Source organism: Carettochelys insculpta, chromosome 30 (genome assembly GCF_033958435.1).
Source record: "Carettochelys insculpta isolate YL-2023 chromosome 30, ASM3395843v1, whole genome shotgun sequence".
NCBI lineage: Eukaryota > Metazoa > Chordata > Testudines > Carettochelyidae > Carettochelys > Carettochelys insculpta.
The window spans coordinates 2,832,404-2,973,069 of record NC_134166.1 but is presented as its reverse complement, the minus strand read 5'-3'; the positions used below and the strand labels follow the sequence as shown (position 1 = coordinate 2,973,069).

The following is a 140,666-nucleotide window of genomic DNA, read 5'->3' as shown; positions in this document are numbered from 1 at the left end:
CTCCCAGCAGATGGCAGTCACACCCACTTGCCTCCAGCAGGGTGCGCGCGCGCGTGCACACACATGCACACACACACACGCACGTACGCTTGCACAGGCAGAGATGTCCCCGCTCCCAGCCGCCCACCCCTCACCTGAGCTGGCCCACGTTGTAGAAGCGGCTGGCCCCATCGGTGGAGCGCACCACCTTGAGCGTGAACTGGGGCTGCAGCTGGCGCAGCTCCAGCAGCACCACGGCCAGGTAGTGGACGAAGAGCAGCGCGTCCACCAGGGAGACGGCGTACTGCACCACGCCCTGGTAGTTGCGGTCCCGCGAGTCCAGGATGCGCACGCCGTAGAAGAGCCAGTAGGAGACGACGAGGAGGAAGACGAGCACCATGAGCAGGGCCCGGAAGACGAAGACGCGGGGGAAGAAGGCCTTGGGGTGGCGGAAGAAGAGGGCCCAGCTGCCCAGCAGGAGGATAAGGAGTTTGAAGGCCACCGAGATGAAGAGCCCCTCGCAGGGCGTGCCGCAGGGCTCCAGCTCCTCCCGCCACAGCAGCTGGGGCAGCAGCAGGAAGGCCAGCGGTGTGAGGAAGGAGAGCAGCGCCAGGGCCCCGCCCAGCGAGACACCCACGTGGCGGGAGCAGTCCAGCCGGGCGCTGTCCTCCATGTCCTTGGTGATGCGTGTGATGTCATCGTGAGAGATGCTGTGCTCCGAGGTGCCCGTCACGACTGTGGTGGTCTCTCCCCAGTTGTCATCCTGGAGGGGTGGGGAGGAAAGGGTTACGCATGGGGGCTGGCAGGAGAGCGGGGGCAGATTCTCCCAGCCTGCCTGACCCCCCGCCCCACGGTCGGAGAGAGACTGTTCTCAGCGGTGACCGATGACAAACGGAGGAGCAATGGTCTCACGTTAGAGGGGGAGGAGTAGACAAAACTGTCTCCCCAGGAGTAACAGTGAGAGCTGTGCTAGTCTATATACTATCAAAGCAAACAGCAGTCCAGTAGCACTTCAAAGACTAACAAAATAACTTCCTAGGTGATGAGTTTCCGTGGGACGGACCAATCTGAAGAAGTGGGTCTGTCCCACAAAAGCTCACCACCTAATACATTATTTTGTTGGTCTTAACAGTGCTACTGGACTCCTGTTTTGCTCCCTGAGGAGGGTGGTGAAGCGCTGGAATGCGTCACCTAGGGACGTGGTGGAATCTCCATCCCTAGAGGTTGGTAAGTCGCAGCATGGCAAAGCCCTGACTGGGATGGTTTAGTTGAACTGGTCCTGCTTTGGGCAGGGGGTCGGACTCGATGACCTCCTGAGGTCTCTTCCAGCCCCAGGGTTGTATGATCAGACCCTCCTCCAGCTGGTGGATGCTACAGTCAACTGGAGCGTGGGGCCCTGACAGCGTGTGGCCCAACACAACTGTTTTGCTCACCCTGTCCTTAGGCCAGGCCTATCAGGACCTCCCTAGAAATTTTCACACACCTCAGGCCCTTCCAGAGGCTGACTCAGGGGCTGGCGAGTGGGAGCTGCAGGATTTCACCACTAAGGCCCGGTTGGCAGTGGTTCTCCTCTGGCTGCTTTGGCCAGGCATGGCCCTGTTGCTAGAGGTGACCATGGGCTGTGCAGCCTGAGTTCAGAGGGGTGGACTGGAAAAGGGACAGCATGATGCAAAATGTTTGGCCTGTCCATGCACCGTCCATGGTTAGAGGACATGGAGGTCCCAAGCTGGTTTGCCCTGGGAAGACAGGCTCTGCCTGGCCAGCTTGAGGTACTAGGGTGCAACCAGCACAGATCTGCTGGGAACGAGGCTCCCTATGTACCAGAGCCGAGGGGCCCTGAGAGTTGCACTGAACTCTCATGACAACGTGTGCCCTCCGGAGCCCAACACCAGGCAGCTGCAAAGGGGCTGCGCAGAGGCTGCCCCCCACTCCTTTGATGCCCAGCCTGAGAGAATGTGGGGACCCAGTGCAGGACCCCCCTTGCACTTTCCAGCCCCCCGGCGCCAGCCTGGGGCTGCTCCAGCATAGCAGGGCCGAGGCAGCACCCTCCCCACAGAAGCGACGGGCATGTCACCCCAAGGTTCTTCCCTCCCTCCATTATCCCCATCCCAGAGCAGAGGGAGGGGGCAAAACAGACCCCACCTCCAGCCCCACAGCAGCTAACCAGCCCTGCCCCCTCAGTCTAGTGCTCCCCCCTCACCCGCTCATCCCCTCTGGTCGACTCATTATCCAGCAGGGGCTCCCCCGGGGCTTGGATAGTCACCGACTTGTCTCCCCGGCTCCCGTCCCGGCTTTTGGAGCGGTGCCGGTCCCGCCGGTCTCTGGAAGAGGGGAGAGAGAGAGAGAGAGACGTTGGGGATCAGTGTGGGAGATGCGGGGCAGGCAGAGGGGGAGGGAATGTGGCACGCGGGGAGGGGGGAATCCTCCCAGACCCCACTCAAGGGAGAGGGGTCTCCCTCTCCCCCAGGCACCACCCTGAAGAAAGACAGCAGGGGGATTAGGACACACGTAAGGGGAGCCATGTCCCAGACACTTCCAAGGCTGCGTAAGGATATCTTGACCCCACCTTGGCAAGTGCGGCGGGGCTTCCCCTGCCATAAAGTCAGGGGGCACTTTCCTCCTCCCCCCAGGCAGAGGTACATGGGGAGGGGGGCTGCACACAGGGAGTAGGGCGTTCTCCTGTCCCCTCCCCAAGCCTGAGGACAGATCCCCGTTAGCCCTCATAAACCAAGTCAAGTTGGCCCCACGCCCCCACCTCCACTACCCAGGCCTAGGTCCGGGGCTCCCCGCAATCCCCACTGCCCAGGCCCAGGCCTAGACGTTGGGCTTCCCCCCCACTCACCTGTGCTTGCGGGAGCTGCGCGAGTGCCCCGACTTGTAGGAGTACCCCGAGTACTGCGACTCGTTGTCCATGTTGTCGGAGCGCCGGGCCATGTAGTGCTCCACGTTGACAGACTTGGCTCTCCCGGCGGGGACGGCAGCCAGGGCGGCCGCAGCCTCCTTCAGCGCGGGCTTCTTCAGGCCAAGGGGCACCTTCAGGAAGTCGACCGTCACCTTGAGGGACTCTATTTTGATCAGCTGGCCGGGCTCGTCTCAGAAGAAAATGACGCCCTACCGGGAAGGGAGGGAGAGAATCAGACTCCTGGGGGGATCCTCATAAGGTACCAGACTAGCTCCAGAAATCACAGCACATGGAGCTGGGGGAAGTCGATTAGCTGGGCCCACTCGAGAGAGATCTTGGCGTCAAAGTGGACAGTTCTCTGAAAACATCCCCTCAATGTGCAGCAGCCAAAAAAGCAGTGTTAGGATCATTCAGAAAGGGACACTGAATAAGACAAAGAGCGTGTGTCTACACTTACATTCCTCTTTCGAAAGGGCTATGCAAATAAGGTAAATCGAAAATGCAAATGAGGTGTAAATTTGCATATCCAGCACCTCATTTGCATATTCTAATTTCAAAAGCGCTTTTGAAAGAAGAAAGCCAGTGTAGAGGCTGCTCTTTCGAAGATGGGGTTTACTTTTGAAACAGCAGCATCTACACTGGCTTTCTTCTTTCAAAAGAAGCTCTTTCAAAATTGGAACATGCAAACGAGGTGCTGAATATGCAAATTTGTGTCTCATTTCAGTTTTGCTTTACCTCATTTGCATACCTCTTTTGAAAGAGGAATGCAAGTGCAGACACACCCAGACTCTGATTGCCTCCATATAAATCCATGGCACATCAGCCGTGGGCGCTCTGCTAATTAGCCGGGTGGCACCTGAATCTCTCCTTTGCCCAGCTTATAGGGAAGACAGGTGTTCAGTCATTAGGCAGGTGGGAGTCCACGCTGCGTTACCCCTCTCATCGTAGGACGCTTCAGCACACGGCACGACCAGGCATCTAGGAGGGCGTCAAAAGAATTAGTGGTGTTACAGAACTGCCCGGAGGAGGTGATGGAGGGGGATAACAGAACGGTTGGCCCGTTAAACGCTTCTGCACTCTGAGTTCCCCTTCCCGTGCAGGTGGGCAACTAACAGGGTTGGGTCCCCATCTGTCCCCTTCCAAATAGCTCAGGGAGCTTCCTGCAGGAAGCACCCTGTGTGGGTTAATTCACAGTGGTCTTGAAGCAGCCCGTTACTACAGCAACGTGCACCCCTTAGTGCCCGTGGCCTAGCAGCAGGGAGAGGAAAGGTATCAGCTCCCTCTTCCTCGTTTGTGCTTCCTTCTGCTCCTCTGCCACAAGGGCTAATTCATCTTTTTGATCTCCCCTGGCAGCTCCAATCCACCAAGCAGGCCCTGGTCTTCCAAACGAGGCCCGCTCTCGAGCAGCTCATCCGCACAGCAGTGACCCCAGGGCTGGATCTGTGCCGTCGCCTGTCACAGGCCCCAGCAAGCCAGGCACTGCGCAGACACAGCACAAGACGAAGCTCTCGTCCTCTGAACAACCAAGACAAAGGGCGCACGCGAGGGAAACAGAGCTAGTGATCTCTCCAGCGCCGGGTCTCCTGGTTACCAGCACACTAGCCAATCACTTACAGTTGCCTCCAAACCTACCACAGGTTGATCCTCTCTGGTCTGGTGACATCCCTTGTCTGGCAGGACCACGAACACTGCTGGATCAGAGGGTGCCTGGACCCGCGAGCCCCAGCAGCAGAGGTTGCTGGCCGGCCGGCAATGTTGCCTGAAGGCTCAGAGCTTGGGCAGGAGAGACTCAGGTGCTGCCCAGCAGATTAGCAGAGCCAGGACCCCAAGAGTCAGATAAGCCAGGACTCCTGGGTTCCATTCCTGGCTCTCAGAGGGCAACATTATCTGCTGCTTACCCTGTTCCCAACTCTCAACCACATTCTGCTCTCAGAGCTAAGAAAACAAGCCAGAAGCAGCGTTCCCCATAAGCTGAGCACTTGGGCAGACACCCAGGAGAGATTCAGTTGCTGCCCAGCTGATAGGCAGAGGCACCACAGCTGCCCACAACTGGCAGCATGCGTTTCTACTGGTGGTGCACAGCTGCTCAGGCCTCGGTGCAAATAAAAGTTATTCTGCACATGGCTGTTAAAAATGAGAGGGAACCCTGGTGCCCTGTTCTCCTCCTTAAACCCTTTCTGACCTTCTTCCTGCTCCCCAGAAGCCAGGCCTGGAACCCTGGAGTCCTGGCTCACATGGACTTGGATCTGTGTGCAAAAGTGACAGAACCCCAACAGCCTGCAGAAGAGGAGGTGTTCTCAGAGGTTTTCTGGTACATTACCTTGAAATCCAGGAGTAAGACCTCTGCTCATGCTTAAGTTTGTGGTGAAATCAGCCAGGTAAGTGGCCTCAGTGCATGTGGAAACAGTGGATGTGGGGGGAACTCAGCTTGCCTGTGTTCATATCCGTGCATTTTAATGGGACACAGAGGGTGGCATGGGGGATGGAAGGCAGAACCAGCAAGTGGATCTCCATTCTGGAAGGTCTGGGGAGGCACAGCTGGGACAGGCCAGCCCCCAGCAAAGGGGTGTTTGAGACAGGACCCTGGTCCAAAGCTTGTCGCAAAATCCAGCCCAGTAACTCCTCACACATCCTCCCCAGAGATGTGCACTCAGGACCATACAGAATGCAGCCTGGGTGAGGTGGCTGACAAGCCTGCTCATCTCTCAAGGGGCTGCTCATGCCAGCAAGCGCTGCTGGACGGAGAGCCCACACATACTTGATTCAAGCAAGGAGAAGGTGTCAGGGCAGATTGCAGACCCTACATCCAACTCAGACGTACTCCTGCAGGGTAATCAGCCCCCTTCACCCCAAGGCACTAACTCGCCAATATTCAGAGCCCAGCTTCATCCACTCCCAAACCCATGTAAATTCGGGGGGAGGGGGTGCAATTCTCTGCCATGGCTTCCCCCCAGACCAGTTCTCCTCCTCACTCTGTGCAGGACCCGCTGGAGGACAGCTCAGCGCTGGGGGCAGGGAGAGGCAGGTTACCTAGGAAATGCCATTTTGGCCAAATAAAACCCAAAATGTCTTTTGGCTTTTCCCAAGGCCCCTCTGCTTTTGGGGGTGGGGGAGCACCTTTTGTCCCAGACGCTGGATTCTCTCACATTTATCACTATGGAAACAAAAGCCCCCCAGCCTGGTTGTCTAGGAGATGGCATGGAGGCTGGGGAGCTTGCATCCCAGCGTCCCAAGCGACCAGTGAGGGAAGGAGGGGGCAAAACCAGAAAGAGGGAGACCCTGCTCCCAGCCCCTTTTGAGGTTTGATTTGAAAGAAGAGATCAGATTTCTGCAGGGAACAATAGGGGTACAGGGCCGAGGCTGGTGGAAGAGCTGCCCTCCCTGAGCAGAGGCTGCCTGCGTCACAGCCCTATTGACTAGCACGAGTAGATTTATGCCAGGGCCATGTTCCCTGCAGTCTGCTCCCAATGCCTGGCCAGGGCAAGGCAATGCCAGCAGGGCCTGCTGGAAGACAGTGACCCACAGCCCCCTGGCATGCACCCATCCTTGCTCTGAAGAGCCACACGTGTGTGGAAGGGCATATGTGAATGCACCCTTTCACAAGTGCGCCTCCCTCACCAGACCTGCACCCATCCTGCCGTGCCTCAGCACCCACACTTGCTCATCAGACCCTTGGCCTGAATCTCACTGCTCCACCAGCATGCCCAGCCCTTCCATGCACACTGCATACGTGCACATGGATTCACACTTGCCAACACACTCATTTGCACAACTGCTCTTAAATCCCCCTTTGCACGCCCATACACATCTGCACCTCGGTACATGGACACACGGTCCGACACTCATTCACCCTGCCCCCTAGACTTTCCACCCTGACACACCTGTGTAAATTGAGCCTGGTCCCCCTCACCTTGGCTCCCAGCTGACAAGTCACTGTGGAAATCTGTGACTTCTCCCCCAGCTGTGAATTAAGGACAAATCCTCAATTGCAGCTCCCGTTAAAGAAGGAGCCAACGAGATGTGCAGAGCCAAGGGAGGGGCAGGTCCACACAGCACCCATAGTCTGAACCCAGGAGTCCTGTCCATCTGCAGGGAGGGAACTCACCAACTCAGTGGCGCAGCAGGAAGGGGCTGGGGGCAGGATACAGTGACAGAAGGGTCCTGGCCCCCGTCTGATCAGTCACCGAGACTCCTGTACATCCTGAGCCCGCAAAGGAAACCAGCAGCCAAATCCCAATCCTGCTTGGTCCGGCTGGCTGCGGGACACCACATCTGGGGCAGGTCAGGCACTGGGCTTCTGCTCTGCAGTCTCGCCAGGAAGCTACAGGAAAGCCAGAGAGAAAAGGAAGTCAGCAGTGGAAGGCACTTATTGGGCCAGGACACCCAGAGCCCAAGCATTCTGCTCCAGAACTTCCCCCGTGATACACACACTGATCTAGCCCTGCCTGGCTCTGAAGTCCCTTAGAATCTGAGCTGAGACTCAGCAAACTCATTACATGCAAGCCACCAAACCACCAGCTGACAGGAAGTTATTTGGGGAACAGAGGCAAATGGCTCCACTGATGCTCCAGTACCAACTCTGTGATTCCTTCAGCTCTTGTCCTCTGCATCCAGCCAAAGCAGCCACCCAAATGCATTCTCATGAACAAGGAGCCGGATAAACACCCTGCCGGATGCCAGGCAGAGAGATGAACCTGGGTCTACAGCAAGCAAGGGCAGGTCTTGCTCACGGCACAGACCAGCGGCTCTGGATCACAGCCAGGCTGTTCCAGGCAGGCCACGTGAATGCTCCAGCAGATCAGCACTGGAATTAAGAGGCTTGGCTGCCTGTTGTGGCTGGGAATTTGCAGCCACTCTCACGCTCCAGCGGCCCATGCCTCGGCCACACGCAACACTTCTCCTGGCCAGTGCTTCCTCTAATCCAGGCCAGCAATGTGCAGATTTTCTCGGTCCAGGCGCAGAATAAATTTTACATGCACCAAAGCGCATGCACATGTGCACCACCAGTAGAAATAAAAAACCCAGCCGTGGGCGCTCTGCTAATCAGCAGTGTGGACCAGAATCTCTCCTGAGTGGCTGCGCAAGCGCCCAGCTTACCAGAAACACTGCTCCTGAGACTTTGGACCAGGCCGAGCAATCAGGGTTCCCTCTAAGCTGAGTACTTAGGTGGTGGCCCAGGAGAGATCCAAATGCTGCCCAGCTGATTTGCACAGTGCCCACAGCTGGCAGCTGGTGTTTCTATTGGTGGTGCATGTCTGCACTTCAAATTTATTCTGCACGTGGATGAAAAACATTAGAGGAAACACTGCTAGTGACCGCAGGAAACCTGGCTGGCGGTTTGTAGCATACCACAGGGGAAGCAGGCCAGCGGATCTGCCCTAGGGTGAGAGAGGAGAACCCCTCCACCTCTCCCCTGTCATGTCTCCCCGCCTGCACGCAGCTCATGATCCAAAGGCTGAGCCCTGATAGTTGAGACGTGAGCCACTAATGGGAGCGTGTGTGAAAGAGAGAGAGGAAAAGGGAAGTGAGTGAGGATCCCCTTTGCTTCCTGGTCCTTCTTTGCATTTCGAGGGGGGGTCAATACTAGGGCTGCTGGGACACACTCACATCAAGTTCTCTTTGAACTGTCAAGGTCAATTCAGCTGTAAGAGATGTTCACGTGATGCCCCCTAGACAGTGTCCGCTGGCACGGCCCTGCTAGAACCGCCTGTGCTAGCACCGTGCATCCTCACCGCAAGAGGCAGGACGGACAACAAGGCACTGCACTCTGGGTCGCATCCCAGCTCCCAGCTGGTCCCCCAAATGTAGTGTCAAAAGACCAGACTGGCTGGACAGAAGATGACGCTCCTGCCCCATGATGGATGCTCACCCCATGAAGCAGAGCCCCTGCATGCTAATTATTAAGCCCCCTTAGCTCTGCTAGAAGCAAGCGGGAGTCTTACGCTGCCCACAGAGTACTGGAGTCGCAGCCGACAGAACCCAGCTCCCCACTCGGGCCCAATCTAATGATTGCTCCAGGCTGCAGACTGGTAACTAGAACAGCGCTGGCGGCACTGGTGTGTGCTCATATTTGCATTTTACACTGTATGGATTGAACTTCTCATCCGGCACCCTCGGGACCTGACCAATGCTGGACAAGAGCATTTGCCAGACCACGGGAGGTCAATACCCCCACTTCCACTGCTCACTGGGCTCTTCGAAGACATTTAGGGGTAAATTACAGCGAATTAACAGCACAGAACACTGAGAGCCAGGACTGGTGGCTGGAAACAAATTTTATGGGACCGTGGGGAACTTGGCCTCACCCATGATAAGTGGTCATCAGAGTACCTACAATCACGGCAGATTATGGATGTTGCCGGACATGAGACTCAGATGAGAAAGGTCTGACCTGCAGACTCTTCAATGAGCCTCCTGGCTTTGAAATCTAGTAAGCACTTAAAGCTCTTATTGAGGCCCATGAGACCAGCATACAGGAGAATGATTTAGGAGTCAAGGGCAGTCCACCTGAAGAAATTATTATGCTGATAAGAAGCATGTGGGATTTTTTAGGGCAGAACACAACATATCGTACTCCTCTATGCTGGACTCACGAACCACAATAAGAGCTTCGGTGCTTAATGGATTTCAAAGCCAGGAGGCTCATTGAGAAGTCTACGTCTAGAATAAGAGGCGGGATTTTCCCAAAGCACCAAAGCAGCTGTGGTGCAAAAGCCGTAATGAAAGTCCGCAGGGCTTGTGCTTCCCCATCACAGGGGTGAGGCCACCCTTCAGCGTCTGACCCTTGGTTCCTCTTGAAAATCTTGGTGCCAGGGTCATCGACATTACGGCATGTCTATACTGCAAAGAAAACTCAGGGCAGCAACCCTCACCTGGGTCTGGCTCCCACTAGAAGGCTAAAAACAGCAGAGCACATGTTTCAGTCTCCAAGTGCTGTCACATCACTGGTCTCCAAGCCCAGGGTCCAGCTCCGATCCAAACATCCGTACCAGGGCTCCCAAAATGTTTTGTTTTTTGCAGACCACTTGAAAACTGCTGAGAGTCCTGGCAGGCCACTTTGTGGCGTTTCCAAATGTCGTTTGTGCTGTTAACTAATGACTGTAAAGTGCTTTGGATAAAGTGCTATATTAAACAAACCTGGTCTGGACAATGGATTTCCATTGAGTTTTAGCAGTAGTTTGGGGAGAGTTGTCTCTTCCCCTCTGCTGTAGCTACTAAGTTCTGGCTGGGAAGGAGGGCTGTCTCTCCCCAGCAGCCACAGCTCTGGAGCTAGGGAAAGTTGCCTCTTTCTCTGGCCACCACAATCCTGCACGCTTCAAATCCTTATCTTTTTCCCTTCCATGGGTGGAATAAATTGTGTTATGTGTACTGAGATGTGCAGATGTGCATCACGCATAGAAACACACGCTGCCCACTGAGGGTGGCGGTAGATGCTCTGCTAATCAGCTGGGCAGCCCCTGAATCTATCCTGGGTGGCCGCCCAAGTGCTCAGCTTACAGGGAAACACTGCCTCTCACCCCCCACTTCCTCTTGCGGCCTAACCCCTCTTCCCAACAGACACACCACTTCACCTTGCACACACTTCTGCTCCAGGATCCAGGCACCTATTTAGCGGAGTCACACCTGGGGGGCACCACTGATTAATTGGGCAGCCCTTCCTTATCTTAGAGGAAGCTATCTGCAAACCACAGTTTAAGAACCTCTGATCTACACTCTGCTTTCTTGCCCCACAGCCTGGGCCCCAGTCTCAGCACCACAGAGTTTTGTTCACAGTGTAGATGTACCCTTAGTTATAACAGCTGTAAGGCAGCTCAGGAAGTAAGGAGATTTCCCAAGGGACAGCAACAGTCAAGGAACCAAGAAGTTCGGATGAGAGCAAGTGATGGACTCTGTCCCCAGATACCGACACAGGGAAACAAGCCAGCAGATAAACGGAAACAAGACCCAGTCCCACATCTGGACCCTCCAGTGGAATCTTTCAAACAAGAGTCAAGTCACGAACATTAACCAGGAGGGAATTAGCCATGGGAACAGGCTTTTCAATCTTTAAATCCAGATGGAAGCTCTTTCTAAGGGCTACGTGTGTCTGACGAAGTGGGTCTTTGCCCACCCAAGCTCATGCTGCAATAAATTTGTCTATAAGGTGCCACAGGACTTCTCGTTTTTGTGGACTAACACGGCTGCCCCTCTGATACTTTCTAAGGGAGACGTGCGGCCCTACTGCAGATCCAGGCAGTATCCCGGACAAAGCCTGATGGACTAAGTTGATGTGTCTTATGAGTTTGTGATATTACGTATTATTGTGCGATTGTGCACAACCTCTCTGGGGTAGACATGACCAAGGTAAATCCCGGCAAGTGGTACAAGTGGCAAAGGACTCTTTGAAGCTATGTGCCAGACTAGAGTGAACTTCTGATCCAGGGAATTTCCTACAAGGTAAATGCAGATGTACCCTTCCCTCTCCGGCTGTGCATAACCCCAGCCTCGTGAAGCTAAGCCCTGAGCAGAGCCTGGTTGTCTATGGATCCCCTGCTCCTGGAATCCCTAGATCAAACAGCCCAGTGGGATGAAAGCCAGACTGATGTATTCACAGAGCCAAAGGTGTAATGAACTAGATGGGCAGGAATGGCATCTCTCGCCTGTTTGTCAGAAGCTGAGAATGGGCAACAGGGGAGAGATCAGCTGATGATTTCTTCTCCTGTTTATTCCTCCAGGGCAGCTGGCATTGGCCACAGTCAGAAGACAACACTGAGCTAGATGGACCTTTGGTCTGACCAGTGTGGCCATTCTTATGCAACTGCAGAAAACCCCAGGTGAGGATTGAAGGACTGACCTCTCCCAGAGTCCTTGCTGGAACTGGGGAGATCTCTATGAAGTTTATTGGCAGGTGAGTGGGTTCTTTTACTGTGTGCACAATGTTTTTTCCTTAAAAATAAATGTACATGCCTAGGAAAGGGGCAGGCACCTGTCCCCTGTGCCACTGACACTAAGGAGAAAACAAATCGAGCTAGCGGAGCAGGCTGGCTTCCTGGGAAGCTCACAGTGCAGGCAGGGAGCTTTGGAGCCTGGATCCGTGTGAGGGAACAGCACAACAGAGAGGGGACAGCTGAGGACTCAGGAGTCTAGAAGCAGGTGTCTTTGCTGAGCAGAGGGAGAGGGAAATACAAGTGTCACTGCCTTGCGCTGTGACACATACACTACTCCAGACAGCAGTTATGGGCTTGCGGGAAACACCATGTGGGTTCTCTGGTCTGGGCAATGCAGGTCAGACTAGAGGATCACAATGATCCCCTTGTGCCTTAATCAATAGCTGGAACAGTCAAGGGCCCCGTCTCTAGCAGCATTGGAGCAGGGGACTAGCGAGACCAGGCCCAGGTGTGTCTGGAGAAGGTACCAACACAAAGAAGAGAGGCAGCAGAGACCCACTACTGCCACTAAGCCCACAGGGATAAAACCTGCTCTGAAGAGGGGGACCCAAGCCAGATGGGCTGGGAGCGGCGGGGGTGGAAATCCATCCATCACTTTTGCAAGAGCTGTTTGTAAATAAAGCAGCCAGCTGGCAGTTCCCTGCTGGTCGCCTGTCTTTCCACCCCTGCACCTGCCTACTCCCTGGCTGCCATCCACCTCCACCCCGCCCCAGACACAGACACACTGGGCATTGCACCATGTCACCGGGTAATAGCACCGAACGAAGGAGATGCGTGGAAGGGCACCGCCGAGCACCCCCTGGCTTTATGGATTGGATCTAATCATTCACGCTCTGCCCACCCCGCCCACTGCATTTATAAAAGTTAAAAGCCTTCTCCCTCTCCCTGCCACTCGAATCCAGAACCGCAGTCCACAGCACCAGCACAAAGCTGAATATGGCAGAAGCAGGTACAGTTTGCAGCATTTATGGCACAAATGCTTGGCACGTGGGGGAAGGACTCCATTAGCTAGCAAACGGAGGTGCAGCAAGAATGATAGCTGAAAGGTCTCTCTCTCTCTCTCTCTCTCTCTCTCGATGGCCTCACCTCTCGACCCGTCCGGAAGAGATGTTCCATCAAATACAAGTGACTGGGCCCAGTACAGGCATAAATGAGTGAAACTCTCCAGTCTACAATGTACTGGGGGTCAGGCTACGATGATCTCATGTTCCAGCAAAGGCCCCAAATTGTAAAGGTATGGTGCCAAAGGGATTTAGGAGCCGGGGGGGGTTATTTGTCAAAGGGGTTTAGGCGCTTATGGCTATTGGCCAAAATCCCATTGATTTCTTGGTGTTTAAATCCATGTAGAAAGTGACTTTAAGCTCCTAACTCAGCTAGGCAGGGCGAAGGCTGAGCAGCACTAAAGCACATTACAAATCAGGGTTGGAAGAAGAGTGTAAAAAAAGAAGACTCAACATTTGACCAAAAATATTTCCTGATTTTCCTCCTAGAAGACCCTCTGCTTCTGGCCCAGCTTCAGGTAGAGTCCAGAAGAGGAATCTGCCCAGCACCCAGGAAGGCAGGTCGCCAGGCTAGGAATAACAAAAGTGGAGTTCCATGCAGGTGCTGCCATGGACACATGTGCAAGTCACTGCCTCACTCTGTGACTCAGTTTCCCCTCCCAACCTTTGTCTATTCAAAGGGCAACTTCTTTGGCGCAGGGACTGTCTCTCACCATGGGTCTGTGCCACAGCTGCCACCATGGGGCACTGATCTAATCCGGGACCTTTTAGATGTTGATGTGATATTAAAAAAAATGACCAGTAAGAGAGAAGCCATGTCTGCCCCGGGATGCCAGCCTCCTGGGCCCCCTCCACCCTCAAAGTAGGATCAAAACAAGTTAAGTGCTTGCAACTAGCAGCGACATCACTGTTCCAGGATTCAAAGATCTGAAACCACAAGGCCGCACTGCCTCCTCCAGTCTAACCACCTGCTCAGACGATGCCAGACAAGCCTCTCCCCAAGTCCTGCATGGAGCCAAGCAAGCCAGGCTGGAGAGACAGAGAAGTCACCACCTCCCTCAGCACACTCTTCCCCCTTCCCAGGGAGGTGCCTGGAGGGGCGATGTGGCAGCTGAACTGTGGTTTATTCCTGCCTTTATTAACAGGGGCAAGAAGCCGCCACACCCAGGATTTTACCCTAGGTCAGTGGTGGGCAGCCTGCGGCCCATGAGCCACATGCGGCCCTGCCCATTGGGGGTCTAGGGGTGGCCTGTGAGACACTTTGTTTCCTGCTGACCCCATGCAGGAATGCCGGACTGCGCTGGTTTCTGGCCACATCGTTTTCTCCTACAGGTGTCACTAACGTAGTGAGCTTTGGAGCAGAGCAGCACAAGAACCACTTGACATTGAAATCAAGAGCAGAAAGTGGGGATGGCCAAGCCGCACTCTCAGACAACCACCATCCAGCAGAGTCTGGGAAGTTCTCACGTGTAACCCGCAAGGGAAACGCAGAAGAGGAAGACCTTGGACAATGTGGAGAAGATCAGCTGAGACTGAAGGACATCAATGGGCGTCCTCCTGGGGTCAGCTAGAAGTTTTGTCCTGAGACAGAGTGAAGTGGAGGAGATTGTGGATGACCTGTGCTCCAGCCACAGGACAAGGCTTTAAGCCAAGTTACTAATGTGACACGCACGTAAAGCCAGGGCCCGTGAAGTGTGGCGTGTGCTTACTGCACACAACACAGAGAGCCATGAAGGCGCTGCTACAGTTCAGTCAGCTACCTTCGGGTACTTCTGCTCTGCAATTTTAGAGCCCTGCAGCCTGAGCCAGCTGACAGGTACCCGCCACAGGTGTAGACAAACCCTTCAGTATGTCCATGCCCCTCAGGGCTACAACAGCTGAGTCCCACCACAATGTGCCTGGTGTCTACCCTTACAACAGCCTCCTCAGGCAGAACAGGGCTATTATGCCCATTGCAGAATGGGAAAAACTGAGGCATGGGGAGACAGCAAGGCCCGCGGATTGACTCTAGACTGCCCAAGTCATAGGCACCTCTAACCTCTGGGCCATCCTCCCTCTCACCTAGAACTTGGTTACTAGCTGCTGTCTAGCAGAAGACAGGAGAGGGCCGAGCAGCCTGGCTGGACTGTCATTATAAATGCTAAGCAAGGGCTGGAAGTCTCTGCACCAGGAGCTGGGGGAGGAGGGACTGCTATTCCAAAGTGAAAGAAAGCAAATAATTTCAATGACCATTGTGATCACCCAGCGTAACCTTCCAGCTCTGTGTTTGTACAGCTCCGAGCACTGCAGGGTCCTGGCCAACAACCGGGGTGCCAGGCGCTACCATAACACACCTGATAAATATTAAGAACCACACTCACAACAGAGGACAGCAAACTTCTCCTATATGCCACAGTGTCCCTAGGAGCTGGGGCACCCCACTGAAGTTCAGTTTAAAGACTCCGAACCACAGACAATAAATGAGCCAATGCTCCAAATTAGGACCCCAACCGTTCCCTCCTCCCTCCACCAGACTCGGGGACCGGAGACAATGCCTGGCTGCGTTCCAAGCATGAGTTGTTTGCCCATTTGATACAATCGGACAGCTTTGCCCTGCCTTCACTGCCACCTCCACTCCCTGCTGGGTCTGTGCAGCTGTAGCCATGGGGCAGCTGGCTAAGGGGGGGGCAGGGAGCAGGCGTGGGCAGAAGAGGCAGGAACTCACACGTGCACTGGACGTTACGGGAGGCTGTGGATACTGCCAGCTCTAATCAGACACCCGCAGACTGCAGGGCACGAGTCAGACATCAACCCTGCCATGCTGAGATGCTCCAGGTGCCCTGGCCACTGGCTTAGGTTCCACATCCACCCCAGCAGGGAGGGTGCAACAGGAGGCTGTTCCATTTGGGCAGATAAACTCCAGCCCTTGCCAGGTAAAAGCATGAGAACTAGGTCACCCAGAACCTCTTCACGCTGTCTGCGGCAAGCTGCAGCTATTCATAGCCCAGAAGGCTGCTGCACGTCCTCAGCTGAGAAGCTGGAAAGAGGCCACCAAAGAAAGGTACTTAACTCTCCGTTGCTTGCATGCTCCTGCCTAGAAGCGCAAATGAGGAAAAAACTTTCTTCCTCACCTCATAGGCAGAGCCTGCATGGATACAGGGTTGATATCCGCAGCTGCAAAAATCATCTGCAGATATCTGACTCCACATCCACAAATTAGGAGGGTTCTTAGTGAGGCATGTGCAGAGTGGGGGGGTGGGCCCCCTGAAGGGGTGTGAAATTTCGTAAGGGGGGGCACAGTGTGATCAGCTCATCCATCTCACAAAGAGAAGATTGAGGGGGGACATGATAGCAGATTTCAGGTATCTAAAAGGGTGTCATAAGGCAGAGGGAGGGAACTTGTTCTTCCTTGCCTCTGAGGCTAGAACAAGAGGCAATGGACTGAAATTGCAGCAGGGGAGGTTCAGGTTGGACATTAGGAAAAAGTTCCTAACTGTCAGGGTGATCAAACACTGGAACGAATTGCCAAGGGAGGTGGTAGAATCTCCGTCACTGGAGCTATTTAAGAAGAGGTTAGATAGATGGCTTTCAGGGATGGTCTAGAAAGTGCTTGGTCCTGCCATGAGGGCAGGGGGCTGGACTCGATGGCCTCTCGAGGTCCCTTCCAGTCCTACTCTTCTATGATTCTATGATCTCACAAAAATGTTGGCATATGTCACTGATTTTATGTGGGTGTATTCACATTTATGTACCGGCTAATATTACAGACTTATTTTCTGACACATGCTGAAAGGGTTTTTTTTCCCATATGAACATAAGAGAAATTCTTGTTGGCTTGGACGACATTAGACAGACCGGGGGGAGGAGGAAGGCTGCTAATTGCAGAGATGAAAAGTGGGGCCCCAAGTACAAAGTTTGCTCACCTGCATTTGAAATTGGCGTTCCCGCTAACACTTTCTATCCAGGGGCAGAACAAACATTATGTACACAGAGCATGTGCGGATGTGCACCGCCCACAGAAACACAGGCTGCCAGCTGTGGGTGCTCTGCTAGTCAGCTGGGCAGCACCCGAACCTCTCCTGGGCGGCCGCCTAAGTGCTCAGCTGACAGAGAACAATAGTGTAGATACAAATTTTGTATCTGCAGCCACACAGATGAACTGCAGACAGATACCCACAGATACTTGCAGGTTTGCAGGGCTCTACCCATGGGTCTCCTCCAGCCCGCAGCCCTTCCCCCACATAACCAACTGAGCTTAGAAAGACTTCAGGCATTTCACTGCTGAGTTCTGGTACATGCCCCGGGCCTCTCCTGCCATCACAAAAACAGGCAGCTGTCCCCACTTGCTTTCATGGTGAAATCTGGCTTTCCACAGCCAGCTCTCCCTGCCCCAACTCCATTCACACAGGTGGAACCAGAGGCTTCATGAGCCTGGTACAATCCAAGCGCTGGCAGTTCTAGTGATTTTATTGCAAATCTCGTGATATTTGGTGGACTAGAGGAACTGCCAGACTGGCCTGGACTCCAGGTCCATTTAGCCCAGTATGGCAGCCCTGAGAGTGGCCATAACCAGCTGCTGAAGAGGAAGGTGTGAGGACCTTCTAGTAGTCAGAAGTGAGATAATCTGCCCCTTGTCTCCTGTGATTGGCGGTCTCCCACGAGTCTGCAGAACCCAGTCAGAGAACCGCTGCCTAGTCTTTGATCACTGCCAATGTTTTATTTCTGCAAGCCACAACTCCCAGATGCATGTGATTACTGGACTCAGTCCCGCTAAGATCGAGTATGCCAAAATCTTGAGTCGGGCCCCAAATGTGTGAGATCTGTGATTTTTTTAAGGCAGGTTTTTGGTTTTTTTTGTTAAGTTATACACTTTGAGGGTTTTTTATTTGCCTGCTAGATTTTCAGCCATTACATTGTATTCTGGACATATTTTCAAGCTTTTCTCTGCAACCAAAAAGCCAGAAACTTACTTGAAACAATGAAAGCAAGGATTCCCACACCAGAATTCACATACAGTCCCATGATTTCAAGCACAGGGGTTTTAAGAAAGCCATCCAACATTAGGAGACATGAGATAAAATTGCAGGACTTGCAAATACATTTCTAGTCCTCCTCATTTAGCAGGGGGGTGGGGGCAGGAAGGAAACAGGCAGAAACAAGAACTCCAGATTCACTATTCTCCCTTCCCCAAACCTCATGATTTCAAGCCATTCTCAGGGTTTGATTGGGGTGGGGGGCAGGAAGCTGATCCACATATGGATTTGCACCAATTTAACTAAATGAATTTAAAAGTGACTGAATTGCATTGGTACAACTTTCTGCACAGAGACAAGGCCTCTGGACTACAAAACTGGCTTCGATTCCCAGGAACAGCATCTGTCCTGTGAACTTGGCCACCAGTGCACCGGCACCACTGGAAACCCTCCGGGAGCAATTCTCTAACACCTTGCACTTAGTGCCCTCCTTTACACCCGTGCAAACTGTCTGTAAAAGGTGACCATATCAGAACGCTTTCACAGCCGTTTCGCCCTCCCTTTGCAGGCTGTTAGGCCCGTGAGGCATGATTTCACCCAAGCGCAGCTCACTCCTGTGCGCAAACAAATGGTGCTGTCCAAATGGGCCTGGTTTGGACCCAGGCTGGGGGGCTCACACAGGCAGCTTTGGGGCAGAGACCCAGAGCAGCTTGGTGCTGGGCTATATGTTGCTTCACTTCCCTAGCTCAGTCCTCTAACAGCCCCCAGTTCATTCTGGCAGCAAGAATCTGGCTGGGGCCCTGTGCAACTCACACGCAGGAGTTCTGCAGAGAGGCTGGCCCCAAAGCATCCTCCTGGCCCAGCTCTCCAAGGCTCACTACACTACAATAAGGAGCAGCTGGGCAATGGCCAGTGGGCTTCTAAACCCAGCGCAGACAGGCCCTTGGGAGATGCAGGGGCATTTCCATTGGCAGGGGCAGGGAAACCTGACCTCCTGGACAACCCTGTCTCCCCACCCCCTGTAACATCAGTTCCTAAACTCACAGTCAGTTGGCAAAGGCGTGGTACCCCACCCCCTGCCCTCACGCACTCACTCCCAGCCCAACATCACGCCCCTTGACCTGCAGGTTCCAGACCTTCATGGCTAGTGTTCGCTGTAAGCTGAGCACTTGGCAGCCACCCGGGAGAGATTCAGATGCTGCCCAGCAGATTAGCAGAGCGGCCACAGTGGGCAGCGTGTGTATCTACTGGTGGTGCACATCCACACATGCCTCGGTGCACTTAACAACATGTATTCCCCACGTGGCTGGAAAAATGAGAGGGAACATCGCTTGTCTCCCCTTCTTCCCTGGCTCCTTCCCCACCTCCGCCACCCAGCCACCCTCCTTTGCAGATCAAAAGATTGACGCAAAGATCGTCAAAGCCACCTTGTTTGCCCCAGACAACTGAAGCAGGGAAATGAGCAATCACAGGGCTCCACCTGCACCCAAGCACTGGGCTGCTCTGGGTCTCTCAGCCAACGGTGCCTACGTGAGTCCCCCAGGCTCATTTTGACAGCATCATTCATTTTCAAACCGTAAACTGCACTTGTGCAAAATCACGATGCAGGGGTGCAACAGCCATGCCAAGGAAAAGAAAAAGTGGCTCTGATATGGTCAACCCAAGGGAACAGCAGAGGCTCGGACTCTAGAGGCCAGCTGCTCCCACTGGAGTCACTTTAACCTCAGCACCCACCCCACCCAACTCCCAGTCCGATCCGGACCCAGCCAGTGCAGAAATTCTGCTCATTTACAGGGAAGTGAACCTGTGGAGTGATGCTGTAGAAAAGTCACACATAATTGGGCAGCCACGTCATGTCTGATTTCCCCTGTCCTAAGCGATACCCATTGACGTGCTGTCATTAGGTACTTACCTGGTGCCCATTGCTCTACCATCTGAACACCTCACTGTCTGATGCACTTACACTCCAAACAGCTGGTGTGGCAGGACAGGGCTAGCGCCCCATTATACAGATGGGAAACTGAGGCAAGCTGCAACTACACCTGGAGTCACGTAGGAAGTCCGTGGCAAGGGAGAGTCTTGAACCCAAGCCTGCATGGGTAGGCAGCCATTTGCTAGATCACCAGGGTCGGTGAAGTCATTCATGTTTGAAAAGTGCTGCTGGATTCCTGAAGGGAAGCTCTCACACATTTTAGAGATTTGCATTCTGAAGCAAAGCTGCCTGGGGGTGGGGTGGGGGATATTTTGTTTCTTTACATTCTCCTGTTACTCATATTTATATTTTGGCAGTCCTCAGCGGCCCCAGCCAAGATGGCGCTAGGAGCTGTACAAATCTAGCAAACAATGGTCCCTGTTCCAAATTTACATCACCCAACAAATCAAGCCCAGTCAACCTGCCAGACTCCTAATCCCAGAATCTCTGAGTGCCAGAGTAACTCCCCATGCTCCTGGAGTCAGGCTGGAGTTATCCTCAGCTCCCCGAGGGGGAGGCAGACTCACCAAGAAGTGAAGTAACTTGCCTTCCAGCAGCCCAGCTGGGAATGACACTCGGAGGTGTTCTGCTTCCTTAGAGAGGGAAGAGGACCCAGCAGCGTCAACTCCTCCTCCTTCCTCTAGAGTCTAACCACTGGACCACACTGCCTCCTCTCCACCCACTGAGACACTCACAGCTGAAGGAGCAGGCACCAGCTGTTCAGCCGCTCACACAAAGGCTCCAGGTGCTTTTAGGGTGGGAATGTTAGGGTGTCACAATTACAGCTCCCACCCCTCCCCAGCCTCACCTACCACCATGCTCAGGGGGAGGGGAGACCACACGTGAGTCAGGTGAGCTCCCTCTAAGGGGCCACACAGAAACTACCTTCCAAGAAGCAAAATCGCGAGAGGCCAGAGGCTGTTTAGGCTGGTGCAGGCCCAGCGCCAGGTTGCAGGCTTTGCTCTGGCTTGATCACTGTGCAGCTACAAACAGAATCCGGCCAGGGGTCTGCCCAGTCAATGCAATGGGGCAGATCCTCTGCTAAGCTGGAGTCGTGGGCAGCAGCGCACAGTGACTGCAGAGCGCTACCCCGTCACAAGAGCCAAGTGCTCCCTTTGCAATGGTGAGTCAAGCCCCCTATCACCCCAGTCCTGCATGGACGCCATCTCTGGGGTGCCAAGAGGGGCGGGGTTGACCTCCCACGGAAGGTCTGGCCCTAAATAATCAGCACAGCAGCCTCCAAGATCTCCCAGCAGGTTTAAACGTGCGGGTGGCCTACCTGCCCTCCTCCTGCTCCAGTGACTGGCACAGCCCTCCGAAGATCACCCCACGAGCCTGGGGGCAACCAGTTTACCCTGCTAAAGCCCTCACAGCTGTCCAGTCGGCTTTTGCTTCATGTCCCCATGCAAGGAGCCTTTCTGCACCCTGGCGCTGGGTGCTGCAGATGCACACAGCAAGAGGCATCCCCTGCCCCGAGGAGCAGACATTCAAAAGAGGCAAGCCCGGTAAAGGGCAGGAAGGGAAACTGAGGCACTGACTGGGGCAGAGACTTGCACAAGATCTCCAAGCAGGCAGGGTTAGGAACCAAACCCAGGTCTCCTGAGCAGCGTTCCCTGTAAGCTGAGGGCTTGGGCGGCCGCCCAAGAGAGAGTCAGGTGCCGCTCAGCTGATCAGCAGAGCGCCCACGGCCGGCAGCGTGTGATTCTATGGGTGGTGCACATCTGCAGAGGCCTCAGTGCACAGAACAAAATGTATTCTGCATACGGATGGGAAAGATTAGATGGAACTTTGCTCCTGAGTCCCAGTCCCGCGCTCTACCTACTAGACCATGGAGCTGCTCAGGGAAGACTCCCCATTACTCTCCTCTGGCGCGCACACTTTCCTGCCCTGCCCCCGTAGGTGCCCTTGGGTGTACTTCTGCGCACTTGGTAGGACCCTTGCTGACCCACGGTCACCCTCAGCTTTGGGACACCAAAGCTCCCCATCTTGGCAGGTTCTTCACCTTCCCAAGGCTTTGTGTCTGAGTTCAACAAGAGCCGGAGGGCCCTGGAACAACCGGGAGAGTGGAGGTGCCCAGAGCCATTGAACCCTGCCTATGGTGGAAACCACTTCAAACCGGGGAGCTGGCAGCAGGCCCCCCTCTCCTGGTTCCCTAATTCCAGCACCACATGAATGTGCACCAAAGCTCAGCGTTAACCCAGCCCTTTAGGACACAGCTACATATTCACTAACACTTCACTCGCACAGAAAGGATCACAAGTGCAAAGCGGTTGTGGCATCGCCGATCCACAGCAAGATCGCCCCAGAAAATAAATTCAGCCCCACACTGGTAGGGTTAATATCAGAGTCAGGGCTCTGCCAGGGTTAGATCAACTGATCAGACACACCCCTGGCACTCTTGAAATCTATGAACTAAAGTGAAGTTGTTTTGCTGGAAGACTCTCTGACTCCCTTGGGCCCTTGATTATCTTCCTGCACCCCCAGCCACCAGGCTCCCCTGAGCCTCCCAGCCAGAGACAGAGCCATCTCCTCATTGAAATGAAGTCATCGGCTAATTAAATCAGAGGGATTCAGTGCACTGAGCAGCAATAACTCCAGGGGAGTCATGCCTGTGGTAAGCAAGATCAGGATCAGCCTCCGCCTCCGTCTGCCTCCGAGCCCAGATGGGTCCCAGCACAATCCAAAACTGCTGTGATTAACCAATCACTGGTCCCAGGAGCGCTCGAAAGCTACTTTGTATTTAACCTCCTCTTCAGTTATTACATCAAGGCCCGAAGGGGAAACTGACTCTCACCCCCTTCCATGATGAGAAAAGCTTCCCAATCCAGGCAGAGACCTGAGGTGGGATTCTGGTCTCACACCTGGGAGAAACCAGAAGTAATCCCAGGGTAGCTGGCTTCAGTGGAGCAAAGTACAACTGGGGTAAATGAGCTCAGAAGCCAGCCACCGGCTCTCTCAGAGCCAGGCTAGCCATGTTGGCAGCAGAAACGTGACAGGCAGCTCCCAGTGCACCTGATGAGCAGGACCTCTGCCCCCACACCAATTAAAACTGCCTCCAAGAACTGCCGATTGCCCCAGGTGAGAAAAAACTAGGGTGGACAGGAAGTTCCCTGGCCTACCCAAGGCTGCCATCTTTCACTTGCACAACTTGTGCTATGGCAGGAAAGGGTATTAGGATTCCCCTGCTGCCCTCGCCATGAATGTGCACCAGCGCTGAGAAATTCCCTCTCCCCCCAAAGGGGCATTCAGGTCTTGTCTAGACGGGGGCGGGGGGGGGGGGGGGGGCTTTTTGCACTGACGTAGTTACACAAGTGCAAATCTATGTTGTAGACACATTAGTGCTGTTGCAAAAAACCACAATTTGCTCCAGCGCTGGCTCACCCTGCTTTCTCCTGGATGGGGGCCCACCACCATTTACACCAGCGTGTGCCACTTTTTGCACAGAGGTTTGCACTGGTGCATCTATAGTCACGCACAGAGGAGCCCTTCACAGCCTGGCTCACAAGCACATTAAAACATACCCAGCTTTTCTGCATGGGAAGGAGGGTCTTAAACCCCTCCTTGCTTTTCCCACCTGGCAGGCATTTAAATTCACACCATGACTTTCCCATTTTTTTCCTAGGGCAAATCATTTTAAAAGCAAAGGCATCACAAAGAAAAGTGTTTGAATACAGGCCACATACCTACTCTTCTGCCCTGTGCCCCCACTCTGATCCCAGCCCCTCCAGCTGTGGTAGCTACTCCACCCTCCAAAAAGCCCCAGGTAAGGGCAGTTTTGATCACCCCGACAGCCCCTCTCTAGACAATACTCCATCTGCAAGGACCAGGGAGGGAAGAAATGATGCGTGTAGAATTGCGGCCCCCCCAGTAAAATTACACAGATTCACGCAGAGATAAGAGGTGGGAAATAAACATCAGAGCCCCCGTCCCCCCCGCCCCTTCCTTTGATCAGGATCGGCCCTTTCAAGAGCAAAATCTTCCCCTCTTTCTCCACCCCACCAGCCCGCATTCCACACCTGGCCGCAGCCCCAGGAAAGTCCCGGGCTTCTCGGGCCTTTCTGTGGCGAGGAGGGGAATCAGAAAGCAGCCCCCAAGCAACAGCGCGCACCAGGCCCGGGACACCGACACCCCCCCGCCCCCCGTGAACGAAAAATCTGAATGGGATCAGTCGCCTCCTGTGCCCGCCCCCGCCCCCCACTCCCAGCCTGCCCCTCCTGCACGGGACTCCCCGCACAATGGGCAGCCAGGCAGTTGCTGTTTGTTTCTTTGTTGGGCGGGTGCAAACTTGGCTCCCACGTTGAAGCGGGCGGCAAACGTTATATTCCCCCACCCCCCCAGCGGGCGATCTTTCCACTCACCGTTGCCGTATCCGGCGAGCCGCGCCGAAATGGGGTTAAAAAGCAGGCGCCTGGATGCAGCTTCTCGTTCGTACCGTCCTTCGCCTTTCGTGAGGCTTTGCTGTGCACCCCAAACCGCATGGAAGTGCAGTGCAACTGGGGGGTCCCCCCGAGACACACACACACACACACTTTCGTCCTTGCAACCCCCCCTCCCCGCGAAAATAAAAGACAATGCAAAAGCAAAAGGCGCCGTTCCCAGCTCCCAGGTAAATGCCCCCCGTCTACCAGGCCGCTGCAGCAAAAGGTAAAACAGGAAGAAAAAAAAAAAAACCCCACCCGGCTGGGAAGCCAGCGCTTGTAAACGGCACCTCCCTCCTGCCAGCCCGTGTGCGCGCGTGTGTGTGTGTGTGAACGCGAGTCTTCCTCGAACCGTGTGAACCCCCTCCCCGCCTCGGCTGTTCTAGGAACCGGCTCCCTCTCCCTCCCGCTCGCCCATTGTCTCCGAGATGAAGTTCCCAGAGAGTCCCCTCCCCCCCCTTTCATTTTGTGTTAGTGTGACTTGGTGCTAAAGGGAGCAGGCCGGAGGGGAGGGGAGAAGGAGCATTGTTGTCTGGCAGTTTGCCTCTTCTTTTTTTTTTTTTTTTGGAAGATTGCTGCCAACGGGGGCCAGCCACCCCACCCAGATCTGAGCTGAAATCAATGCACGCCACTTTCCTGTGATTTTCCAGCAGCGGGGGGTATGGGGGGAGGGACTAGTGGGATTCTCAGCCTAGCCCAATCCTTGGGCATTTGTTTATTTGACCTGCTTCCTCCGGTTAAGTCCCTTGAAGGTTGGAAGAGAAGGGAGAAGATGCGGATAAAGCCACAGCCAGACACCCACAGACGCGCCCCCGCAGGCTGAAACTAATGACCGATGCTGGCACATAAGGGCCCCCACGCTGCAGCTACTTGCTTGGTCCATCACTCGGGAATTCCATGGAGTGGGTTTTGTTTCTTCTTCGTTATAACTCTTCCCCTTAGCTGGGGGTTCACCAAAAAGGGCTCTGATCAGGCTGGTTTCCAATCACAGGGTCTTCTAGTTTTCAACCCCTAAGCCTTGATTTAGCTGTGCCAAACCACAATTTCTCCTTTTTGTCTCTTTTCTACAAGGCTTAGGAAGAAGCAACCCTATTGCAGGTCTCAGAGGGGTCACCAGGTTTCTCTGTTTCAGCACAAACAAGGATTCCAGTAACACTTTAAAGACTAACATATTAGGGTGTTATGGCATGTATCTTAGGAAAGCTTATACCCTGACACCCTAATAAATTTGCTAGTCTTTAAAATGTCACCAGTCTCCTTGTTTTTAATCCTGTTCCAGGTTCATCCTATTTTTCTGGTTCACGGTGGTTCAGTCTCTTTCTGCATTCACTCTGTGATGTCAATGGTGAGGACTGGACTTGATTTGGTGATTCTGTCTTTTTTCTGTTTGGTTTTCAGAGAAGAAATGCCATTCCAGGTGCATTCTGTTTTCCTGACACAACCAACCCCTGTGTTGCTTTCAGTAGTGATAAGCGGAAGCTGTGTAAGAACATAAGAACATAAGAATGGCCATACTGGGTCAGACCAAAGGTCCATCCAGCCCAGCATCCCATCTGCCGACGGTGGCCAATGCCAGGTGCCCCAGAGAAGGAGAACAGAAGACAATGATCAAGTGATTTATCTCCTGCCATCCATCTCTTGCCCTTGTTCTGAAGGCTAGGGGCACCATACTTTATCCCTGGCTAATAGCCATTTATGGACCTAACCTGCAAAAATTTATCAAGCTCTTTTTTAAACCCTAATAGAGTCCTGGCCTTCACAGCCTCCTCGGGCAAGGAGTTCCACAGGTTGACTGTGCGCTGTGTGAAGAAAAATTTCCTTTTATTAGTTTTGAACCTACTACCCATCAATTTCATTTGGTGTCCCCTAGTTCTTGTATTATGGGAAAAAGTAAATAATTTTTCTATATTCACTTTCTCCACACCATTCATGATTTTATATACCTCTATCATATCGCCCCTCAATCGCCTCTTTTCCAAACTGAGTTTGGTGGTCCTAGCTGTTACCATTTAGGAAGAATTCCTGATCAAACAGACAGACAAGTTGTCTAAAATATATACGGGTTGAACCTCTCTAATCGGATGATCTTGTCTGACAACAGCCATAATCTGGCATGATTTTAGTTAGCTGGACGACCACTTAAATGGGTGTGAACAAGCTTTCCAGGATCCCATAAAGTTTGTTTCAAGCCACCAGTCCTGGCTCTCAGTGTTGTGTGCTGTTATTTAGCTATAACTTACCCTGAAATGTTTTCTAAGACCCAAGCAAGCAATGGAAATGTTGGTAATGCTGCTGGACAATATTGACGTACCATCATCTGGCAAATTCTTTTGTTTGGCACAGGTCAGGTCCCCAGGGTGCTGGACTAGAGAGGTTCAACCTGTAGTTGGCTGGGTGACTTCAGTGGGCTCCATCCTACAAAGAGACCCATACAGACTGAATAGTGGGGTTCTGGGCCAGTTTGTAACGGTGCCACATATCTCTGATTTGCAGGGCCAAGCCCTTCCCCTGGGAACCACCTTGGCCCAAGCATCTACTTCCACTATTTTGGGGTCTGATGCACCCATCCCTTCCCCTGACCATCTTTTGGAGCAGGGAGGACCAAGAGGGTGTCATGCACCCCAAGATAAGCCTCTGTGCAGTGGTGTGAATGGCTGGGCCAAAAGATAGGGCAGCTGTGAATCCTGTGCTGACAAATAGGCCAGATTTACACGTGCTACTCAGCATCCTGCAGCTCCGGTAGTTCTCAATGGAGGGCAATGGCTATCTTTCTCAATGGGAGGATTCTCCATTGTTCTCAATGGGGAATGGCAATGGCCACAGATCTCAATGGGGGTGATGATCTTGTTTTCAATGGGAGGATTCTCCACAGTGCTCAATGGGGGGTGGCAATGGCTTTTGACCTCAGTGGGGGTTTCTCCATAGTTCTCAATGAGGAGTGATCATCATGTTCTCAAAAGGAGGATTTGCCAGTGGGTTCTTTTGGGGTGAAGGAGATTTTTTTAGGGGTTTTCCTCCATTCTTACTGGAACTGCCCCCACTGGTGTGGTTGGTGGATTTTGGGGGGTGGATTTGTTTTCAATGAAAACCCAAAATCTGGAAATTGTGCAGCTTGCTAAAACAAGCCAATTTTAACACACACACCCCAAATTTTTGATCAATGGCTCTTGTATGATACACCTGATCTCGGTGGAGGTTTCGTGCTGCTGCTGTGCTACTTACTGCAATAATAAATAAACCAGTTATGCTGGGCTTGCTCACTGCCGACATGTTCATTTGGTAACTCCACACCGGGAACCAGGAGGGACAGTGCTTGCTGTCTTTCTTAGGCCTTCCCAATGGTGGCTTTTGCACCCATGGCACTGTCTGTAGCGAATATCAAGTGGGCGCAAAAAAACCCTGTCTCAGAGGGGATGCCTTCCCCAGCCGCGTTGTACAGATATTAATGAGGCTGATAACACTTAGCACTTACCTGTGGGAGCTCCTACGGCACTGTACACAGGAGAGCTGTAATGCTGTCTCTGATTTACAGGTGAGGAAGCTGAGGCATGGATGGATGTGAAGCAACTTGCTTAAGGTTCCCAGTCAGCCAATGGAAGAGAATTCAGCTTTCCTGAGCTCCAGAGCTGTGCTTTCACCACTAGGCATCATCACCTCCTATACATATACTGCTGCCCAGCCAAGTGGAGATGCCATGGGACTGGTATATCTGCATGTTTCCCCCTCCACCTTTCACACATGTACCATTAATTTTAGAGAGACGAAAATGACGCTTGGTCTGAGATCCCATTAAGTCACAGCTTGCAGACTGTCCAACTACAGCCTATTGTGAACCACTCCAAGGCCTCATTACCTACCTTTAAACCCTACATACACTTTTCTCCCACACGGCTCACGCGGACTGACAAATTGCAGTGAGCCTTAAGCAGGGTTTCTTGTAAGTCTCAGGCTCACCCATCTCATTAAAAATGTTGAAATATGTGACCGGTTTTATGTCTGTGTATTCACATTTACAGACCAAGTAACAAAGTTTTTAAAATTCTATATATGTATTTTCTCATAAGTGCCAACAGAGTTTTTGTTTCCTATGAACATAATAACTGAAATTTCTCTCAGTTTGGATTCCATTAGACAGGTTGGGGGGCCCTGCTAATTGGAGGGACAAAAAGTGGGGCCCGACATAAAGAGTTTTCTCACCCCTGGGTTAGAGGAGTAGATAGGGGTGTTCAGGTGACTGACAGGAAGAAATACAGAGTGTAACGTTAGGATCTGGAAAAGCAACAAGGGGTCCTGTGGCACCTTATAGACTAACAGAAATGTATGAGTGTAAGCTTTCGTGGCAAAGACCCACTTCATCAGATGCAGGTAGTGGAAATTTAGTTAGGATCTGGAGTGGTGGACACACTGTGTGTGTGGAAGCTTTTACATATGCCCCACAGAGTTCCCCCTACTCCTCCCATCTCTCCTGCCACCCGGATGTTAAAAGAGGTGGGGGTGGAGAACATGGGAGCCACATAAAATTTATTCTGCACATGGGTAGAAAAATTAGAGAGCCCATTGTTGGGGAGACCAGGCAATACAAAGAACTTGTCCAGCCCTTCACCCCATCCATCCATCAGCCTCAGTCAGAACCTCTCCCCTCCCCTTTTATTACCTGGACAGGCCTGTAGAGGGGTGGAGCTTATCACTACCCCACCACCAACCCCCAAATGAGCCTGGCTCAGCCCTGTGCCATTGGTGGGATTTAAAGGGATTAGTTCCTCTCAAAGGGGAAGAGGTGGAGATGGAGAGGGGAAGGGGAAGAGCAGAAGGGTGGGGGCAGAGGAAGGTAAGGCAGACAGGTGGGGTATGGCTGGAAGGGGCAGATAGTGGCAGCAGACCAGTCCCCCCCCCATATAAAGGGAGTATGGTGGAGAGGGACTTCTCAGCCTGGGAACAGAGTCACGGCCCATGGGTCTGGTGTGGCAAATGAGGAGGTGCCAAAATTCCCCCACAGTCACAAGATGCTGCCTGTCCAACCCCATCATCTCTATTGTTCTGTGTCATTTGTATCAGACAGCCCTTGGTATAGAGAGCATGCAACAGATAAGGCAGGTTCGCTAGCCCCAGCCTACAGGCCTGGAGAAACTGAGGCACAGAGAGACTCCAAGATGGAGCCAGAGCTGCAAGAAAGCTCAGCATTCTGAGCAAGCCTTGGAGGATCAGGTTCTTGCTACCCAACCGCCCCTTAGGGACTGTTTGGGGAGCCGTCTGTGGCTTCTCACTTTCACCCGCACTCAGCTGCCCCATGCCATCTGCTTGCTTGGGTATTGGAGGTGATTAATGAGCCTGTCAGGCGAACTCCCAGCCAGCTGGGACCCTCAGAAATGTTTCTGCTGTCTTGGGAGGGGCTTGTTGTTCTGCCCTGTGGTTTACAGGGATCCCCCTGCAATCTCCTGGAGGTATGGAGCCCTCAGGATCAGGGGTGCTCCCGGAGATAGCTGGGCCTAATTCTATCCCCAAAGCATAGGCAGGGGTAAGACACAAGCAGCTGGGCAGGGACACAGGGGGTGGGGGTATATTTTTTGTGCTATCCCTCCCTCACCCAGGAACAGAACACCAAGAGCAACATCCTGCCTTTTCTTGTTCCTGGGCCCTTGGTCTGTGTCTCTCAGGACCAGTGAGTTACTTTCCCCAAATTCATTGCAAGTATGATCATGATGCTGTAGCACCTCAGCGTTCTGAACACCTGGAAATGGAGGCAGTTAGCGGTCCTGAAATGTTTGTAACTGAACCAAGTGTCACAGTCGTTCTTTCAAATGTTTTCCATGGAGCATTGACTTAATACAGCTTAGAAACTTAACCGTGCAGAAGAAAAAGGCTGATTTTAACCATCATAATATAAATGAAACAATTAGAGAGTTTTCTTACCTTGTCAAATCTATTATTTTTAATTTTTCCTTTTTTATTTAATGGTTCACATGTCATACAGTACTGTACAGGGCTGGCTGTTTGTTTGGTTTGGTCTCTGCTGCCTGATTGTGTACTTCCCATTCCATATACTATCCAATCAGTTTATAACTCTGAGGGTCTCCCATAGTTTCCTTCAGTTTCCATTGCCTCCAGAGACTTGTCATCTCTCATTCCCACTTTGAGTCAACCCAACTGGCTAACAAGGAGGTTGGGTGTCTTTAGTCCCATTTTACAGTTAGGAAAACTGAGGCACAAAGTGGGGGACATGACTTGCCCCGGGTGATTCAACAGGCCAATGATACTGCTGGGATTAGAACCTACATCTCCTGAGCCCTTGTTCTACACACTAGGCAACACTGCTTCCCAAAACAAGATACAGTGGCCTTTGCCATGTGAAACAGCTGGTGGCTCCAGCCTGGCTCTAGGGTCTCAGCAGGAATGGGGCAAACCTTGAATGAGCCCCAGAGACTGAGGCCTGGACCCTCACAAGTATTTAGGCCCATGGATCTGAGGGCTTTAGGAGCTTTGAGAGGCTAAGTAACTAAGAGGCGGGGTCTCTCCAGGGCTAGGTGGGAGTATGGTCAGAGGCCTGTGCTGCCCCTGTTTTGCAGTTAGAGCCTGGACTTCAGCTCCCATGGCAGATGCCCTTGAAATATCCAGCTGGCTCTCAGGCAGCAGAGTCAGTGGGGCATGTAAGGTTGGGTTGGTCGTGCTGCATCAGAAAGAGGGGGGCTGGGAGCCCTGTAGGGAAAGCCACAACAAGGTCAGTCCCAGGGTAACAGTGCAGGTTAGAGACAGACACAATTATTCTCCTTGGCCTCTGAAAGTAAGACAAGAAGCAATGGGCTTAAATTTCAGTAAAGGAGGTTTAGGTTGGACATTAGGAAAAATTTCCTAACTCTCAGGGTAGTTAAACACTGGAATAAATTGCCTGGGGGGTTGTAAAATCTCCATCACTGGAGAAATTTAAGAGCAAGTTAGATAGACAGTTGTCAGGGATGGTCAGATGCTTCTTGTCCTGCTATGAGGGCAGGGGACTGGACTTAATGATCTCTTGAGGTCCCTTCCAGTTCTAGTGTTCTACAACAGTATGAGTCCACTGCAGAGACCAGGCAGCGAGGGAAGGCTCATAGGACTGGTGACATGGTCCCTCCTGTGGCTGAGCTGGAGAATTGCTAGTAGGGGAGATGCAAAGGCACAGTGTAATTTACCCAGGCCAGCCAGAATCCGCCACTTCCGCCTGGCTCCGAGCAGTTCTTTAACACTGCTCCCTGATTTCCCAGAAGAGATCTGGATTCTGTTCTTAGCTCTGCTGGAGACACCCCTGTGAATCCTTTCATGTCGCTTTGCATCTCTTCTCTGTCTCAAAAACTGAGAACAACAAGAAGTCTTGTGGCACCTTATAGACTAACAGATATTTTGGAGCATAAGCTTTTGTGGGCAAAGACCTGCTTCATCAGATACATGACTCATGTATCTGATGAAGCAGGTCTTTGCCCACGAAAGCTTATGCTCCAAAACGTCTGTTAGTCTATAAGGTGCCACAGGAATTCTTGTTGTTCTTGAAGATACAGACTAACACGGCTCCTCTCTGATACTTGTCAAAAACTGAGATCACTCTACCTCGTTTTGTCTAATTGTGTAAGTTCCTTGGGGCAGAGCCTGCCTCTTGTAACGGGTCTGTGCAGCACCCAGCACAACAGGGCCTTGGTCTGTACTGTACTCTGTATTCTGTGCACTGGCCTGCCATAAATAATCATCATTTTAAATGATGCGTCACTGAAGGAACTTTCAGCAGGCAAAGGGCAGTCAGGGCTCTGAGCTGCAATGAGGAACACCGGTGCAGAGCGGTGTTCCCTGGAAGCTCAGTGCCTGGGCGGCCAACCAGAAGACACTCAGGCACTGCCCAGCTGATGAGCAGAGTGCCCACAGCCAGCGGCGTGTGTTTCTATTGGTGGTGCAAGTCTGCATGTGCCTTGGTGCACAGAACAAAATCTATTCCACCCAGGGGTGGAAAGAATGAGAGGGACCTGAATTTAAAGGTGACCTCCCACCACAGCACTGACAGTCAAAAGATCAGGAACAGAGCTGGTGGGGAACTTTTTGACAAACTGCTTTTTTTTTTTTGGCCCCACCATGCCAGCTTGTCAGCCCCAAACTCTCTGCACAACAGGGTCTGTGTGGCGGCATCTCCTGCCTGCGAGTTTTGGGTGTGGGGGGAAGTTCAGAGGCTCTTGAAAGGTCCTGGTTTGCCACGGTCAGAATGAAAAGCTTTGGCTGTGGAGTCAAAACAACTTTCTGTTTTGAAACATTCGTACATCGAGACTGAAAACAAGAGAAAGGTTGTTGCTGGGCTCATTTGAAATGGTCTAAATGAGACATTCCAGGGGGATTTTGGGTTTGTTAGCTGGGGAAAATTAAGGATTTTGTGGATTTTGTCCTGATTGGGGTTGGCGAAAAATTCTGAAATCTCAGAACTTGAACGTGCTGGGAAACTGTTTCCTGCCCAGCCCTGGTCAGGAAGTTGGCATCTATAGCAAAGATGAACTAAGTTCAAGTCTACCTCCAGGCAATGGTACATCATTTCGGCTGACCCGTAATTCCTGCCGTGGTGGGATAATTACTCCTCACTGGGTATGTGATGCTGTAGAGCCCAGAAGTTTGTGGCTGACCAAATGTGGTACTATTTAGACCAGGGGTTCACCACGAAGGATGGAGGGCATGTTTCTGTGAGTCCCGATCACCCCACATAGCAGCACAGAGAGAAGAGGGGCTGGGGGCTTATTTTGCTTTCTGCCCCCTCCTCCAACCTCACATGCATGCCAGAAGCCAAAACAGAAATCCTGGCTGGAGCTAAGCACCTGTGCATACCTGGGATGGGGTCACAGTTGCAAACCCCAACCCTTTGGAAAGACATTCAGGCTCAGTTTAAAGTCTCTACCATATCCCTGGGGGAGCTGATCCGAGGGTTACTTACCCTGTGGTGTGTCTCAGGGTCCCTTTTCCCATGTGCTCCCCATGTGGGCTGTAACCACCTGCTGGCTGTGATCCTGTTGTAAGTTCCTTGAAGCAGAGCCCATCTCTTCACAGTATATTTGTCCAGCCCCCAGCACAGTGCTCTACGAGTTATCAGTGAGGAAAGGACGGGGGCAGTGGTCCCTGGAAGCGGAGTGCTTGGGTGGTGACCCAGGAGAGATCCAGGTGCTGTCCAGCTGAGTAGCAGAGTGCCCACAGCCAGCAGCGTGTATTTCTATGGGTCCTGCACATAAAAAACTCCGTGCAGCCATGGATTGCAAAGGTTAGCAGGAGGGCTGAAGGGAAGGCTCAGGCCTCCTGGGTTCTGTTCCCACTCTGCTGCTGCCCTGCTGTGTGATCCTGGGCTAGTCTCCCACCCTAGGGAAATGCTTTGAGATCTGCTGAGCAGCGGTGTAGTCACCAGCAGGCACTGAATAATGAGAGAGACCAGCAGAGGGCATTGCAGGCTCAGAGCAGAGAGCCGTCCGCTCTGGGGAATTCTAGCCTCTCCTGCTCACCAAGGACACTGGAGAAGTCCATAAGGATCTAGGGGAGATGCTGAGACTCAAGCTATGTCTATCAGAGACAAAGGAGATGGTGGGGGAGTCTGCTCTGGGCCCCCTGGAGGAAGGGTCTCTGTCCTCCCCAAAAAGCAAATAACTGAGATAAAGCCAGACCTGCCCTAACGTACACCCCATTGGCGTCTGCTTGTTGGGGGGAGGGTGGCAAACTTACCTTTTTTTTGCAAAATCCTTTAGGGGCAGGCAGGGAAGAAAATGCCGCAAATCCCACTTTGCATTGCCAAACTCACAACCAGCTCCAGACGGGAGGGGCCGGGGGGGGGGGGGGGGGGGGGCTGGCTCACCCCTCCCCCATTCCCCAGCCACACTGAGCACAGTCCTTGTCACAAGGGAGCCCAGCCCAGCTCCTGCTGAGCACGCGAGGGGGACATACCAAAGCTAAGATGGCAAGAGGCACTTTTCCTGCCTTCCCGGCATCTCCTAATTTAGCACAGACAAATCTGCTCCCTGTCAGCCTCAGATCCTGGGCACAGTCCCTGGTTGCAGGGAAACTGAGGTAAAGGGCCAGGAGCATGCCCCTCCCCCACTGTTGCCTGCCGTAAGCCCTAGGGAGGTCATTCATATAGGAGATGTTCTTGGAAGCAGCCTGCAAAATCCAACCCCCCCCGCACAGGAGACAGCCCACTGCACCCAGAGTCAAGGCCATGGGGGTGAGGGGATTCCTCTCTGAGCTCCTATCGTATGTCCCCAGTCCCATCTGTGCTGGGTGGGAACCTGGTCAACAAGCACCTTTCATTCTTGGCTGGGGCCGGGGCAGCAGGTAATGTAGCCAAGGGAAGGCATTGCCTCCCCAAAGCTGCCCACGCCCTCCAGCCACCCGGGAAAGGCAGGGGCCGTGGTATGGCTGCCCGGCAAGGGCTAGGGCTGGGTCCTGTGCCAGGGAGGTCCAGAACGTGGCTTGTCCAGCTGCCCTAGGAGGGCTGAGGGTGGGGCCGTTTGGTCCTCCATCCACCAGGCGCTGTGGCCAGCTGAGAAAATTGGCCAGGGGACTAAGGGGTCAGGCACTGGGGGCAGCAACCTGTGTTGGGATGTGGAGGTGGCAGAAGGGGCGGAGCCTGAGGTGGACGGGTAGGGCTGGGACCTGTCTTCCCAGATGGGCCTTTGCCCATTGATAGGTCCAGATGGCAGCAGCACCACAACTCCAGCTGGGTGGATGAAGTCTGCAAACAGTCCTGTGTGTGGCCAGCTTCTCCTGGGAGGCTGCATGTTCCCTCCCTGATGCCCTGATCCCCTGCATGATGAGATCCCCTTCCAGCTGCCACCCAGTGACTCAGAGGCTGAGAGAGGAGGCTGTTCCCTTGTCTCAGGCTGACACCCTACCAGTGCAGACATACCCCAGTGGGGCACACGGCAGTGCACATGCAGACCATCGTGCAAGCATGCACCAGAGACCTGCCAGCGTGCCCACACGTGCCTCAGAGTGCACGAGGACCAGTGCGGAGCAGGGATTTTGCCAGCAGAGAGAGATGCTTTGTCAAACCCGGGACTTGTCACCAGAAAGTGCCACTTTGGGCTCTCCTTTGTGGAATTTCTGGTCTGAATGAGAGAAACCCCGCCCTTGCCCAATTCCTATTCAACCAGGAGCTTAGGGGTCAGGGCCCAAAACTGGGCTATAAGCAACATCAGTTCAAGTCTCCACTCTGGCTACTAGGACTCTCCTGTTGCAGGTTGTCTTACCACCACTTACCTGGTCTGGGTTCAAATGAGCTGCTGTGCCTCAGTTTCCCTTTCTTGGGCTCACGAGTAACTTCACTACAGGCATTCACCAGTTAAGTCTCAGCCCTTCTTGGAGGCTGGGTTTATTAACAAAGCTCACAAGGAAACACCAGGCCTTCCTCCAGCCGACAGCTGCACCCCCAGCCTCATGCCGGGGGGAGTCTCTCTGTACAGAGCAGCAGCTCATGCTCCGCTGAGTCTCTGCCTGTTTGCTGTCCAGCCACAATTCCCAAGGCAACTTTCCTTGCTCTCCACAGGCTCCTGTTTGATCTGCACCCCAGAGGCCTGATCCTAGCTCTGTGCCTGGCTTGTTCTCAGAATTTGCTCATTGTCTTTGCTTGCGGAGGTGAGTGCAGCAGTTCGCAGGCAATGCTATCTCTAATTTCTTCCATCCATGTGCAGAATTAATTTTGTTATGTGCACCGAAGTCTGTGTGGATGTGCACCACCCATAGAAACACATGCTTAGTGGGTGCTGTGCTAAACAGTGGGGTGTGGGGGCATTTGAATCTCTCCTGGGCAGCTGCCCAAATCCCAAATGCTCAGCTTCCAGGGAACACTGCTTATGCATGGGGCTGGTCTCCTTTCCCGTTAGCAGGTCAGTCACCCTGGGCCAGAGCTATTCCTCTTTGTGCAAATAATCACAGAATCCTAGAACTGGAAGGGACCTTGAGACATCACCTAGTCCAGTCACCTGGCCTCATGGCAGGCCCAAGCACCATCGAGATCAATGTTTCTTAAACCAGACGCAGTGTTCCTTCTTCATTGCTATGATACCTGATTAAACTACTTCATTTTGGTTTTGCTGAATATGTGGCTGTTTATTTTTTTTGGCCTGACAACAATTTTTTTAAGAAAATGTTCATAGGTGTTCTGCAGTAAAAATCTTATAGAATGGTGTTCCATGGTCCCCAAAAAGTTAAGAAACACTGCTACAGATAACTTATGATCTCTCTCTCTCTCTCTCTCTCTCTCTCACACACACACACACACACACACACACACGCACATGCACACTACTGGTGTGAGGGGAGGGAAGGGGATGGGGTGATAGACTGACATACTATCTAGGGGAAGAAGGAGAGGGATGGAGACAAGCTGGGGATGGAGACAGACAAATTATAATAGATAATAACCTTGCAGGTTAGCTACTTACATACCTAATTTCTTTAGAATTAGATAGATTGATAGATAGATAGATAGATAGATAGATAGATAGATAGAAGGGTGGATGGAAAAAGATGGGTTGATAGACAGAGAAGGTGGCTGGAGATAGAGACAGACAGACAGACAGACAGAGAGACACAGTCAGATATTGGTCTTAGACAGCCAGCTAGCCACTACTCTTACGAAGACAGATAGGTGGGCGGATACCCAGAAGACAGTCGAGCAAGAGAAACTGACATGAGGCCAGTGCAAAACTTTCTAAGAAAACTACACTAAAAAGTAAACCAGTAGCAAAATTGTCTCTCCACCCTTGGAAGAGGAGCATGAAGAGCGAGGGCCAGAGCCCCAATCTGTCAGAGGCGACATCAAGGCCAGAGCGAGTGCCTAAATTAGCATGAAGTGTTTCCTTTGTGTGCTGCACAATAGGGCCCATATGTCAGGGACTTGGCTGGCAGGGCGGGTAACAATGGGCACGGCAGCCGGGTGGGAAATAGTGACAGAATGTTCACACTTTCTTAATGTGATTAATCTGTTCTTCCCTCTCCGGCTGCCCCCGGAAAGGGCCTACTCTCCCAGTTCAGGCTAGGAGCAGAGACAGCGTCCGCTGCCCTGCGCACCAGTTCAGGGAGGGCCCCTGGCATGGAGAAGCAGAGTTAAGGGGAGGGGCAGACCCCAGGGCAAGGCTGGAGGTGGAGTGAAGGGCCCAGCGAGAGGCCGTACCCAGATGAGAGCTGGACCTGAAGGTGAGGGATGCTCGGTGTCAGGAAGGGGAAGGGACGCACCCCAGGTCCTGTGCAGGCAGAGCTGGGAACAGAGCTTCCATTTGACTCCTCTCTCTTAGAACAGACCTGATGCCAAGCTCTCTGCTCTAACCGTTAGACCCCACCCCTCCCACCCAGGAGTCCCGACACCAACCCACTCCCTTCCTGCTCTAACCACTGGACCCCATTTCCCTCCCAGGACCAGGAATGGAACCCAGGAGTCCTGCTGCCAAGCGCCTCCACCTGCTCTAACCATTGGGCCCCATTTCCCTCCCAGGACCAGGAAAGGAGTGCTGACACCAATCGATCCCTGCGTGGGCTGGAGCTGATGCTGCTGAAGGACAAGGCAGAGCTTGGCCCTGCGGTTGTGCCCTCCCTGCAGCGGGCAGAGTCTCCCAGCCTGGCCTGCAGACTGCTGGTAGCGGGCTTGTGAGAGCGCACTGAGCAGAGCGCTGGGGCTACTGCGGCACGGCCGGTGGCTTGGACTAGTCGCTGCGTTTGACCCCTCCTCATGCTGTGCCTCCCAGCCGGGGTGGCCATCCTGAACCTTTGTGGCACCGCAGCAGACACATGGCTGTTCAACGGGCTAGTGCAGAACCTGCTTACCCACTGACAGGGGAAGCTGGCTCCCAGCTGCCACATAGCCACACCCTGAGAGTCTGCAAGGACCCAGGCTACTAAGGGCCTTCTTTGCCTTCACTGAAGCATGGCCCAGCTTGGCCTGCATGACCTCTTCGCCCGTAGGGACCAGCGGTAACCCTGGGGTAATTGCAGGCTTACGAGGAGGTCAGAGAGCTCTTGCCAGGACAGCACCATCACTGCCCCTATATGAATCATAGAATCCTAGGGCTCGAAGAGACCTCAGGAGGTCATCAAGTCCAACCCCCTGCTCAAAGCAGGACAAACCCAAACCCAACTAAATCATCCCACCCAAGACTTTGTCAAGCCGGGACTTAAAAACCTCTAGGGATGGAGAATCAACCACCTCCCTAGGTAACACATTCCAGTGCGTCACCACCCTCCTAGTGACATAGTTTTTCCTAATATACTACCTAGACCTTCCCACCCTGTTACTTGAGATCATTGCTCCTTGTTCTGCCGTCCGTCATTGCTGAGAACAGCCTCTCTCCTTCCTCTTCACAGCCCCCCTGCAGGAAGTTGAAGGCTGCTGTCAAATCGCCTCTCGCTCTTTTCTTCTGCAAACTAAATAACCCCAGATCCCTCAGCCTCTCCTCATAGGTCATGTGCTCTAGCTCTCTAATCATTTTTGTTGCCCTCTGTTGGGCCCTGTACAATGCATCCACGTCCTTGCTACGCTAGGTGCCAATATCTGCACACAGTTCTCCAGTGTTTTATAAAGGGAAATAATCACTCCTCTAGATCTGCTGGAAATGCTCCTCCTAATGCACCCCAATACGCCATTAGCTTTCTTGGCTACAAGGGCAGACTGTTAACTCATATCCACCCTCTCATCCGCTGTGATCCCCAGGTCTTTTATATGCTTCCCTTCCCCCCTCCCCAGTTTTATTTCTCCTTTCACGCATCCTCAGAACCGAGGCCAATCGATTATGAAAGAAATTTGGAGGAAGGCAATGAACAGCTGCAACCTGCCCCGAGGGGACCCGCCCATCAGAGGACAGGATGTTGGATGAGGAGCAGCCACCTTCCTTCCCTGCTCCAACCTGAGGTGACAAGGGGCTGAGAGGGACAGAGGTGGGTGGGTGTGACCCTGGGATCCCCCTGACTGGAGCTAACAGAGGACCTGTACATTGTAACACCTCTCAGACCTGAAATCCTCATTGCACCCAACACTCAGCTCCCACAACACGTACTTAAAAAGCGTCAGGTAAGGTGTCATAGGCAAACAGCTGCTGTGCTGGTCGTGAAAGTGGCTGCTCTGTGTGTGCAAGGGTGGCACACCCAGTGGTAGAGATGTCTGCTGGGAACGTTTTTAAAAGTGTGTGTGAGCAGTGCACAAACCCAGCCAGCGTAGACAAGGGAATGTGTATTCACCTGCCTGATCTGCTTGATCACAGGCAGGGGGCAAGGAAAGCACATTTCTATGTAAGGTGAACAAAGCCATCAAGCAGCGAGGACTTGGTCACAGTCGGGGGCTGGAATCTGAACTGCAGGGAGACTTCCCAGCTCCTGTGGCAGAGACTCTGAGTAATACAAGGGGAGCAAAAAGACCTTAAGAGACAGAGGGTCCAGCTGCCTCTGAGCATCCCCTCGACTGGAGGGTGTTGTGAGGCAGTTGCACGTGATTTGAGGGCTCTTAGATGCCCCTCCCCTCATGTTGCTTCCATTCCTGCAGCTGTCCCAGTAACCCCAGACTGGGAGAAGATCTTTCATTGCTGCAGAGCAGGTCTGAGCCAGGGATGGGGTACAGACAGGCTGATCCACAGGGCTTTGTGTCAGTGCTCCAGTCAGCTGAGTGCTTGAGCAGCCACCCAGGAAAGAGTCAGGTGCCGCCCAGCTGATTAGCAGAGTGCCCACAGCAGGTGGCGTGTTTCTTCTGTTGGTGCACGTCCGCACATGCCTTGGTGTACAGAGCAAAATTTATTCTGCCCATGGATGGAAAATGTTAGTGCGCACCCTGATCTCTGTCCCTTTGCCCTTCCTCATCTCTCTTCTGTTCCCAAAGTAGCTGGTCCCAGCTCCGAGCATGTAATGTACCATGACTGGTGGGAGGGTGGCAGGATATAAGAGATCATGGGAGTGGTCCATACCATGCCTTATCTCACCGCTATGGAGGGGTGAGTTTCCCCCTTTCCTCTCCCCCTTGCTGGATCTTTCACGCACGTCTCTTTCAACAAGCTCTTTCAAAGCCTAGAGCTCAATGGGGTTGCCTGGGGCAGTTTGTTTTGTGTGTATCTGTCCCTGTGCTGCACTCCCTGCTCTGAGTTCAGGGTCACCCTGGTCCTGAAGTGCCATCCCTGCCTTGTGACCTATGGGGAAGAGTGAGCCAGGAGATGAGAGTGGATTGGTTTGGTGATGCCCACCCCACCTTCCGAGCCCCCACCAGTGCTCTAGGGCCTGGCACTGAGACATCGCCCCTTTGCCTCCCACTTTGAGGGAGGTGATTTTGTCATGTAGGCCGGGATTTAGAGTTTGCTGGACCCAATCAGACCCTCAGTCCAGCAAGTCACCTACTCATGGCACCCACCTAATATACTACCTAGACCACTTCCCAACGGTAGGAATGGTGTCCCTGGCCTCTGTTTGTCAGAGTCTGGAGATGGATGACAGGAGAGGAGTCACGTGATCATTGTCTTCAGTCCACCCCCTCTGGGGCACCTGGCACTGGCCACTGGCGGCAGACAGGATGCTGGACTGGATGGACCTTTGGTCTGGCCCAGTTATGGCCATTCTTATGTTTTTATGTTCTTATGGCAGGACCCAACACAGAAGAGAAGAATGGCCCAGTGGTTAGGGGCTTACCTTAGGCTTGGGAGACCTGGGTTCAGTTCCCTGATGGGCTACAGGCTCCCTGGGTGACTGTGCACCAGTCACTTAGCATCTCTGTGCCTCACTTTCCCTATCTGTAAAATGCCCAGATGCTATTGAGCTGAGGGAAGAGATCTTGAACACATGATGCAGTTTGTGTGCTGAAATCCCTGCAACTGTAGCTGAGAGAGGTCTGCAACAGAACCCCAGAAAGCCTCTGGGAGCTTTCCAGTTCAGCTGTGGGTTCAAGATGTGGGCCTATCCCAATTCATGATGCCCCTGAGGTCCACTCAGGGTCTTGCCACTTGGGCACAACACCCTCCGCAAGCTGTGTGTGGCTGAAGAGAAATCCATGATCCCCACTGTGATCATTTCATGTGCTGGAGCATGAGATTTGATTACCCACCTGCCTTAACAGGCATAGCTGCAACCTCCCTTACTGCTTGCCCAATGACCCAGCCACAAGGGGAAAGACAGGAATGAGATACAAAAAGAAAGATGGAGGAAAGCGTCTCTGTTCCAAATCTGAAATCTCTCTTTTTTCCGGCACAGTTTAATTCCATTCCCACCTTCCCAACGTTCTTATGCAATCACAAATAGTAAAATCCTCTGACATGCTAAACAGCCAAGACACACACACAAGAGCATGTTAGATACTAGTGAGCTTTTTTCTCTCCACAGTAGCTTTTCATTTGTTTTTTCCTTTTTTTTAAAAAAAGTGCACAATCCCACAAATAAATAGCAACATCTATCAATAAATTAACGCAATAAATATCCTTGTGGCACAGAAATGTGGCTGAGGAGTGAAGAAGGCAGCAGGTCATCCCACCCCCACCCCCACCCCCACCCCCAGCTCTCGGCTTGCCCTGCTGAGTTTCCTGTGGTTGGGAACGCTGTCTCTCTCTTCACTGCTCATAACACCTGACATCCCGGGATCTCAACGCGCGTGGTGGACATTCGCTGACGAGTCTGCATGTAGCCGAGGTAGGTATCATTCTCCCTGTTTATACAGAGGAGGGAAACTGAGGCAGGGGGTGGGAATAGCCTTCCCCAGTGAATCAGTGGCAGAACTGTGAAGGGAGCCCAGCAGGGCTAACTAGAACTGCTTGTTGAGAGGAAAACATCTTCTTTTCATTAGTTTTATTCAATTAATTTCATCCGAACCCCAAATGAAAGTGGAAAGGTTCTGCTGGGATTAAATTCCTAGTGAGAGAGACAGACAGAAGATAGACACAGGGAGGGTGTGGGGTTATGTGCATACAAGGATTATGTACTGTGATAGATAGATACTGATCTGGGTAATCTAATGCAGTGGGGACAGAGAGACAGATGGAAGTATATGGCGATAGCATGACAGATAGGGGGGTATATAGACAGACAGATAGATACCAGTCAGGCGTGCTCTAGTGCAGCGAGATAGACAGATAGATGGAGGTGTAAGGGGACAGACAGGCAGGTAAATAGATAGATGAGTATGCGGACACAGTATAGGTAGAGGTTCTCTCACCCTGTAGACTCTTAGCCCCATGAATGACACCACTAAAGCCAACAGATAGGTGGATCTTTGCAGGTCCGAACCCGTAAAGCTCATGCTTGTTTACGTGCCTGCGCCAGTTCATTTCTGATTGGCTGCAGGCCCTGTGTTTTGTTTACAGTTCGCTCATGCAATGATCTGATTGGCCAGAAACCATTTCTCTTTGGTTCCGTCTGCCAGTCAGAATCTCTTTCTCTGATGATAACCAAGGCTTGGCTTTGCTATCGGAAAGTGGGGACAGATTTGCTGAGCTGGGATTTGGGGTCTCAGGGAAGTGCAGAGCATTGCGTGAACTTGAGTTGGGGCCAGGACTCCAGGGAAGGGACTAGAGAGATACTGCTCTAGTAGAACATTCACTGGGGGCAGGAGGGCTGGTAACCTACACTGTCTGTGGATGCCTTCACTGGGGGCTGTTGCGCCTGCTTCTCTGCTCCTGATTTACACCATGGAGTGAGAGAGGACACACAGCCCTATAGGTTGCCCGCCAGGGTTGAGCTCGCTACAGCTGCCTGTGGGGTTTGGTCACCCACTTCCCATTCATTGTAGCCCTGCGGACACACACCAATAGAAACTGGCTGCCCAGACCTCACCAGTAACATCTAAGGTGCAGCTGCCCCAGTGCAAACCTATCGCAGACCATAGTTTACACCAGGTTGGCACTGAGAAACTATACTGGTGCAAACTGGGATCTGCTGGGGTAAATTGCATCCCACTCGGGGTTAAAACTGGTGAGCAGAATCCCAGTAGCAGGTGAGGCCTGACACCTGCTTTACCTGGGGCTTCATGGCAACACGAGGTGTGTGGCAAAGGAGAGTTGAGGCCTGGAGCAATGACTTCCATTCATTACAATATGGTGTTAACTTTGTAGGCTAATGATGGTAGCATAGAGTTTCAGCCTTACCTATACCCTGTGCACTGACCATTACAGCAGACAGATCCAGCCATCTGATTGTCAGTGGAGTCTGGGTTTGTGTCTAGAGCTAGAATAGTCACCACATTTCCCTCACTTTGACCCCTCTTACCAGGAGGCATCTGTTTGGGGCTCACAGGAGTTGGTTCTGTGTTGTCCACATTGTGCAGTCACTTCTACAGGAGCAAAGTGGATGCAAAACTCTGCTCATGGGTACTGTCCACACCGCGCCCCTACCAACAGGAGCAGAACGATGGCATTTGGAGCCTCTTAACTGCAACGGACATGAGCTTTGGGATGCTGAAGTGGGCATTTGGGAGACGGAGCTCCAGCCTCGGTGGCTGTCCTCACTCAGCAGGTCACAGAAATTCCTCCTGGGGACAGACTCACAGCCAGCTTTCCCCTGCCCTTACTGGGGCAGGGATGGGCTCATGACAGGCGACAAGACCTAGGCTTTCTGGAGTGGATCAAAGCAAGGGAATGTCTTCTTTCGTGTCTGTCAGTGGGAACCTTTCACCCTTTGTCAGGTTCCAGACCCTGCAGGAAAAGTTGCTGCTTTCTCGTTTTTGTGGGGCTGGGGTGGCAGGTAGTCCTATGTCTTCCATTTGCCTTCGGGGAACACAGAGTATGGTGCAACTGAAAGGGATGCAGCTGTCAGACAAAAGGCCTGAAATGTCCATGCTGTTGGCACTTCACTCATCCAAGCAGTGGCTCAGGCAGAAGAAGGAGCAGAGAGACACATGGGTGAGAACCAGGACTGTTAGTGCTGCTGTGGGTCAGATGTCCCACTTGGGGTTCAAGTACGAGATGGAGCAGACAGATGGACAGAGAGGTGGACTGATTTGGTTTTGGTGGCAGAAGATGTCCAGCATGTGATTCAGAAAGACAGATAGATGTAAACTTGGTGGCTCAGATGTTCAGAAGCTGAAACATGGACAGATGGACATAGGCTTCATGGCTCAGACTCCAGCAAGTAGTCAGTTAAAATATATTCATAGATGCATGGACAGCCAGACAGATGGAGATGGGCTTGGTGGTTTAATCATCCAGCAGGATATGGAGGAGATATATGGACAGACAGATGGACACTTTGTGGCTCAGACATCCAGCACATGGTTTGGGGAGGATATATAGCAGTCAGATGGACAGACAGAGGTGGGCCTGGTGGATCAGACATCCAGCATGTGACTCAGGTAGGAGAGGTAGCAGACAGATGGACAGACAGATGAGGGCTCAGTAGCTTAGATGTTCAGCATATGATGTGAATAGGAGACATAGCAGACAAATGGATGGACGGATGTGGGCTCAGTGGCTCTGACCTCAAGCATGTAGTTCAGAAAGAGATTTAATGGACAGATGGACATGGGCTTGTTGGCTCAGATGCCCAGCACATGGTTTTGGTAGGAGATGTAGCAGACAGATGGGCAGACAGACATGGGCTCAGTGGCTCAAATGTCCAGCATGTTGTTCAGATGAGAGACATAGAGGACAGGTAGACGCGGTGTCCGTGGCTCAGACATCCAGCACATGGTTCAGGTAGGAGATGTAGCAGATGGCCAGTCTGAGGATCTCGATCTTGGAGAGCTTCTTGTCGGGGGGCAAGGTGGGAAGCAGCTTGCGCAGCTCAGCGAAGGCCATGTTGAAAGCCTCAACACGGATGCGCTCCCGTGTGGCGTGGGCTGTTCGGTACTTGGCCGTGGCACGCCGTCTCCGCCGTCGCTCCTCCCGGCTCAGGTGTTGCAGGTCCTTTTTCAGAGCCTCGCCTGGCTCAGCTAGCCGGGACTGGGCACACAGACCCACGCTGCTGGCCTCCTCCACTCCAGCCCCACGGCCCCCGCCCCCATCACTAAAGACAGACTCTGTCTCTGAGTGAGACAGGGGCACGTCAATTTCCGTCTGGTCAGAATTGAGCATCATATTTCAAAGGATGGATGGATAGATAGATGGATGGGTGTTAATGGAGATAGATAGATAGATAGATTAAAATTGCTCTGCTTATAATATTTTGTTTTCTGTTTCACATAATCATCCTCCTCCTCTTCATGATAAAACCAAAATCCTTCCAAGGAAATTTCAAGGCTGATCTCTCTCTCCAGGGAATAGTCACACAATCTTCCAAATAAATAATTTAAATAATTTTTTCAATAAATATATAAATTAAATAAATAAATATCTCTTTTGTGAGTGCACTTGGCTGGCAAAGATCTGTCTTCGGCACGCTGGACGAGGTGGTTTTCTTTTTTCAGTGGTCAGCCTCTGCAAATGCCTCCAAGGGGCTCTAGAAAAGAGAAATGGAGGGATTCGCATTAACTTTCTGCTTCTACTGAAAGAAAGAAAGTTTGATTCATCTGTTCCTTTAGAACAAGCAAACAGTTCCAGCAAAGCAGGCTGGCCCAATGCAGAGAATGGATGGAGCTTAACACATGCATGGCTCTAGTGATGAGGGCAGGAACTCAGGGCTGCACGGAAGGGGCCAGAGAAGGGAGCCGGTGCAGTGGATGGAAGCCATTTCTCTTGGCTCTCTGGAGAGAAGACAGGTGGTGGATTGGCGTGAGGGGGAAGACAGACTGCAGGGATGCGGGGAGGGCTTATTGTATATTAAATGAGCCCGTATGTCATGGATTCTGGCACCCCAGACATATGGAACCCAACACAGCTGCTTCGCCTGACGTGTCCAAGTGGAAGTTGGCTCCCTGTTCCCCCCGGGAGTCTGCATGCAGGCCAGGAATACTGGCTCCCCTCTCCCCTCCCTCCTCTGCCTTCACAGCCTGCTCCCTGGAGCCCAAGTCCCATGCAGATGCCTCCCAAGCTGGGACCATGGGTCTGGGGAAGGCCTGGCCTGACCCTCCCGCTTGCTGCTGGGCTGGGACAGAACTGGGCAAGGGGCAGAGCCAGAGCGCGAATGGGAGCAAAGGCTGGGATTAAGGGAAGAGTTGGAAAGAAAGATCGAAAGTCGAAAGGGCTGTCACTGCTTCGGGCCATGTCTCCACTAGCCCCTTCCTTTTGGAAGGGCCATGGTAATGAGTGAGGTGGGAAGATGCTAATGAGGCGCTGCATATTTATCTCACAAGGGGCTAGTGTAGATGGTAGCTAGTGACATCATAAGGGTGGGGGGGTAGAGAGACGGTAAGGGGATGGATGAATAGTTAGCTAGTATGGGGATAGGTAGCTAGCTAGATGGGTGGATGGGGGTAGACAGACAGACAGGCAGGCAGGCAGGCAGGCAGGCGGTGAATTGGAAGAGATATAGAATATCCTTACAGAACACCCTGTGCCCATGGCAGGAGGCAGTGGGGTCTAACAAGCCGTGTGCCTGTGAGCACTGAGCGGAGTGGGTGTATAAACAGAAGCAATGACTGTATGTGCAAGGAACACGCCGAGTTGGACTTTCACAGCCTGACGTGGCAGGCGCAGTCCTGGGAATCTGCTGAAGCGCAGCCTGCGGACACCCACAAACACAGGCAGGGAAACTCACAGGCAGGTGCACGGAAATTCACACACAAACATATCCTCTGAAATTCACACACACGGAAACCAACACGCAAAATCCCATAGGCCCAGGCAGACTCATTCAGCCACACACTCACGCCCCCCCAGTCCCACCCATGACAACAGGGGCACACAGATCACACACCAGACACACAAAGCCGAGCTCACAAACACAGACCCACGGACACACACAAGAGCTGGTGGGCACCCAGCCCAGCCACACAGGGGCACAGCCCAGCTCACACCACGGCACGCAGAGACACACACAGCCTGGGAAGACGCTGCCTAGGAATCTTGTACCCAGCAGCAGAAACCGCCCTTGAGCAAACGGCCAACCGCAAGGGGCGGCGCATTTCAGGGGAAAAACTTTGCACGTTCTCCTCGCCACGCGTCCGGGAGCAACAGGCGGAGCTGGTTTGCGGGCGCTGCGCGTACCTGGGGCCACCACCCCATTCCCCCTCCAAGAAGGGGTCAGAAGTGGGGTGGGGGAGCGGGGCGGGGGAGGAGGTGGACGCCCCTGCGGTGGGGGGAGGGGGAATAGGGATCACACAGACACGCCCCAGGGCAGGCCCTGCAGTAAGGAGGGCTGCCGGGGGACTCCCGAGAGCTTGGGGGGTCGGGCCGGGGGATGCAGCCAGCCCCTGGGGTGCGCCGCGAGCTGGGCTGCAGGCGTTCCAAAGTGCGCGCCCCGCTCCGAACTTCCCCGGCGTGTGGCAAGGGCCGGAGGCCCCTGCTCGGCCCCGATCCAGCACAGGCACGTGTTTCAGTTCCCTCGCGCGCTGCAGCCGTCGGATCCAGCCGCTTCTCCCCCGTCTCCTTCGCTCCCCTCTGCTGCTCTCTCGCCCAGCCGGGGTCCCCGTCGCCCACTCCTCAGCCCGCGCGGGGAGAGCGGCCCCGAGGGCGAAGAGCCGGCCGGGAGCGGCCGTCCTCTCCCCGCCCTCCTGGCTCGGGGGCGGTGTCTCCGGGGCCCGCCGGCGCAGCTTGTGCGCAGACACCTGCACACCCGCAGCGGGACACTGTCCCCGCCCCGAGGCGCGCCCAGCCTGGGCCTGGCCGCGCTGCAGCCGCACCAGCGGGCAGGAGCTCGGAGGACGCCCTGGGCGCAGCGCTGCTCTGCGGGGTTCCTTGTGGGCCGGTCTCCAGGGCCCCCGAGCTCCGCACCCCGCCTCGGGGGACTCACTGGCTTTGCACCTGCAACGCGGGTCAGTCAACCCTTGCCTGCCACGGGCCTCCCGCCCAGGCCCCTCTCACGCCCGTGTCCCGGCGCTGGCCAGGACGGGCTCCGTGCAAAGCGAAGGGCCCAGTGCTCGCCCTGTGCCGCTGCAAGGGGCCGAGCGAGGCGCACGGGGCGGAGGGGCACCGTCCGCCCCCCAGCACCCACGAGCACGGTGAGGACACAGGTAGGGACCGGGGGCGTTGGGCTTTGCCCCTTCCCAGACCTTCCATCGCTCTAGCTGCGCCGCTGTTTCAGCCCCTGCCCCGCACGCCGGCTGCGCGGGGTGTGATATCACAGCACACAACATTCCACCTGGTAACACAACTCGCTCCCCGGGCGCGGAGCTGCCCTTCGCTGTGGCAGTGAGACGGGGCAGCTCCCGGGCCCTGAGGCCAGCGGCGGCTGCTGAGCGGGGACTGAACTGCCTCTTTCCCCGCTGCCGGCCTGAGCTACCCGCCAGGGCCTGGCTCCTCCCGGGAGAGGCCAGCCCGGTCCCAGCCGCAGGCGCACGGCGCCGGCCGCTGCCAAAGCCCGGCTCGCGGGCCACTTCCAACCCCTCTGCGCCCCGTCCTGCTCGGTGCGTCGGGCTTCAGCGCCCGCTGCTCGCAGCCCGGCACGGGGCGTTCGGAGCCCTCGTTTGTCCTTCAGCGCGGCCACAGCACCGGCGGGACCGAGAAGGGAGCCCGTGTGTGGCCGAGCTTCCTCCAGCGGCCGGGTGGAGAAATGCCCTGGCCTGAGTACAGGGCCCTCCTGCGTCTTGAGGGCGTCTGCCGGTCTGTCCCCCCACGACCTGTCTGTCTGTCTGTCTGTCTGTCCGTCCCCATTCAGCTCTTCTATCCATCTGTCCGTCTGTCTGTCGCTGGGTGGGATCGCAGCTCCACTGCCCCTCACCCGGCCCCAGCGCTCGGCCTTACCCCTAACCGGACGACATCCCCAGCCGCTGAAGTTCCTCGGCTGCTCTCGGCTCGCAGGACGGAGCCCGCAGAATCCCAGCCCCGAGGGTCTGGTTGGCCGCCTCGTTCATTGACGCTCAGGCTCCCGCTCTGAGGGCCGGGCCCGGGGCGGGGAGCGGGGCCCAGACGTGCCGAGGTGCCCAGGGGCTTCTCCACATTGTGTGGACACACCTGGAAGCGGGCGGCCCATACACTATATATACCTGCAGCCCGACTCGCGCGCTGCCTCCCACCCCAGGCTTCCCATTGGCCGCTCCGTGCTCCCCTCGGACGCGTTAAAGACAGCAGAGGGGATCCCATTGGCTGGGAGGGAAGTTGGGGCCCCCGGGAGGGGAGGGGCGGGGCGGGGGGGTGGATGTGGCCCTGCAGGGGAAGGGGGTGGGGAGGGAGGTGACATCTGTTCCCCATGAATATTTCATAGGGGAGAAATCCAGAGACCGGGGGCGCGGGGGGAGCCTGGCGGAGGGAGAGAGAAACCAAGAGAGACCTCCCCCTGCGCGGGGACGGGCCAGAGGGGCCCGCGCTCGGAACAGCCACTGCATGGGCAATGCCGCGCTCGCAGCCCGGCCCGAGGAGTCCCTCCGACAGCTGGTGCGACGCACTGTGTGCATGGTTTGTGTGTGTGCGTATGTGTGTGCTTGTGTGCACGAGTTTGTCCGCGCGTCTGTGTGCGCGCTCGTGTGCACAAGTTTGTGTGTCTGCTTGTGTGCGTCTGCGTGTGCGCGCTCGTGTGCACAAGTTTGTGTCTGCTTGTGTGCGTGTCTGCGTGTGCGCGCTCGTGTGCACAAGTTTGTGTGTCTGCTTGTGTGCGTGCCTGCGTGTGCGCGCTCGTGTGCACAAGTTTGTGTGTCTGCTTGCATGTCTGTGTGCGCAAGTTTGTGTGTCTGCTTGTGTGCGTGTCTGCGTGTGCGCAAGTGTGTGTGTGTGTGTGTGCGCGCGCGCGCGCGAGGGGCCGGCAAGTGCTGGCAGCGAAGTGTGGGACACAGCGCAAGGGACGCCGGGCGCCTCCTCTCCGCCTCCGCCGAACGTCCCTTCCGCGGGCCGGTGTCTGCGCGTGGCGGCGGCTGCAGGAGCCAGCCCGGCCCGCCCCCGGCCCGCAGACACCGGGCTCGTTACCCACGCGGCACACGCGTGGCGGGGAGGGGGAGCTGCGGGCACCTCGCGGGGCGGCAAGTCCCCCCCGCCGCCGGACAGAGCCTCTGGCAGCCCGCGGGCTCCACCCTCCCCGGCTGCTCGGCCCCGCCCCGCCCTGCTCACTTGTAACTCCGCCGCGCCGTGGCCGGGCCGATCCCGCCTATCCCCGGCTCCCCTCCTCTCCCCGCATCGGGCCCCCGGGGCTCCTCCGGCACCGCTCGGCACAGCCCAGGGCCAGCGCTGCAGGGGCGCCCAGGTGACGGGCACACGCACCTGGGCGAGCTCCAGCGCCGGCCCGTCTCAGCAGATGGTCCCGGGGTGTGCAGGGGGAGGCGGGCGCAGGTGGCAGAGAGGCGTTTGCATCACCGTTGCTGTGGCGCTGATTAAAACAATATCGGCCTAATGAGCTCGTGGCGATAGCAGCATCCACCCCGAAAGGACCCCCCGAGGGGTGCTCAGCACCCCCAGAACCACCCCCTGAACGCCACGGACACCGCAAGTACCAGCCACCCTGCACGCCACGCCCGCCACTCACACTGCCTGCTCTCACCCGGAGCCCGGCCCCTCTGGGATCGCTGCATCAGTGTGAACACACACACACACACACACACACACACAGCCTGCTGCTGTCCGCATCAGTGTGAAAACACACACACGCAGCCTGCTGCTGTCCGCGTCAGTGTACACACACACACACACACACACACACACAGCCTGCTGCTGTCCGCATCAGTGTGAACACACACACACACAGAGCCTCCTGCTGTCCGCGTCAGTGTACACACACACACACGCACAGAGCCTGCTGCTGTCCGCATCAGTGTACATACACACACACACACACACACAGCCTGCTGCTGTCCGCGTCAGTGTGAACACACACACACACACACAGAGCCTCCTGCTGTCCGCGTCAGTGTGAACACACGAACACACACACACACACACACACACACACACACACACACACAGAGCCTGCTGCTGTCCGCGTCAGTGTGAACCCACGAACACACACACACACACACACACACACACACACACACACAGAGCCGGCTCCTGTCCGCACTCCGCTCCCCGGGGTGACTGGTGGGCCACGTACATATTCATTCATTTCTCCGGCTGCGCTCTCGGCCCGCCCGTGCGTGTCCCTCCTACAGCCCGGGGCCAGCCGGGCCGGGCCCGACCCATCGCGGGAGCTGCGGGCGGGTTGCTCTCCGCGCAGCCCGTCCGACTCCCGGCAGCAGCGGGGCAGGCAGCCGGCCCCGGGGCTCACCCCGGCTCTGGGCTTCGCGTATTGTCGTCGCAGCCCCACGGCCAGTGCCCGGCGCTCTGCTGCGGGTTCTCCTCCAGGTCCCTGTGCAGCCGAGCCCCAGCGCCCGAGTTCTCCCCGCCCAGCCCGCGGCCGCGCTTGGCTTGTCCCCGAAATTCAGCCAGGCTGGTACCCGGGGGGGTCAGACACTGGCAGGGGAGGGAGAGGTCTTCGCCGGAGCTCCCCGAGCCTGCTCTGCTCACAGGCGCCAGACTGCGCTGAGACCAGGGAGCCGGGCAGTTTGGCGCCGCAGTTTGAGGCAGGCACCTGGCAGAACTCGGTTCGTCCCTGCTGGGCCAGCCCCAGCCAGGCCCAGGCAGCCAGTGACAGGAGCTGGGCTGCCTTTGGTGCTCTGTGGCCAGGGAGGGGTGCGTGGGAAGCCACAGTAGCCCCCCCCCGCCCCCCGCAGCAAGGGGCCAGGTGCCCAAGGACACAGCCCTGACCTGGGGGAGCAAAGCTGGCAGGAACTGGGAAGCAGCCAGAGGCCAGGAGCTGACACTGGGAAGCTGGGACTGGGTTAAAAGACCCTGGCCTCTTCCTCTACTGGCTTCAGTTAAATAAAGCTCCTTGCAAGAGATGAAGTTTAATAAGGACAAATGCAAAGTGCTCCACTTGGGAAGGAACAATCAGTGTCACACATACAGAATGGGGAGAGACTGTCTAGGAATGACTAGAGCAGAAAGGGATCTAGGGGTTATAGTGGACCACAAGCTAAATATGAGTCAACAGTGTGATGCTGTTGCAAAAAAAGCAAACCTGATTCTGGGATGTATTAACAGGTGTGCTGTGAACAAGACACAAGAAGTCATTCTTCCGCTCTACTCTGCGCTGGTTAGGCCTCAGCTGGAGTATTGTGTCCAGTTCTGGGCACCACAGTTCAAGAAATATGTGGAGAAATTAGAGAGGGTCCAGAAAAGAGCGACAAGAATGATTAAAGGTCTGGAGCACGTGACCTATGAAGAAAGGCTGAAAGAACTGAGCTTGTTTAGTTTGGAAAAGAGAAGATTGAGGGGCGACATGATAGCAGTTTTCAGGTATCTAAAAGGGTATCACAAGGAGGAGGGAGAAAACTTGTTCTTTTTGGCCTCTGAGGATAGAACAAGAGGCAATGGACTTAAACTGCAGTAAGGAAGGTTTAGGTTGCACATTAGGAATTAGCTCCTAACTGTCAGGGTGGTCAAACAGTGGAATAAATTGCCAAGGGAGGTTGTGGAATCTCCATTGCTGGAGATATTTAAGAACAGGTTAGATAGATGTCTATCAGGGGTGGTTTAGACAGTACTTGGTCCTGCCATTAGGGCAGGGGGCTGGACTCGATGGCCTCTCGAGGTCCCTTCCAGTCCTAGCAGTCTATGATTCTATGACTGAGTGTATTCTGGAGCTGGGGTCATGCTCTGTGATGAGCTTCAAACAGTGGCCCAGGACTCCAGAGAGCCACGTTCAGCCCTGAGCTCTGCCACTGACTCCTGTGGGACTGGGACTAAGCCACTGCCTCCTCCCCTGCCTCAGTGTCCCCACCACTGGAAAGGATAAGAATGCATCCTATGTGTGCCTTGCCTATGGATTGTATGCGCGTCAGGGTATAGACTGTCTATCCAGCTGCACCACACCTAAAGCAACTGGTGCAGGGTTGGTAGACCCTATGATAACACAAAGAGCCATTGTTTTCCAAGATTAAGATGTCCTCTAGACAAGGTCCTTAGTCCAAGAAGAACTCGACTGACAGAGTCGAGGCTGAGTGCTCCAAACCCAGAGGCCCTAGCTGGGACAGGGGCAATGATCAGATTGGGGCACAGGTAAGATGGGAGGGAGGTGCTTGAAAGGGAAAGTTAGGGCTTGTTTCTAGGGGTATGCTTACACTTACGAGAAGATCAACTGGTTGGTGGTTGATTTCAGTGGTGGATTAACTTAAGGGCAAAAGGGGCAGATGCCCCAGAGCCCCCAGGCTTGAGGAGCCCCAAAGCTCCCTAACTCCATTGTGTTTTAAAATATTCACTGTAATGGAACAAAGGCAGCATGGCCTGTCATTCTGGTTTTAAAATTAATTCCTGTCATTTTATTCTGCATCACCAGTAATAATTTTAAAGCATAAATAATGACATTACATTAATATTTAAACATATCGGGGGCGAGGGCTGGTGACTCTTGTCCCAGGTCCCCCGCTGTTCTTTATCCACCCAGGTCGATCTGCCAGGGGTTGATTTAGGCTACGTCTGCCTGACCAGATAAATTCAATTTTGTAACTCTGGGGTTTATAAATTTGATTTGGAGTACCCTCACTTCCCACAAAGTCCACATAAAGTCGAGTTACTGCTGCCACATTAGAGTGGCCAAACATTGACTGTTGCAGCAGTGCATTGTGGGAACCTATCCCACAGTTCCCCCAGCCCTGCATGCCTGGTGGGGATGCTCTAAATTGAATTGTCATGGCACTGCTGTGGACCCCAGTAGTCCTGGCGGTCTGGAGGAGCAAGGGAAGTTGATGGGAAAGTTTCTGTCATTGACACCCTGATGTGGGGGCAGCAGCAAGGATCAATTTTAGACCCACCGACTCCGGCGACACAATTCTCATGGTTGGAGTTGCGTACCTAGGATGGATTTTACCTCCCAGTGTAGACCCGGCCTTAGACAGGTAAGTACTGGAGTCAGTTCAGAAGAGGTCGGACACACCCTGGTCTCAACCTGCAGGGAAGATGGTCTCTGGAGGTTCTTCTGGCCCAGTGTTGCTAGGATCTGACTGAGCAGCAGTGCTGGGCCCAGCTTGCGAGGAACAGTGTAGGCTGCCCCATGGGCCTGTGCTCAGGTGGGATTCGAAAGGAACAACAGAAGAAGGGGAAAGAGAAAGGGCCCAGCCTCCCATTGCCCTTCAGACCAGGCGTGGCTTCCTGGTGGCTGCAGATCTATGGGTCCCCTATGCTTAAGTCTGCTTTTGCTTCATGGGCAATGTTACCGGGACCCTCAGAGATCCACCCATCTCGACTGGTGAAAAAGAGGGCTGGGGATCAGCTGCAAATAAGAAGCTGCTGAGGTTGACTCTGGTCCCAGGAGCTGAGCGTGCTGCTCTGGATGCCCCTGGGGCTGTGTGTGTGTGTGTGTGTGAGAGAGAGAGAGAGAGAGGGGGTGACACAGGGAGGTAGGGAAGAGACTAGAAGAGGCAGCATTTGGCAGGAGAGGAGGTGACATATTGTACAAAGCCACTGGGGACCCCAACTGGCCCGTGCTTGTCAGGGAGAGCAGAAGGCTTTAACCCTTGAGGGACTGGAGTGGATGCAAGCCTGGAAACCTAAATGATTGCCTAGAGGCTTGAACTGAGATCAGGGCTCCTGCTGGGCAGTACAGTGGACATGGTAAGAAGCAGATCCTACCCTAGAGTGACCAAGAACTCACTGTGCTGGATGCTTCAAAGATATGGAGTAAGAGACAGTCCTTGTCACAAAGAGCTAAAATTCTATACAGGCAAGGCAGATGGTGGGGATAGGCAGGAGGATTATCCCCATTTTATGGAAGGGGAAACTGAGGCACAGAGTGATGCAGTGACTTGGCCAAGGTTTCCCAGCAGTAGAACAACTACTTTCTAATCTGTTGCTTTAAACACTAGCCCTCTCTCCCTTTCTGGAGGCCCTTGCTTTGGTTTCCTGGTGTTTATGGCACAGGCAAGTTAGCTGCTGTTGGTGGAGTTGTGGGGACCCCTTATCCTGTAGCATCCGGGGCACTGGATGATGGGGATGATGGTACCTGGCTAGCCCAGTGAGGAATGCATGGCAGGGATGTGGTGCTTGCTTCTCACATCTCCTTACTCTGGGTGAGTCCTCTCCTGCCTGGTGACTCTGCCACCCGCCCTGTGCTCAGGTGCCTGCCAAGCGCTGGGGCAGTGTGGTATTCCCAGCACACTGGTCCCACGGTGCTTAGCGTGAGCTGAAGGGGCTCCTGGGAAATTTCCAGCTGTTGTGTGCTGGAGTTTTCTGTGGAAGAGTGGGGTTTAGTTTGCTACAGCCAGCCCTGAGCTGAACATCTTGTCCCTCTAACTGTTCCATCCATTGGGTAGAATAAATTTTGTTACATGCACTGTGGCACGTGGATGTGCACCACCCATAAAAACACAGGCTGCTGGCTGTGGGCACACTGCCAATCAGCTGGGTGGCACCTGAATCTCTCCAGGGCAGGCACCCAAGAATTCAGCTTACAGGGAACACTGATCTGGTCCCAGGGGTTGCAAGCAACTGGGAGGGACTTTAGGGCTAGTGCAAGGGGCTGTACAGGCCTTGCTAGCAAAACTGCAATGATCAGCCTGCAGTGATCAGGCTTGTGGCATGAGGGTTGCTAGATCCAACCTTGGCTCCTACGAGCACCCAACCACTCAGGCAGCCGGCAATGGAAAAGCAACATGCATGGTTGGGAATCCCCCTGCTCCCCTGCCTGGGGCTGGAGTCACACCCATGAGACCATTCCAAGATCCATGCAGTTACAGCAGGAGTGGTCAATGTTCTACTTTTTCCCATCCACGGGGAGAGTGAAGTTTGTGATGTGCACCGAGGCACGTGCGGCTGTGCACCACCAATAGAAACACCCCCTGCTGGCTGTGGACGCTCTGCTCATCTGCCAGGCAGCACCTGGATCTCTCCTGGGGGGCCGCCCAAGGGTTCAGCTTCCAGGGACCACTGGAGGTGGGTTTGCTTTGGCCCATCATCTTCCCATCCCCCTGGCTGCTGCTCCCTGCGTTACCTGACCTTAGTGGCCTTACACCAGCAGAGCTGATCAGAATCCAATTCCTCCGGTCACTGATGCCGGAGGCTAACCGCTGCTTTCTTCCAATGCACGGCTGGGGGTGGGACTGGGTGGTTAGTGCCCAAGGGCCAAGTGCGAGAACCCCTTTCTCTTTGCCTCTCCCTACCCGCTGCAGATATGTCTGTTAGCCTCTGTGAGCACTTAATGGGAGCCCATGTCTTAGTGCGTCCAGGTGTGTCAGTCTTTGTGTGTTTGCATAGGCACATTTGTGCACCAGTGGTCTGGTGGGCTTGTGCAATTGCACGTGTGTGCCTGTATGTGTATGGCACACTAATGGGGGTTGCGCATAGGGGTGTGAGCATGTCCAGGTTGGGTGTGTTTCCATGTGTGAGCACAGCTCCTGCCAGAAGGCCTCTGCTCTGCGTGCTCTCTCTGTGCCCAGGGCACACTCGCCTGGCTGGTGACAGAAGGTCTCGGCTCCCATCACCCCTCTCCCCTCCTTGCCTTTGTCTGCCTGGCTTTTATGGAGTGCAGGTTTTGTGAGCGGACGGTGACAGACGGCCCTGGGACTCGATAACCAGACAATCTGTCACTGCCACCGCTGACAGCTTTCCCAAGAACTCTCCTTTCATCCGCCCTGCTCCTCTTGTCCCTGTGTGTCCCTTTCCCCGGGTGCTCCCTGACTTTGTCCCCCCGCCCCCTCAAAATGGCAAATAGCGACAGAAGCTCCTGATCATAATATTGCTCTAATCGAGTCTGTCATAATCTGATCCAATCTAATTACGTTCGGATCCCTCTCTTCTCCTGACTCTCTATTGCCCGTCCATCTGTCCCCCTCTCCCATTCCAGTCTTTGTGTCCATGCATCTGTTATCAGCAGGCCTTTCTCCCTCCCCGCCGGGCCCTTGCACTGCAGCCCCCGTCACAGCACGGCTGCCCAGGGCTCTTCCTCCAGCAGGTCCCTCTCCAATCCATCTCGCTCCGAGGCCTCTCCATCAATCCACTTAGCAGCAGTGCCCTGCCTCGCTTTGCCCATCTGCTTCTCCCTGTCTGCCGGCGCGGCTGTTTTGTTTGCGAGTCTATCTTGATTAGCCCCGGCAACCTCGCTGGTTGAACACAGTGCTGGCAGGGATGGGAGAGATCACCTGTGTGGCACAGAGCCCCGCGCCATATGCAGCAACCTGCCCCTGCTGCCCTGTGTCTTGACTGATCAGTGACAAGGGTGCGCAGGGGGTGGGACATGCCACTGTTGGCACCGGGCGGCACCTTGCATCCATCTCATGCAGGGGTGAATACCTGCAGGAGGCAGGGGAGAAGTGGCCCATGGAGATGGCAGGGGGCAGAGGAGGTGCAGTTGGAACCAGTAAATGGCAGGGAGTGTCAACCTGTCCCATCTTCCTAAAACTGGATGGGGAAAATAAGAGTCTGGTGCTGTTTATGGACAGGCAGAAGGGCGTGGACGGAAACAGACTGAATAGAAGGGTACATATTGGAAGAGAGAGGAGCGAATGGGGATTGCGTGTTGCACAACTGAGAACCAGAAGGGAGTGTGTAGGGACAGGGTGCATAAAGCGACACCCAGCTTTGTGAGCTGCAGCTTGCTCTGCCCCACCCCCACTTTGCACAGCTGTGGCTGATGATCAGTGTTCCCTGCTGTAAACTGGGCGCTTGGGTGGCCACCCCGGAGAGGTTCAGGTGTGGCCCAGCTCATTAGAACAGTGCCCACAGCCAGCAGCCCAGATTTCTAAAGATGACACTATACTCAGCCTTGCAATGCCTAACTGGTTTAGGAACCTCACTGTCATTCTCTAAAGGGAGTTAGGCACTTCACTGTTCAAACCCTATTGACAATAGATGGGATTAGACCAGTGGGCCATCTAATTTTTTCCCTCTGTGGGCAGACTGAATTTTGTTACGTGCACCAAGGCACTTGTTGATGTGCACCACCCACATGCTGCCAGCTGTGGGCACTCTGCTAAGGAGCTGGGAGGCACCTGAGTCTCTCCTGGGTACAAGTGCTCATCTCACAAGGAACCGCAGATTCGACTCCTGAATCGTTAGATTGATTTTGAACATGAGATCTGCTAGGTTTTGCGACATTGAGAACAGCAACCTGGAAATCTCTTCAGAAGCTGAGCCTAGTGTGCCAGCAATGAATGGGCCCAGGGGTTAGAACATGGGGACGGGAGTCAGGACTCTTGGGTTGTGTGATCACATCTGCCAAGGGCCCCTTGCAGGACCTGAGCTGGCCAGTTACTCCATGCTTCAGTTTCCCTCAGCTGTAAAATGGGGACAACACCACCTCCCTCACCCTCTCAGCTTGGTTTCCTTGTCAGCATAGTATCTGCACAACACACAGGGGACGCGGCAGGGCAGGCAGTGGTGAATTACCTTCAGCCCGTACCTGTGAAGTGCTTGGAGAGTCCCACACTGAAGGTGTGAGGGATGGGCAAACTACTCATCGGTACAGTAAAGAGCAAATGAGGTCAAGTTTGTAGTTTTCTGGCTCTTTTCTCTTGCCTTCTGCACATCTCCCCATTCCAGATTTATTTACGGCCCCTGAACAGTTCTCTACCCACCACTAGCTCCTACAGCCATAGCACGACTGCAATGCAGGGCTCCATTGCACAAGGCGCCGCATATACGCACAGGGGGGCCAGTCTCCGCCCCACACACCTTACTACTGAAATAGACCCAGGCAGGGTTATTAGCCAGTGGGTACAGAAATGGAATCAGGAATTAGGCAGACCTTGGCCCAGATCCTCAAAGGTATTTATGTGCTTAAGTGACTTATCCAGAGCCACACAGGAAGTCAGTAGCAGAACCCCATCTCCACGTTTAACCCCCGGACAAGCCTCCCTTATCAGAAGGAAGCCCAGGGATGTGGGACAGCCTCCACAAGTCCATCTATGGGGGATCAGACTCAGGCTCCCTGCAATTGCTGTTTGCCAAATGGCAGATGTTGGAGTCCAGTATTAAAGCTACCAGGTGGCACCATCCTGGCAGTCCAGAGCCACATGGCAGGAACACCTGGGGGCCAATATATGCTGCTAGTAGCAGACATTTGGGATGCAGAGCAGGAGAAACTGGAACTATTACAAAGCCTTGCCATGTGGCAACACTGTCGCCTGCACCAGGCTCCAGTCCTGGCTTGAGCGCTACCCTGGTAGCTGGTAAATATGTCATCCTCAGCTCATGCTAGCGGATTTTCCAGTTTTCTGTCAAAAGGCCAGGAGGACAATGAGTGGGAGGGCTGGCAGGTGACGTCATTTCATGCCTATGGAGTGCGTGCAAATGGGTGATGTTCTTGTCACTGCTTGCTAAGCCGGTGGCCTGAGCTGGGGCAGTTGCACTGAGTCAAGTAAACACAGGTAGTCGCACATGGGCTGTACTCGACCTTGCTGCCATGGCACAATCAGCCCATTACAAAGCCGCTATTGGCTTCATGGCACTGAAAAGCTGCTGTGCTGCACCCCAGAGGCAGCCGCATTAAACAGGGAAGCTTGACACTGGAGAGGAACAATCAGATTCACACATACAGAATGGGAAGCGACTGCCTAGGAAGGAGTATGGCTGAAAGGGATCTAGGGGTTATAGTGGACCACAAGCTAAATAGGAGTCAGCAGTATGATGCTGTTGCAAAAAAAGCAAACCTGATTCTGGGATGCATTAACAGGTGTGTTGTGAGCAAGACATGAGAAGTCATTCAAGTAATGAGAAGTTCAGCTGATTTCAAAATGTAATAAGCTAGTAATTTAGAGGCATCACTTCTGATTCTCCCCACCCCCATCTGTGCTGCTTTCTCCAAGCAGCAGAAAGAGGCATGGCTTTGTTCTGGGCATTCATTAACTTCCCCAGCTCTTTATATTCCTGGAGCCAGAAGTTGGAGAAGCCAGGAGGCCAGGCAGCCCGGAAGAGGCACATTTCCTATTTGATTGCATTCTCCTTTGATTGACTCTCTGCAATCCACCCACCCCCTTGCCCCGCCCCAGGGCAGCTGTATTCCCTCCTCTCCAGGCTCAGCCCCCCCCTTCTGCCTCCTGGGCCGTAACTGAGGTCAGAGGCCAAGACAGTCAGTGGCATCTTTTTGTCCTGAGCCCCTTCGCAGACTGAGAAGGGAAAAGGAAATGACAATGTGTGGCAGGGGAAGGAAGGAGCAGCCGGGGGTCCCCCTTGTGGGATCAGACATGGCTAGAGCCAGACTTTGGAAGCAGCAAATGCCAGTTGTCTGCTTAGCTGCCTTTCTCCCAGGCCACACCCCAACACTGGCAATAGGGCGGTTACGGGAAAGGCATAGCCTCCGGAGAGTTGCACCAGGCAGCTGCTCACCAAGCAGGGAGCACCATCAAAGCAGCAGACAGCAGGAAATAGAGCATGCCAGGGAGTGAGGCTCTTGCGACAGCTTGGGGTGGCTGCTGAGTGGTCCCTTGAACCAAGCTCTCACCAGAGGCAATGCAACCCTCTTGTTCCCATGGTGCACCCTTTCAGAGACTCATGCAGTGGAACTGGGTAGCAGTGCTTCCTGTAAGCTGAGCGCCTGGGCAGCTGCCCAGGAGAGATTCAGGAGCCGCCCAGCTGATCAGCTTGTGCTTCTACTAGCGGTGCACATCTGCACATGCCTTGGTGCAAGTAACAATGTTTATTACACACATGGATGGAGAAAATTACCGGAACACTGCTCAGCGTGCGGAACGCGCCCGGGGCAGCAGAGCAGCAGGAAGCACAACCAAGTAGCAAAAACACAGTGGGTAGGGGGCTGGGGTGCCTAGATACTGTCCCCAAGCACCAGGTGGAGGGAGGGAAAGGGACTCAAAGTGGGGCTGCTTCCTAGCAGGTCAGAGCGACGTACAGCAGCTAATGGAGCAGTCACAGCACTACTGCCCTGCCCGGGCCTAAGGAGAATTCAGTTCACGGTCCACTCAGGCCTTGCCTTGCTGCTCCGCTTGCCCCAGAGTAGGGATGTAATAGAGTGTCTAGTTACCAGTCTGATAAGCAGATGCTTATCCGTCAGTGCTACTGCTTACTCGCAGCCCTTCCCCCAAGGAAACAGGGAGTGGCTGGCTCAGCCTCTGACCCCGCTTGCCCCCGGCAGCAGCATGTGTTTCTACTGGTGGTGCACATCTACACAGGCCTCTGTGCACGGAACAAAATGTATGCTGCACACAGGTTTAAAGCATTAGTGGGAACACTGGCTGGGATCGGGCAGTGCCCACAGCTGCCCCTCTATGTTTAATGGCTGAACTGGCGTACAGGCTGGCTCAGCTTCCGGCCCCACTCCTGCCTCTGCATTTAAATTTTAAACGGAGAGCAGAAAAGGAGGGGAGGTTGGGAGCAGGGGACAGAAGAGCCCAATCCCCATGGCAGGGACAGAAGCTGAGCCAGCCTGGGTGCCAGCTCAGCCTTTTAACAGCAGAGTGGAAAGCAGAGGGCAGTTAATTGAGTAACTGATAGAAATTTTGGCTGTTATTCGATTACCAGATTACTTGCTCTTTAACATCCTTATCCCAGAGAGGGAAACCCCCATGGGAGTCACACAACTCCAACCCTTACACAATTGGGACCTACACTGTGAAAGAAATCAGACCCCATTCTGGCCTTCAACCTGCCCCAAACTCCACATCAGAAGCAAGCTCCCTTCATGGCAGGACCCACCCACCCACAGCAGCACCAGACCCTGCCAGAACCACAGATGCAAACTCTGCATATGTATCTCCACTGCTGCCATCTCCCTGCCAATGTCACCTTTCAAGCTCCACGGGTCCTACCCACGCCTCTTGCAACATGCGGGATACCTCAACCAGTGCACTAAACACCCAGATAACTACACGACTGAAACCACACAGACACTCACTAGATTCTCTAATGAACTCACACAAGAAAATGCTAAAGGACAAACACACCCTGTGCCCCGCGGCAAAAGCTTCACGAAGCGAACGCGCCACGTCTTACTTGCCAGTCTTCAGCCACCAAGGAAACCTGCACAACGCTTTCAAAGGATAAGCTAGGGAGCTTAAATTGGTAACTGGCAGATACTGACAAGGGAACCGACAGCCAAGCCGGGCACTTGGGCAAGGTGTGGGTGGTTGCAGGGGCAGGGCTTTGGGTAGAAGGGGTGGGACTGAGGAAGCAGCCACCCTACCCCACCCCCCACAGCCTTTAGAGATGCACAGAGCATGTTGCATTCTCCGTAGCTGGCAATTTAAAGAGCCCAGGCCTGGGGCACCACCACTGGCACAGTAGTAGCAGCTGAAGCCCTGGGCCCTTCAAGAGCACCCATCCTTGGGGCCACTGCCCCCTTTGTCCCCCGTTGGCGGGCCTGGACACTCAAAATCATGGACTGCACAGAGAGACACTGGCTTATTTATAGCTTATTACAACCATCTCTTCTTGCCCAATGACTGCAGCAGCGTGAAGAGGTATTCTGCACTGACACTCTCTCCTGTCTGTGCTAACCTTGCCTTGTGCTGCCATACTGGGAGGACCTTCCCCATCCCAGCAGAAGGGCTCTGTGCAGCTCAAAAGCGTGTCTCTCCCCTCCCCCTACAGTCGGCCCAACAAGATATATGACCTCCCCCACCCCCTAATGTCTTGGGAAGACAGGGCTACAGCCACCTTGCATAGTGACACCTGTGCTGACCCTGCTGCACAGAGACCCACCCACTCATTGCATGGTGGAGTAATGGACACATGGGGAGCAGCATACATTGAAGGAGCAGCTGAGCTACTGCCGGAGGGCAGGGATTGGCCCCGCCCCTTGTACCCTTCAGCTTAGTTCTTACCAGAGGCACATGAAACCTTAACTGTCCCCTCTTGCCTCTGAGGCAGGGCAGGGGCTAGGAGCCTGCCTTCCACCAGTTTGGCCTATCTCCTTTCCAGGGCTCTTAAGACAGTGTCTAGCAGGGAGTGGCAGGTCAGCCCTCACCCTCCGCCTGAGATTGCTTCCAAAACAGCAGCTCTGTGCACAGACAACCTTCCACCCTGGGGAGCAGCTGCTCCAATGCCCACAGGCGTCAGCCGCCTATTTACATTAAGTCGCACCTCAGCAACACTTGCTGAAAGTTGCATCACTGTTATGGTCCCCAGCAAAGCGCGATAAGAGGGGATTGAAATCAAACCCAGAACCTAACCTTGCCTTCTTTTCCTCACCTGGGTGTCGTATTACCCCTGGAGTGTGATGTAGAATCAGAAGGTCCTTATGATGCTCAGTTTGGTGGTGTAAGGTAAAGAATTGATGGAAAAGCTTTTGCACTCCGTGGAAAGTTAGCCTGTGACATGCAGGGTCACAACACACAGGGCAAACCCAGATCCTAGGTAGACTTCAAAAGGGGACTCGACATTTTTATGATTAACATGCAGTGCTCAATCGACATTGTTTTTAAACCCTTGCTAAGAGCTGGGAGAAGGAGCGAATCCTTCAAGCTTCTGGCCATGAACGAACTTCAGGGACAGTAATGGGGTCAGCTTATCTGGAGGCAGCTTCTCTCGGCATTGTGGGGTTTTTGCTCCTTTGGCTGAGGGAACTGACGCAAGCCCCTGTCCGAAACAGGATCCTGGACAAAGTGGACCCAGTGTTCTGAACCAGCAAGCAAACCCTCTGTTCCTGCAGATGGACCAGTGTTTGGGGGTGGTGGTGGGCTCAGCAAACCACACTTCAATTCTCTGATCTGCCACAGACTCTGCATGTGAGCTTGGGTGAATCTCTTGCTCTATGTTTCACAATGAGGATAAAAACCCTGCCTGGTCTCACAGGAGGTCGTGAAGATAAATATATTAACAATTGAGAAACGCCCAGATGCCACACTTATGGTGTCATAGAAACACCGGATAGGGAGATGCTCAAAGGGACAAACGAGCATTCCTAACACAGATGGATTATGCCCCACTCCCAGACAACACAGTCACACCTACACTTTGTGCCTCACTCAGACAGGAAAAGGCACAGCTGGGGAACTAAACTGTGACCAGACAGAAAACGCAGCCACTTCAGATGAGGCGAGACATGGCCACAGCGCCCGCTGCAGAGAAGTTATTTACTTTCCATGTGCTTTGCATAATTTCCCTCGCCGCCTTGCCTAATTATCAAAGCAAACTGGCTAGGAACAAGGGAATTCTCCAGCACGCTGTGTCTTCCTGCAGAGAAGGCCAGGCTGGCTTGGTAGTGCCAGCTAAAGCGAGCACAGCCAGCTGCAGCGCACGATCAAGCAGAAATAGAAGCTGAACCATCTTTTGCAAAGATTGAAACAAAAAGTAATTTCAAGGGCAAGGAACAGTAGGAAGTGGTGTGATCCCACTGTGAAAGCACAGGACTAGGGGTTTCACTTCCCTGCTCTGTGCCTCAGTTTCCCCAACAGGAAATTTGGGAGAGTGCAGTGCCCACCTGATGCCTTTCACTGTGTAGTTAGCCTGTAAACTTTTTTGGGGGAGAAACATTGTATGCACACACCCACAATGTCCAGCAAAGCATAGACTGTGCTACCCCAATGCCTTCACCCCCTCCTGCACTCCAATCCCACTCCTGTCTGCAGCCCCCTTCCATATCCTGAATCCTCAGCTCCAGTGTGGACCCCCTCCCTTCATCCCCAACTCCCTCTTCCCTCCCCCGACCCCAGAGCCTGTTCCCCCTCCCTGCCAGAGCCCTCACACTCCCACCCCCCAACCTTCTGCCCTAGCCCCTGACCCTCTCCAGAAGCCCTTGGCCCAGTCCCACCCCATGAATTTTGTTATGTGCACCAAGATGAAGGTCATGTATCACACGTCACCTGCATACCAGGACACAGAACCAAGTTCATTCCACTCAGGGGTGGGAAAAAGTAAAGGGATCACCAGTTTTTCTTCTGATACACATCTCCTAGAACTGGAAGGGACTTCAGGAGGTCATCCACCCCAGTCCCCTGCCCTCTTGGCAGGGCCCTGGCAAAGACTAAGTAGAAATCAAAGTCAATGGCAAAAAAACCTCAATTTCTTTTTCATCCCTGTATAGAATGAGCATGACGGGCAGGTAGGGGGGAGGGCATTTATTCACCATTGCATATTAGCATTAGGAACGCTCTAATTAATGTGTCTAATCGCAGGACTGATGGAGAAAGTGTATCAGGGGAGTTATAAACTTCTCCATTCGTGCAGCTGAGGACCGTGGCAGCTAAAGCAGGATGGGCAACAGGAGCCAGAGCCCCTACCACGATGCAGCCCTGACAACAGAGCAGCTGTTTATAAAAGCAGCTAGCAGAGCAAGCGGGGGAACTAAAGGGACCCAACGACGTTAGTTTCAAAGTGTGGACTCTGCCTCCTCTGGAGGGGTTTGAAATCTAAATGAAGACAGGGAGGGGATGGCTGGGGAATAGCAGAGCCTTTCCAGGGCTAGGTCACAGCTCTGAATCCACACTGGGCTCCTAACAGCTGAAAGCTCCTGGGTAGCTGCCTGAGAGTGGGCTCAGGCTGCTCCCAGGAGATGAGTGTTTGTCTCAAACCCAAACAGTCACAAAGTCCTTAGTATTCAAGTCAGGAATGGATGAGGCATGAAAACAACTTCATTTCCCTTCCACACAATGAGCAAGGTGGGGTGCAGGAGAGAGATGGGGATCTGCCCCATGGTGGCTGCAGGTAAAGAGAGGATTGCTTTGTTCACAGTTGACAAGCCAGCACCTTTCATCACTGGTAGTTTGACATTACAAATACTTGCCTCTCCAGTACTGCCCAGGCAAGGATCGCAAAGCAGTTTCTAAATGGAAAGAATCAATCAATTCTCATCCCACTCCTATGCAACAAGAGTGTCCCTGCCTGGGGATGGGAATCTGAGGCAGGGAGGAGTAGGGGGGGTGGTTAACTCACTCAGGAACCAGGAGCTGCTGCCTTAAGTCCTGCAACCCACTAGCTCTCCCTACCATCCCAAAGCTGGGCGCAAACGCCAAAGTCCCAGCTCTTCACTCTGGTGACACTTGAGAAGAGACACACACAGCTGAACACCTGAGTGCCTTGAGTCATTCGCTGACAAGACCAGGACAGGGAGGAACCATCAGAGAACTTCTCCTTGTTCTCATCCTCTTGATTGGGGAAGCTGCTGGCACTGAGGGATATTGAAAGACTCAAAAAATCCCCAACCCAGAACAAATTTTGGGCTGTCAGTCAAGCAACTTTTGGTGGTTTCCAACCTTGGCAGCAGCATGGAAAATGTGTCTCTGCTGCTCTGCTCTCCAGCCTGGCCCCTCGCTTCTCCTTTCCCTTTGTCAGCTCCTGATAGGAGCACTGCTTATTGCTCCGTCCACAGGGAGACCTGTTGGCTGTCCACGGAGTGGTGCAGGCACAGACAGAGGCAGCTGTTTGTTAGCCTCGCCAGCAATCAGCTTCAGAACAAAAAGCTTGGAGTGGAGAAGGAGGGCGGGGGGAGGCTTATTTCTCTCTTCATGGAGAAATAAATATGGAGGGGGGGCGGGAAAGATCAGTCAAGCAGCCTTCTGACAACAGCATGAGCATTAAATCTGCATGCAGAAGAAAAACAAAACGAAGAACACTTAAAAACATGGCTCAAGCCCTGATGATGGCAACGTGATTTTTGATTAAATGCAACAATAATTCCATCCTGACTGTATGCAGAACCACTCACCCCCAGATCTTACAGCGTTTTAACAGAGGACAAATATCATTTACTAAACAACCCAAAGTGCTCCGTGAGGGAACTGTGAACTCACAGATTTGAGTTCCCCAATCATCTGAACAGCTTGGGACAGGTGAGAAGTTTGGAAGGTGAAGGGAATCAAAATCTATTACAACACAAGAGGGGTTTTTCAGCCTCAGCTGAGACAAATTTTTTTCTTCACCATCACTAGGAACAACAAGAAGATAGTGAGCAAAGAAACAGTTCGAGTCTCAGGAATGGTGCCCTTGCAATGAGACGCATTGGTAAATGGATCGGTTCCCTTACAGGAAGCAGTGGAATTCCAGAGCACCTATCGCTTCCAGCATCCACTGGAGAACAAACAGAATAAGTAACCCTTAAAAGGAGGCTGACAAGGTCTGGGTGTTGGAGCTGACCAGCTCAAGCAGCTCACTTGGGACAGCAACATCCTTTTCTCATCCCTAAATTAAAGGACGGGGAAGAATGTGAGGAATTTGACACAAAGATAACCTAGAGCTGCTGGAGTGGCTGCTTCCCCTACCCTAGCAATGAGCCTTAGTTGCCATCAATAAATGGTAAGGTGCTGCTGTCAGAGGGAGTGGAGAGTGCTCATTATTAACTAGGTTTATTTTGTGATAGTGTCGAGAGGCTAATCAAGACTGGGGGCCCACTGCTCCTGTAAACAGAATAGAGAGTGGCTGACCAAAACAGACAAGGGTAACAACCACCAGCTCCAGCTCCAAACATAGCTCTCTCTCTTTCAGCTTACAGGCTGAACCTCTCTCATCCAACGCTGAAGTTGCCAGGTCACGGGAGGTCAGTATTGTCTAGCAGCATAACCAATACTTCCATGGCTGACTGGGCTTTTAGAAGACGTTTAGAGGTAAATTTCAGTTAAATAACAGCACTGAACTCTAAGAGCCCGGACTGGTAGCTGTAAACAAACTTTATGGGAAACTTGGCCACACTCATGATAAATGGTTATCTGGCTAACTAAACTCATGCCGGTTCATGGACGTTGCTGGACGAGAGACTTCCAGATTAGAGAGGTTCAACCTGTATTATAAAAAGGAGAGAGAAGCTTTGTCATGAGCAACAATATCCAACAAGTTCCAATTCTCCCAAGACTTGGCACCACCAGTGGACTACATTACCCAGTTCCTTGGTCCTACTGTAAGAAGCAGTGACGGAGAAAGGCAGTAGGAACAAAGCGTTAGTTTGTAAGTAGCAGTTTTTTCTCTTTTTTTTAATTAAACCAAGCTATTTATATATGTACAACCCTGCTCTCCTCCCCAATATTATTGCACTACTGAAGGAAAAAAAAGCTCTTACATCTAAACATCAGTTCAATACACCTTCCCTTGCCCACATTGTAGTTTACACTGATCCACAGCAGCTGTCAGACAATTCTTCAGCTAATCCAGATAAGCAGACAATTGGGGCTCTGACAGAGCAAAGAAATCTGCTGTCCATGTGTGTCTGGGAGAGGTCTTTCCTTCATGAGCTTCACACCCATCCCAACCCTGGAACCATAACCATGGAAGCTGAGTGCTGGTAGCATCCAGTACTGACCCTCTTTAGAGATGCCCAAAAGGAAGGACAAAGATTCAAGGGCCTTGTAAACTTCTAAGCAACCTGATTTCTTTAGGACTTGGTCAACACAGTTTTCCAGGTAAGTTTCTTCTGTTTCAGGGCTCGGTTCTTGGAAATCACAGAGTGAGCCTTAAGCCTCTATCAAGGCAGAGGCATGTTCCAGTGGTTGCAGAGCAGTATGTGTCAGAACAGTTGTAATCCAAGTGCTGGGGTTCACAAACCCACTGGAAGCACTCAGTAAGCCACATCCCCAGAGTCCCCAGGGCTGCTGAAAAGCACGTGTGCTTTGGCATTGATGAAGTAAGTGGCGAGGAGAGAGAGGATCAGAATGGTGATGCCAACGACCAGTGTGATTATCTAGGTGGGGACATGAAAAGAAACACATGTAATGGTGTGGTTATGAATCACAGAATCACCGTGCCGGAAGGGACGTCAGGAGGTCATCTAGCCCAGCCCCCTGCTTCAAGTAGGATCAACCCCCACTAAGTCATACCAGCCAGGGACAAATCCAGAGTAACACACTCAGCTGGCCTGCTATACAGCAGAGACTCAATACTGCATTGTGGTACTAGTTCCTAGAGGCCTCCATCAAAGATCTGAAGCTTACTGTGCCATGTGCTGTAGACTCAGTAAAAGACATTGTTTCTGCCTATGTTACTTATTGTCAATGGCTATGTCTACATTAGAAGCATCTGTCTACAGAAGCTACTGTCAGAAGAGATGCTCTGACAAAATTTCTGTTGACAGATTGTCTATGCGTAAGAACAGACCTATCTTTTGATCTGCTCTGTGAACAAAAGGGCCCTCCGGAGCATCTACATGGCTTTTTTGTTGGCAGTTTGTTGACAAAACACATTTTGTGTGCAGATGCTCCACAAGTTTTATCAACCAAACTCTCTAGCGTGGACGTAGCCTAAAAATCAGAGGAACAAAGGAATTGCAGACTGGACCTAATGCATGTTCCTTCCAGTCCTTTGCATCCTGACCAACAGTGGCCAGCACTGTTTGTGAAAAAGGTCCAACAGACTTTTCATTATGGAGATATGCGACACACTGCTCCACACCCGAGCTTTTCTTGACATACCTAAGAGCTAGATTAGTTTAAGCGTCGAGCATGAAGTTTCATAGCTCTTCCAAAACGTATGTTTGAATTAACCATCATCCACAGACACGTCACTCCCCATTTGAATCTTACTAAGTTTTTTGCCTCAACAGCATCCACTGGCAGAGCTTTCATAGACTCACAGGGCTGGAAGGGACCTCAGGAGGACATCTAGTCCAGCCCCCTGCTTCATGCAGGATCAACTCCCCCCCACTAAGCTTTCCACAGTCTAAGTTTTGTGTGAAAAAAATGTCCTTTTGTTTATTTTGAATCCAACGCATTTCATGTCACTGACTGTCTCCTTATTCTTGTACCATAAGACATGGTGAGGAGAAGTTTCCTATCCACCTTCTCCTTATGTTATTTATATACTTCTATCATCTTCTCTCTTATCTGATGCCTTTTTAACAAAGCAGAAATGTTAAGGGGTCAGTTTATTAGTTCTTCGTTTCAACAGATACATACATACTACTGAGCGTCATGTCTTGTGCTAGAGGTTTAAAGACAGACATGGCAAGCAAGGAGTTATACTTTCCTAGGGTGGAGTTTAGCGAGACGGTGCTGAGACAGTAACCACCCACTGAGTGAGCAACAACCCAAGAAGTCCAGCAATTGCCCTGGACATGCACGCACAGCCCCTGGGTGACTTACTGCTGTAACACACACGTTGGAGTGTCAGATTGCGCATTCTCATGTGGTTAGAAATGGGTATGACATCACCAATAGCCAACGAGAGCTCTACAAGCTAGACCCACAGTTCTAAGGCCATCTCACAATTAACCTTTATTTGGCTGGTACCTCACAGCAACATAACCACTGCAAGTTTGCTGAAAAACTTCTGCCAACCTTACTAAAAACCTGAAACAACTGTAGAAAAATTGAGACAAGTTGTGGCTTCTCACCTTTTAAATGAAACATTTGATAACCTTCTGATTTGCCTTTGCTCCCTACATTTTTTATTATTGTTAAATAAAGGCACCTGACCCATGGTGGGCTACCGTACTGGGAAAAATCCATTTTAAAAATACACCAAACAAATTAAGATTGCAAAACAAGCACTCAAAAGACAGGTTGAATTCTGGCCTTTCCTTCTTTCTGCATACATAATACAGCCTTTAGTTATATTGTCAAGTTATTAAGAGGGAGTTAATGGTGACGTTTAACTTGTCACTATCAGGACTCAATGTTAACACCACACTAACATCTCTCAGGGTCCATCGCCCCCAGGCTGTCTGGGGATCCAAGAGATGACATTTCATTTTCATTTGCTTCGCTCTTCAAATGCTTTCCTTCCCCACAAGGGCTACAATGTGGGTTTTTAAAATGAAGAGGAGCTCGGTTATCACAATTCCAAAAGGACAAAAGCACTGAGAGCCATGATAAAGCACATTTTGGTGAGGCTAATGTTAATGCAGAAATTGCTCTTAAATTTATACAGGACCTTATCAGCCCAGAGGATCCCTGATCATTTTATATACATAATTTGAGCACCTTCCCCCCCATATGGCACTCCCTTTCAGTTTAAGCTGGAAGGAAGCACTTCAGAAGAATGTGGCCTAATCATACAGCTGCTTGAGGAGAAACTGAAGATTAATATTGTGGCCTAGCTAACTTACAAAGAGATCTTTGGGGAACTGAATAGCATTACCCTTGCTGGAATTTTCCCAGACTATTGTTAAAGCTTCAATCTTGCAAAGTGTCCAAGTTTCTTTATTCACCAAAATAGGTCAAAACCCTGTATTAGGCTTTTGGTTCAGAAACGAATGAAGAAGGTGAGAAGAGGGGAGGATGCACCTACTGCATCACTGATGCTACTTTCCGTGGCATCCTGGATTTTTGTAGAGGGTTTCCCCGAGAGCTGACCATGCCCAACCCTGGTTAGCTGATAATACTGGATAGAGAGGCTAGCATAAGGCAGCTTTGGGCAACCAGTGGCTTGCGGTCCCACATGCAATCTGTTTGTGGCCCAAGAGACATTTTACTGATGCTCACAGACAGGGTTGCCAGATTCTGACGGTTTTCAGCAGCACAGTTTCTCTCCCTTACCGGCATTAGTAAAGTGACACATGTAAAGCCAGGGCCCGTGAAGTGAGGTGCATGCTGACCGCACACAATACTGACCCTGAGAGCCGTTTGCTCCCTCTGCATCCAATCAAAGCATAGCTACAGTTCAAATCCTGCAAATTCTAGGTACGCAAGTGCAGTTAGCGAAACTACCCTATCTCGGGAAATCATCTTATGACCGTCTTATGGCCCACAGAGACGAAGGAGGGGAACTCATGCAGCCCATTTGCTAGCCTAGGTTACACATCGCTGGCATAAGGGGTTATGAAACCTGGGCACAGCACATTTCAGAGCTTACCAGGAGACACTGCTGGGTGCCACGATGCCCTTAATCTATTCTTAGCATCTTCTTTGGGTGTTTAGCAATGCACCAACTCACCTCTAACTCCTTGCTCGCAACAAGAAATATGCGGGCACGGATATCCTTCCACCGGCTCTCGGTCCACGTGGAGTACTCTGTGGAGCCCCACTGCTTCAGCTTGAAGGCAGGAGAGCGGGCCTCGGTTAGCTGGACAGTTGACTGGACGCAGAAGGGCACCCGTGAGGTTGAGTTTGGCTCCCTGGAACCCTGTACCCATATGTAATCGTACAACTGCAAAGAGAACAAACGGGGAGTGAGACAACAAGGCACTAGCAAAGAACCATAGGGACTTCCCCACCCCAGAACTTCACTTGCTTTCCTGGATCATAATAAAAACTTATGATTATATGGACAGTATGAAGTTTGCTTTACTAACTGCTGAAAAGCATCTCTCTCTGAGGTGGTGTTAAACCACATACAGCAACAATGTGCAACAGCCGAGGACTGAGAGTGACAGTCCTACATTCAGCAGAACATAATTCACAGGCTGGAGTTTATTCAGGGTTTCCAGACTGACTCTTGCCCGAGGCATCACGGGATCTTTGATGCTCATGAGTGACTGAGATTTCAGTTTTATGAGTCTCCATAGAAGCTAAAGAGACTGAATGGCCAGAAAGTGAAGGACACGACGCCCGCAGAGCTGGGCATCCCCCTAGGACTGGGCAGAGTTTCCTTGGGGCTTTATGCCAAAGCCTGTGCTGCCTGTGTTGAGATCAGACAGAAGCGTCTGTGACCTGAGTTGTCATCCCAGCTGTACTCACTGTAAGAAAGCACTCCTTTCTGAAGCATCGCCCGCCTCGGGCACTAGAACATCTTTATGAAACTTGCCTCCTCTCCCATGTTTTGTTCAGGTCAGGAGATTTTTCCATCCAGCTTTCTTCAGCGAGGCAAAAAGGGGTCCAACTTCTCACTGTGATACCAGTGGAGCTCCCTCGCCCAGCACATCTGCTCCTATCCCCCACCTTTATTCTCCTCAGATGGCAACTTACTTCCTTGTTGGGATTGGGTATTTTTTCAGGGTTCAGGCATTCCTCCTTGGTGAAATTGACAACCGTGCCTGTGAGATTGGCCAGAACAAACTGCACAAGCTGGGTGGTGTTCACTGGGTAGGAAACTGCAATGTAGTGCTGGAGAGGTTCATCACCTGGAGAGTCAGAGAAAACAGGAAGGGCAGGGAGAGAGCCAGGGACCAAAGAGGTTACCAAAGAGCTTTATAAAGTTCCCAGGTGACATATCAAGGGGTAAACTAGTTCTGAATTCTTCCCCAGACCCTGCTTACCCAAGAGTACTTTCAGGTCCTGTTTAATGATGGACTGGAACCAGGAATTGTTAGTTCTGATTAGAAACCCATAGAGCATTCTGGAGACCTGGAAGTGAGATGGAAATGGGGTCACATGTACTGGCAAGATGGAGTATCTTAAGAGGACCGTTTGCCTTCTCAGCATTCAACTTTGCAAGATGAATTAGGAAGGAATTACAGCAGCACCGAGAAGCCTCAACTGGAATTCTGGGCACCACACTTTGGAAAAGATGTGAACAAATTAGTGAAACACCAGAGGAGAGCAAGAAAAATTATAAGAAGTTAAGAAAATATGACCTGTGAGGGAAGACTCAAAACCCTGGTTTTGTTTAGTCTGGAGAAGAGAAGATGGGGCAGAGGCTGCGGGGCAGGCATAACGGTATTCAAGTACATAGAAGATTGTTATACGAAAAAGGGATACATTGTTCTCCTTAACCACCGAGGACAGCAAGAGAAATAATGGGCTTAAATTACAGCAAGGTGGGTTTATCAGTGTAGTCAAGCACTGGAACAAATTACCTAGGGAGATTGTGGAACCTCTCCCACTGGGCATTTTAAGATCGGGTTGGACAAACATTTGTCCGGTAGAGTCTAGGTAACACTCAGTCCTGCCTCAACAGAGGAGTGGACAGGATGACCCATGAAGGTCCCTTTCAGTCCTACACTCCTGTGAGCTAGCAGGTAAAGTACAGGGCTGGGAGCCAGGATTCTTGTGTCCCACTCTCCATTCTACCTGGGTCCATTTGTGGTTCTGGGAGGGAGGGATGGAGATCTAGTACCTAAACCGAAGGGCTGCAAGTCCCAAGTCCTGGGTTCCCCTCCCCAGCTTTGCTACCCACTGCTTGCTTGATCTTGATCTTGTATGATTCATGTGTTCATCAGGTCCCTGCCCACCTCACCCTTGGGTGTGACTATGCACATCAAGGAAGAATATTGCTCTGTTTTGTTGGGGGCTTGGCTGGCTTGATGCCCAAGATGCTGGAAGCTGATGGGAGGCAGTAGAGAATGGTAAAGTATTAGTCATTCAGCTATAGTGGGGAAAGGGAGAGGGGAGGCAGGCAGGCACCTGGAGGGACAGACAGGCCAGCATGATGTGTAAACACACATAAACAGAGACAGAAGGGAAATACGTGAGAGCTCAGCATGGATGCCAAGGAGTGGATCCCATCTGCTCATACCGTTCTTGGATCTGCCTGAATAGCAGAGGTGGAGCCGGTTCCCCCCGCAAGCTGGTACAGAGCACGGGCGACCACTGTGGCTACTTCTGCCAGTGACTGTAAGGGAAGAGGGCTCTGTGTTAATCAAGACAGGCAGGCCCAGTACAACAGGGAAGGAACACCAGCCAGTCCCCACACATCCATCAAAGCATTTAGAGCACACTTGTGTGGCGCACTAGAAAGCCCCCAGGCCCTCCAGCAATGGGCAACAAACCTGCCATGAAGCACTCACACCCCCACCCTGCACACAATAGACAGAGACCAAGTTTTGCAGAAACCTTAGCTGTGTCTGTGACATAGTCCAAAGTCTCCTCTGGGTTAAGCCCCTCAGGATATTTCATCAGGATGTTCTCTGCTGTGTCATACACACTCTGGTAATATCTGAAAGAGGAAGAGAAAGAGGATTGGGGAAGGGGGTGGAAAGAAATTACAGGGTGTGGAATTCAGTTCAGCCCAGGCCTGATGCACACACAGGGAGCAGTTCCATAGTTTTGCCAAAGCACTGGCCTTCCATCTACTCCTTATACCATTTAACGAGGCTTTCTAATCATCTTTGGGCTTTGCACCACTTTTCACATTTGAGGAGCTCAATGCAACTGACAAGCAGTAATTAAACTATTCCTGAATAGGCATTACTCCATCCGGTACGTGGATAGGGAAACTGAGGCACTGAGTGTAGTAATGACACACAAGGCTACAAACTAGTGGTGAAGGTGAGACCAGAACCCAGCAGTGCTGAAACGACCGACTCCCCTGCTCTGTGAGATTCCAAAATGACTTTGTGATAGTCTCTCATCAAGACATCTGCAGCAGTGTGCAGCTGAATCAAGGGCTGGGCGAAAAGCCCAGCATGCCGATCTGCGCTTCCAGGTTGGACGGGAACGCTGAAAACAATTTCCCAAGAGAAAAAGAGTTGGAAGGACGAGATGCACTACCCTGTGCTCCAGAATTCTTCACAGGCCCTCCAATACCCTTCCTTCCCCCCCTCCCCTAAGCTGTGCGGCTTTGGAAGTTGCCTGCTCCCCGACTGTCTGTGAGGATGGCATGACAGGCCAAGGAAGTGGGTGAATGTGTGTGCAGGAGGGGAAAGAAGCAACTGGGAACAACTGGATGGCAGGGTAAGAGACCCATGCAACTGCCTCCCTTCCATTTCCCAGTGTCCAAGGGGAGAAGATGTTCATGGAACGTGCCATGAGGGGGTCAAGTTGGGTGAATGGAAAAGCCTATTCCACTGCCTGGGGCCACTGCAAATAGAAAAATGTATTAAAACACACAGCAGCTCTTGGAGGAGCAGATGAGACTCCAGCATGCTCAGCTGCCATTTGCTCACCTCTGGCACCCAGCCAGCTGCAGGGAACATTTTCTGTACAAAACTGGATTTCTTTCGCTTGTCAGGATAATTATGTTGTGCCTGTTCAATTACATGGCACATGGTTGCTCCCTCCCTCTCCCCTCTGTCCTCTATCCACCACGCTGCTTGTAGGGTAGGCAGCAGCACCCCCTGCATCCGCCTTGTTGGGATGTTCAGGGAGGCTGGGCTGCCCCCTCCTGGCTACAGCTGGAAATGGAGTAGATTTAGCCTTCCGAGCCAGGCAGCTTTCCAGCAATAGTTTTGCATGTGTTTGCTAAGTTTTGATCGAGCTCACACAGCACTGGAGGCAGGGGGCTCCTGCCATTTGGGGGCTGATGTTGCCCGTGGAGAGAGTGCATAAATCTGGTTTGGACTGCAGAGGGAGTCAGGTGTTTCAGTAGCTTTTAGAAAATGCAATGCCCCTCAGGAAACCTTATGTTACAAAGGAGTGTGCCAGGCTGTGTCACTGGCCCAACGACTAGGAATTCTGTTTCTGCCTTTCTAGGTAAATCACTTTAGATACCACCAAGACACAGCGCTCAAGAGTTCTGGAAGTCAGACCACTTTGCCTACAGTTCTCTGGTTTCTCACCACTGGACAATTTCTGCCCTATTCTATTCAGACTGCCCTTCTCTAGCTCATCACATCACATTCACCACTCAATTCTTGGGGTCCGAGTACCTAGCAGTTTGGGGCCACTGTGACACCAGTGAGGGGGAAGGAAGAGACTAAGTCCAGTTCCTAGCAAATGAGTGCCCCCACTGCATCCACTCCTTTGTTGTTTGTTTCAGCATGGAAGCTTACCAGTGGATGAGCCTGGCCACAGAGCCTGAACCCCCCACCCCCTCCCTCCGCATGCCTCACTCAGGTTTTCACCCCTGGGCGGGGATGCTGTTGCCACTAGCAACTTTCAGTCTGCAGGGCTCTTAAGCCAACACTTAGATTGTCTTTTGCTACTAAAGCTTAAGCACCAGGCAGGAAGACAATCACATCCCACGTGACCCCACCTGCACCCATCACAGACACAAAGGACAGGGCATCATTCCCCATACCTGTTCTGGAAGGAAGTGCGATGATCAGCCAGCACCACTCCAGGGATGTGCCTGGCCCTCAGAAAGCGCTGGAAGGAGGAAGGTGGGAGAGGCTGAGATTCTCTGACTTCTTGAAGAGTCACATTTGCACCTATGCTGCTATTGATCAGTGTTTCCACCATGGTTTTAACCTGAAAGGGGACCGAGAGGACTTAGAAAAAAAACTCTACTACTTACATCATGCTTTCGGTTGGGCCACAGGTAACACTAATAGCCTCAGATCTCAAGCTAAGCAGGGCCAGGTCTAGGTATGACTTGGAAGGGAGACTCCCATGAACCCAAGTGCCACAGAAGTACCTGTAATTCAACAGAAGTTTCTTCTTGCTGAGTCAGTGACCTGGGGAGTGCAGTGGCACAAAAGGTGAAGCTTAAGAGAGGTGAAACAAGGCCCTGACCTCTTGTGATTGTTAAAGATCTCACTCCACTTTCTGCTAGTCAAGGCAGTGGCCCCTGATCTGACCCCACTGTGAAACTTAGGTTTATGTGAAGCCCCTCATGGCATCAGTGGGATACAGAGTTTCTCACTCTGCCATAAGCCGCTGCTCAGCTCTGCCGTTCTGCTCATTCCACCCCAGAGATGGGTTATGTACCAGGGGTCAGAAGAGTCAGCAAGGCCTAGTGGGCTTCTTGGAGATGAAAGCTGCTGTTCAGTACCTGGATGCTAAAGAAGTTATGGGGAATGATACAGAACTAGCCCCACCCATCCCAGCACTTCTGACACTAGCAATAGGTCAGCTATGTCAATGGAAGAAGTGTGACCTAGCTACGACAATGCCACCACACCTCAAACCACCCACACTGGGGCGAGGGGATGGCTCTTTGCTCAGCAACAGGGCCCAGTGTCAGACACAGCCACAGCCACAGCCACAGAGAAGCCTCTGTGCTCAGGGTTTTTCCCTTGCAGGGAATAACTGGCTTTCCTTGGCTTGCACACCCTGTCTCGGCATCTGTGTGCAGCTGAAAACGCACGGAGCGAGCATGGATCTTCCTCTGCAGAAGGGAGTTTCATTACCTGTGTTTGAATTGATTCATTCCTCCAAGAGACAGGGTCCGTGTGCGCCCACAGAACGGAGGAGTTCCGTAAAGCCACCTGCAAGAATGCAAGCTGCTTGTCAAAACACATTGCTGACCACCTGGATCTTAGAATTCTTGTCTTATGTAAGGCTTGGGGCAGAGGGAAATCACCAACTCCTCTCCCCACAGAGAGGGGGCTGACCATGGGACCTAGTGTGACCACCATGTGGGTGGTCGCAAAGAAACCAAAGGGGAGGAACATGGGAAGGGCTGGCAGGGGATAGCACAATTGAACTGCCACCAAGAAAGAGGCAGAAAACTTGTTGCGTACCTGACTCAGCTCTAGGAATGAATGAATATTCTCCAGCTGGATGGGAAAATCCTTTTGTTCCATGTCATACACCATTCGTGAGCTGCCAATGTAATCAAAGGTCTCCTGTGATGGAACAAGTTCACATGTGAATCACAAGTATGTGGATAGTTAATCAGCTCCAACATAAGCAACATTTGAGAGGGGAAGTGGGGAAGAAGAGAGAATCTCAAACTAGCCTCTCTCCTTGTCCGTTTCTAAAAGCTTTGCCATTTGGTGGCAGCTGATCTGTTCCGAAAGCTGCCTTCCTTCCCCACAAAAAGGTCTTTATTTATGAGTCAGGGATAAAAGCCCTGATGGCAAGGGTTGGCCTACAGCAACACCCAGAGAGCACTAATGAATTCCACCAAGACCAAGGACATCTCCTCCTCATCTCGGTTTCTTCGTGAGGACTGAAGGACACTGTGACCCAGCAGCAGCAGCAGAAGAAAGCAACATAAATTCTGCCTCTTCACGGCACATGAGCAGGCTCTATGAGCCAGACTGACAAGGGTATTTTGGCACCTCAGGATGGAGGTAAGTGCCTTGAACCCAGAGAGAGCCAGAGAAAGTGGGTGCCTAAGCAACTTGGCCACTTTTGCAAATCCTATCTGTTTTCCTGCTGCATCTCTTGGTGCCTCAAAGCTTTTGAGAAAGCTTGCCTACCCATGGAGCAACTCCTGCTGAACTAGGCTGGATTCACTCTGTATTCTGGCACTCTTAATCCCTAACTCCATGGGCCCACACTCCAGCCACATGTGCCTCCTTCTACTCTAAAAATTCACGGGAAATGCAAGAGCAGAAAACTCCCCCAGTCTGCACATCATCCTTATACCAGAATGCCACCTCCCAGAGGGATCCAACAGGCCTGCAATGGGCTCTGAACAAATCAAGGAGTTTGATACCTTTATTTTCTACTGTTTTGCTCCTCTAACTCACAATGTTGATTCTAGTTATTAAGCCCAGTTACCAGAGCCTACCACCTTCCGAGACCCTGAACACAAGAGCCTGGACAGAAAGCAGGCTAGGGGAGTCTAACTTCTTTCCAAGTCTCTGGGGTGAGGAGGGAGCTGTAACAGGAGATCAGGGTGGAGGGAAGGCTCATCCTCCTGTCGCATGAAGGGGGTGTGCAAGACAGAGGTGAAGATCCACAGAAGAGGCAGAAGGTATCCTGGGGATGTCTCTAGGACTCTCCAAGCAATGGCAGGCAGAAATCACATTACCACTAGACAACCTTTCCCTACAGCACACTTACAGTGGAACCTGACAGCTCTCCCCACCTCCTCTACATGGGGCACACAAGACTGCCCAATCCACTGGTTCCACTGCAACTCTCAGGGAAGGACTGACTACAGATGCCCACACTGGGATATCACATGGCCATGCCACAGGACTGTAGTGTTAGCTTCAGAGCAGCACAAAGAATGCCATCAATTGCTGCAGATGCCTGGAGGGGAACATCAGCTGCTAACCATCAGGCTCCTTCCCTCCCTCAAGAGCTTACCCTGGCTTAACACAGCTGCCAGTGCCAGCCCTGCATTCTCAGAAATTAGCTGCACTGCACCGCAGACAGGCCGAGTGCTTTTAAATGTGTAGTCCCCGGTTTCATTGGAGGATTCATGGCTTTGCAGTGTAACTCACTGACTGGAAGAGGGGCGCGGGGGGTACAGCTAAAGCAGCCTGAAAAGTGTGGGTGAGAAATTAGGGATGCACAAGTCTCATTCATTCATTGGGTCCATCACCCATGTCAGGGCAGGCTCTGCAAATGCCTCTGTAGAGGCTGCGCTGGTGTAAGTTCCAAGGGGAGATGAATAAACAAGGCACCCATGCTCCATGTCAATAGTTTTCTACCAGGAATATGCACAACCCTGTAAGTATGCAGAGGTCTTCTGGGTATCCATCAAGTCCTCTGGGTATTTGCCTAGTTTTACAATGGGCTACTTAGTGAAGTCAGTACAAACTAAAATTTCATACAGACAATGACTTGTTTATTCTGCTCATTGAACAGGTTGTACCTCCCTGGTCCAGTACCCTAGGGATCTGACTGGTCTCAAGCCAGAGAATTTCCCAGACAAGGGGAGTCAATGCCAGCACTCTACTGCTGCTGGCTGTAGGCCTCCGCTTCGCTGACAGCAGAGGGGCCAGCATTGACTAAGCGGAGACCAGAGGGAGGTGCTTGGAGAGGGGAGAAGCAGGACAGCTGTGGCTCAGTGTGGTCTAAGGGCTGCGCTCTGCAGCCTTGCTGCCTCTTCACCAAGCCATTCCCCACCCTGTCTCTGCTCCTCCCTCCACACCCCTGAACTTTAACACTGCAAACGAGCTATTTGCTGCGCTCCAGAATCTCTGCGATGGCAGTGGGAGGAGTTGCTGAACAGGGGTCCTGGCTTTTCCCTGGAAGTGCCCCAACCTGCGAGTGCCCACGGGGATGCTGGACCACAGACACTGCCAGATGATAGAAGTACGGCCTGTATTATATGGTGAGAGGTAAACATGAAATAATTTGGAATATAAATACTTTAATTATATTTTACGGCAAAAATGAGCAGGTCAGCAATTTTCCAGTAAATGTGTGCTGTGACTTTTCGTATTTTTAGGTATGATTTTGGAAGCAAACAGTTTTTAAGTGAGCATGGGGGTTTGCAAGACAAATCGACTCCTGAAAGGGGCACAGTAGTCTGGCAAGGTTGAAAGCCACTGCCCTAGGTTTGCATTAGAAACTATTTTACACAGGATGAAGAAAGACACTTGTGCACTTCCAACTACCTGCATCAGTTTAGAAGGATGCTCCTAGAAAGTGCTGGTCCCATTTGACAGCAGCTTTGGAGCATGTCCCTTTCAGAGAGGCTCCACAATCTCTGCATCCCTCCCCTTTTTGGGGCAGGGCTTGGGGTTGGAGGAGGGATCTCTTGGCTTGGCACAGAGCTGGTGCAGATGGACAGGACTACCAGCATCTATGGGAGCAGCTACTGAAAGGGAATGCAGCGGGGAGAGCTGCTAACCCAAGACAAGATGGGAGAGAGCTGAAAACCTTACCCCTTGGAAGAAGGTGAACATGATGTTCCTTGGCAGCATCTGAATATCTGGCACTTTATGGAGGGCTTCAGCAGCTGCTAAGTGGGTCACGAAAGAGGAGACGGCACTCTCAGCCCCAGGGGCTATGTTCCAGAAGAAAGAATGGCTGTCGATCTGTGAGCATAAATGGGAGGAGTGAAACTTATGCACACATGGAAAGACACTAAGAGTCACCAATGCACATAAAAATGGGCAAACATGACTGTAAGACCCAGCTAAAACTCAGCACTTGTTCCAGGCCTGGATCTCTTACAATCAGAATGCTCTAACTGTGATGTAGTAATCAGTGGTTCAACTGATGTTCACTGTAGGCTAGAATGTAACCATTCAAACTGATAATCCAGCTAGTTCTGCTCTCTCATATGTAGGGATGGAAAACCAGAACATGCACCAACTTTAGGGTGGTCCATTGGATAAGGCAGCATAGTAGGAATAAGAAAATTTAAAGTTCTCTTCCCAGCTCTGCAGCTCCCTTGCTGTAAAGTCCAGAACAAGTCACCTGAGTCATTCAGTTATACTCAGCCCCTGTAAAAATAGTCTTATCCACCAGATTAAAGTACTTTAGATAAATGGATGAAAATAACCAGGGTAATCATTCATCTGACCTACCCCATCATTTAGTAATGAAGATCCATATAACAATATTAATTCTTTAAAGAATCTACTACAACAGGTTTGATGTGTTTTTTTGGACACCACAGTAACTTGATGGTGATTTGATTAATGTGCATAAATGCCTTCAAGGGAGAAAACCCTAGATACTAAAGGGCTCTTTCATCTAACAAAAAGAAGGCAGAATGAGATCACGAGATCCAATAGGTATAGATTAAATCCAGACAAATTCCAATTACAAATAAGGCTTAGGTTTTTTTGAAAGAGAGGGCGATTAATCACTGGAACAAACTCCAAAGGGAAGTGGCGGGTTCTCCGTCTCTTGATGGCCAGATCCAGACTGATGCCTCCCTGGATGTTCTTTATCCAAACAAGTCATTAGCCTCAAGACAGGGGAAATGGTTGAAATTTAATGCCCTGCATTATACAGGAGACCAAAGTAAATAATTTGGTGATTCTTTCTGGCATCAGGCTCTATGAATCTATGAACCGAAGGGCTGCAATTCACTAGATCCTTGCATTTCAAAGCATCTTACCAACAGCATTCAGCCTTTATAATAGCTATGTGAGGGAGGCACACTTACCCCCAATTTATGAGAGAGGGAAACAGTCGCTTGCTCAGAAGCATGTAGTAAGTCAGACCAGATCCTGAAATAAACTCAACAGTTCTAAAGTTCCCAGCCCCCTATATTAACCACTGAACACCACTGCCACCTGAATAACGGCTCCTACCTACAGAGCGATACCAACCACAGCTAGTGAGCAAGATTTAAGGCAAGAGACCTAGATCATGTGAAGGAAGGCTTGGTGCAATAAGATTGACAGCCCATAAAGGCACAACTCCATGTCTTTCCCCTAAGAAACCTTCCCTTCCTCCCCCAGCACAGGGAGATTAGGCCTCACCACCTACTCGAGTAGCAACAATGATGACTTCTTCTGCAGGGTCTATTTTCTTGGAGGCGTTGATAGGTTTTAGCGTGCTCCACACATTAAAATCAGACAGAGGGTCGCAGACAACTTCTAGGAAGCAAAAATATTACAGCTCAAGAGCAGGAACTCTGACAGTAATAAGAACAAGGAACTGAACCTATTCTTTGGCCTGTTTGGGAGGTTCATAGTTCACAGAGTGATCCAAGAGCAGTCAGCCCCCTTAGAGTTTCACCCATGATCGCTCTGACTCCACTGAAATCAATGATAAAATTCCCATGGGTTTCAATGTGACACCGATGTCTGTCACCCAGTGAGTCCACCTCTCCTACCATTTTGTCAATTCACTCCACCATCTCCAAATAACTCAAGCCATATATTAAAAATTCCCAGGTATCAGGTCTTGTCTCACTCCTTATCGCTCTGTCCCTCTTGCCTCTAGGATCTCCCATTGCTTTAACTGGGAACAATTTGCACTGAAAAGGCTCAGTGAGGAAGCTGGTGTCACAAAGGTATTTGACTGAGGAAATTCAGGGCACACCGCACTTGTTTTACATATTTAAGTCTTGTTCTGGGCTGCAGTGGAATGGAGGCAAGCACCTTCACCCCAAATCCATAGCCAAGAAGGAATTCCGGAGTCCTTAGTTCAAGACAGATCTACTTTCCTCTACCAAGAGCCAAACAGGCTATTTGCTAGGACCACATGTTCTCTTAATAAAGACTCAGACTGCAGGTGTGATCTTTGGGGACTACTGGTCTCAGCAGGCAGTACTTTGGCTTGGTTACTGCCTTCATTACAGAACCTATTGTGACCACAGATCACTCCTTCATGTTACAATGGCCCTGGGCTGTACAGTAAAAGCTATAGGTTGTGTTTGCTCTTTCTAATGGACACACTTATCTTGCTTCAGTTCACCCCACCATCCTCTTTCATCCTACCTTGCCAGGAGTGCACTCACCTGGGTTGAGGCTGAAGGTGCTCTGGATGGAGCTCCGTCTCATGCAGGTAACAGTGCTGGTGACAGCATGCATGTGGGCGAAAAGTTGCATGGCACATAAAGGGTACTCTGGGCCTGAGCCATTCTGAGGGAGGTTATGGTCTTGGTAGCACTGAGACAGAAACATAAATACCATACCTTGCTCTTTATAACATAATGGTCTAGCAGACAGGACTGGGACTCTGGAGACCTAGGTTTTAGTCCTGGTCCTGCAACTGACTAGCTGTGTAGTCTTGGGCAAGTCATTTCACTTCTAGTTGGTCCTGCTTTTCCTCCCACTCTAAGTTGACCATTTAGACTGTAAGCGTCTTGGGGCAGGGACTGTCTCTTACTGTACACACAATTCCTAGCACAAAGGGACCCTGGTCTCAGTTATGGCCCCAGTGCACTATCACAAGACAATTATTTACATGCAAAAACCTAGTTCTCTGACCGTAATTCTTTCCCCTTACACAGAAGCTTGTGCTTGAAGATCTCAAAGCACTTTACATAAGTATCAGACCCTCCCCTCCCCCATTTTTCAGATGATTACACAGAGTACATAATATACTCAGTCTGCCATAGCAGGTGAAGACTCAACTAGTTCCAAACATTAACTTACGTATAAAGAACTAGCCTGTTTCCTTCAACCCACCCCCAAAATTATCTCCAGAAAAACGTAACCCCCAAATTTTACAAATTTAGGAAGTTGGAACCTCAGATCAGCATAAGTTAGATTGGAAGAAAGCATTTCCCTATCCAAGGGCACAGCCAGGATCCCCTCTTCAGGTGGTAAGGTACCTGCTTAATAACTTGTGTCTCATTGGCATCTTCAAGTAGAAAGATGGGGAAATTAAAATCCTCAAAAGAAAGCCCATTCCCGAGAGGGTTCCACGTGGTCCCATTGCAGTGAGCATACTGAGGGCCATAATCACTGGAATAGACACCTGTGAGAAAGGGGCAGATCCAATCATTGAGGGCACAGCAGAGACTGTTGGAAAGGCAAGGCCTGCAGAGCGAATGGCAGCAGGAAGAGAGAAAACCATCACAAGCTGAGAAACAAATAGAAGTGGATTCTGTTGCCACACACGGGAAAACAGAAAAGACAGAGCGCTGCCAGGTGAAAAGGAGAAGAGACAGGCACACAAAAAGCCAGCGCATGCCAAGAGGTTGGCAGGAGCACATAATGAGCATTCATTACATGCTGAGAGAGTGGAAGATGCATACAGAGAAACACTGCTCTGAAAGATAGTGACACACATCTTCTGAGCTCCACAGTATTGAGACAGTGCCAGTCACTGTAACACCGATGTGCTGCGTGAACAGCATGAAAATGATGGTATGACAAATGCCAACATACCAAACTAGCCATGAGTGTTTATACACAGCAGCTTTTGTTGCAAGATATCCCAAAGTGCTGTACAAGTTGTACATGGTCCAGCATCACTTCACACTACCAACTGCAGTCACCACTGAGGTGGAAGACAGCAGCAGGTTACCAGCACGCAGCAGTGGGTTTGTGCAGACAGTGAATAGCCATGGATGTGAATACCCAATTAGGACCACAAGGGGAGCGCAGGGAGGTAGAATGGAATTAAGAGGGCTCGAATTTGGTCAGGACACTGGGGTGAACAGTGCAGTGATGAAAGTAAAGCCACAGGCCCTTTTAGTGAGCACAGATGGTCAGAATAAGTTTTACCCCTCATTTGAAAGACAAATTGCAGAGAGACGAGGTCAGACATCGTAACATAAGGAAGAAAATCCTTAATGAATCACTGACGCCACTTTCTAGAGTAACTGAAGGTCTTCCATCTATATACTGACCCCAGCCCAACCCTTATGAGACCGGACAAGATTCCAGCACAAACTAATTACATCTACAGACTATTGAGGAATCTAAATTATAAAGCAATACTCCCCACATGATTCCACAGAAGGCTGCACTTCCTACTCTGATCCCCACACCCTGAGCCAAACTAAGGGTATAATGTTTCCTTACCAAACCCATCATTTGGGCATTTCAAGCCAGGGGAGAATCCTTGTGTGGGGCTAGGTTTGGAGATGGCCACAGCCAGTCCAGAAACTCGTGAGGTTCCCTTCAGCCGCAGCATCAGCTCTCTGGAACAGAGAGAAAAGAGGGATGAAATAGCCTCCTCCAGGTTTCCAGGACAATCTTACCACAGAGAAACCTGTAGGACCAGCAATGGTGAAAAGTACCACAAAGCAAAATCCATTCTATAATCCATTCTCCACCATGCCCTTCTGAGATAGTTACTTGCATTCTAGAGATGGGAATAGAGTCATTAGCAGAGCCAGAAAAGAACCCAAGAATCCTGCTCCAACTACTAAGCCATTTATCAAGGCACTGGCAAGTACAGATACTAGTCCATATGAACACCCATTCTAGTTTGCCAATTTACTTTTCTAAAATTAGGCAACCACAGCCTACAAAGGGTGTTGTAAAGGCACAGCACTGCTGAAAAACAGGCCTCTGGGGACCAATTCTCAAGCACCCACTTCAAGTGATGGTCAGAATTTCAGATCTGGATGCTCAAAACACACACATAAGTGCTTGTTCTGTGTGCTCAAATGATAGATATAGCTACTGGATCAGGACACTCATGTTTGCAATTTGGGTTTAAACTGCATCAGCAGAAAAGAGGTGATTAAGAATGGTTAAAATTGATGATGGCTCCTTACCTGGTGAAAAGCTCCCCCTCTAGCAGTACCATGTATGGGGGATGAGGTCCATCAGTAAGCACCCAGTTAAGGTCTTGGTCCTTCTCCACCACATGGATTACTCCAGTGTCTCCATTCATGGAGGCTGCAGGGAGAAAAAAACAAAGTGATCTGTTTTGCTTAAATTCACATCCCCCAAAGCTGTACACCTTCTTGACACTTCAGTGAAAGCAAGATCAACAAATGGGGTTCGATGGAAAAAGCACCTGACTTGTAGCTAAGAGAACCAGTGCTCCTTGTAAGTGCTTGGACAGCTGGCCTGGAAATACTCAGGTGCCACTCAGATTGATTAGCAGAGTACCCACAGCTGCCCACAGCAGGAAACATGCATTTCTATTGGTTGTGCACATCCACACATGCCTCGGTGCACTTAATAAAAGGAACACTAGTGTAGAATCACAACTGCTGTAGTTAGGTAAATGCAGAGTCAGTGTAGATGCCGCAATGCAGACATTGACTCTTGCTGGCTGTCAGGATTTTAAGGTACTTTCGGTACGTGAATGAATTAATCATCATCTGTATAGTAGAAAGAGAGCCTGAGCCTTAAGAGGCCCTTGTATCAGAGGCTGGGTCAAAACTTTGCCGACACAAAGCAAAGTCAGGCTGTGAGTGAGGCAGGGTCTGCTCACGATCTGGCATGAACAGGGATGACAGTGCAGAAACACACAGTCCTAAGAGGTGCTAGGCACAGAACGCTCACACAAACACATCCAGAAGGGCTGTTCCAGAACACCATGAAACCAACAGGTTCACTAAAGAATATGCTGACCCATGCCAAAGTGGTAATAGTGTGAGGCAGAGATGTATAAAATGATAGGTGGTAATTGGGTATGCTAGAGGATGTCAGCTAAGTACATCAAAGAGGCAATACGTCACTTGTTTGTACTAATGTATAAAAGGGAGTGTCTTTGGCTAGCCTAAGGGGCCATGGGAAGTCCTGTCACTGACTGAGCTGTGACTGTCGTCACAAGCATGCATGTGCTAGTACAACTATACAAATTGATCCAGGGAGCTATTACTGTGCTTCATCGACAACAAACCTGGCCATGTGCCTTCACCATGAAATCAGTCTGCAGATTTACTTTCCAGTTCAATTGAGGTCTGCAGTCTCTGCTATCTGGAAAGAGCTGGGACAGCACACTAAAAGAACACACAAAACATCCAACCACAACCTTCCTCTTGGGAAAGGTGGAAGAATGTGGACTATGAACCTCATTATACACAGGGGAAATGAAGTTCAGAGATGGCTGGGGGTTGTACAAAGAAACAATAGGAGACACCGGCCAAAAGCAAGTAAAGAAAGAGACAAATCAGTTAAAAGCACATCTGGAGAAACACAAGAAAAATGGAAGCATGTGCTGCAAGACAGGTGGTGTCCAAGCAGCACAAAACCCATGGGCAGGAGGAGAGTGCAACAAGACAGATTGGGGCAGGGATGAAATGACAAGGAAAGAAAAACTCTGCTTGTTCAACAAAGTACTTACTGAATCATAAACAGTTAAAGATACACAGACATGATCACATTCCCTGGTCAGCAATTGATGTAATTATCACAGGAGTATTATGGGATTGGGAAGGGAGATTCTCATAAACCAATCTATAAAAAGAGGTGGCTCACACTGTAGCAGAAAGTTGGAACACCCATTACACTAACGTTGAAGCCACACTCAATTGTTCTGCCCTTTAAGTGCTGCCCATAGGGTTCCTGTTGATGCATGACTCAGCCCAAAGACACACCAAGGCTACGTCTACACGTGCCCCAAACTTCGAAATGGCCATGCAAATGGCCATTTCGAAGTTTACTAATGAAGCGCTGAAATGCATATTCAGCGCTTCATTAGCATGCGGGCGGCAGCCGCGCTTCGAAATTGACGCTCCTTGCCGCCGCGCGGCGCGTCCAGACGGGGCTCCTTTTCAAAAGGACGCCGCCTACTTCGAAGTCCCCTTATTCCCATGAGCTCATAAGGGGACTTCGAAGTAGGCGGCGTCCTTTCGAAAAGGAGCCCCGTCTGGACGCGCCGCGCGGCAGCAAGGAGCGTCAATTTCGAAGCGCGGCTGCCGCCCGCATGCTAATGAAGCGCTGAATATGCATTTCAGCGCTTCATTAGTAAACTTCGAAATGGCCATTTGCATGGCCATTTCGAAGTTTGGGGCACGTGTAGACACGGCCCATGGGACTCAAACACAAATGAACAAAATGCTAACTCACAGGAAACCCTTGTGCAGAGCATCAATAATAATGGAGAAATTCTGTTAGATCAGAACTCCTTCTCTGTCACCCTTCTCTTGCCAGACCCAAGCCCTACAAACCTCAGCAGCATACCAAACCCACAAAATTAAAACCAACTAAAATCACAGCCGATAGATAGTTTTAAATATAACCCTCTACAGAGAGGAAACCACTTGAAAGAACAGATGCCCAACTGATCGCTACACTTTGGAACCAGTTCCAGAAGAACACAAGACACGTGACTGACAGCAGCACACCAGGCATGACGCCTTACTGAAGTACCTAAACATACAGTGGTTTATAAATAACTGTACAAAACTCAAGGATCTGACACACACACTACTGAAAACAATACAAAGAAATTTCACAATGCAAGGCATGTATTATAAAGTGAAAAGTCAGTGCATATGGCAGTTTAGTTTAGAGATGATATCAAGGAAGATTTCATACAGCTCAGAAGTTTACTTATTTATATATAAGGAAATCACTCACCATCCTCTCAAAGATATTAAGCTTCTTGTGACAGAAAAACATAGCACCAAGACAGAACAAAGCAATTTTGGATTGCATACACAGAGTGGCACAACAACGCATAGGGAGCGTTGCTGAATCTCACAATTTTAGTGCAAGCCTTGATGTAATGATTACGACAGTTGCAAGATTTCTGACATGCTTGGAGTTTGGCATACTGGGGAGCAGAGAAGCAACAATACCTCTCGCACAGGTGCAGTGTGCTCACATATGAAGTATATTGCTTTCATTTTGTCACTAACTTACCAGAAAAACTAAAAATAGTTCAGAAAGAAAAAACAAAAATTATTAGTGTTTCTCCAGGAAGGGAAATAGAGGTAGCTGCCTGTACAATTTACAGTAAAAAGGCTACTGCTAATACTTACACTGACAGCCTACTTGATGAGTGGCATTCAAAAGACGAACACATGGGGCAGTCCTGTTTAAAGGGATATAGATTTTCCTCTCTACAGAATTGCCCCAACAGAAACCTGAAGAGAAAAACAAAATTCAAAATAAATAAGCGGTCACAGCCACTTGTTCTATAATAAGAACAAATTCAGTTTCATACAGGTCTTGTTACCTTCGGAGCGAAAATGAAAAGCCCTTTCACTCATGCACGTGGGCAAAAATGAAAAGCCAACTAAGCTGTGCAAATTCCCAGCCTGCAAAAACTCCAGGATAGGAGCAGCACCAACCTGATGCTGACTCTACCACCCCCCCTCCATCTAGAAAAAACTGCCTAGCCGAGTCCTTCTACCGACCCTACCTGCCCTCTCCCTGCCACCCCCCGCACCAGCCCTGCCATCCCTAGAGAGACCCTGATTCAGATCTGACTGACACAAGTCTCCACGGGGACACCACCTTCCCCCGCAAGCGCTGGATTAACTCTTCACTCACACAACCCCGCCTCAGGCGAACCCCACTTCTACCACCTCTGTCCCACTTCCCTCTGCCCCCCACCCCCCGGGAGGGGTCCACTTAGCCTGCAGCCCCGGGGGGGGGGTCCACCACGCCCAGCCCCCGCCGCGGCTCCGGGGAGGGGCCCCACCACCTCCCGCTCCCCCAGGTGAGCAGCTCCAGGGACCGCCCCCCGCTCCTGCCGCCCCAGCTCCAATAGCTGCCACCCCTCAGGCCCGACGGGACCTCTCCGCCTCCAGCCTCTGCGCCGCCAAGCCGAACAGCGAGTCTCACCGCAGGAGAGCACGCAGAAGAGGAGCCCACGAAGCAGCGTCTCCGCCCCCGGGCTGCCCCGGCTCCCCCACCCCGGGCCTCCCATTCTCCGGCTCCCTCCGGCCGCCATTTTCTCCGTGGCTTCCGCTTCCTCCAGGCACCTGTGGGGCGGGGCGGGCAGGGCCGGGCTGGTTTCCATTGCGCATGCGGGCCCACTCTGATGCGCCTCTCTGCTCTGAGGAGGCCGCCCGCTCTATGGTGCCGGGAGGGGGCGGAAGCGGAAGCGGCTGCCGGGCGGTTCCGGGGCCGACGTGGAGGTTCGGGGCTGAGGGGGCAAGTGCGGGCGGCGGGTCGGAGCGATGCTGACCAAGTTCGAGACCAAGTCGGCCCGGGTGAAAGGTATCGGGACCCCTCGGCTCGGCGCCGTTGTCGGGGCTTTGGCCACCTGCCCGTCCACTACCACCGCCCCTCCCCCTCCGTCCCGGGACTCACCACCCCCATGTCCTCCCCTGCGCCGAGCCCTGGGGTCGACCGAAGCCCCCATCTTCTCTCCTGCGCCGAGCTCCAGTCTTTAATCCCCCCAGCTCCTGTCCTGAGTCGTGAATTTTGTCCCCCCGCCCCAAACTCTTCATCCGCCCTCCCTCCCGGTGCTCCAGCCTCCATCCCCTCTTACCCTGTGCTTCTGCCTTCTTGTCCTGGTATCTGCTCCTCCTCAGCAATCGCTGTTTGTCCTCCTGGTCTGCGCCCCAGTTTTACATCGGCATCTCCCCTTCTTCTGCCCGACCTGTTGTCTGAAACGGGATTATGGTGAAATGGGGTTATGGGAATGTAAAAACTGGGCCCACAGGCAAATAATACTTCCTCCCCCCACAACTTGTTTGGGAAGAGTTCTTTAAATGCTGGACCTACTTACCTGTATAGTTTGCTAAATGGGCTCCTTGTAGTCTCTGGATTTGTAGCTGATACTATAAAGTGTCAGTTATCTGTTTTCTTAGCAGCTAATGGTCAAATAAACACTTGCCTATTTATTAATTCACATTTAGAAACTATCAGAGAGAGAGCTGAGTTAGTCTGTATCTTCAAAAACAAGAAGTAGCCCTGTGACACCATATAGACTAAGAGATGTTTTGGAGTATAAGCTTCTGTGGGCAAAGACCCGCTTTGTCAGATGCCATCTGACATTTGGCATCTGATGAAGTGGATCTTTGCCCCCTGAAAGCTTATGCTCCAAAATATCTGTTAGCCTGTAAGGTGCCACAAGCAATCTTGTTGTTTTTTCATTTAGAAATTAGGATTTTTTTTTTAAAAAACTAGTTGCATATCAAGTAGTCCTGTAGCATCTTTAAAGACTAACTATTTATTATGTAATAAATAAATTTGGTAGTCTTTAAGGTCCTACCAGACTGCTTGTTATTTGTGAAGCTACAGACTAACTTAGCTACCCCACTGAGTTTCATGATTGCATATGAATGCAAGGCAGTACATACTGTCTTTTGGAGCTTTGGCTCTAGTTTTTGAAAGTGACTAGTAGTTTTGGTATCCACTTTCTGGCACCTTAAAAAGGCCTTCTTTTTGGAAAATGCTGATTTCTTCCACTTTCTCTGTGTCTTTAGTGATTGACTTTAATTGAAAACTTGATCACTGTTCATCTCTCTTTAGGGCTCAGCTTTCACCCAAAGCGTCCGTGGATCCTCACAAGTTTGCACAATGGAGTGATCCAGCTATGGGATTACCGGATGTGCACCCTTATTGACAAATTTGATGAGCATGATGGTGAGTTTGGAGTGTGAAAGAGTGGAAGTCAGGTGGCCCTTTGCCGAAAATAGTGCACTCCTGAGAAGAGACAGGGTGGGCTTTTTGTTGTAGCACTGGATTGAGCTGCAGGAGGTTTGGCTTCAGGTCCTAATTGTGCAACAGATTCCCTCTGTGACCCTCAACAAATAGCTTACTTCTTGCATGTACTTTTCCAGCTGTATACACAGGGGTAATACTTCCCAGAATGCTTGTGATGATAACCTCATTATTGTAAAGAGGTGTTGGATGTTGCAGTGTTGTAGCTATGTGACCGCACAGAAGAGAGCTCTTTTACATTGGTCTGCAGCGAATGTTATGTCATAAAGTTGTTCACTTGGACTTTTGTTCTCTGGCTGTTCCTAGTCCAGGAGCATCCGTGGTATGCAGGGGTAAACAGCTCAGCATACAGCTGTTCTCCTCCCCCCTGCCAGCCAGTGAAACATCAGCGCAGCAGTGCTCTTCCACTGTTGCTTTTCCCTGCTGTTCCCATAGCAATGGGGGCATGGTGCCTGGGCGCATTGCAGAGCCATGCCTGCCCCCAGTAGCAGGGCGCTAGTTAAGTGCTCCATCCACCTCATATTCAGATCCCAAAGCCCCCTTCCTGGCTCAGCAAAATTGTTAATCTGGCATACCCTGCTTCCTAGGATTGTCTAATTAAAGAGGTTCATGTGTGCTTGGTCCCTGCTTGTCACAATGAGACAGTTTATCTGATTAAAATGAAGTATGACGTAGAGAATTGTTCTGTTCTGGCCGTGGAGTTGGCTTAATATGTAGCTATTTGTCGTCTCATTGTATTTCACCTGCATCTTCCACCTGTAGGACCAGTCCGAGGTATTGATTTCCACAAACAGCAGCCACTCTTTGTCTCTGGAGGTGATGACTACAAAATAAAGGTAGACCGACTCTTCCTTCCACATTCCATCCCCCCAAAAAGTGATGGTGGGCAAAGGAAGATGGAGAATTTGACAAAAATGTGTAAAGAATGTGTGTTAATTTAGTTTTCTGGGGAGGGTGAAGGAAAAGTGAAGGGATAGACATGAAAGGAGAAATGCAGAGTGCAGGATTCTGCTCTTCTGAGGGCAGTAACAGGGTAATTAAATGCAACCTGACAGTTTCTGATGAAACACATTTCTAACTTAACTCAGAACCATAATGTAAAATGGAAGTGTCCATCTTAGGGGTGAGTAAAAACCGCATATGCTAAATGAGAAGCTGGAAGAGAATGGGACTCAACAAACCTTGTCCCTGTCACTAGCCTTCTGTCTCATGCAGGTCTGGAATTACAAGCTGCGTCGCTGTCTTTTCACGCTTCTCGGTCACCTGGATTACATTCGCACCACCTTCTTCCACCATGTGAGTCTCCGTGCTGTGTAATTTCGCTGATAGGCACCTCAACGCACTGCTTAGTAGCAACCTTTTCAGCTTCCCTAGGTAAAACGGGGTTCCTGCAGAAATCCAGTCCATAAAATGTGCTGGCTGCTGTATGAACATAGAAAGGCCTGATTTCAGTTACAAGCATCTTCTAATATGAAATCATTCATAGGGTCAGTTAATAACACCAACTCCAGAGCTCACTGGCAGCATCTTTTCTCCATCTATTGGTAGTTGGAGCACAAAAGAGGATTTGTGTGGAGTTCTTCATGCTGGATAACTTCTTTCTGAAATTGTATAAATATTAATTCAGAATACTTAAAATAAATTTTTCAGTGGAAGAGCGTCAGCAACATGCACAAACACATTTCAGTCTCTGATAAGGCAGATGCTAGTATGCATCTTGTCATCCTCAGGAAAACAGTGTTTGAAGGCACCTTAGTTCAGCAACTTTTTTCTCTGTGAATGATGAGTTATGAGCTGGTCTCTGGCTGTCCCTTCTGTTTCACATTTGTACTGAAGCACACAGAGCAAGGTGTAGCAGAGGAGAGTACAAAAATGATGGTACAATTGATCCTATGTAGAACACCAATATAGCATTGATATAGCTTTCTGCAAGTTCCATGCAGGGCAACTATGTCCAGGTTCTATATGGGATTAGATGTACCATCACTTTTTGTATCCTACTTTTGTATGTGGGAAATGATTCTACAATAGCACTGTATCTCTTGTTTGGAACGTGTAATCCAATGAACTAGAAATCCTGTGGTCATCTCTGCAGGAGGGAAACATGAGGGTGGATACTGTAGTTTCAGTTATCAATTATTAAATGTCTTTTTAGGAATACCCCTGGATCCTGAGTGCTTCTGATGATCAGACAATCCGGGTTTGGAACTGGCAGTCCAGAACCTGTGTTTGGTAAAACAAACAAACAAAACAGCTTGTGTTCATGAAATAATAATGGAAAATATATGAATTGTCTTAAATGAATGGAGGGTCAAAATATTCTGAACTTTGAGTCTTTCAATAAATATTTTGTTCAAATTTTAAAGAAAAAATTGAAAATTCTTTTCCCAGCAATTTTAGCAAAAAAAATAAAAACGGCTCTAGAAATGAGGTAAAAATAACCCTACGCTGGCAAGAAGAATTATTTAGATGGGACTCCTGAGCTTATGTCTTCCAGTCTAGTTGCTAGTTTTTTGTCCATTGTTAAATAACTCTAGAACTAGTGTTTTTCTCCCTTCCTTTGCTGGCAAGATTTCTAGATAATATCTAGCAAATAGTGTTTAAAGTGCTTTTATTTTAAAAGCTCTGGTTTCTCTTTCCGACCTTTGTCTGCTTCATTTTGGAAGTGGAGCTGTTTTAAGTATCATTCCCATGTGCAAAATGAAAAAGGAAGTTTTTAGAGTTAGTTGTGCTGGATTGCAGAATCACCCAGGCAAAATCTGAGCTAAACAGTTAAGTACTTTGGCATCTCGTGAACACTCCTTACAAGTTTCTCTTATCAGAGCCTCCTTTTGACTACCCTCACCCTGTACAACACCACAGGCACCTTTGACCGTTGGTGGTGCTTACTGGTTATGTGTTCCAAGAATTAAAGTAAAGGCATTCCCAAACTGCAGCATACCTGGTTTTGTGTCACAGGTATGTGGGCTGTGTGTAATGGAAGGGATGAGTCTGACAGGAGTATTTTGGAAGGTTTTTGAAATGGCTTCTCTGCTCATTTTCTTCCTTTTATTGGTTCGCTTTGATGGGCTGTGCAATGTAGCAACCTGAACAATCTTCAGAAGATTGTTGTGTGGGAATTTCCCAGGCTTTTTAGTAACTGGGTATCAATGTTGATAGCTATTCATATGTATAACTGTTGACATCCATATATATTATCCCTTGTATACTTCCCTGTGAAGTGGTTATTTCTGCCCTGCTGAGTTACTTTTCTTCTCCATGATCCTTTAATGGCTTTGCTTCCTGCCACCTTCCCTATTAGATTCAGTTTTGAAATGTTCGCACAAATCAGATTGTGCACTGCTGGCTCCTGGATTTAGATGGTGACTTCTGTCCTTTTCTTTGCAGCGTGCTGACAGGACACAACCACTATGTGATGTGCTCCCAGTTCCATCCCTCTGAGGACCTGGTGGTGTCGGCCAGCTTGGATCAGACTGTACGCGTTTGGGATATTTCTGGTGAGCTGCCCAAGTCGAGGGGGTGTCCAGCAACAAAGCCCAGATCAAAACTGCAGTCGCTGAAAACAAAGTGGGGATGGAACTAGCCACTTCAGATTGATGGGGAAGGGAGGGAGACTGCTGATGGGTCTGAGCCACGCTTTAAGAAAAGTCAGCAGAACATAAGTTATCTCCACTGATGCTCCCTTGGACGTCCCATTTGGATTCTCTAGGCCATGCGGGAGATGCATATTGCTACTGAGGAAGGCACTGTCACTTGACTGACTTTGCCTTTGTTGTCAGGAAAAGAAGCTGCAGGCTGAGTTATAAGGATCTGTGGGACACCATAATCCCTTGAGAAACATTGTTCCTAGAGTCAACTATGTCCTGAAGATAAAGTAATGAGTCAGTGTCTCTTGGACAGCCCTAAAATGGCTTCTGTGTTGGCTAGCGAGCAAGCTGATTTTGTGCTGTCCCAGCTGTTAATAAACAGCAAATGGAAAAAAACAGTCATTAAGTGCAGTGGGTGCTAGTTTACCAATGTCCCTTTCTTACAGATAGAGTATAGTCTAGAGACAATCCCAGGGTAGTTATCAAGGCTGCTGGGTATTATCCCTGGCTCTGTCGCAGATTCACTGTGGTCTGCACCTGCAATTAAATCTGCTTCGCAGGGTGTGTTGGGAATGTTAATTGACGACTGTTTCGCAAAATGCTCTAAGGTCCTCTACAGAGAGTCTGTTTATATACAGAAGCTGAAGTGAATGAAGATAAGTGACAAAAGGAGGGAAGATCGGGTCTGGTCCAAAACCAGGACTAGCACTGTTACTACATTGTAAGCTGTTGTAGATCTGAAGTTGTGGCTCTTTTCCCAACCTGCCATTTTCACCATTGCAGTTTTGACTGGCCAAGTTGCTCTCTTTTGTAGTACACGCTCAGACATGACCAGCTGTGTCAACAATAGGAGCTGGGGACAGGCTGTTCGAATATTTAAAACCTGTCCTTCCTCTCTATTGCCAGCATGGGGAGCTTAACATCCCTTCTGCCAGTAACCTTGCTGCTGCATTCACCCACATGCGCTCTCAGCAGAGTTCTATAGCCAAATGGATTTGGAGAGGGTACAGGCTTTTTTTTTTTTTTTTTTTTGCAGCTCATCTGTGATGAGGTTTTAGAGATTCTGCTATAGATGTTGAATTATTGATTCCGGTGCCACTCCATTTGAAAACCACCAGGCTAAAATACAAATGGGAGAACAACTGGGTTGGATTTTTGTGAGGTCACCCCACTCTTAGTTCTGTCCTTGGTGACTTGGCTCTAACAACAGGTGGTCCGCTGGGAACAGCCTTTGTTGCGTTCAGGCTGTTGTCGTTTGTGGAGACGCACACACATCTTGCAAATTATAGGTCCAGCCTGCATTGATAGCGACTTAAAAAAACATCCTCACTGGTACTGAGCACCTACAGCCCCAGGTGACTTTGGGAGTTGGGGGTCCTCAGCCCCCAATATATAGTTATTTGATGATTGAAGTGAAAAGAATTGGAGGGTCTTGTTTCCTCTCTGAATGGCCAATTGTCTGGAGACTCCTGATCCCCCTCCACAACTTCCACCTTTCTCAGCAGTCTCAGTGGGAAGACCAAGGAATAAGTGGTCCATGGAGATGCAACTCTTTCACCCCAGTAGAGGTGTCTCCATGTTAGAGTGGTGGGAGCAGAGCAGTGTGGGACAAGCATTGCTTCTTGTTACCTGTGATATATTTATGCTGTGGATAGAGGCCTTCTGCCACCATGGCTTTCAGTTTAGCATCTTTCTGTAACTCATATGGCAGGGTCCTTTTCTGTTGATCTGCTGAGAGCGAGTGTCAGTGGTAGCCAGCATGAGCTGGCTTCCAGGGCTGTATCAAAATGCATGAAAAACTGTGTCATAACATTGCAATTGCCACATGCTGCAGAGTGAAGTGTCTTGCTTTTGATGCTAACCTTGATTTCAGAGTTTAGAAAATAACTTGTCTGTTTTGCCACCCTGCTACCAATAACCCCAGTGGAAGATTGTTCTCACTAACCTGAACGGAGGATGCTTTCCTTCACACTGTACATACACGAGCTTCCTTTTAACCTGTCTCTCTCTTCTTAAGAGTTAATGTCTGTCACTTCCCTGGAACCTTCTTCTTTTGTGCTTTTATTCAGTAGAGTTGGGTGATTAGTTTCCAAGTAGGGAGAGTCAGCCTCTGTGGAGTTTGACTGGTAATCCACCATCCTGCTATTGAGATGTGGGTGCAGGTTGTTGGGGCTGGAAACATAGTGGTGATGCTTACAGTCCCAGGAAGGAGTACTGCAGGGCAGACTGCATTACTGCAACTAGTGGTATAGTCACAGCTGACTGACACACCCATCCCACAGGGCGCACTCAATACTCAATCACTGTGCTAATGCTGTGAGTGCTGATGGATTTGAGGGGAGGAAGGAGCCACAAGACCAAAATGAAGTGGTTGATGAAAACCCAAGAACCCTTCCTTAGCTTTTCCCAGGGTTAGGTGGCAGCCCTTTGACATGCAGACTTGGTTGGGAGAGTGGAGGAGATTGCAGCCTAGAAGCCTCAGACTCTTGCAGCTAACATGGTCCATAATTTGAGCTTTCAGTTGGCTAATGCCTATGTGCAGCTCTGGTCATTGCATTCTGGAAAGGGGATTTGAGAAACCTCCTGAAAATTTAGGAACTTCTTCTCCCTTCCACCACAAGCTGTCAGGCTGCGGTCAGGACCTGGTCCTTTTCACTAGATCTCTTTTCTGAAGAGCTTCTTAACATCTGCTGTTTTATTTGAATGCTCTTGGGCATGTTCAGTGCAGGCTCTGTTTCCACACTCTTTTATAACAGCTATCCTCTGAATGGCTGATATTTATTATGCTGCATAGAGCGCCTCTCCTGTCCTTCACCTGCTCCTCAGAACAGCACAGGAAGCTGGTACATTCTGCAAGTGTCCTGCCTTCCCTCTGGATTTGTGCAGTCAGCCCAGAAATTTTTCATCTGTCGTTTCAGTCCATTCCACTGGCCTGTGAAGGCTCAAGTATCTCCGTTTCTATGATTCCTCTGTTTTCACTTTCCACGGCTTCTCTGAATTATGTCTGTCACCTCCCTGCGCTGGGTCTGGCTCCCTGTTGTCATTTGGATCGCCTGTGTGTGCATCTGAGATAAGTGTGTAACATTCACACCTACTTGTGATTCACTGTTTAACATGCCGCTCATGAGACTAACCTCATGGATCATGTCAAAGGGACACTGTTAAGATCAGAACCATATTTTAAATCTCCCCTGTTTTGCTAATACCTGAGAATTTCAGAAGTGAGACTTCAAAAAAATGAGACTTGTCAAAAACAGTATGGTCTGATCCTCTCTTGCATTTCACCCTCCTTGGGCAATGACATTGCCAGCTAAGTCCAGTTTTACTTTGTTCTGAGTCAGTTTCAAGTCCTGGATCCCACAGTCACCTATGCTTTTTTCTTTTTTTTTTAAAGTCTTCTGTAAAAACGTTTTGTTTGTAACTCCTTCGTTTTAAATTCTCCAGTCTTTTTACCACCTGAGCATTGCCTTTTATTTGGCTGTACACATTCCAGTTTCACCCTGGTCTTCATATTTCAGTTTCTGGCAAAGGAGCAGATCATGTTCCATTTTGTTTGGCATCGTGTATAAATAGAGAGTAGCCCTCTTCTCAGTGACAGTCACTTTGGCCCTGGTAGGAAAGGTAATGGTGCTGCACCATATGAAGTACTCTGAATTTTTATATGCAGGTGGTTGTTCCTAAGACTCCGGTTACTATAAATGTCACTGTAGAGATTTAGAAACACACTGATTTCTTGAGGAACTGGAAGAAAGTTATATGCCACCCCCCCCACCCCCCTTAGATTAAGTCCAAATCCAGGGGCCAGTGTAAATTCCAGTCTGTTTCATAGAGTGTGCTGCTGGACTGTGTCTGGTTCTTTGGTGAAAGCTTTGATTCCAGCTGTGAGTCATGCCCTTAAAGTGACTCAGCCTGCTCACCAGAAGAAACAAATTCTGCAGCATAGCCTCTGTGCAGATTATGTCCTAGTCGCGACTTAGAAGTTCAAGGTTCTGTCAGCCTGGGTTTCGTACATGTTGATAGCTTTAAAATAAACCCGTCTAGAATGTAGGGGATAGTCCCTCACCTCAATGTGAGCATTTTAAGATGAGGTTGACTGAATATTGGGACTGAATTTACTCTTGTGCGTTCAGTAAAGATCAGAGAAACCCCCGAAGAATTGTGGCCTGATGTTTGGAGAGCTTGAACCTCCAGTGAGGACTCGTTAATGTTGTGGGTTGTCACCACTTGTATCCCTCATTACTTGGGTCCTTTGGAGGAGCTGATTTTCCCCTAGTACATGGTTCTTTGGGGAATTTGTAGATTCCCTGGTCACTTTACAGACTATTCAAGAGGTCATAGTTTCCCTATGTCTGTCACAACTGACTCAGGCATGCACACAGATGGTCCAAGTCCACAAGCAAAAGCATAGAGCAGGAAGACCTCTCAAACTGGCATAGATGAAAGTCACTTGAAGATGCAAGCTCAGGCTAGTAGGTAAGTGTTGAAAGACAGAAAGGAGTCAGAGTGACCATGTGCCTCTATTGCAGCATCTCTGCTTATCAATCCCAGGGAGCTGAGAAGTGGCTGCTTGTTGGGAGCAAGTTTGATCTTTGTGCCCCTGGTCTGAGCTCGTGTTTCGGGGAAGGAGGAAGGGATCCTTCATATTTCTCTCACTTTCCCTCTTCTATTTTTTCTTCTTCTTCAAAATTCCTCCTTCTCGCCACCTGTGACCGGCACAGGAGGGCACTGACTGACATGCTTCCAAGTTAGTACACTGCCTGGTAACCATGTGTTTGTTTCCTCCACGCCTGCTTCTCCTGCCCTCTCGAAGGCCTACGGAAGAAGAACCTGTCTCCTGGTGCTGTGGAGTCAGACGTCAGGGGAATAACCGGGGTGGATTTGTTTGGGACGACAGATGCAGTGGTGAAGCATGTTCTTGAGGTACTGTGCGTGTGAGCAGCATAACTTGTCCAACTCTCTATCTAGGATAGCCCGTCTTACAAATAATCGTCTAATGGGTTTGAGAAACAACAGGGAAGGAAACTAAGGGACTTGATAGGGCTCTATAAGTTCCTATTTTCCTTTATAATAAGGCATTCCTTATCCGCAAAGAGCTTAATGTTTAAAATGTAAAGTCAAAAGTGATCCATGACTGGTGACCTCAGACTCTTTTGCAGAACGAATGCCAGTGATATTAGCAGTTCCATTGCATGTTTTTACCAAGGTTAGCAATTGTGAATGGAAAGAGAAGGCAGTCGAGTTGCATGAAGAAGGGATAGTGAGATTTCACTAAGTTATTGCTACTGGGCCGCATCTGTATGTTACCGTAATTGATCAAAGTTGCAGCCCTACTGGAGAAAGGAATAAAAGGAAGAGTAGCATCCTTGGAGCTAGAGCATGTTGTCTTCTGTGTTATCTAATTACTCCTCAAGGATAGGTAAAGTGGTGAATCCACCTGAGTCCTGTTTTCGGCTTCCACTGTTGCTGGCATGGGTGGGGAAGTCTATCTGCAGAATTTAATGGTGCAAGTGCATTGGTCAGTAGGCATCTAGTGTGAGCAGCATAGTAGGTCTGTGAAGTTCATCCCACTGGAATGAAGACCATAGGAGCTTGCTGCAAGCCCTCACTAGTCATTCTGGAATGTGCAATTTGTATCCTATTTGCTGGAACTGTTTTTTTCTGGTTGCTCTCTCTGTGCTAACTCCCCAGTGCTCCAGGCTTGGGGTGAGACAACTTTCTCCCATCCCACAGGGACATGATCGTGGGGTGAATTGGGCTGCCTTCCATCCCACCATGCCGCTCATTGTGTCGGGGGCTGACGATCGCCAGGTGAAGATCTGGCGGATGAATGGTAAGAAGCAGCCCCACAAGGAATCCCCTTTGGAGGAGAAAGTTAAAAGGCTGGGGAGCAGGAGCCTGGCTTATTTATAAATGTGTCTGTGGTATAAACACGAGTATGAATGCATACACTTAGAAAGCTCTTGAAATTGGCAACATTAAATTGAGTGCTCCCAGACCCAATGATAACACTAGAATCTGCAGGGGTGAAACAACCTGGGGAAAGTGCAACTCTCTAGACTCCCCTTGTAGCTCATCCAGCTTCAGGGAAAGGATGAAGTAAAGAAAGCAGCCTAGCTGTGTGCCCTGAGGTCTGTCAAACTCAGGCTGAGGGACCACCAAAGGGAGCTCGTCTCATTGGCAGAGATCTTCCTGCAAGAAGGAAGCACCCACATGTTAAAATCTAGGGACCCTCAGCAGAGATGCCTTGGCTGTTCTTTGCTATATGAGATTTTCTGGTGTAACTAAAGTTTAGCAACTTTGGGATGTTTCAGTTTGCGAGCTGGTCAGTCATGCTGCTTTAGGTGCAGGACAGGTCAAAAGCTACAGCACAGAACTGGGCTGAAGACAAGGTGCAAGTCAGAGAAGGCTGTGGAACCCAGCAGGTTGGGGTCCATTTGATATTAGCGCTTACACGTCAGAAATACCAAGAGCTTTGAAACATGACCCTGTCTCATTTTCTTTTGCTTCTGTTTAGAGTCGAAAGCTTGGGAGGTTGATACCTGCCGTGGACACTACAACAATGTCTCGTGCGCTGTCTTTCACCCACGGCAGGAGCTGATTCTCAGCAATTCCGAGGATAAAAGCATCCGGGTCTGGGATATGTCTAAACGGTGAGTGCTCTGCTATTGGGTAGGTTTCTGAGTGGCTTGTTATTTCTGTTAAATGTTCTCATTTTATAGTAACCGACTGTCGCATCTCCCCAATACCAAATGCGGTCTTTAAACAGCAGTTGTTCTGCATGCAAGGAACTTCTCAAATGTGAATTAAACCACTTAGGAAAACTGGGTTTGTAATTGATTGGAAACAATCGTGTGAGGAGCCAGCTTGCTTAGCGACCTCTCTAGTGAAAGTGTTTTGGAAGTTTGTAATAATACATTTATTGGTTTTCACATTTGGGTGAGTATCTCTCTTTTGAGAGAGAGACTGAGTGGGTGCAAGCAGAGGTTGATAAGTACAATGCCCTCACTTTAAAAAGTTAATTTTGGTTTTAGAGCTCTTGCCATTAAAGCAATGTTCCCTTGTTTAAAATAGGGAATACTCTTGGAGGCAGAAGTACCTGTAAAACTGAAATGTACTTCTTGCGGTGCTGCAACTGGGGTCAGGGAATCTTCATAACTACTTCGATGAAAGTCAATCTGTCATCTTGTTTGCTTATTCTGAAATCTTAACTCTGAGAGCACAAAGCGCCCTTAATGTAAATGAAAATCAGACTTCATGTCTGCTTGGTCCCATTTTTTTTACAGGGACGGGAAGAGATCTGGAGGTTAGAGAAATTACGTAATTTGCACTAGATCTCTGAGCGAGTCACTGGTAGAGTTGAGAATGGAATTGCAGGCCCTGATTCCTCATTATAATCTCTGCAGCATGCTCTTTCCTGTGCAGTGCACAGAACCCAACAGTTCCAACACTCAGTCTCTTGCTCAAACTACTGGAAGCTCCTGCCTGCCTGTCACACGCTGTTGAGAGACACTTAGAGCTATGAGCTGCTGTTACCACTCTGTCTTAGCAAGGGAGAGCTTTGCTAGACAGGTCCCTGCCATACCAGCCTGTCTTCCTCACCAGCAGACTCGAGTCTCTTCTGATCCAAATCTTATTTACCAGGTAACACTCAGTGAATTCCCACTTCTGGGCTGTTGGGAGATGTTAAGCTTACTGCTCTGTTAACGAGTAACTACGTGATAGCTTATTACAGTCAACCCCCAGTTCATGTGGAATTTGCATTCTTGGCAACCTCTATGTAAGTTGAATTTTCATGTGACTCAGGGGAGCTGTCTCCCTTGAGTGGCGGGGAGCTGGGAGCGAGACTCCAAATCACAGGAGACAAGAAACTGAACAGCACAGGGCTGGTCAGTTTCCTGGCTCCCACGGGAAGGTGGGGAGCCCAGAACCAGGCTGCTGCCTGGTTCCCGGCTCCTTGCCACTCTGGGAGCCAGGCATTCTTCTGTCTGGCATCCCCCAGCTGTTGGGAGCTGGGGAGAAGGCATGCCGCTGCAGCTGCCTGCCCACTTCACCCAGCTGGAGGAGCCAGGCAGGCAGGCAAACAGCAGCAGAGTGGCTTCAAGTTGTGCTTAACTCATGTGAATGCAAGTTAAGCGCAACTCGGAAGTCATGCATTTCGGGGGTTTACTGTACTTGAGTTGGATGAAATACACCTTTCCCGTCAAACCCTGCACTGAGTGGCTTACAGAGGAAGTGAAACAAATTCATTAACAGAAGAACATAGATTAAGTGATACCCAGTAAAGGGGAAAAAAGAAGAGATACTTGCAAGCAAAAGAACTTTAACATAGTAAGAGACATTCTTTGTGCAAGATGGTTTCTTTCACCTCCCTCGCTTTTCAGCTTAATCGCTGGCCGACCTCCTCGAGACCCATCACAAGTCCAATCACTTGTTTTGTTTGCATCAGAGGGTGAAGGATAAAGACTGTGTCTTTCTCTGTTCCTTTTGCCTGATGTCTTTGGCTTGCAAGCCAGGAAGGCATACTTGGGATTCTTCCCTTTGCCACTCTGTGGTGCAGGGGCAATATTAATTCTCCTCTGAAGTTCAGGATCAGACTAACCCATGCCAGTTTAGCTCAATGGCTTTTTTTATTATTAATATGTAAAGTGAAGTAAGTGCACATTTCTTTTTCTAGGACTGACCTGTTTAGCACCATTCCCTAGGTTAATCTGTCTCATCTTAAATCTGTTCTAGTGACACTATCCAGAGAATATTTGTAACTTTACATGTGCCATTAACCCATGCATTGCACAATGGTATTCATGGTCAGCATGGTGTTAGTGTTCAGAGCTCTCACAAGGCATGCTTTGCGCAGAGATTCCTACTGTAGGGTGAGCCATGTCCATTCTGGAGCTTTAGGCTCAGAGTTTTCCTTTTACAGACTGGCCTTTCTACCAAAATCATCTGCTCTGTTTTGTTTCTCGTTCCCCCTCTCAGCACGGGTGTTCAGACCTTCCGCCGAGATCATGATCGCTTTTGGGTGTTGGCTGCTCACCCCAACCTCAACCTCTTTGCTGCAGGTAAAAGGAATCCTTCCATTTTCTGGCAGGTGGCGATGAGGGGAAAGGGTTTTGGGGCCTTCTGGTACGTACCAGAGCCCTGCTTGTGGGTTACATGCTTTTTTATGTATTCCGGGTTATCCTAGAGATGAAATACAGAAGGGGCCAAAATGCTTCTGATTTGTTACCATCGAGCAGAGGTTCTCAACCCATGGCCCAGTCAGCACACAGCAGCAGCCCATGTGACATCCTAAGCACCATACAGGGAGTAAATATTTGGAGGCAGCTTACAGCACTGAGAGAGCTTGTGACCCACTGTGCTTGAGAATTGCTGCTATAGCATCTGAGTGTCCCAATCATGGAGCAGGACCCCGTGGTGCCAGGGGCCGTGCATAGAAAAGTCAGTACCTGCCCCAAAGAGCTCACTGTGTAAGACAGGAGACAACAAGTGGGTACAGACAGCTGGGAAGTGTGTGGAAATAATACTGGGTAGCATGCCAGACAGTGATCTCAGCATCCAGTGGCCTGCCCGACGTTTCTGATAGGTGCTGGGTAAAGGACAGTTTTAAGGAGGGATTGGAAGATATGTAATGAGGGAGTTTTGTAGAGGTTTGCAGTGAGCACCTCAGGCATGAGGGTGGGCATGAAGGTGTTTGAAACTTGCCAAGTGGGTGGTGGAGGCTGGCAGCAGTAGGGAAGGGGCAACCTGCAGAGAGAGGGGCCATGGGCTAGAAAAACTATCTTTGCAACAACATTCTAATTGGTTGTCAGCAGGGATTTGAGTCTCGTCAAAAGCCAGGATAATAAGCTCTTTAGAGTGGGACCTATTGTCTTCTGTGTGTCTAGCCCTGAGAGCAACAGGGCCCTGATCCCTTACTGAGCGCTCTAGGGACTTCTGTGATGCAGGTAAAATCTGCTCCCTTGTGGTCACAGGAGATGGAATCACCTAACTGTCTCTACCTGTGATCCTATGTTGAAGGCACAACCTGTTTTGAATGGTTAGAGGGGAGCCAGGGTCCTGGCTTGATTCCTTAACATAAAGAAGGGAGGTGGGGCTGACCCGGTCTTCAAATAGGGGCAGCTTCTATCAGAGTAGGGAATGGAATTTGCCCTTTCAATCAAGATGAAGTGACTTTTGAATACTGTCTGTCAGCTGGGCCTCCAGTGTGTGAATTCCTGGGGGCCCTACTCTTGCCCTATTCAGTGTGTCCCCTGTTATGGAGGCAGAAGGGAAAGGCAGCTGGCCCCTGCTCCATCTGTAGAGCCCTGCAAATCCACAGACACCTGCTTTATTTCCACCTCCGCAGATATGGTTGCAGCTATGCACAGCTCACTTGTGCAGATGGGGATGTGGATACAAATTTTCTATTTGTGAAGGGCTCTACCCATCTGGGTTTAATTGTGATGGTGATTCCTCTCTCCTTTCCCAGGCCACGATGGTGGCATGATCGTATTCAAGCTGGAGCGTGAGCGGCCTGCCTATGCGGTGCACGGGAACATGCTGTATTATGTGAAGGACCGTTTCCTGCGCCAGCTCGATTTCAACAGCTCCAAAGATGTCGCTGTCATGCAGCTGAGAAGGTGTGGGAACCTGAAGCCAGGGCAGTTGTGGCATTCAGATAAACAGCGTTGCAGATATGCAGGCTGTGCTGTTGTCCTTCCCCTCAGAAGGATTTCAGACTGAGAGTTCAGTCACATGCAGACATCTCCTTTCTTATTAGGTGGCTTGGGGAGTCAGTAACAGGCTATGAAATCTCGGACTTCTCAGCTGTTCAAAATTGGAAGTGGCCATTTGGTGACCTCTGTGATGAGTATGATGAGTCTCAGTGCAGTTCCTCATGGGCTGAGGTGTTCTTCACATAAATCGCCATCACCACTAATGTTAATTGCCCCTGTTGTTTTCAGAGACTAGGGACTGAAAAGTGTGTCATATATTGGAAATAGGCAGGATGTGATGTGCTTGGGTGTTTCAGACATCTGTAGTATCCAAGGAAGATGCATTGTGGGACATAAGTAGCAAACCAAACACCATCTCTCCAGAGGCATGAGCCAGTCACTTTCTCTTCTCTTTGTATCTTTTCTTCAGTGGTTCCAAGTTCCCAGTGTTCAACATGTCATACAACCCAGCTGAGAATGCTGTCCTGCTCTGCACGGTAAGCCAGCTCCGAAAGGGAAGCTCCTTCATGTCTGTTCTGCAGTGAGTTAGAGAAATGTCTTTGGGTAGGCTGGAGAGGTGAGTTATCTCTTCAGAGTTTGGCTAGAGGTAACAGTCGTTAGCCTCTCTCTTACTGAACAGTCCCATCAGTGGGAACCTGGGCAGGATGTGCTGCCAGACTGGAGACCAGTTGGTGTGGAGTTTTCCTGTCTGTCTGCTGTGCACACAGAAGGCTGCCCATCGTTTTGGTGTCTAGTTCTCTTTTACACCATCAGCAGCCAATGGAGATGACTTTCTCGCCATTCTGTGCAATTAAACTTTCTCTTTCAGGATTGGGGTGGGGGAGGGAGGGAGGGAGAGAGAGAGTGAGTGTGAGAGTGAGGGTGTGTATGCATAAAATATTTCTTTTCCCCCTCTGTAGAGAGCCAGTAACCTGGAGAACAGCACTTACGACCTGTACACCATCCCCAAGGATGCAGATTCCCAGAACCCCGATGGTAGGCGTTTAGTTTGTTTGTATTTTTCTTTATTCTTCTCCCTTTCTTCAGTCTTGCCCTCACCTCCTCTATCCCATCATAAAAGAGGTGCTGTTCTCCAAGTCTTTTTGTTGCACTCTCTCCCTGCATTTCCCGTAGTCCGTGCAGCATGCGTCATTTGGCAGGCCTTCCTGCTTACTAGATCACGCAGTACATGGATTTGAAAAATTCATGTTCCTCCCAAACTTTACAGCTGCAAATATATATTTTATAATGCAAATATTAGGGCCCTTCCATTTTCCCTTTCGACACAGCAGGCAGCTTGCCTGGCTTGTCAGTGGAGATGGATTTCACCCAGATATGTTGTATTCAAAGTGGGTTTATGCTCCGAGAAGTGGCTGTAAAAGTGACACTGCTGGGGCCCGATATTCATATTCTCTCTCAGCAAATTCCAGATCAGATTTGCTCAGTTTACAAATCAAAGCATGATTCATTTTCTTTCTTCCACTTGGGATCTGAAACTCCAGCTGGGTTCTTCCTGCCTCTGTCGTCACGGCAGTAAAGACTCTAGGCGAGGACTTAGCTGGCAGTGTTGGGGGGTGATACATGAGTCAGACTAGAATCCAGCTCACTTATTAATAACTTCACTGGTTTATGCAGGTCTGGTGGAGGGAACTGTCTCTTGCTTAAAAATGAATTGGTGTAGTAAAGCAGATTGGAAACAGAGGGGTCTCTTTTACGCTCATCTGTAATATGTTGATAGCTAATGGTACGGATTGAGTTCCACGTAGTTCCATTGAAAGTTTAAAAAGTGGCTCGTGTTTTTGGGCATGTGATCTGAGATTCTTCTGGAGGCTTGATTGCCCTCCTCGCCCCCGGGGGCAAGTGCTCTGCTTTCTGAAAACAAAGCCCTTTTAAAGATGTCTCCAGTTAGGCATCTAAAATCTCCTAGTCACTTTTGAAGATCTTGGCTTTTATATATATGTGCTTTATATGTGCTTGATATATCAGTCCATCCTGCTTCTGTCCCCCAGAACCTATGCCCAGAACTACAAACATCCCAGCAATAACTCTGCACTGCCACCAGGTCAGCCACTTACAAGCTCTGTTTGTTCTTCTGGGAAAGCCTAGGATAAAAGCCAAGTCAATAAGTCAAGGCTTTGGGATCAAGGAAGACGATGGAGCCACAGAGGAGACCATTACGTAACCTTTGGGTGTAAAGAAAATGTTGGTTAATAGGAGTGTCAGGCACCTTCTATTATAAATATCTAACAGGGCTGTTCTAGATGGTGCTTGGTCCTGCCATGAGGGCAGGGAACTGGACTTGATGACCTCACGAGTTCCCTTCCAGTTCTTGAGTTCTGTGGTTCTAGCTGAACATATGTGTATGATGAATGCTAATGAGGGAAGTTCCTCACATGTAAATGAATGAGAGAGACAAGCAATAATCTGGCTTTCAAGATATGACCATGATTCAGGCAGGAAAGACTCTCTCTGAGCTGGAAACAGAATTCAGGTCTCCAGCCTTGTGTTCTTAACCGCAAAGAACTTAGAGTGGAGTACATGAGACCTGATTCTCTTTTACCCTCATTGGGGCACTGACCTCTCTCACATAAGACCGGCAAGGACTCCTTGACACTAGTGACTGTCTGGATCTCCAGTTGCCATAGCACATTTCCCTTGCCACACAACTATCCTTAGTAGTGCAATTATTGATGAACAAGAAAATGGTGGGACCATCGTTTTATTTCACTATAATTGCAGCATAAGTCTCTCCTGGGCTTGTCTTGTTCCTTGCCTCTTAGCACAGAGCATGTGTTACTGCTCCAGAACTCTTTCCCCGCATCTGCAGTGGGACTTAAGGTACAGTTCTCTCCAGGCCCTACTGATACATGCAGCACTGTGCTCATATTAACATTTTAAACCGAGGGAGCAGCTGCACGCTGGGAAAAGTGCATTCATTCTCCTCCAGCTCGTTATGCTGGGTAGCCCCAGTAGGGGGGCTCACATTGAGCCGGGACCCTTGCTGCTCTGTTTGTTTGGCCAGTGAGGTTCTGCTCGTTAGCTTGACAGAGTGCGCTGTCACCCAGGATGGCCTGCTTCTCTGCCAGGCAGCGGTGTTGGCTGTACAGGCAGCCACTTAGCTTGTGGTTTGGCTGGAGAGAAGGGCTGGCACTGGCCATGTGGAGCTCTGAAAGGGTGGTGGGGGGAGAAAATGAATCTTGTGACTAGCCTCGGGTTAAATGTGAATTAGTAGGAAGCAGCTGATCCAACACAGCCAAGATGGAATCAAACAAGACTGAACAATGTGTTGCCATACGAGACTGCCAGAGGTTTTATTTGCTGCCTGTGTTTTGTTCTTCCCAGCCCCGGAAGGGAAGCGTTCCTCTGGGTTGACAGCTGTGTGGGTAGCTCGCAACCGCTTTGCAGTCCTGGATCGCATGCATTCGGTAAGGGCTGAGCTTATCAGGGTCCTCCTTCCAAACTGTTTTGTTGTTTGGAAGTACATGTGCACGATGGGGGGGACAAACTGGTACTCCAACTGTCCGAGTCTGGTGCCAGGGGATGGGAGGCACCTGTAGAAGAGATCTGCCTCTGAACTGAGGTTAAAAGGAAACAGAAATGAAAATTTAAACTAATGAAAATTGCTTTTCTTTCTTTGTCAATAGTTTCCGCAGGATGGTGGGGACTCAAACTTTGGGTTGAAATAGGAGAAACAAGAATTAAATTTACCAGAATCAGGAAAGGAAACTGGCTAGGCTAGTGTCACTTTATAAAAGTGCAAAGGATAAATGGTATCATCACATTTTAAAATCTGTTAGTTTTCAGTAGTTGAGGGGGTAAGCAACCAAGGGGAGAGAAGCAGGGCTCAGGAATGTTCACCAGCACTAGGTAGCCAGGAGAAGAACCCTTATGCTGTCTTGCGCACACCTTTGCAATTTACATAAAACAGTTGTATATGACTGGATTTCTATTACATTTCGTGTATCTTCAGCCATACACTTACTTTTGTTATTCCTTTCTGTTTGGCTTTGTTCTTTGGTTTCTTTCCTTAGATTGGCCTCTTCAGTGTTTACTGCTTTCTCTCTTTCAATCAGCCCCTTACTTCGTTTCTTTCCTCATGCTGAGCTCTCTGCATTTTCTCCAGTCCTACACAATGCTTGGAAATCTTACCAGAAGAATGAACTTCACTAGCCAAAGAGATACAGAGGGGGTGATGTTCTGTGCCTCCCCCTGACAGGATAAAGTGAGCATAGAAAAAATAGCTCTTCTCCACCCGGTCGAAGTGGAGGCTGGATAGGATCTGTACCAAAATATGAGCACTCTTTGTGGGCTCCAGTGTACACTGGGTCTCTAAAAGTGTCAACATATTTGAACTCTTCCTTTCCCTGTTTAACAAACCCCTCTGCTGTTGTAAGAAGCCCCTTTTCTCCCATCACCTCGCCCTAGACCCTTATGGTTTCTACGAGGGGAAGAGGAGTGTCCTCTTGCTGCAAGTGCTAGACAGTTCTTCCCCAGATACTCTCTTTAAAACAACAAAGAGAATAATTTGGTGCTACTTGATTTTCATTGTGGGCAGGAAATTTTTTGGGTCGTCCTAACTCCCTGTCCTGCTCCTTGTTTTCCCCTTCCCTGTGTGACAGATCCTAATCAAGAACTTGAAGAATGAGATTACCAAGAAAGTGCAGGTCCCGAATTGCGATGAGATATTCTATGCTGGCACTGGGAACCTGTTATTGAGGGATGCAGACTCTATCACCTTGTTTGATGTGCAGCAGAAGCGGTAAGGTGCCACTTGCTGGGAGAGATTTAATCTTGTGATCCCGTCAGTATATGCCATTTGGGGACAGGTAGTAGCTAGTAGTAGACATGAAAATCTAGCATCAACTGCAAGCTGTGTCAGGTTGATCTAAATCTCAGCTAATGGCTGTTACAAAGAGCAAAGTATGAATGTAACCATAGAGCAGTTTATTCAGTAGCCATTATTTCTTTTCAGAAGGACAAATGGGTGTATGCTCCCCTATCCCCATTCATCCCTACGACTACAGTATCATAGAGACTGGCAAAGGACAAGATTCATTAGTGTAGATCAGGGCGCTGACTCCCATTTGTTCTGCCCTTTGGGACATCTTTTACACCAGTTCAAAGTGGCTGAGAAACGCACTGAATATGGTAGTGCTTTGCACTGCCAATACAAGGTAGAGGGTGGTAGACAATGAGGCCTTGTGTCTGGCCAAAGCCCCAGTTCAGTTCAGGATTTGTCCTTACTGCTTCTGGTTCCATTTTGACAGGACCTTGCTGATACATAAACTGTCCCCTTTAAACTTCCTTGTATGTTACAACTAACTTTAGAAACCCAGATTAACACTGAAGCGTTTATAAATAAATTCACTTTGCATTACAGTCAGTGTAATGCATTGAAACTAGCCTGATTCATTTCATTCTGTGCTCGTACACTATCCCAAGACTGCTGCCTCTGGATTTCTAGTCGCACAAGTAGTTACTGAAACAAATGTTTCATGGGAAACTTACCTGGGTTCTGTAAAAATCTGCCTCTGAAAAGAAAGTCTAAAGTTTGGACTTAAAGTAAGTTGTCACTTTACATATCCCAGCCTGTGCTGCTTCGGGAGGGACTTCTCTGGGCTTGAATAGAATATAGAGTTCCCTGTTCTCCAGTTGGCTGTGGCCCTGTCGTGCTGATGTGGCAGAACAACTTTCATTTAGACTTACTGTAATTGTGGTGTAAAGGGGCCTTGGAATATCTGAGAATCAAGATGTGTAGTGTTTAGAGTGGGAATCCATAGACATAAATGTAGCTTTCATGATTGTGGCGAGATACTGTGGCAATCTCCCTGAAGGAGGCCCTTCTGATAATGCTGTCTCCCCATACAGAACCCTGGCTTCAGTGAAGATCTCCAAGGTGAAGTATGTCATCTGGTCAGCTGACATGTCCCATGTGGCTCTGCTGGCTAAACATGGTAAGTTACCTTCTTCCCACTGACACCCATGTGGGGTTCTCAGCAGCCCTGCCTGCCTGCTCCCAGCTGTGTGCTCTTTAGGATGCCAAACTCCACTCTGGGTCCTCGTGTGCAGTAGCAGTGTCAGTAGGGAGACAAGGGTTAGGGCATGGCCAGCTGGTGCGCTGTATATTCACACCCTACTTTGTTGTGTAGACACATCCTCTGAGGCAGACACAATGAGCGGGAACTCTAAGTCTTATGATTTTTGGACTTCCTCCTCCTTTCCAGCCATCATGATCTGCAACAGGAAGTTGGAGTCCCTGTGTAGCATCCATGAGAATATCCGTGTTAAGAGTGGTGCCTGGGATGAGAGTGGTGTCTTCATCTACACCACCAGCAACCATATCAAATACGCTGTCACTACAGGGTGAGTCTGCCATCTGCAGTGCTCGGCCATGACTCTTGAAACTGCTCTCTGAAGGAACTGACTTGGTTGAGATCCCCCTCACCAAATGATTGGGCTGTGACTCATGCTGGAATATCTGAACCTTGAGAGTTCTTGCTTGCTCTGTGTGATCCTTTTCTGTACCTACAGCTGCTGGGAACAGCCCCCTGGAAACCCTCCCTCTCTGTCAACAGCCACCTCTCTGTTCTTCCCCATTTGAGTGCAAGAGCCTGCTCTGCTGTCCCCGCCATCTAGAACTGGCTCCTATAACTTGTCTTTGCTCCTTTTGGGCAGCAACAGCTTTCTGTAGGGAACTGCCCCTCCCTTTTGCTGCATCTCCCACTCTCAAAAACATGGCTAAAACCTCTTTGTGTGTTTCTCCAGAGGTGGAGTTTACTGAAGCCACCATGCTAAATTAAAATGCCTCATCATACAGCTCACATCCTACCAGGTGGACCCCTCAAATAAAGAATAGCTTCCTGCTCGCTTGTGGGGAACTTGTATAGCTAAATAGTTTTTCAGGCTGAACAGGAATTCTTGGTATTTTCCCACTGTAACCCTGGATTCAAAGTCAGTCCTGCAGCCTAGCCTTTGGGTGCTCAGCTCTAGCTTTTGATTTTCTCATGTTGGCACCAGCCTTGTGGTGGCCTGTGCCCTTGGCTGGTGAGCTGTTCCCACTCATTTTTTCCATCCATGGGCAGAATAAATTTTTTATGTGCATCAAGGCATGTGTAGATGTGCACTACCCATACAAATACATACTGCCCTCTGTTGGGGGTGGCTGTGGGCTCTCTGCCCATTATCTGGGCAGCACCTGAATCTCTCAAGCACTCAGCTTACAGGGAACGCTGGTTGTAACCCACAGGAATGGCAAGGCCCAGCACAGAGGCATCTAACTTGATGGCTTCTCCCAAGCTAAAGGGTCTGGTCAGAGAGGTGCATGGTGTTCAAATGGGTCACTCTAGGCAACATGCAAATGTTTCCTGACCTGATTTAGGGATCATGGAATCATCCGAACTCTAGACCTACCGATCTACATCACCCGTGTGAAGGGGAACAATGTATACTGCCTAGACAGGGAATGCCGACCCAGAGTCCTCACCATCGACCCCACTGAGTTCAAGTTCAAGCTGGCACTGATCAACAGGAAATATGATGAGGTGAGTAGGCAGGGCAGGGTGTTGTCCTGTGGCCCACTGTCAGAGGGGTATGCCCGGCATGTGGCAGTCTCAATTTCTGTGTCTGTCGTCTTCCTGGCTAGGTGTTGCACATGGTGAGGAATGCCAAGCTGGTGGGCCAGTCCATCATTGCCTACCTCCAGAAGAAGGGCTACCCAGAGGTGGCTCTGCATTTTGTAAAGGACGACAAGACTCGGTTCAGCCTGGCACTGGAGTGTGGCAACATTGAGGTGAGACACTAGGGCAGTGAAGGGGAATCTGCCTGGGTACCTGTCATTGGCAGATCTTGCAGCACCGTACAAAGGACTTGTAAAGCTGTCTTGATTTTACGAGTGGTGAAACTGAGGCATGGATGGACATGAAGCAACTGGTTCCAGGTCCCCAATCAGCAGTGGCAGTGCCAGGAGAGAATCTAGCTTTCCTGAGCCTCAGAGCTGCGCTCTTGCCACTGAGTCTTGTGGTGGAAGGCTCCCCTGCATTCTGAATTACTTGTGGTGGTGCAGTAAAAAGTCCTGTGATCCAGGTACAGCTTCTGAAATTCTCCATTGAGGCCTCTGCTAGCCCTCGCCCTTAAGACTTAGGTGCTCACCCCTAGGGTCTTCAGCTCCATGTGGACAATGACCCATCTTAATCTGAATAGAATGTTTCTTAGAGCAGAGCATGACGGGACCTGTCATTTCCCCAGGCTGGCACCTCTGTATTAAAGAGCAGGGTTAGAAATCCATGGAATGTAAATGAACTGTAGAGCTCCCCACTTGGGCACAGCCTTTAGTGGCCCTCTGGATCCACAGTGGATTTAGACCAGGGTGTGACATGGAGGCACAAACCGTACAGAGACCCTGAAGAGAAGCCAAAATTGTATTGTGGCTCGACTGGAGCTGTAGTTGAGTGGGATGGTTGAGCCCATGAGGAGTGGGCTCAGACAGAGAGGTTGCTGCCTAGTTCCTTATAATGCAGTTGGATCAGAGCTGTAGGGAGCAGCTCTTTGTCATAGGTATCTCAAAGTCTTGCACTCTTGCTAATGTATCTTCACAACACCCTGGTGAAGCAGGGCATTGCTGTTCTGCCCCTTGCACAGATGGGGAACTGCGGCACAGAGATTTGCCCCAGGTGAAACAGAACATCTTAGATGGAGCTGGGAGTTGAGCCCTGGTCTCCAGAGCCAGGCCGGCACCCCTTAAAGCAGCTTTCCACCCCTGCCCTCACATCCGTGCCCTTGTCTGCTGTGTTCTCTTAGATCGCACTGGAGGCAGCCAAGGCTCTGGATGACAAGAATTGCTGGGAGAAGCTGGGGGAGGTGGCCTTGCTGCAGGGAAACCATCAGATTGTGGAGATGTGCTACCAGCGCACCAAGAACTTCGACAGGCTCTCCTTCCTGTACCTCATCACGGGCAACTTGGAGAAGCTCCGCAAGATGATGAAGATAGGTAAGTCCCGGGAGGTGGGACAGAATGTCAGCTCCTTGAGGCACTGGCAATCTTTTGGGTGTGTTTGTACAGCATCTAGCACAGACGGAGGTTGAGCTATAACTTGGGAGCTCATAGATGGTGGTGTGATACAAATAAAGAATAATAATTAATCCAGGAGCAAGGTAAGGCCCAGAGGGGAGAGAGGACAGCTTGGAGAGGAGGCTGAGCAAGGCAGAGAGGTGGTAACTGTTTCTGTCTGTTCTTCTGGTTTAGCCGAGATCCGCAAAGACATGAGTGGCCACTATCAGAACGCTTTGTACCTTGGAGACGTAGCAGAGAGGGTGAGGATCCTGAAGAACTGCGGGCAGAGTGAGTATCGCAGCACCAACCTCCCGGGCTGCTGCCCTGTGGGTTGGGGCACAGCAGGAATGCTCCAGTCAATGTCAATTCCTGTGTTTTTGCTTGGTCTTCCACTTGATTGGATAAAACCCCAGTTAAAGCAGGACTTGGCAGAGGTCCAGCTGCTGTATTTTGGCTGGGTGTGACCCTGCTATGAGCGCACTTTGTTTGGGATGTTGTGATCGCAGTACTTTCCCTGTCTGCTTTTCCGCCAAGTTTCTCACAGCATTTTCCAAATGGTAACCCTCGCTGTGCCCCTGGAGGGAGCTCAGCATTCTCACAGCAGACACAAACTGCTGCAGGGTGAAGGCAGTGCATTATCTAAAGCCTCATAACAAATTAGTGACAGAGCTACAAATAGTCCTGGGACTCCCCTTCTCACACGTGGACCATTAGAATATAATTCATCCTGCTTCCTGGACCCACACTCATTTTCTGTGCTGCCTGTGGGAGGTGATGGCCCCGTCTGTGCTGCCAGTCTGCCTTTCATCATAGCAAGGCCCAGAGACCTGGTATAGGAAGTCCCCATCCTTCCAGGTGGAGCATGTGTGTGGTGTATGGAGCATTTGACATGTTTTGGGGGGGTCCTGTGTAAACCATGATTTTGCACAGGGCACAGATTCTGAAGGTGACCCCAGGCTCTGGTCTTTTAAATGTCTTCCTTGAAATGGACTAAATTTGCTTGTAAAACTCATTCTGTGCAGAGACCATGAAATTCATTACTTTGCTATTTACACTGTCATGATGGGATTTATGCAAGGCCCCACAAATAATGTGTCCATCTGCTGTATGTGTTATGTGCCTTTTCAGAGTCCCTGGCCTATCTCACAGCTGCAACCCATGGCTTGGACGAAGAAGCTGAGAGTCTGAAAGAGACCTTTGACCCTGAAAAGGAAACGGTTAGTAGATCAGCTCTTGCTGCCTACCTGGTCACAGGCTCTGCCTGGAAATGGAGGTGATAGTGTGGGACTTTGTGCTAACAGCATCCAGGCATTGGTTGATAGCACACGCTCCAGGCTGCACTGAGACTGACTCCTGGGCCTTTATGGTGGGGAAACAAAAAGCCAAGGGTTTTTTCCTATCATCTGTATTATGACATGCTCTCATTTCAGATTCCAGACACTGACCCCAATGCGAAGCTGCTCCAGCCCCCTGCTGCCATCATGCCTCTGGATACGAACTGGCCATTGCTCACTGTCTCCAAGGGGTTCTTTGAAGGAACTATTGCCAGCAAAGGTAGCACAGTATATTTGGGAACTGTTGGATTAATACAGGTGGAATAAATGGGCCCAAATAGTCAAAGGCGCTTAACAGTACCTGGTCCCTGTTCAACATTAAATCAAGGTCTGGGGTTTGCAATATAGACTTTGGCCTGCATAGTGCTACAGCAAGGGCTTTGTTCAAAAGTCCTTTTAACTTGGTGGTAACCCTCTTCCTGATGTCTGAATCTTTACAGCACTGGAAACGAATAGGCTCAAGTGGGAATCAATTTCAACATCCCTTGTTCCCTTTCCCTTTTTGCCAGTCTCTGAGATGGTGTTAAAGATGGGAACAGCTGTCCTTTTGGGGAAAAGAGAAGTGAGTTGAGATGAGGCAGAGTTGTCATTGTTGCAGCTGCTGTTAAAAGTCTGATCCCAGTTCCTAAAAGACAAAAACATGCAGACAAGGGGAGAGGGGAAAAAGCACTGAAGAGTAAATATGCAGCATCTGTTTCTGTTACTGACTTATTTTTCATTTGCCACCTGACTGCTGGAAGAACACAGGGTCCCAGCACATGGATTTATGAATCACTCTGAGACCTGGCAAACTCGTCCTAGCATTGTGCTGTTTAGGCCTTGCTTTTAGCTGCCTCTTTGGTCATAAGCTTACAGTCGTGTTGCAAAATATGTTGTCTTGGCCAGCTAAGCCCGATTCTAGTCAGACGGAAGGGAAAAAAGGAGAGAGAGAGGAAGGAAAAGGCAGGGAAGGCTAGGAAAAGAGGGGATGTATTTGTGGTGGGGAGCAGAGCTTTCCCCATCCTGGGGAGAGTTTGGGATTCAGGCATTGGTGGTGTTATCTGTCTCTGTCTCTGGCCTGATCAGGATACGTTGTAGGATTAGCACAAAACAGGTCTGCGGTGGCAGCTGTGATTGTGAAGGTCTCTCCTTCCCTTTCTCTCATCTTTCAGCCAGCCAGGACTAGCATAGCAGCTTTTCTTCCACAGTCTTTTTCTGTCAGGCCCCCAAAACAGAGTGAATAAACCACCCTTTCTTTTTTTCCACCAGTTAAGCCTCATTTCCTACATGCCAGTTTTGATTTTGTTTTCCTCTCTCTCACTGTTCTTATTTATTAAGTGTGATCTCAACACAGTCCAGAAATTATATCAGGAGGCTTTTTTGTTGGACTGCTTCAGTCTTTGGCTGTGGCACCTTTTCCCATCTACATTTGATAGGTTATTGCAACATCTTACCCATTTTCACTCGCTTTCTGTCAGCAGGATAAATTTGTAGGCCCAGTTATCACAACAGAACTGACTCTAATTGTGCTGTGCTAGGTGAGCTTTAAATGCCCCCTTGTGACTCCAGCCGTCCAGCTGTTATATATCTCCAACTTACCACAGATTTCTGGTGTGGGCTGGTACCCAGTTAAAGATGAGATTTAAACCATTCCCAGGAAACCTCCTGGATGCCATTCACCTATGATTCAAACGTCCTTGGCCTTTAACACAGCACAGATCTGTGATGATAGGAACTGGGCTGTGATGGGTCTGTGTGTAATGCCTTCTCTTCCTAGTATCTGTGGGGAAGTGAATGAGTGATCCTGTCCCTTTCCCTAGGCAAAGGAGGGGCACTGGCTGCTGATATTGACATTGACACGGTTGGCACTGAAGGCTGGGGAGAGGATGCTGAGCTGCAGCTGGATGAAGGTGAGAACATATGAGTAGCAAGGGGAGCATGTGGTTGTCTGTCTCTCTTCTCTCCAGCGGCAGTCTGACTGGGGTTCTGTTGTCATGTACAGATGGCTTTGTGGATGCCGGAGAGGGCTTTGGAGATGAGGCCCTTGGTAAAGGACAGGAGGAAGGTGGCGGATGGGAAGTTGAAGAGGATTTGGACCTTCCACCTGAACTGGTAGGGAGATGGGGCATCAGGAAGAATCAGGAGTCTCAAGTAGTTGAGTTGCAGAGGCCCCTAAAGAAAGAGCTGGATGCTTGGTCCTGCTGTGAGCTTGGAGGACTGGGCTTGGTGACCTCTTCAGGTCCCCCCCCATCCTCCCCCCCCCAGTTCTAGTGCTCTGATTCTGTGAATTTTGAAATTATTGTCGGTAGGTTTCAGAGCCAACAGCCCCTTGTGATATGGGGGGCATTTCACACTATGAGCTACTCTATCAGGCTGCTGGTAGGGCTCACACCAATGTCCCCACCTCCACCGGCGGGCTAGAAATCCCTCCGTTTTAGGTCTCCAAGTGTTAGCTGTGTTAGTCTGTATCTTCACAAAAACAAAGCAAGCAGTCCTGTAAGGTTACCTCATAAAGCTCATTACCTAATGTATAAAAATGTTTAGCCTTAAAGGTGAAAACCAAGATTTGGCAGCACAGGTTTTCAGCTCTGTGTCTGCGGAAATGCTAGTGTCTCTGGAGATGCTAACCAACTGTCGGGAGGCTCTCTGAAATGCACAGAGGGTGTCAGACTAGCCCATACCCCAGCTGGCCCCTTGGCGGTTTCAGCAGAGGCCAAAGACGGAATGCGCTATGGAGACTAACCGCCCTCCCTCCTCCTAAAGGCGATTTGTTCAGGTTAAGGCTGAAGTACATTGGCAGGGATGCCCGGCCACGAGCAGTATCTGTCTGCAGAGCTGCCAGTCACCAGCCTGGCACTGACTAGCTAACCCTATCTGTTTGCTCCCCTAGGATGTTCCTGCTGGCCCAGCAGGAGGGGCAGAGGACGGATTCTTTGTCCCACCCACCAAGGGCACCAGCCCAGCTCAGGTAAGAAGACAAACCTTCGTGCCTTGCTGTGAAACCTTCTCTTCTGGGCACCCACCAGCTCTCCTTCCTGCACTGGTTGATCACCGGCATTGGAAGCTGTTGGTGCCTTCATGGGAGCAGTGATGCATCCCTGTATTGGGGGGGTGGGGGTGTTTTGGAGGAGCACTGGACAGGTGTGACTCTATTCCCCCCAAATGCCGAACTCCTCTTGTAATGCGTTCCTTCCTCTCCCTTAGATCTGGTGTAACAATTCCCAGCTACCTGTTGATCACATCCTGGGTGGCTCCTTTGAGACAGCCATGAGGGTAAGGTACACTGGTGGGTCCTGATGCTTCCCTCCTCCCCCTCCTGTTCGGGTCTCCTTCCAGTGAGAGGTAATCAGACGACGCCTTGCTGTGTCAAGCAGGCAGTAGTTTCATGCCCTGGGCTGTTTGGTTGGAAAGACAGGTTCCTTCTCAGGATGAGGCTTTAATGGGTTCTGATAGACTGGTGGGGTGACGCCTGCACAGGCCGGGATCCTGCGCCTAGGCTGTGGAAGGCACCAGGCTGATCCTGTGCAGGGGCCAGCCAGTAAGTGTGCTGCTTCCCTGCTTTCTCCTTAGCTCCTCCACGACCAGGTGGGAGTGACTAATTTTGGCCCCTACAAGCAACTGTTCCTGCAGACCTACGCCCGGGGCCGCACCACCTACCAAGCGCTGCCCTGCCTCCCCGCCATGTATGGATATCCACATCGCAACTGGTGAGCTGTGGGGCAGAATCCAGGCTTTCCCTTCAGGCCTCTTTGCCATTTCCCCTGGCTCTACCTTTTAGGCTGCATGTGGGAGGGGTGCATGGTTATAGTCACCTGCAGGTGAGAGTGCTCCCAAGGTGCCAGTCATTTGCAAACACCAAACCAGCCCCACCCTCTCCTTGCTGTGATCACGCCCCCTGGTGTAAATCGGGGCCAACGGCAAAAGAGCAACTGGGTTTTAAATGGCTCTGTGCTAATCAGTGAGTCTTGAGTGGCTTTGAGACCAACTCCTTGGCTGACAGCCCAAGTTCTAGGGAGAATTCCTCCCAGGGCAGGTTTCTGATGACCATTATGTGGAAGGACTTTGTTACCCAGCTCTGCTTGTTAGAGCTGAACGAAGGTGAGAGAGCTTTCTCCTGCCACTGGTTTCTTGCAGCTGAACTAGTGTTCTGCTAAGTGGGCACCTGGAAATACATCCTCTGCAGGGGTAGCTGAGGAGCTAGGAGATCGTGACAGATTTTCACAGCATGCACCTGTACAGACAGCAAGGGAGACTTGGAGGCCCCTCTTGGTTACCAACCAGCTTTGATGGCTGAGGAGCTGGAGGGTGGAACTGGCTTAGCCGGGTCAATGTGTCAGTGACCGATTGCAATGCAGATGGTCCATCAAGGGTAACCCCTGACGTTCCCACGCCCCAGTGCTCTGGCTAGCCTCCCCGGTTCCTTCCCGGTTCCTCACTGAAGCTCCTTCCCCTTTCTGCACCTCCAGGAAGGATGCTGGGTTGAAGAATGCCCTCCCAGCCGTCGGCCTCAAACTCAACGACCTGATCCAGCGCCTGCAAGTCTGCTACCAGCTCACCACGGCTGGCAAGTTCGAGGAGGCGGTGGAGAAGTTCCGCGCCATCCTGCTGAGCGTGCCGCTGCTGGTGGTGGACAACAAGCAGGAGATCGCTGAGGTGAGGGGCGCATCTCACTCCAGCACGTTCCTTGCAGCAGGCGAACGGTGCCTCACACACACATGCCCCATCTTTCCTCATTATAGGCCCAGCAGCTGATCACCATCTGCCGAGAGTACATCGTGGGACTGTCGATGGAGATTGAGAGGAAGAAACTCCCCAAAGAGACCCTGGAACAGCAGAAACGCACCTGCGAGGTCTGGAAGCTCCACCACACTCAATTTATCATGGCGCCTGGGTTCTATTCCTGGCTGGGTGGGGATCGACCAGTGGTAATAGGAGACTGGCAATCCTGAATTCAATGTCCTGTCCCTGTTGTGGATTTCCCCAGGTAGCCTTGGGGCCCAGTGACTTGCTCAGTTTTGCTATTTATAATAACCCACCTCCTATGTCATCCACAGCACTGATTGGCAGCCCGAGATTGCCTTGTCCACCATAGGCCAGGTCTTTACCCATTGGCATCAGTGCGCATTTTGTCCTTTGCCAGTCACCTGCTGTATTCTGCTTGCCAGGGCCAGGTACTGCAAGAGCCATTTAGGCTTGCTCAGGATCACTGTGCTCATTTAGGTGTGCAATAATCAGCTTAACAGGGAGGCAGCATGGCTTAGTGGGTAGAGTATGGCTCTGGGTCTCAAAAAGACCTGGGTTTTGTTTCCAGTTCTACAATCGACCTGCTGGGTGACCCTGAGCACGTCAGTTCTCTGCTCAGGGCCCTCCTTTCCTCTTCTGTACAGTGGGGGTAACGAGGCTGACCTCTGCTGTAAAGCAGTTTGAGATCTGCTGATGAAAAGGCTGTGGAAGGGCTCGGGCAGAAGGTTATTAACCCATGTCTGACACAAGGAGCCTGCTGCTGGTTCGCTTCGTGTGGCCGTATCACTCTGCTGCTCCAGCACCCTGCCCGGTTTGTCCTGCTCCCTCTAGCAGCCAGACTGGGTTGTGCCAGGGCGCGGTCTCCTCCCACTGTGCTCCAAGAGCTGATTGGCAAGTGCTGCCCCCAGTGATGGTGTTCTCCCTCCTTGGCTTCCCCCACTGCAGATGGCAGCTTACTTCACCCACTCCAACCTGCAGCCTGTGCACATGATCCTGGTGCTGCGCACCGCCCTCAATCTCTTCTTCAAGCTCAAGAACTTCAAGACAGCCGCCACCTTCGCTCGCCGGCTCCTGGAGCTGGGCCCCAAGCCGGAAGTTGCACAGCAGGTGAGTGCGCAGAGCACAGCGAGGCGGGACTTGGAGCTCAGCCAGGTGTGCTGAGGCCCTGCACTCCTCCCAGGAGAAGGCTGAACCTGGGCAAAAGCAGGGGAGGGAGGCCATGCAGTGGGAAGCAGTGTGGTTAGGGCTGGGGAAGGTGGCTTGAGCCAGGCGGCTCTGCTGGGGAGAATGTACTCCAGACTAAAGGCTGCCTGGGGTTCCCTGGTGTGCACAGCAGAGATGTGGCCTGGCTGGAGCTGTTCCATCTACAGTGCACATTACGGCACCTGCCCTGCGTACTGCTTGGCTGGCCGGCTCTCTATTCACCACTGATGCTCCCCCTTCCCCACCCAGACACGCAAGATTCTGTCCGCCTGTGAGAAGAACCCCACCGACACCTATCAGCTCAACTACGACATGCACAACCCCTTCGACATCTGCGCCGCCTCCTACCGGCCCATCTACCGCGGCAAGCCGTTGGAGAAGTGCCCGCTCAGCGGGGCCTGCTACTGCCCTGAGTTCCGGGGCCAGATCTGCCGTGTCACCACGGTAAGCATATCGCAGCGGGTGGGTCTGAGCCGAGCGGGGACTTGCTGACACCTTTGTCACCCAGGTCAAGCTTTCTCAGCAGGGCTAGCAATGATCGCCTGGCACTTGGAGAGCCAGTTCGCTCTGCCCCAGATACACACCCCTCTTCCTTGCCGTGCTGCCTGCTCCTCTCTGCATTTGGTTGGTGCAGGCTGCACAAAGCTGGGGAAGCACTGGCAGCTCCTTGGGGATGACTGTGCACAATGGCTGGTGCTGCAGTGAAACCCTCTCACTAACAATCTGCATGGGTTACTCTGAGATTTCAGTGCAAGTGTCCCCTGAGTGGGAGGCAAAGCCCTGCAGCTCAATCCCTGCCACTCAGAATCTGTGGCTCCTTCCCATCAGGGGCAGACACTGAGGATGGGCTCAACTTGGTCTACGGGTGCCGTGTGAACACAAGCACCCGGAGCTGCAGGTGGGAAGCTGCAGCTGCTGATGCATTGTCTCAACGTGTAGCTGGGCCGTTCCTCGTTCTTTTCATTGAAAGACCTTAACTGATCATCTAGAATAGCAGCGGCAGCAGCACATGCGACAAATGAAAGCCCAGCAGAGTATGGACTTCCTCAAGACCAGTGGGTCAGTCAGAGGTGTACAAAGGGGTGTGTGTGAAATCTCTTGTAGGGGGCACAACACCATCGGCTGCTGGGTTTTAGGCTGATCCATATAATTAAAAATGTTGAAATGTGTTCCTGTTTTTATGTAGGTGTGTTCACATTTATAGACCCATTAATAATTTTTACATCCTACAGACTTATTTCTTACACGTGCTAAAAGTTTTTTTTTTTTTGTATGAACATAACTGAAATGTCCATTGGTGGATTACATTAGACAGGTAGGGGGGCCCTGCTAGGTGCAGGGACGAAAAGTGAAGTCCAGCATAAAAAGTTGGCTCGTCCCTGCTCTAGCCTGAGCTGCTTGCTCAGTGCTTTGTTGCAAAATGCTGGTTGCTATTCTAACACAGACATGTGCTGACGCAGCAAGTGGCTGGGAGTGGCCACGACAAATTGGGCCAGCAGTTCTTTGTGATCCACCTAGGGCTGTGGGATCTGGTCCCATTGATGCTGTTTGCGCTCGGATTTGGGGCTGTGGGAGGAGAGTGGCTGTCACAAAGCTGGATGTGGTTGAGATGAGGTTCTCAAGCTGTGACAGCACAGTCAGTCCCTGCAGGTATCCTGGTAGAAGCTCCCTGCTGGGCACCCCAAGCTTGTGCTTGGTCCATAGTGTTGCTGTTGACCCTTAATTGTCTCCCTTTTCTTCTCCAGGTGACGGAGATTGGGAAAGATGTTATTGGGCTGCGAATCAGCCCCCTTCAGTTCCGTTGAGCCCTGCCCCAGGCTGCTGGAGTGATGGGGACTTCCCGCTTTTCTCTGGCTTGGCCTTGAGTCCTGAATCAGGCAGTGCCGACCTGAAACCTTCATCTTGCTCCTGCTTTTCTCCCTTCCCGAATTGAACCGCTGCCCCCAGAGTCTTTGCACCATTGCTGTGACAATACTGTTGTGTAGGATCTTCTCTTCTCCCTCCAGCCACAGTGGGCAAGGCCCGGTGAGACTCCCGCCCCTTCCCCTGAGCATCACAGGTAATAACCTGGATGCAATTCATGTGATATTCACCCCCTGCTCAGTAGAGGCACCGTCACCTTCATCAGCAGAGAACATCCCCTGTGCACAAGAGCTTTCAGTGTGAACTAGAGACAGATATGCACAGTAGGAAAGCTGCTACTGGCGCTGTTAATTCTCAAGCACAGTCCCCCACCTTCCCTCCTGCATGGTGACCAGGCACAGGGCTCTGAGAACAGGGAGAGGAGAAAAAGCAGCCTGGTTCCAGTCCAGTGTGGCCCTGGGTAGAATCAGGGCCAGTGGAGGCGAGAGCTCATCCTATGGGGCAGTCAAGTCTTGATCCAGAGAGGCTCATGGTCTTTGTGTGCCCTGCCTGAAGGGAATGGTCAGGTGGCTCGGAAACCAGCACTTTGGTTGATTGTTGTCCTTAACAGCTCTTTCCCAACTTTCTGTCCTTTCCACGTTAATAAAGTGAATTAACCCCCCAGCCCCTCTCTGCCTTTGCATTGGTGCAGCTGTTCTGATAGCACCTACAAGCTGCTGGTTCCAGCTTGCTCTGTGGGGTGCTGTGGGCCCTCCACATGTCTTTAGGTGAGCGTTGCTTTAAAGGGCCTATTGCTTTCAGAAAGCGTTGAGGCTTCAGTTTACAGAGTGGAACTCCTGATTCACTGACCAGGAATTGCAGCCAATGGGAACTGCTGGGGGCGGTGTCTGCAGGTGAGCATGGGGCAGCCACCAAATGGGAGCTGCCCCAGGTAAGCACCCTGCATCTAGTCACCTGCCCCAGCCCTTAGCTGCTCCCCTGCTGTAGCTCCCTTCTAGATCCCATGCCCAAACCCTGGGCCGCCTCCTGCATCCTAACTCCTGCCCAGACCCAGTATCTCTATCCTAACCTCCTGCCTTGAGCCCCCTCCTGAACCCCCAAACACTTCATCCCCAACCCTGAGCCTGTTCCCACACCCTGAACCCCTCTTCCCCTTTCTGCTACAGATCAGCCATGTGTTATGGGCACATGTAAAGAGGTGGTGTTGCACATCATCTCCATATTGGTGCACATAACAAAATTCATTCTGTACATGGGCATAAAAAATTAGAGGGCCCTAGTCCAGGCCCCCCTCATTTCTGGGGTTTGCCCTCAACGGGGCCTAATGACCTAGAGGGAGCAGGTAGGAAATATGACCTTGCAGTTTGTAAGTCAAGAGGGGATGGCATATGTTAATAGCTGAGTTGGGTTTATTTACAGCATGGGAAGTGAGGCCTGGAAAATGGGAGCAGGTCTAGGTCAGACAGAAGTTCTGCCTCTGACGCTGTGTGAGATTCTCCCTCTCTGCACAGCTCAGATGCTCAGAACAGTCCCTGCCCCCTGTTGGTTTGATGTCATTTTTGGGTGTGTTTGCATATGAAAATGAATCCACAGTAAGGGTGGGAGATTATTCCTGATGGATGCCAGGCGTGGGTGCTTCTGTTCCAGAACCTAAGCAGGAGCAGCTGTTTTGGAGGAACTCCCTGTGAGGCCAGAAAGGGGGTGTCCAGTAATCTAGCCTGACCTCTTCACAACCTGCCCTGAGGGACTGTTAACCAGACAATGGGGCCTAAAGGTCAGAGGCAGCAGCTGCTCCCCCGTACCCCAGTCTTGAGAGGCATTGTGTGGTGCATCCTTCCCCACCTGCTCTAAATTGGTTTGTGAACATTTATAGACTCCAGGAACTCTACTTCATTTCACCAGGAGCAGTTAAAGGAGTTCCAGAGTCACAATCTACAAGTACCTTCAGAGGGAGGAACTATTTAATAACAGGCCAAGTGTCTAGCAGACAAAGGTAGCATGCTCTAGTGGCTGGAAGTGAAAACTAGACAATTCAGACTAGAAACCAGGCATCAACTCAAGTGAGTGCATAACCCTTGGGACAATTCTCAAGGGTCATGGTCATTTTAAAATCAGGGCTGGATTTCCCACCCCCAAAAGATGTGCCCCAGGAATTATTTTCAGGGGGAAGCTTTCTCTGACCTGTGTTCTATAGGTCCTGTCTGACTGGGGGATATGTCAGTGTGGCCTTGTTCCCAAAACCGAGTTCTGATGTGGATCAGCAGCTGTGGGAGTGGAGCGAGTAGAGGTGCCAAGAGCTGTTGTAATAGTTCTTCAGGACTGTGGGAACAGGAAGTGTCGGGTTGCTAGTTGTGCCCAGGGTTTCAACAATGCCAGCTCATACCCTAGCAAATTTCCAGGTGCGCTAGGACTCCCCAGCCCCAAACCACACACTTCATTGCTGGGGGGAGATGTCCCACATTGGTGACTTTACAGCTATGGCTAAACAAGTGCGGGAAGGGGGGAACCCCATGCTGGTGGGAGACTTCCCACCCCCTGCTCCCCCAGGCATTGGCATTTTCCTCTCCTGAGAAGGTCCATATAGTTTAGATCCAGACCCTCAGCCTTACTTTCTAGCTTTCCTTTTAAGGTCCCTGAGCTGTTAACAGCCCTGTTCCACACCCTCAGGCCTGGAGACCACCTTAGTGTTGTTCATTTGATTTACAGCACCACAAGGGGGCACTTCACCCATCCAGTCGCAAGAGCAGTGGTGTCCAATCGGAATTCAAAGATCAACCCTCGTGTCATCTCTCATATTTGCCACATCCTACCCCCCACAGAGCCAAGCACCCCTCAGTCTCCTCCAGTCTCCCTCTTTGTCAGGAGCTGGGAGTGGGTGATGGGATGGATCGCTTGGTTCTGTTCTGTTCTGTTCATTCTCTGGAGTATCTGGCATTGGCCACCTTGGAAGACAGGACACTGGGATAGGTGGTACCTACAGAGCTCACAGCACTTGACAAAAGAGGAGACAGTTTCCCTCATTCCCCTGCTTTGCAACAGGCAAACAGGCCAGGAGGGGTGTCACATCATAAAAGCAGTGGCAGCAGCAGAAACAGGATGCATGGCTGCCAGTTTAGTATTCACACCTCGACAGCTATGCTAGTGACCTCCCCCCCACAATGTCCCCCAGACTATTTTTAGGAAAAAATGACTGAGCAGGAATTTTTATCCCATTCTTTTACTGCTACAAAAGCAGGGAGACCCCCCCCTCATCCAACACACACAACCCAGGGGAAGGTCTGCAGCTCAGTGTTGGTCATGCTCAGGGGGAATCTGGAACGTTTGCTGGGCCGCAGGGGTGGACTTGTGGGGATCACAGTTTCTTCGGCTGGTGATGGCCACGGGGGTCTTGGACACACAGGGCGACATGGCACGCCTGCGCGATGCCCCCGATGAGGTTCAGGAACTCCTGGAAATCCAGCTGCCCATCGCAGTTCAAATCAAGCTGCTTCATCATCCGGTCCAGGACGCCTGGGTCCTTCTGGTTCTGTGGAAGAGCAAGGGAAGGGGGAGGAAGGAGTTACCAATCTCCCTGCTTACAGTTACAGGGAGCCCTTCTCTTATCTGGGCACCCTTCTGGGAATTCTGGCTTGAGCTCCTATGACAAGATTCTGCACAACCCCACGTGCCAGCAAAGCCAGTCCCAGTGCAGCTCAGAACTAGAGTGGTCGATTGCCAAAGGCAATTGATAAACTGAGAGACAGGCACTTCGCATCTTGATCTCTGGTTCCTGGGGACAGGGTTCCAAAGGCCATGGATACTGCCGCTGCCCTTGGCTTGGGAGTGAGAGCTGGGGACATGCGCAGTAATGAGGAAAGGGAGACGGCAAAGGTGGCTTCCAAGCGATGTCCGCAGGTGAGAACCCCTAGGAGTACCCCCCGCTCCACACCAGCCCGGCTCAGCCAGCTGTGCAGCAGAGCAGCTGTGCTGGTAATGGTGACAGTAGCCGGCATCCCCCAGAGGGTGCAGCTCACCTGTGTGAAGGAAGCCAGCTCGGCGTTCATGAAGCTAAGGAACTCCCTCTTGGAGAGCGTGCAGCTGTCGCCTTCGCGCCCAGCGTAGCGCTGGAACACGGCCAGCAGGGACTCAATGCAGCGCTCCGTTTCCGTGGGGGACACGGGAATCTTCGACTGCAGGGAGGAAAACACCTCGCTGTTGAGACCTCCCCCACCCCTGGTGGCAAACTCCTGGTGCTGCCAACTATTCACCTCACCCCTCCCAGCCAGTGTTCCTGCTCAATTCTTCCCCCCTCCGGCAGAATAAGAGTTACGTGTACCACCACAGAAATATAGGCTGCCAGCCCTGGGCACTCTGCTGATCAGCTGGAGGAATCTGACTCTCTCCAGGGTGGCTGCCTGAGCACTCAGCTTACGAGGGGACACTGCTCCCAGCTCCAGCACTTGCTCGGAGCGACTTTTAGGCAAGTGCTGAAATGGGAGGGGAGAAGGGATGACTCAGGACAGTGCCAGCATGCCTGGGTTCTGATCACACGCTGGAAGCAGGGCCCGGTGGTGGTTAAAGCAGGTGCCCAGGAGTCTGGACTCTTGGCTTCTTTCCTAAGCTCTGGGAGGGCAACATGGCTCAGTGGTTGGAACAAGGGAGTGGCTGTCCAGACTGGCTGCTATTCCCTGGACCCGGAGGGAGTGCAGCCCTGTGTCTTTCTTGGCTACAGCGGTGTACAGCTTTGTATTTCCCCAGGCAGTCTGGTGCAATCCATTTCACTGCACTCCTGCCTCCTCTGACACTGATGTTGCAAGAGAGAGCACAGAGGAGATAAAGCTGCCAGCCCTGAACCCAGCCCACTGGACGTGAGTGGACTGCCACAAGTGCTTCCTTTCCTGAGGGCAAGACTCTCCTGGCGGTGACAGGAGGAGGCCAGTGCAGGAGTGGGGGTGAATCCGGGATGGGCACGGGGTACAACTGCTTCCAAGTTATGCTCTGGAAAGTGCCCTGCTGTCTGGCAGGGCAGGAGGAGCTGGGTGTGTCTTCTCTGAGGTTGTGCAAGAGATACACTTTGAGAGAGAGAGCCTGGTTTTTTCCACCTCTCATTATTCTGGATTGGCTTTGGCAGCAAATCATAGGCAGGAGAGGGAGAGAAAAACCCCTCCACCCATCAGTCATGGGAGAAATGCTCAGCGAAGAGCAATGGGAACACCAGGGGATCCAACCCTGACCTCCTCCCTCATCCCAGCGGAGGGGACAGGGGACCCCTGAAACAGAACAGTAGACAGGTGTATTGCAGGATTGGCTGGCTTTGCAGGTATGGGGCCTTTCCCCTTTAGGGGCACTGCTTCCTACCTCAGCTCACAGCTGCAGCCCCCCAACTGCTCCAGGGGATGAGTGACTGGCCTACACAGCTGTTCTTCTGTGAGAGATGCTCATACCAGCCTGGCCCCAGAGCCGGGGGCTGGGCTGGGGAATGGAGCTTTGCTCAAGGAGGGGACGCTGGCTCTAATCTAGCCGTAGGTCAGGGAGCAGTGACTCACTCAGGATGGCAAGGGGAATGGGATAGAGGAGATTCACCTCCAGCAGGCATCAGTTCCAGGGCAGATGGCTGAGCTGGCTCAGGGCCAAAGTTGCCTCTAATATTTTTCCAATTCATGTGCAGAATGAATGTTATGTCCACGAAGAGAAGCAGATGTGCATCACCAGTAGAAACATGCTGCTGGCTGTGGGCGCTCTGCTAATCAGCTGGGCAGCACCTGCATCGCTCCTGGGCAGCCATCCAAGCACTCAGCTTACAGCGGGCACTGCTCCAGGCATCAGAGAATAGCAGCCCAAGCTTCTTCCCTCTAAGCCCCTAGTTCCAGCTGGACTTTGGTTAGCCAGGCAGTGGTGGGTAACCAGGGCAAGGGAAGAGGGGACCACGCCTTCTGTCTCCAGGAAATGACCAGGCTTTGCAACCTGCCTCCCCGGTGGTCTTGCTGGGGTCCCTCCAGGGCAGGGCTGGCGCACAGGTAAGGCAGGAAGGTAGCACTGTGCAGACATCACCTGGACTCCCGCAAAGCAGGTAGTGGTACTGCCTGCCCGCTTCTGGCCACGCCCAGGGCTCGGTCACTGCCTCTCTTCTGGTGAGTGGGAGAAAGTTCCACCAACCCCACCGCTGGCTCAGGGTTTGTGTTTTCCCCCAAACAAGCAGACAAGAGGGGCCAAAGCGAGGAAGCAAAGAGAGCAGCTGGGAGCTGGAGGGACGCAGCTGGCCTTGCATGACTCAGGGACAGGAAAGCACAGAGTAGTGACTGAGCTGAGTGGGTGGAACCTGGGGCAGGGCGGAAATCTATCCCATTTCCAGCCCAGAGTCTCTGCCCCTTGGGGGCATCCTTTACCCTTGTCTTCCCAGCTGCTGAATTTAGCCTTTTTTGGCGGCATGAGCTTGGAAACCCGCCCCCGCCCCCTCGGCTGGTCCCAGCTTCCTTAACCCAGCCCCTGGGGAAAGGAGCCTGCGTAATATGCTCCTTTGTGGGGCTGCTTCTGACCAAGGCACGTGGAGCTGGGCCCTGAGCAGCGGGTGGGGGCGAGTCCCTGGGGGAACAGAGCCACTGTGGGCCTGGGGAGGGATAGGACACGAGGGTGCCTATGGGGAGGGTCAGAGCAAGGTGGGGTGGGGGGAAGAGACTGAGATCATGGCTTGGGCAGGGATCGACGCTTCCTCCTGGCAAGGGGCCCACCCTGAGAGGCCCGGGGCCCTGATCCAGCCTGTGAGCTGGAGCCCCACCCATAGGTGCTGGAACTAGGGGTGGGGGAGCTGCTACACCCCTGGCTTGGAGCAGTTTTCATCATAGCCAGCGGTTACAGTTTGGTTCAAGGCTCTCGGGGCCAGCCCCCACCTTTCACCCCTTACTGGAGGGATTGGGGGGGCCTGAGCTCGGGGCCCTGCGTGTAACTGCCACGCGCAGCTCCAGGGGAGTCGCCCCCCTGCTCCTCTCCCGCTCCCGGCGTGGCTCCCCCAGCTCAGGCCCTCCCCACCTGGGCCCTGCTCCCCCCCAGCTCTTCCCGGGGCAAGTTTATAACTCTCCCCGTCCCGGCTCCGAGCGCCCCCGGCCGCCCCCCACTCACCATGGCTGCAGCAGCGGGGCGCGGAGCAGACTGGGGCGCGCTGAGCCGAGCCGAGCCGAGCCGAGCCAACGCCCTAGGCAGCCGGGCCGGCCCCCTCGCTGGGTGGGCGGAGGCTGCGCCCGGCTCAGCGCTGCCCGGGCCTGCCAGGGAGGGGTGGGGCCGCCCCGCTACACGCCCCACCCAGGAATGCGCGTGGGGCTGCCCGCACTTGGCGCTCTGGCCCGCGTGCTGCGCCCCCTCCCCCGGTTTTCTGGGGGCTCTGGGCTTTCCCCTGACTCCCCCCACCCCGTGTCCCTTCTCCGCCGCAGAGGCCGAGGCGGTGGGGGGTGGGGGACCCCGCTGCTAAGCGGCTGAGCTGGTGTGTGCCTCAGTTTCCCCAGCGGGGAACGGCAACACTGTAACAAAAGCAGAGCCCCCTGGCCCGGAGACTCAAAGGCGTTTAGGCTCCTAACTCCCTTGTATTTCAATCTACAAATGTATTTGGGTTCCTAACTCCCATGAACTCCAGCCCACAAAGGTATTTAGGTTCCTAACTCCCATGGACTGTGGTCCCCAAAGATATTTAAGCTCCAGACGCTCATGAATTTCTATTCACAAAGGTATTTAGGAGGAGCCATATAGGTGCCACCCAGCTAATTAGCAGAAAGCCCACAGATACCCATAGTGTGCGTGTCTACTGGTGGTGCACCTCCACACCCACCTTGGTGCACATAACAAAATTTATTCTGCCCAAGGATGGAAAAATTAGAGGAACCTCTGCATGCAATTCCAGCCTGAGCAGAAGTCTGTCTGAAAATGGTCAGCAGAGTTGTCCATTCCAGTGGTGAAAAGGCAGTGATACTAAATCTGATTTCCTCTCCTGTGATCTGATTCCCTGTCCTGTAATCAGTAAGTGCGGGAGGAGGGAATTCAGACGCTTTTTAAGAAACACAGTTGATGTGCACTCAGGCAGTCTGAGCATCTGCTATTCCTGCATGATACAGATCAGAGAGGCTTGGAGCTCTTTAAACACAGCACTCAGAGAGTCAGAGCCAGATATTCCAAGCTGCTCAGTTCCCGCATACGCAGCTAACAGTTCTTCCTGAGAACAATAACAAACCCTCCCTTGCATCCACCTTGTTCTCAGTGAGTGCCAAATACTTTTCAAAAGGTGGCTCCTTTCTTCTGCTGCCTATTTCCCTGGAAAATTTGTGATGCAAAAAGGCTTTTAACTGTACAGACCTTTCCATTGGGGTGGGCCTGGCAGAGCATTTTCATCAAATATTGGAATTTTGGGGTTCATTGGTTTTGGAGAGACAATTCCAACATCTCCATTTTCATCACATTTTTACCCCTCCCCCTGCCACCTGACCTAGACCCCCAGCCAGAGTGGAGGGGCTCAGGCCAAGGCCCCCTCAGCTGGGGTTGGAGGGCCCAAGGTTAGATCCCTGCTCCTGGGGTCATGCAGTAATGTGGTGGTGCAACGAAGTTTGAGTGTTCCTGCTTTAGAGGCAGGCAGGTGTCTGCGTGATATGTGTGTGTTGGGGGGGGGGTGAGCAAGGAGGCCATCATGTTACATCCGCTTGCTGGTCAAGCCACACCCTGACGTATGAAATTTGATCGTTGCAGGGCCACGGTTCCAGCAGTGATTTTCCCTGAATGCAGGGTGTGTGTGGGCAGGTTCTGACTTGAAAACCCAGATCAAGTTTTAGACAAACAACAGCTGGCCCCGTGAGGAATCCTTTCCCCTTCCGACACTGCCCCGTCACTGCCCCATCTGCTGGCTGAAGGTCCCTAGGACTCTGTTGGATTCACTACAAGAGTGCAGTGGTTTTCAACCGGTGTGCTGTGAGAACTGCCCACGTGTGCTGTGAAATCTTTGCAGAGCCACCGAGAGAGGGGAGAGGAGGAGGGAAGAGACCTCGCACCGGCTGGGGCCCAAGCAGCAAGGCTGTCTGAGTCCCAGCTGGAGGAGGGTTCATCTGCAAAGAGCCACCCTGAGGGGAAATGACAACCCCGCAGGACCCTGTTTGTGCTGGAGGCAGCTGAGATGTTGCTTCCTGGCCTGACCCCAGGCTGTGTTGCGGGGGGCGGGGGGGAAGGGAGGGGACAGGCAAATGAATGGGATGGGGTAAGGTGGGAGTGGGATTTGAGGAAGGGGAGGGGCATGGCCTGCAGCAGGAGGGGTTGCCCCACGCTCCATGTCGCCCTAGGGATAGCCCTGCATGCACACAGACTTGTACACAAACATCCAACTGATTATCAGAATACCCACAGCCAGCAGCCTGTGTTTCTATGGGTGGTGCACATCTGCACATGCTTTGGTGCACATAAAATTATTCTGCACATGGATGGAAACAATTAGGGGGAAACTTGCTTCCACACTATCTCCCTCATCTTGTTTCCCCTTAAGTCTTGTTCTCTCAGCCTGTCCACCCTCCCTTTGAGTCCCCATCACCCCACTCTTCTTTGAGCATCTTTTCTCCCTTAAGCCCATATTCCTGGCGGCAGGTGTGTGTATCAAGGGGGATGCACTGGTCAGTCCCGCTTTCCATTAGGCTCAGTTTTGTTCACAGCAATTGATTCCCCCATCTCCCTGCAAGGTGCCAAGCAAAGTTGCCTCCAATTTGTGGAACAAAGGTGTGGAATAAATTTTGTTCCATGCACTGAGGCATGTGTGATGTGCATCACCAGTAGAAACACACACTGCCGGCTGTGGGAACTCTGCTCAGATGCAGGAAAGCATTTGGATCTCTCCTCCGCAGCTGCCCAAGTGCCCCACTTACAGGGACCACGGGTGCCAAAGTGCCGCTCATGTTACTGCATATCACTGAACATTCAATTGTATCATTAGCAGCTGATCTGTAGCAATGTCCTCTTGAGCACACAATAGGAGGGGCACGGCTGAGCACCTTTGTTAAAAGTGGGGGCATGATGGTATAGGGCTTGAAAACCCCACTACAGGGCAACTGGCTGGTTCTTGCTCTCTTACCCGAGGAGCAAATATGCCAGTTAAGGGTCACCAGGTAATTTTGCACAACCCCCTAGTCCAAAACCTGGGGTTTAGGTGCCTTCTCCCCACTACAAGGCTCCTGCACCATGTCTGCTACTTGCTGTGCTCTCTCCCCTACTGCTGCAGTGTCACTGGAGTGACAAGCAGGGCCCAGTTCGTCTCATTGAAAGGCAATTGGTCTTAGGTTCCTAAATTACTGTGGGCCAGTTTTCTGAAGGAACGAAGCTGCCTGAAGAGACAGCTTAAGAACATAAGAATGGCCATACTGGGTCAGACCAAAGGTCCATCCAGCCCAGCATCCCATCTGCCGACGGTGGCCAATGCCAGGTGCCCCAGAGAAGGAGAACAGAAGACAATGATCAAGTGATTTATCTCCTGCCATCCATCTCCTGCCCTTGTTCTGAAGGCTAGGGGCACCATACTTTATCCCTGGCTAATAGCCATTTATGGACCTAACCTGCAAAAATTTATCAAGCTCTTTTTTAAACCCTAATAGAGTCCTGGCCTTCACAGCCTCTTCGGGCAAGGAGTTCCACAGGTTGACTGTGCGCTGTGTGAAGAAAAATTTCCTTTTATTAGTTTTGAACCTACTACCCATCAATTTCATTTGGTGTCCCCTAGTTCTTGTATTATGGGAAAAGGTAAATAATTTTTCTATATTCACTTTCTCCACACCATTCATGATTTTATATACCTCTATCATATCACCCCTCAATCGCCTCTTTTCCAAACTGAAAAGTCCCAGTCTCTCTAGCCTCTCCCCATATGGGACCCGTTCCAAGCCCCTAATCATCTTAGTCGCCCTTTTCTGTACCTTTTCTAATGCCAATATATCTTTTTTGAGGTGAGGAGACCACATCTGCACGCAGTACTCAAGATGTGGGCGTACCATAGTTTTATATAGGGGAAGTATGATATCTTTTGTCTTATTATCGATCCCTTTTTTAATAATTCCTAACATCCTATTTGCTTTACTAACTGCTGCTGCACACTGCGTGGATGTCTTCAGAGGACTATCCACTATAAGTCCAAGATCCCTTTCCTGATCTGTCGTAGCTAAATTTGACCCCATCATGTAGTACGTGTAATTTGGGTTATTTTTTCCAACATGCATTACCTTACACTTACCCACATTAAATTTCATTTGCCATTTTGCTGCCCAATCACTCAGTTTGCTGAGATCTTTTTGTAGTTCTTCACACCTAATGGAGTTGGCACCTAATGGAGTTTTTGAAAGCACCAGAGTGCCTAACTTCCATTGATTTCTATGGTTATTAGGACCTTTTGAAGTTTGCCCTTGGCACCTGTCTGTATCTTTCATTTTCCAGTGCCCACCACCACTGAAAACCTAGCCCTTCTGTGCCTAGAAAGCTTTACCCCCAAGGCTCAGTAAAAGAGTCAGCTCCATCAGGAGCCGTCCATTGGCAGTCAGTTGGACTGTTTTCTGGGGAAGCTAATTAAAAATGGAAAGGGGAGTTTGTCTTAAATGATACATGTACCTAAGAACAGCCATAGTGGGTCAGACTAAAAGTCCGTCTAGCACAGGACCCTGCCTTCTGACAGTGGCCAATGCCAGATGCCTCTGAGGGAGTGAGCAGAGCACGTAATCATAAAGTGTCAGAGGGGCAGCTGGATTATTCTATAAGATGCCACAGGCCTTCTTTGTTTTTGTGGATACAGACTAACAGGTATAGTGGAGCATAAGCTTTAATGGGCAAAGACCCACTGTGTCAGATCCATAATCATCAAGTGATCCCTCCTGTCACCCATTCCCAACTTCTGACAGAGACTAAGGACACTATTCCTACCTATCCTGGCCAATAGCCATTGATAAACCTAATCTCCATGAATTTATCTAGCTCTTCTTTGAACCTTGTTATAGTCTTGGGCTTCACACCATCCTGCAGCAAGGAGTTCCACAGGTTGACTGTGTGTTGTTTGAAGACATACTTCCTTTGGCTTGTTTTAGACCTGCTATCCCTGTTAATTTGATTGGGTGACCCCTAGTTCTTCTGAGCTTCAGGGTGGTGATAAAACCATGCTGTCCTTTGGAGGAACAAGAAAGACAGCCAAAAGACAAAAACCAGTGAATTCAAGCATTTATTGTGACTTTCATGCAGTACAATAGCGTGAACAAGAGACCCCATTGGACACCCCAGTGCTACTCATATGCTTCAAGACTTGCAGGAGAGTGCAGCTGAGATTTTGCTCAGCCAGTGGTTTGCAAGACTGTAAATACACACCTCCTGAAAAGCCTGGTCTTGCCAGGCTTGTACTTCGGCTTGAATTTTTCCCACCGAATCTGTCCCTCGCAAGACCCAGCAAGTGAGATGGAAAGACACAGACCAGTCTGTATGTTGTACAACAGCAGTTAGTAAGTAAAGAGGCTAGTTGGAGAAAGAACTACAGCAATAAGTGCAGCATAAGCACACTGACATAGACACCAAGAACTGATAGAGCCAATGAGTTCTTTCATGATATACGGCAGCAAATATGACAGACAGCTGAGAGATGGATAGATAGATGATGGGCTTGTCTATATATAGAGAGATACATATAGTGGACACCTAGAGATGGAGGTTAGTAAACATGCTAGAGTTGATACGATAGGTGGCTAAATACCAGGAAGACAGAGCCTGGAAGACTTTATTCCAGGCATGGAAGCATTAAACTCAAACCCTTTTGCTCTGAAGTCTGTGAAGCCAAAGACCTACAGGAAACCAAGCAGGGACCTCACCCAGGAGCACAGCACCCACCAGTCCCTTGTGTTGGACATATAAGCCAGGACTTGCTAACCTGCTCACATGCACCCAAGGATATAAGGAACCCCAAAAAGTCTGGAAGAAAAAGGTAGGGATGAGTTTTTGGAAGTTGTTCTGGAAACGCTGGTGGATAGAAGCCTGCATGTTCCACTGGGGAACATGACACCAAGGCATTTACCATGCTAGGGACATTCCTGTTTCACTGGTGCTAGGTAAAGCTGCTTCTCCACTGTCTGCTCTAGCAGATAGACATAGAGTGGGTTGCAAGGGAGACAGGTTTTGGCTTCATCCACACCTATCTCACCTGTCTGCTCCTGTGAGCTTGCAGGCTCAGGACGGCTCTGGCTCTGTTTGCCTTCTTGGGGCTCCTCTCCCAGCCAGGGCTGAGGCTCCCTTGGCCTATGCTGGCTCCTGTGATCGTGTGGAGGCTCATTGTCTGGAGGGAGGGGGCTGCCTTCTCTGCCTGGTGGTGGCTGATGGTGGCTTCCTTCCAGTTCGCACGGCTGGTGCTGGCTCCTCATGTCTTCTTGTGGCTGAGGCTCTGGTGTCTGCCTGAGCAGCCCATCACCCTCCCTGTGTTCTGGTTGACAGAGCTGGGGCTGGCTGTCATCATCCTCCCTGCCCTCAGATTCACTTGCTGCCTGATGGCTGCCCTCACCCCCTGCCGCCGCATGCTCGCTGGGCTGAGGTAGGCTGCCCTCCACTCCAGCAGGTGGATGCTCAGGTGTGGTATGGCATCTCCTGTAGTTCTCTGTGGGGTCAGGATCATGTGGCTCGTGCTGGGTCCCCACATCCTCCTGTGCTTCAGGCACATTAGATGGAGGTTGAGTCACCTCCTCCAGTTCAGGCTTGTGTGTTTGTGGCTCATGGCGTCTCCTCTCTTCCTGTCTAGGTTCAGGCCCACGTGGCTGATGGTGGCTCCTCTCTTCCTCTCTAGATTCAGACCTACGTGGAGGGCCTGAGAGGATCCTGTCATCCTCTATAGATTGAGGTTCAAGTGGTTGAGAGAGTTGCCTCTCTTCCTCTCTAGGCTCAGGTCCACATGGCTGACAGCAGCTCCTCTCTATTTCTCTTGGCACAGGCTCACATGGCTGAGGGTGGATCCTCTCATGCTTCTTTGGTTCAGGCTCGCGTGGCTGAGGACAGCTTCGCTCTCCCTCTCTAGTTTGAGGCTCATGTGGCTGACGGCGGCTCCTCTCTTTGTCTCTAGGTTCAGGCCCAGATGGTTGATGGTGTCTCCTCTGTTCCTCTCTAGCCTCAGACTCACAGGGCTGATGGAGGCTCCTCTCATGTTCTTTTGGTTCAGGCTCACGTGGCTGTTGGCTGCTCTGCTCTTCCTCTCTAGGCTCAGGCTCACGTGACTGATGGCGTCTCCTCTCTTCCTCTCTAGGCTCAGGTTCACCTGGCTGATGGTGGCTCCTCTCTACCTTTCTTGGCACAGGCTCACATGGTGGAGCGCGGCTCCTCTCTTCCTCTCTAGGTTGAGGAACACGTGGCTGATGGCAGCTCCTCTGCTCTTCCCTTGATTCGGGCCCAAATGGTTGACGGTGTCTCCTCTCTTCCTCTCTAGGCTCAGGCTCACGTTGCTGATGGTGGCTCTTCTCATCCGCTCTAGGTTCAGGCTCACGTGACCCATGGTGAATCCTCTCTTCCTCTCTAGGCTCAGGTTCACCTGGCTGATGGTGGCTCTTCTCATCCGCTCTAGGTACAGGCCTACATGGCTGACCATGACTCCTCTGTTCCTCTCTAGGCTCAGGCTCATGTGGCTGATAGTGGCTCCTCTCTTCCAGTTTACATTCAGGTCCCTGTGGCTGATGCTGGCTTCTCTTCTCCTCTCTAGGTTGAGGCTTATGTGGCTGATGGTGTCTCCTCTGTTCCTCTCTAGGCTCAGGCTCACATGGCTGATGGTGGCGCCTCTCTTCCTCTCTTGGCACAGGCTCATGAGGGTGGCTCTTCCCTTCCTCTTTAGGTTCAGGCTCATATAACTGATGGTGACTCCTCTCTTCCTTTCTAGGTGCAGGCCTACGTGGCTTACAGTGCCTCCTCTCATCGTCTTTAGGTTGAGGCTCATAGGGTTGAGTGTGTCTCCTCTCTTCCTCTCTCGGCTCAGGCTCGCATGGCTGACGGTGGCTCCTCTCTACCTCTCTTGGCACAGGTTCGTGTGACTGAGAGTGGCTCCTCTCATGCTGTTTTGGCTCAGGCTCAGATGACTGACGGTGGCTTCTCTCTTCCTCTCTAGGTTCAGGCCCACATGGTTGATGGCATCTCCTTGACTCCTCTCTAGGCTCAGACTCACTGTGCTGTCGGTGGGACCTCTCGTGCTCTTTTGGTTTATGCTCATCTGGCTGATGGTGGATCCTCTTTTCCTCTCTAGGTTCAGGCCATCGTGGTTGATAGTGTTTCCTCCTCCATTCCTCTCTCACCACAGGCTCATGTGGCTGAGGGTGGCTCCTCTCTTTCTCTTTAGGTTCAGGCTCCCCTGACTGATAGTGACTCCTCTCTTCTCTTCTAGGTGCAGGCCTACGTGGCTGACAGCAGCTCCTCTCATCCTCTCTAGGTTGAGGCTCATAGGGCTGAGTGTGTCTCCTCTCTTCCTCTCTAGGCTCAGGTTCATGTGTCTGATGGTGGCTTCCCTCTCTCTGTCTTGGCACAGGCTCATGTGGTTGAGGGCGCCTCCTCTCTTCCTGTCTAGGTTCAGGCCCACATGGTTGATGGCGTCTCCTCTGTTCCTCTCTAGGCTCAGACTCATGCTGCTCATGGTGTCTCCTCTCATGCTCTTTTGGTCTATGCACATCTGGCTGATGGCAGCTCCTCTCATCCTTTCTAGGTTGAGGCTCATGTGACTGATGGTGGCTCCTTTCTTCCATACTAGGTTCAGGCCTGTGTGGTTGATGCCAGGTCCTCTGTTCTACTTCGTGTTCACGCTCCTGTGGCTGATGGCGGCTCCTCTCTTCCTTTCTAGGTTCAGGCTCATGCAGTTGATGGTGTCTCCTCTGTTCCTGTCTGAGTTGAAGACCTTGTGGCTTTCTTGATTCAGGCTCATGTAACTGACAGCAGCTCTTCTCATTGTCTCTTTGATCAAACTCACATGGTTGACAGCGTCTGAGCTCTTCTATTCTGGGTTGAGGCTCATGTGGCTGACCGTGGCTTCTCTCTTCCTCT

General features: G+C 51.3%; 5 protein-coding genes across 5 annotated transcripts in view; 1 reads left to right on the top strand and 4 right to left on the bottom strand.

Moving 5' to 3' along the window:
- VANGL2 (VANGL planar cell polarity protein 2) overlaps positions 1 to 24,166 on the bottom strand; it is a 34,363-nt gene extending 10,197 nt beyond the window's left edge. The window contains exons 1-5 of the mRNA XM_074981277.1: positions 24,092 to 24,166; positions 6,987 to 7,202; positions 2,822 to 3,090; positions 2,180 to 2,300; positions 135 to 742 (exon numbers count right to left, since the gene is read on the bottom strand). Coding sequence (XP_074837378.1) covers positions 135 to 742; positions 2,180 to 2,300; positions 2,822 to 2,913 — 821 coding nt within the window. The 5' untranslated portion in view covers positions 2,914 to 3,090; positions 6,987 to 7,202; positions 24,092 to 24,166. The remainder of the gene's footprint in view (positions 1 to 134; positions 743 to 2,179; positions 2,301 to 2,821; positions 3,091 to 6,986; positions 7,203 to 24,091) is intronic.
- A 20,579-nt stretch (positions 24,167 to 44,745) lies between these two features.
- Positions 44,746 to 45,150, bottom strand: NHLH1 (nescient helix-loop-helix 1). Its single transcript, XM_074981207.1, has one exon. The coding sequence runs from the start codon at positions 45,148 to 45,150 to the stop codon at positions 44,746 to 44,748; it is 405 nt and encodes a 134-aa protein (XP_074837308.1).
- Positions 45,151 to 66,599: 21,449 nt separating this feature from the next.
- On the bottom strand, positions 66,600 to 90,479 carry NCSTN (nicastrin). The gene is made up of 17 exons (XM_074981222.1): positions 90,374 to 90,479; positions 89,566 to 89,670; positions 86,401 to 86,524; positions 85,700 to 85,818; positions 84,502 to 84,647; positions 83,683 to 83,833; positions 82,707 to 82,816; positions 81,146 to 81,298; positions 78,095 to 78,199; positions 77,762 to 77,839; positions 76,711 to 76,880; positions 74,586 to 74,688; positions 74,269 to 74,364; positions 73,070 to 73,157; positions 72,780 to 72,934; positions 71,809 to 72,021; positions 66,600 to 68,620 (listed from the first exon to the last, which is right to left on the bottom strand). Exons 1-17 carry the CDS (start codon positions 90,456 to 90,458, stop codon positions 68,498 to 68,500), a joined length of 2,124 nt encoding a protein of 707 aa, XP_074837323.1. The 5' UTR covers positions 90,459 to 90,479; the 3' UTR covers positions 66,600 to 68,497.
- Positions 90,480 to 90,646: 167 nt separating this feature from the next.
- On the top strand, positions 90,647 to 125,318 carry COPA (COPI coat complex subunit alpha). Its single transcript, XM_074980705.1, has 33 exons — positions 90,647 to 90,751; positions 92,012 to 92,125; positions 92,966 to 93,039; positions 93,419 to 93,499; positions 94,359 to 94,435; positions 95,591 to 95,700; positions 100,601 to 100,710; positions 101,521 to 101,620; positions 102,305 to 102,440; positions 104,767 to 104,849; positions 106,259 to 106,409; positions 106,915 to 106,981; positions 107,405 to 107,480; positions 109,827 to 109,909; positions 111,104 to 111,243; positions 112,353 to 112,438; positions 112,709 to 112,847; positions 113,863 to 114,025; positions 114,127 to 114,273; positions 115,281 to 115,470; positions 115,726 to 115,821; positions 116,662 to 116,750; positions 116,964 to 117,087; positions 118,667 to 118,756; positions 118,849 to 118,958; positions 119,737 to 119,814; positions 120,051 to 120,119; positions 120,417 to 120,553; positions 121,313 to 121,499; positions 121,586 to 121,696; positions 122,535 to 122,696; positions 123,042 to 123,236; positions 124,538 to 125,318. Exons 1-33 carry the CDS (start codon positions 90,712 to 90,714, stop codon positions 124,595 to 124,597), a joined length of 3,675 nt encoding a protein of 1,224 aa, XP_074836806.1. The 5' UTR covers positions 90,647 to 90,711; the 3' UTR covers positions 124,598 to 125,318.
- A 2,538-nt stretch (positions 125,319 to 127,856) lies between these two features.
- Positions 127,857 to 131,935, bottom strand: LOC142003675 (protein S100-A11-like). The gene is made up of 3 exons (XM_074980816.1): positions 131,751 to 131,935; positions 128,669 to 128,824; positions 127,857 to 128,181 (listed from the first exon to the last, which is right to left on the bottom strand). Exons 1-3 carry the CDS (start codon positions 131,751 to 131,753, stop codon positions 128,008 to 128,010), a joined length of 333 nt encoding a protein of 110 aa, XP_074836917.1. The 5' UTR covers positions 131,754 to 131,935; the 3' UTR covers positions 127,857 to 128,007.
- Between the last annotated feature and the right edge of the window lie 8,731 nt (positions 131,936 to 140,666).

Excerpts from the sequence above, each read along its gene's own strand:
- NHLH1 (XM_074981207.1), bottom strand. The coding sequence starts at position 45,150 with ATGATGCTCAATTCTGACCAGACGGAAATTGACGTGCCCCTGTCTCAC.
- NCSTN (XM_074981222.1), bottom strand. The coding sequence starts at position 90,458 with ATGGGAGGCCCGGGGTGGGGGAGCCGGGGCAGCCCGGGGGCGGAGACG. Across the intron at positions 82,817-83,682 it reads CACCTTCAGCCTCAACCCAG|AAGTTGTCTGCGACCCTCTG; the intron begins GTGAGTGCACTC and ends TTTGCTTCCTAG. Across the intron at positions 76,881-77,761 it reads ATGAATCAATTCAAACACAG|GTTAAAACCATGGTGGAAAC; the intron begins GTAATGAAACTC and ends GTCCCCTTTCAG.
- COPA (XM_074980705.1), top strand. The coding sequence starts at position 90,712 with ATGCTGACCAAGTTCGAGACCAAGTCGGCCCGGGTGAAAG. Across the intron at positions 115,822-116,661 it reads CCTGAAGAACTGCGGGCAGA|AGTCCCTGGCCTATCTCACA; the intron begins GTGAGTATCGCA and ends GTGCCTTTTCAG. Across the intron at positions 123,237-124,537 it reads AGATCTGCCGTGTCACCACG|GTGACGGAGATTGGGAAAGA; the intron begins GTAAGCATATCG and ends TTTCTTCTCCAG.
- LOC142003675 (XM_074980816.1), bottom strand. Across the intron at positions 128,182-128,668 it reads AGCTGGCTTCCTTCACACAG|AACCAGAAGGACCCAGGCGT; the intron begins GTGAGCTGCACC and ends GCTCTTCCACAG.